The sequence below is a fragment of the Pogona vitticeps genome, chromosome 4 (genome assembly GCF_051106095.1).
Source record: "Pogona vitticeps strain Pit_001003342236 chromosome 4, PviZW2.1, whole genome shotgun sequence".
Taxonomy (NCBI): Eukaryota; Metazoa; Chordata; class Lepidosauria; order Squamata; family Agamidae; genus Pogona; species Pogona vitticeps.
In genome coordinates, this window is record NC_135786.1 from 239,689,928 (window position 1) to 239,827,424 (window position 137,497).

Below are 137,497 nucleotides of genomic sequence, written 5' to 3' on the forward strand. Positions count from 1 at the left end.
TCTGTTTCAGTCCCCCCCGAAAGAGATGCTGCCTTCCTTCTCAGGAGACCCTCCTGGGAGAGCTGCGCTTGTACCGACTGACCTGAGTTGATCAGAGTTCTCCCTCCGCAAATGAAACAGGACTCGCCTCCCCGCCATCGCCTGAAAGCCTGCCTCTGGAAGCTGGCTCCCCAAAACCTCCCACTGCGCCCTAAGGAGAGGCCTGGAGGGCCCTCCCAGCCCCACAGACCGTCAGTTCCAGCGCTGCCAGCGAGGGGAAGAGGCTGCAGGTCCCAGGAAGGAGGAGAGAGCGAGAGCGCGGGCCCACAGAAGGGCCACCACCGCTCCACCCCAGAAATGTCCAAAAGAACGACGCCCCACGGCATGGGGCTGAGGAAGACCCCCTGCCAACACCCAGGCCGGTGGTCGAGAGGAGAGCGTGCCACCCACGTGCTGGGCAGCTTCCCGAGTCTGTATTATTCCTTCCCCTCCCTGGGTCTTCCACTCTCACCCCACCCCACCCCACCCCCAACCTGTTTTTATACCACCTCTGGCACAATGTCCCGACAAAGAGGAATGAGTGGCCGTCCACGGAGCTCTTAGGGACATAGAAAATAAACTTTATTCTCCGTTTAGGTGCCTACACAGTAGTTGCATCACTAACCACGACCCTCATGGGAAGAATGCAGCTCATGTTGCTCGACACAGACCACAGAGAAGCCTCTGCCTGGAGCCAGAGTCCACGCTCGCTGGTTGCCACGGAAGGAGGAGGAGGAGGGAGGGAGGGCAGCAGCAGCAGCAGCAACCTAGGCTTGGCTCTTTGATATATTTAACAGAAAATGAAAACAGGGGAAAAAAAACAGATTCCAGGGATAGACAACCCCCCCCCAACACCCACTCCCTCTCCTGCCTGCTGTGGGCTGCAGCCAAGCCTTGCAGAGGCAGGCAGGAAGGGTCAAGGTTGTGGTGGCCGGCCCTGGCCGGGGCTCCAACCCAGAGGCATTGGTGCTGAGGTCAAGGCTGTGCTCCAGCGGCGGCCGGGACCGGGGAGCCCAGGGCGTTGGGAGAGGAGATGACGGGCGAGGCGGCCAGGTTGCCGATGGGCTGAGAGGCGGGCATGGAGGCGATTCCTGCGCATTGAGAGAGAGAGGCGAGCAGAGGGAGAGGGAGAGAGTCAACTCAACCGGGGCTGAGGAGGTGTCCCTGCCATGCTTCCGCCCACCCCAGAGCAGCCAGGAGGGGCGGCAGTATAGAGGCCACAGAGGGAAGGCTTGGGCGCACCAGACCTTTCCCCCCTCCCCCGCCAGTTGCCCTCGAGAGCCCAAGCTCGGGGGCCCCTCTGGCTGCACCCCCCCCACCTCACCTCTTCCAGGGCCGGGGAACTGACCTGCCAACAGGCTGGAGGAGCTGACCGGCGTGTTCGCGGACGACAGCACCGTTGAGGTGCTCATCCTGGCCGGGTCCTTCACTATGGGATCTGTCCGAGAGAAAAGAAGGGCCAGGGCCCCCGTAAGGACAGCAAAGGACCCGTCTCAGGAACGGGAAGGGTGGCGCAGTGAACCACCCCTGCCCTGGGAGCTGTGCCCGCGGCGGAGTGAAGGGAGTCCAGGGCAAAGGGGGACACACACACAAGCACATACACACACCCCAAGGCCAGTGCAGGCCTGGAAAACTGCAGAGAACCCCCGGGCTGTTTCTTATTCGATCCCCGGGACCCCCATGGATCCAAGCAGCCCTTTTGGCCCAAACTGAAAGGGACTGGAGGGCTTTCCCTTCTCACACACCCCCCCAAGGTCGCACTGGGGGTAGCCCTTTGCTTTTCAGGAGAGTCAAACGATTCTCCTTTAAGACAAACACTCAAGCGTTCTTCTCTGCTGGGACCGGTCCTGGAAGGGGGTCCGAGGCAGTAGAGCGATGGTGGAGACAAGCGCACACAAGCACGTATGGTCCCCCTCTGTGGGGCAGAGCAGGTCCCTTAAGAGGGCTAAGAAGGAGGACTCCTTCCAAGGGCCAGGGAAGGGCTGGACAGAAAGGGAGGACGGCCTGATGGCCTGAAAGGGAGGGCGGTCCGAGAAAGCTCTGGTGGTCACAAAGGAGGACCTCCTCCCGGCGCTGGCCGGTCATGACCAGGCCGTCACCCCCACCCCCAGCCGCTCCTCCGCAGGGATCAAAAAAGGAGCCATGCTTATGCGGTGCCCCACAGATAGCTTGGAGGGGAAGTGCCCAGAGTGGGGGGGAGGGGGAGCCAAGGCCCTGCTCTGACGGCCCAACCCAGAGACCGGCGAGGGGGAGGGCCAGCGCCGGCCAGACCACCTACAGAAGTAAGGGTGCTCCATGGCCTCGCGGGCCGTCAGCCGGGTCTGGTGGTCGTAGCGCAGCAGCTTGTCCAGGAAGTCCAGGGCCTCCGTGCTGACCAGGTGCTGGTTCTCACTGTGCACAAAACGCTCCCACCGCTTGCGAGAATGTCTGTGGGGGGAGGAAGGAGAAGGGAAGGGTGAGGGGGGCTCGCCGGGCGGTTCCTTCCTCTCTGGAGACCCTGGAAGGCCTGGCTGCCAGGCGGCTGAGCCCAGAAGCCGCCACCCCGCCCCGCCCCACCCCGCCAACCAAAGGAGCTCAGGGAACTCAGCCCGCCAGCCAGCCGGTCTCTGTCTGGAGGGAGGGACAGAAGGAATCCCCACTGCAGCTGCTGCTGCCACCGCCATGACCGCCCTGGCCCCACCGCCACCCACCAGGGGCTTGGGGGGCGTCCCTGGGCGGGTGGGTGGGGACTCACCTGCCCAGGATGTCGTTGAAGCGAGGGTCCAGTTCAATGTTGTACTTGTCGATGTAATCGTAGAGGTCTTCTGTGCCCAGCACTTTGGCGATCCGCACCAGCTGGGGAGCCGGGGAGGCGGTGGAAGCAAAAGGTCAGGGATTTCTGGGTGGGGAAGGGGACGCGATCCTGCTCCCCAACCGGGGTGGAGGGGGCGGAAGGGAGGCAGAGGGAGGGCAAGCTTTGGAGGCAGGGGGAAGGTGGCCAGGGCTGGAAGCAGAAAAGGGGGTGGGGCGCAGAGGAATCGGGGCCATGTCAACCTCCTCACCTGCAACACCCTCTCTCTCCTCCCCCGCCCCTGCCCCCCCCCCGCACACAAGATTTAAACACAAGAGTGGACACCGAAAGGTCAAGAGGGGGAGTGGAAGGGGGGCCCCAAAGAGGCCCAGCGGGCACCCGGCCGGCCTCACCTGGTCGTAGTTGTCGTGCCCGTGGAAGAAGGGCTCCTTCCGGAAGATCATGCTGGCCAGCATGCACCCCAGGCTCCACATATCCAGGCTGTAGTCGTACATCTGCAAGGAGGGGGGTGGAGAGCCATGAGGCGGCCGAGATGGCGCACGGGGTGGTGGTGCAGAAATGTTCTCATCCCCCAGGCAAGAGAACCGAGCCCACCCCCACCTCCTGTCGGCCACGTCTCCTCAAAGCCTCTCTACCAGGCCAGCCTCAGCCCCCCCCCCACAGCCCCGGCTGGACTCGGGCACTTCCAGCCGAATGAGGAGCAGGCCGAGGGTCCTCCCTCTCTCCCAGATATGCCCCCCACCCGCCCCCTGCATCCCTTCCTCCCCCACCGCCTCTCTCGCCCACAACCATCTCTCTCCAGTTCCAGGGGGAGACGTGCCATGTGAGGCGGGCAGCGGGTCCCACACCTGATCCTGGATCTCTCCGGAGACAAAGGATCAGTGGGGCTAGAGACCCTGGGGGTGCCGCTCACAGACGCCTCTAGGCGGAGCAGACGAGCCATGCGGCCTGGCTACCGCCTGCCCTTGCTGGCGCTGAGCCTGCCGAGCCCCCTCCAGGCGTCGCTCTGAGTGGCACAGGAGCCGGCGGCCAACCCACCTGGTAGTCCACCAAGAGCTCCGGCCCCTTGAAGTACCGGGAGGCCACCCGCACGTTGTACTCTTGTCCCGGATGGTAGAACTCCGCCAGGCCCCAGTCGATCAGGCGCAGCTGCAGAAGAGGGAAAGGGAGGGAAGGAAAACAAAGAGCAGAAGCCGAATTAGGACCAGAGAGGTCAACACTGCCCAGCCACTCACCGGTCAGATCTCTTTGGACGTGGGTGCCTGCCCTGGGCAGGGGGGATTGGGCTCGATGGCCCTCAAGGCCCCTTTCCCACTCTGTCCTTCTATGACTCGAGGCGCCCCACTTTGCCAGCATGGTGAAGAGAAAAGGGGCCGCCAAGGGTCCGGATCCAGATCCTCTTGGCCAGAAAGAGAACAGCATCGGCCAGAACACTCATTTCCTGACTCACGAGGTGCAAAACCTCTCCTGGCTGTGGCCGATACACCTTGACTGGAAACCCCCTCCTCTCCCTGCGTTCGAGGTCTGCCCAGAGGGAGTCCTTGAGCGGCTGATGCCGCCAGCAGGGCAGTGGGAATGGAAGGGGCTCCCTGGGACGAATGACAATGGGGGGGGGGAGACGGCTGTGGCTCGAAGGTGGCCTGACCTTCCGATGCTCGTGGTCAATCATCACGTTGTGTGGCTTGACGTCCCGATGCATGACCCCCATGCTGTGGCAGTAATCCAGTGCCTGTGGAGGAAGCCGGGGAGAGAGAGAGAGAGAGAGTGGGGAGCGGTGCAGACACGCAGGCAGGGTGGAAGGGCGGCCGCCTGCCCTACCCCAAGGGAAACCGCTGCCAACGGAGGCAGGGCAACACGTTGCCGTGCGGGCAGCAGAACGGTGGCGCCTTCAGGGCAAACGGCCCCCTGGCTGGGGGTCAGGCTGGGGCTTCCCCTCCCGTTAGTTCATCAGCCCAGGGACGGGGTTCTGACGGCCTTGCCTCTGCCTTCTGCTGGAGAGACGCAAGGCCAGCAGCCACCTGCCCGACACCTTTTGCCTCGGCTAGAGAGCTGCGGGACTTGAACCACGGAATGCGTGGCCCACGACCCAGCTCAGCCACCAAGCTTCCCGGGTGGCTCCTGCCAGGCACCTGCCCTCATCTAGAGGGCAGCGGGCAGGATCCGGCTGCACGGGGGAGACTGGCGTAGGGAAGACGGAGGGCCGTGAAGGAAAAGCCGGTGGGAAGAGCCGATGAAATGGCATGTTTGGAAGTCTTAAAGGGCTTCCAGGCCTGGCATCACAGCACCCTCCGGTTCTCTGCAGAAGGTCCCAAGAGGTTCCCCCCCCCCAATTCTACAGTGCGCCGGCCTTCCCACAGAGCTGCCTCCAGTGCCACTCTTTTTAGCTTAGGGGCTAGCGGGGACCCAATCAGAGGCCACCCATCGGCGTGCAAATGTCACCCTCTTCCACGGAGCGAGTGGCTCCTCTCTGTCTGCTGGCCAGGTGCCATAAACAGCAAGAGAGGGAGATGCACCACCCCTCCAGACTGCTCCCGAAGCCAGTCCTGTCCCTCTTGAGGCGGAGAAGACGGGACAGCTCAGGGGTAAGGGGTGGCTCTCTGGTGGACCACAGCCTCCCTGTGAAGCGATGTCCTTCCTTCCCACCCCCTCCCTGGATGCTCAATTCCTTACCTTCAGGATTTCATACATATAGAATCGGATGTCGAAGTCTGAGAGTGTCTGATACAGTTGCTGGAGGAAGGAAGAAAAGAACGGAGGAGGGAGAGAAATAAGGAAGGAGGGCAGGAAGAAGTTGGCAAAGGCGAGTTGCCAGGGCGACACTCAGCCAGGCTGTGGCGTCAAGCAGGCAAAGCCAACCCCATCTGCGATACATGTAAGCCATCTGTGAGCAGAACACCTCTGTGCACGTGCAGAGTGCCTGCTGCCAAGTGCATCTTCAGGATCGGGAGGGGCTTGGAGGTTCTACAGGCTCTGGAACAAGGACCCGTCCCGCTCTGAACCCTCTCAAGGGATCTTTCCAAAGTGCGGCAGAAACTTTTCCAAGTCTGCTCCCGTGACCTCGGGCACGACCCACGCCCTGGAATCCAGAAGATGTGCCCAGGCTTTGGTGCCAGGCTGCCTCACCCCCATGGCACACCTTCTCTGGCCCCCTAGCCTCAGGACCCCCCCAACCAGGCTCCCCGAACTCCACAACTTGGGAGTGGACCTGATCTGTAACCACCCCGAAAAAAGGAAGAGAGAGCAAGCTCCGTTGCCACTGGGCTGTCATCTGGTCGCACCGGGAAGGGAGGGAGGGAGGGAGGGTAGACGAGGGCAGAATCCAGGCAAAAGATCTGCCTGTGCTTGCTCAGAGGGCGGGCGGGGGGGGGGGAAACCTGCCTGAATGGCCGGAGCCATATGGCCATGGAACCCAGTGACCTCCAGGGCGGGTGGCGAGCAGCCCTCTCAACATTGGAGGCCCTAAAGGGAAAACTGGGACCACCCTCTGTCCAATTTGCTTGGATTTAGGTTCCTGTCCTGAATGGGGGGGTTTGGATTCGACGGTCTTGGGGGGGGCCCTTCCGACTCCATGATTCCGAGATTCTAAGAGAAAAAAACATCACCCTGAAGCTCAAGCAAGGACAGACGTACAGTGCAGGCTCCGAGCTTTAATGGGGAAATTAAATTAACAAAAGGAAATGAAGGAAGGAAAGCCAGTGACCCAGGGAGGCTGGCATCTGCCTTACTGGGATTACTGGGATTGTCTCTGTCACGGATCACTGCTAGAAGCAAGACAGAAGGCGGCTGAGGAAGGAAAGCACCCAGCACAGATACAGGGTCCCTCTTCTGCCCAGGAAGCTCCCAGGGTAGCCAAGGCGGTTTCTCCAGCCCTTTCCTCGCATGTGCGCCCCCCCCGGCCGAGAAAATTTCAGCCAAAACAACGAGGGAGGGGAAGAGTTTCAGCTCAGGGGAGCCACCTTGTGCACAACACACAACAACCTCCCCTTTATTTTAATTCTCCAAAAACCTTTTGCAGGAGAGGGAGGGGACTTCCCATCAGTTCCCACCAAGTGCTTTCCCAGTTTTGTCTTTGGGAGGAAGAGAGAGGGGGTTGAGGGGCCGGTGAGTCGGCCCCAAGCGTTCCCCATTCCCCCCCACCCCCACCCCACACTCTGGTTGAACCGGACAGCCAGCCCGTCGTCGCCTCATCGTTCTGGGGCACAGCAGAGGAAGGACAGCCCGGGGGGGGCACTCACCTTGAAGTCTGTGTTGTTCACATGCTCAAAGACTAGGGCGGGTGTCCGAGACTGCAGGGTGGCGTCGGTGGTGGCAGCAACAGGCGTGCCAGGGCAGGAGAGAGAGAGAAGAGAAAAGGCTTAGTCTCATGCGGGCGCAACCACCTCCCTCCAGCAGGACACGAAGACAAGCCCCAGCCCCCCCGCCCGGGGCCAAACCCTTCTCAGCTGCATTTCATCGGTGGGTCACAGGAGCCAAGGCGGGCGGACGGCGGGAAGAGGCCTTACGTAAGAGAGGCCACCCCGTGATCCCTACGGGTCCGCCATGTCTACGGCCTGCCAGCTGCCGGGAGGAGTCTGCACCCGTGCAACAGCCTGGGTGGACCCGTCTCCCATCCAGAACGGCCAACCTCTGGCTCTGAGAAAAAAAAATGCAGATTCAGGGACACCCAAGAGGCTCCATTCAGCTGGGCCGGGGGATCCCGAATTGCGTTCTTGCTTAGCAAATCTAGCCCACACACACACACGTGTGTGTGTGTGTGTGGTGGGGTGTGTGTGGACATGGATACAAGTTGGGTTTTTTTAAAACAGCCAGGATCCCCTGCTACAGCACTGGCATCGGTAACCCTGGGAGACAAAGAAAAGCGGCCACAGATTTACTCCCGAGTAGCCAGGTGGGCTTAAGTGCAAAAGAGCCTTGGCCCCTTGCTTCTTCCCACCGAGGCTCAGCTGCAGCTAAAAGGAAATGCCCCGTGCAGTTGAGGTGGACAGGGATTCCAAGGGCTGCCGAGGGGCACCCTCCGGGCCTCGCTCAGGGATCCTTCAGCGCTCCCTGCGTGCCATGCCCTAATCTCACACCGTGTGAGCTGCAGGGCACCGCACAGAGCAAAGGGGAGGGAGACAGCGCAAGGGAGCGGGGGGGGAAGGATCGGGACCTCAGACGGTGCAAGCACAGCAGAGAGACCCATAGGGAGCACGGGGCCCAGGAGCGCTCCCTCCTTGGCAACAAGGCGGCAATTCCCTGTATTCCGGAGGCGTCCTTCACCCAGGGGCCCCATAGCACGTCATTCCCCCCCACCCCACCCCTAGAGAACCCAGAACGAGCCCCACTGCCAAGCCCTGGCGCTATCACGCTGGCAGCCCCTTGGGGGGGGGTCCGTGCCAGCCTTGTCCGTCCCCCACCCTTCCTCACCACGGGGTCCTTGACAATGTCTAGAAGGCTGATGATGTTTGGACCCCCTCGGAGATTCTCCAGGATCTTAATCTCGCGCTTAATTTTCTTCTTTTTCACCGGCTGAGGAAGAGAGAGAATGGCCGTCACAGCTGGCCTTCCAGCCCTCTTTTCTTGGAAGCAGTGCCACCCACCCACCCACCCACCCCAGGCTGGCAGGAGGCGTCTTGCTGAGAGGCCTCCAGTCGCCTTGACTCAAGGCCACCGCCCGTTAGGGAGACCTAACGAATCTGGGGTGTGTCTGTCTGTGTAAAATCCTCCCGGGAACATCTAAAAGTCTGCTCAGGTAAGAATCCATCATGCCTTTACCACCCACCTGAAGGGGCCCCAGCAAGGGGTTTCAGGCAGACCTGGTGATGTGGGTCCTGCAGCCCCAAGCCCCCCTGCCCCCACCCCCGTGGGGAAGGTCTCCTGCTGTGAAAGGGCACAGGCATTTCCCCCAACCCACGGAAGTCCAGGATCTCACTCAGGTCTGCCACCCCGTCCGAGAAAAGGAAGAGCTGCAACCTGCCGGGCCTTGCTGGCACCACCAACACGGCCACACGCGGCCCACCCCCTCCAAGAGGGAAGCCCTGGCGTGCCCTGCTGTGCCCCCCCTCCTCACGGAAAGCAGCCTCTGCCTGGAGCAGCCCCAGTCAGGCAGGCTTTGAAGGGCGGCTTCTCCTAGCCCAAGGAGTCGATTTCACGAGAGCCAAGATCCACCGGAGCCAGGGCTGACGCTCTGCTCTGATAAAGGCGCCCCGCATGGCAGCCCCAAGATTGCGCCCCCCCCCCCCGGTGGCCCTTGCCAACCACCGTCCATCGTCACTCCTGGAACGGCACCCTTTCAAGGCTTCCAGCAGCCTCTCCAGCACTGACGGCCCACCCATGTCAGGTGGACGGGTGCCACCACCCCTCCTATTAGGGAGCCCCTTGGCCCTTCCCTGGCTCAGGCAGGCTCCGAACAGCTGAAGAAGCATCTCCTCGGAGGGAAGGGCCGGCGTTCCACTTCCACACGCACCTTGAGAATTTTCACCACCACTTTCTCATTGTTGGTGATGTTGATGGCTTCAAAGACCTCGCTGTATTTGCCTCGGCCGAGCTTCCGCACCAGCTGGTAGTCATCTTGGTTGCTGCGGAGGATGATGCACGAGGGAGGAGAGGAGAGCCAAGTCAGTGGGCTGGCCGCCTCTGCTCCGAGCGCTGGCCTCCTGCATCCCCATCTCCAGGGAGGAGGGAGGTCTGCAAGGCGCCCCGTCCTGTCTGCCCTCAGGGCCAGACCGGCAGCCCTTGGATGGCGGCAAGACCCCAGATCCCCCCCTCCCCAACTATTCTTCCAATTCCTCACAAAAAAAGGCAATGTGTTCTGCAACCCCCACCATCCATCCACTCGAAATCTGCCCCCACAACCTAATTATAGGTTTACATCTCAAAAGACGTTTGGGAGCATTAAGAACCAACTAAAAACATGGATGTAGAGGCACGCCTTCCCTTCCAGTTAATTCCTGTCCTCTTTCCTTTTTTTTCCTCTTTGATTTATTTTTATTTTCCCCATCTTATAGAATCATTTAATTAATTAATTGTTATAATTTTTTAAAGAACTTCTTATCCTTATGTTGTAAGCTGCCTAGAGTGGTCGAAATGACTAGATAGGTGGGGTATAAATACAATAAATACAATAAATACAATAAATACAATAAATAAATAAATAAATAAATAAATAAATAAATAAATAAATAAATAAATAAATAAATAAATAAATAAATAAATAAATAAATAAATACATACATACATACATACATACATACATACATACATACATACATACATACATACATACATACATACATACATAAAAATAACTCAAAATCCATCTTGGGTTAATTGGCAAGCCCGTGAGTGATTATCCCCAAACCCTTCTGGCTGAATGGGAATCGGAAGCTGGGTGTTCAGTGGTGCTGAGAGGGGACGGCACCCACCAGACGTGAGAGAAGGGCCAGGACCACGGACAGAGATCTGCGCGTCTTTCCAAAAGGCGGCCGGTGGGCTCCCTCTTCACTCACCCAGGACGGGCAAGGGCTGGCAAGAGGCTGAGGGTCTTCTGCCCCAGCAGGAGCTCCCGGGCACAGCCGGCCCATCGTGTGGGCTCTTCAGCTTTCCAATCAGCCCGTTCGGTCCACCCTCTGTCCCTGACTGGAGCTCCTCACCCAACCTCGGTCTCAGGCCAGCTCTCTCCCGGTCCATGGACGGGGCCTTCGAGTCTACCCTTCTCCTGAGGCTCGGGGGGGGGGGGGAACCCTGGGCCTGTATTGCAAGCGCCCTGCCCTTTTGCTGCAGGAAAGGGCATTTGGGGTGTGGGAGACCCCTGAAACCTGCAAGGTGCTAGCACATCCCACAAGACCTCATTGGGTGGTCCACACAACGGCCTGTGGTTATAAAGGAGCAAAATTACAGTACGGCCGCTGCCGTTTCAAGCTCTGGGCGCCGGCCCTTTCGCCCTTCTTTCCCTCCCTCCCTCCCAAAGAAGGCTTGAAGAACCCCAGGGTGTGGGTGGCGAAGGAACCCGGCGCTCAAACTGTGACTCTGGCCCTTTTCAAACCCAGCCCCTCTTACCCCCATTCCACAACGTGCGACTCGTAGTCCCAATACTCGCGAGGCCTCTGGGTGTTCACATCTGCGTAGACTCTTGCTCGGCTTGGCACTGGGCCCGACATGCTGCCCCAGTGTGGTGGTCAGCACCTCGACCACTCTGAAACAAAACACACGTCACCCCAAGCCCATTCCCGACCCAGAAGGGAACCACAGGTATTCAGCCCACCCGCCAAGGGGCAGGGAAGCAGGAGATCCCACCACCCGCAATGGACCAAAACAGGAAAGACCCCCCAAAACCTTTGGCTTGGCGGGGGGGGCAGCAATAATGGAGAGAAAGCATGAAACATATGCTTGCAGTATTTTTTTTTTCATTTTTTACACTTTGTAAGAAGCCAGGCAGTGTTTTACATATCCGTTCTCTGGTGAAAATTCGACTGGTGGCTGCCGTGAGCCCCAGGGGACTGATGACTGGGGAAAAGCGGGGCCGTGAAAGGTGCCTGGGCAGGGGACCCTCCTCGTCTCTTTCTACCCGCTTGGCTTTTGGTACCGCGAGCGAGTGCTTCCCCACCCAAACCTGGCACGGGCTGGGAACAGACACGCGTGTGGAGCCCAGCAGCAACAGAGGTGCCCAGTGAGGCTGGCCTGCCCCCAGATCTGGTTTTGGATGGAATGTGGGGATATGCTGGAGTTACGGGAGGAGAGGAACAACCCAATTCCTGGGCCTGCTTTGGAGAACAACTGGGGGGGGGGGGGGCGCACGGCGTCTGTGCCTAAGAAGCTGGGGTTGCCAACCTCACAGCAGTTGTGGCCGTCTTTCTGATTCCGCCCAGAGAGAGAGGCGGCCAGCCGGGGAACCAGAGGTGGGAGTTCCTGCATGTCATGGAGAAGGGCTCTCCCTCTGAGCCGGGGGCCTCTTTTCGTTCTGCAGGTAGGGCAGAAGGCCTCACCTGAGACAAGGTGCGCCAGGCCCAGCCAGGTTCAGCCCGAAAATGTAGGGAGGAGGAGACGTTGGAGCAAAGTCTGACTCCCTCTCTCTCTCTCTTCTAAGCCATCACCACTGGGATGTCTAGGCTGGCTCTGGCCCTATAGCTTCTCATGGAAAGCACTGCTCAAAACACACACACGCAGGCATGCACGCGTGCACACACACATCCTGTTTGGGCCAGTCAGCAGTTCTCTTGGGCTTGCTCACGGATCCAGGAGCCCTTCCTGTTCCTAGCAACACAAACGCTCCCTGCAACTCCTCCTCCTCCTCCTCGCAGGGAAATCCGCATCCTATCTGCCCCGGAGGCTCATTCAACCAACAACAGAAACGGGCGCTCTGGTTTCCAAGGCTCCCTGGCAAGGAAAATAAAAAAGCTCCCTGGAGGGGAGGCCTTCCTGGAGTCGGCGCGGCCTGAGCCCAGTGCCTGCAGAGATGGGGACAGCATCAGGCTGGCCTCCTCCTCCTCCTCGTAGAGGTGGGGTCAGCACGGGGATTTCAGGGAAGAACATCCGGCCCTCCAGCACCTGCTCCCAGCCAGGAGAGGAGGGGAGAGTATCTGCAGTCCAGCAACGTCCTCTGAGCTCCCAAGGAAGACGGGAAGAGAAGACAGCTGAGGATAAGGGGGGGCCCGTGGGGCCTCCTCTTTGCTGCTCAGGCCCCGCCAGCAGAACAGGGTCCAATCCTGCTTTTCACCCAGATGCCCGAGGCCGACTTCTGAGCTGCCCCCTCCCTGCTGGAGACATGATGGCCCTCCCATGCAACGCCGGGCAGGCGGTGGGTCTCCAGACTCAGCAGGGCCAATGCTGAGACTGTCACACCACACCAGGCGCGCGGTTGTTCTAGGGACCCACCAAGGAGAGAAAGGGAGGAGGAGGGAAGGGGGAGAGGGGACCCGTTTGCCAGCTCCTCCTGCCTGGCAGAGGCCAGCCCAGAAGGCGGATGCTCTTCCTGGGACTCAACGTCCCGGACCCCGGGATCCTTTGAGAGCGCCAATAATCCGATATGGAGAAACTGGTGCCTGAGAGCCACCACACCGGTTAGCTGGAGACATGGGAGGGGTCTCAAAGCTTAGCCCCTGCCGTTTGGAAAAGCTCCTGCCCAAAATCCTCGGGCAGCCATGGCCGGTCAGAGGAGCCTATGCCAGCCAAGGTGGTCCGAGCGGTTACCACCGTGGCCAAAGGAAGCTCCCGATCGCCCAAGTCAGCCTGAGAGCGAACGGCTAACGGGACTGGCAGAGCAAAGGCGCAGCAGCATCCGCCCGGATACGACTCCGCGCCCGGCGCAGGATGACATTTCAGGCACCTGGCCAGCCCTCCTGTGACTTGAGGCTCATGTTGTCTGTCTCCAAGGCGCCTGAAAAGGCCGCCAGCCAACAGGTTTGCGCAGCCAGGAAGAAACCGAGCGGATCGATGCCTCCACGGCAGGAGGTTCCGCTGAAAGGGAGCGGCCTGCAGAAGAGCCGGGCAAGACGAGGCGTGGCCTACAAGCTCCAGGAGGCAGCCAACACACACACACACACCCCGGTGGCACATCCTTGTCCAAAGGCGCTTAGGAGAAAGAGCATCCGAGCGGAGGGAACCCGTCAAGTGATGCGGACGTGGACACACGGGGACCAGGAATATTGGGCAAAAACCCAAAGAGAATTTTTTTTAAAAGACGACAAAGGCATTGTGGCACCATAAAAACAAACGGCTCTGTCTTAATGTGAGGACCAGGAAAAGTTGAGGGAGATGCCGCCGGCAGTTACAGGGATCCCCAGACCAACGGGCTAGGGTAGGGATCTGGCCACCAGCTCTGAAGTTCCGTCTGCCAGAGGACTCTCTCACGAGGAAGGCTGCAAAGCCTCTCCTCAACAGCAGCGGCAACTGCCCACGGAGTTGTTTCCATCCAGAGGAGCCGGGCAAAGCTCTGCTCGCCTTCAGGGTGGTGACCAGCCCGAGGCAAAGCCCCAGAGGGACAAGACGCCAAGCTGGGCCCCCTCCGAGCAAGAGCGGAAGGCTTCCCCGTCTGGGCACACACACAACTGCCGCCCCGAGTAGATGTTGTGTAGAGGGGCGGGGTAAAGATTGAATAAATAAATAAATAAATAAATAAATAAAACTGATCTTGGGGGTCTGCCCAGCCCAAAGAACTCACTGCACAACTCTGCAGGTCAGCCAAGACGGAGCCCTCCAGACCAAGCCCAGGGAGCCACATTTGCAAGACACGGAAGAGGCCGAAACCACCAAGGGCTCTGAATCGGAGCACAGCCCAAAATAAATATGCTGGACATACCACAGTTGAAAATCTACAAACCAACGTGTCTGGAAAACATTCAGCCAGCCGCTGAAGATGCAAAACTACGGGATGCATTTCAAGCTAGAAGCGTTCCTCAGGGAACACACAAGGCTGCTGTGACAGAACCCATTGCAGAAGCCTCCACGGCTTTCAAGAGCGTCTGGGGAGGCCTTTCCCTCGATTCCACCACCTTCCCGAGCTCATTCGGCCAGGACGTGAGAGAGGGCCTTCTCGGTGGCGGCTCCCAGCCTTCGGGATGAGCTGCCCCAACAAGGCAGGTCGACCCCCCTCCCTCCCTCTTGCCCTTCTGTCATCAATCAAAGACCTTCCTTCTCAGGCAGGCTTATTATAAGCAATAAGTGGGAAGGATCCCTAGGGAAGGATCTTAACTCATGGAATTTGGATATTTTAAAGCATTTTTAAAAAATGATTTTAAATTTGTTTTTAAATGTGATTTAGGTTTAATTGGGTGCTCTTTTTTACTATAGGTTTGTACAGTATTTTAAACTTGTACCGTTTCCCCGGAAATAAGACCTAACCTGAAAATAAGCCCTAGCATGATTTTTCAGATGCTCGTCATATAAGCTCTGTTGTAATATCAATCTGTAACATGTCTTTCTCTTTAAGGGTTAACACTGAAAGAACCTCATGTGTTTCCTGCGACTAATTAGGCGTATAAAATCTAGTCTGTTTTACCCTCTTTCACACCCTCTATCTTGATGGTGTGAAGCTATGGAGCGAGGCAGAAGCTTTTGTGTTTGCCTGTTGGCATTGCCTAAACTGCCGTTGCTTACTCTGTTCAGTTACTTTGGTATGTAATATACTTTTAGTGTTATGTTTATTTCTTAGGGACTCCCGTTTACCCTTCCCTAAGAGATTTAGATAAAATATATTTGAACCATTTATCTCAGTGTCTCGCAGCCTCATTATTTTTCCCCAACAAGCTCTACCCCCAAAAAGTAAGTCCCAGTGAAGTGAAACCCTAACCCTCCACTCTTGTGCAGCAACCAGAAGAAGAGGACAGGACTATAACAGAATAAATGTAGATTGCTGTACATAAAAAAAAAAATTAAACATCCCCTGAAAATAAGCCTTAATGCGTTTTTTTGGAGCAAAAATTAGACCCTGTCTTATTTTCGGGGAAACACTGTAATTATCAAATTGTTTAGATTGTTGTGATCCACTTTGGGTCCCCCCAGGGAAGAAAGGCAGCGTACAAATCAAACAACCATTTGCTGGGAGTGGATCTCCGATCTCATCTGAATGTTACAGCAGGCCAGGGGTTCATCAACCTGTTTCAGGATTTGTTAAAACAGGTTGTGCCCAGAGATTCTTTTGAAAACACCCCCAAGCCCTGTTGCTACGTCCCGTCTGTGGTCTCTTTCCAGGGCTACCATCCCATAATGCTTCACAGATTTGCCACCAGGCGCTGCGGCAGGGCTCCCCGGAAGGACCCAGTGGGAAGACAACGCAGCAGCTGCAGGCCTGGTCCTCCAGAGGTCTCAGCAGCCACCACAGGGCCAAATCTCTCCTTTTTAAAATTCCTCAGCATCCTCCACCAGTTCAGAATCACATCCTAAAACTCATGGCGCTTCCCCAAAGGGGGAGGACAACCTCCCCCCCCCACACGCACACCCTGCAGATGGGAGAGATCCCCGCAGCTGCAGAACCACACTCCTAAGGACCTGACGAGCATTGGCACACAATGGACAAGTGTCGCTCTAGCTCCCATCCCACCAGAAAAACTGAGGTCGGCTGCTCCTCTCTCTGACGGCCCTGGGTGGACCGGCATATGAGCACGACACGGATCTAGCCGAGAGTGCTAGTCCTGAGGCTTCCTTTCACTTCAGAAGCGGTGGCTGCAGGGGCTGCCCCGGGTAACACGCCAAGCAAGGGGACCCCATCCCACCCCCTTCAGAAGGGCCCCTTCAGAAGGGAGTCCCCAGGAATATAAAGCAGCTTGGCCTTCTCACCCCACTGAAAATCGGGCCATCTCCCCACACCATGTGTTAAACCTCCATGGCCAAATGGATAAAGACAGCCCGGCGTGGAGCTGAATGCAAATCAAAAGGAGCCTGAGCTTGAAAACAGGCTAGAAACAAGGCAGACACAAATCTTCTGTTGTAGGCATTTCAACGCTAGGCTCCCTGAGTTTTAGAATGACCAAGGAACTCCCCTCCTTCAATGCTGCCTTGTCGTGGCGAAGGGGCTTGAGTAACTCAGAGAAGCGATGGGCTATGCCGTGCAGGGACACCCAAGACAGACAGGTCATAATGGAGAGTTCTGACTAAACGCGATCCACCTGGAGCAAGAATTGGCAAGCCACTCCAGTATCTTTGCCAAGAAAGCTCCATGAACAGAAAAAAAAGGCTAAAAGATATGATGCTGAAAGATGAGCCCCTCAGGTCGGAAGGCATCCAACATGCTACTGAGGAAGAGCGGAGGACAAGTACAAGTAGCTGCAAAGCTAATGAAGTGGTTGGGCCAAAGCCGAAAGGACGCTCAGCTGCAGATGTGCCTGGAAGTGAAAGGAAAGTCGGATGCTGCAAAGAAAAAAAATGTGACCCAACTCCGGGAGGCAGTGGAATGCTGATGGTTCCTTCTATTTAGGAATTTAATTTTCCGACTACTTCTCCTAAGCTAGCAAAAATTAATAGAGGGCAAAAACTTCATAGACCTTTAGCGTACAGTACCTTGATAATCAGTTTTAAACAAAACCTTTAAAACACTGAACAGTAAATTCATTCAGCAAATTTACAAACAGCCAGCCCACGGCTGCGCACAACAGGAGCGGCGTCACTAGCGGCAGCCAACTGACACTCACTCATTAAGGAGCTCCTTTTCTAATTTTGGGGTGCACATGACCTGTGCGCAAAGAGGTGTACAACCCAGGACTGAAAAGAAAAAAAAGAGAGAACTCTTCACCCAGGGCCAGTCGGGTGATGTCACAACAACTGTGCAGATGGAGACCTGCAACAGGATACTGGTCATCTGCTATCCTAACAAACTAGTGCTTCTTTAAAAAAATGCTAACGTATTATGCATTTATGAGACAGGTATACCTTGAATGTCTCCAGAGTAAGAAATGACTTGAGATCTGGAAATGTAAAGTAAATACTACATTAAGCAATCGTCCTCCCAAGAACCCCTTTTTAAAGATGGAGAGAAGCGGGGGGGGGGGAAATCAGGTTTCATGTCTTCAGAAATTCCTGCAGCTTTAATACCTCGGTTCTAAAGCATTTCTGTCAAGGATGAAGCAACCCGCATTCCTATTCCCATCGAGGGACTTATTTTTTTGCTTCTAAATTCCAGTGAGAGAATCACACTGTACACACCCAGGGGCTGCGCACAGGAACTCTTTCACATCCTTACTGAAGGTGCGGAGGGGAACCACACCTGCGCCCGTCGCCAACTGTGGGATGCGGGCATGACCGCGAGTGTTTGGAAGCTAGAAGCATGGTCTGCAAGCGCCTTTTGCTCTGCCTTTGGAAGAGGCACTGGACTGGCAAGAGTTCTGAAGCAGGCTAAGAAAGGGATCCATTCTACCATCTGTCTAGATCCTGTCTGGATCTGTTCAGATGTTTCCCACTGAACGTCTTCCAGCCAGCTGCAGACACTTCTCGGGGAATTCTTCCAAGGCAAAATGCCCAAGTATATTACGAACGATCAAGGTCCAGTAAAGCATTTAACAGATCGGTGTCACTGATTACCTGTCACTGCAGAATAGGGCTCGCCCACGTGCTGTTTAAAAAGCACGTTTCCAGGCCTCATTGTTGGGAGAGAAAGTGCACACAAACACACACACACACACCCAATTCAAGCAGCCTATCTGAGTGTCTGAACAAAACGCAAGCAAGAGCAAAGCTTCGAGGGACCACGGAGACAATGCCATCCGGGACGTTCCAATTCTCCTCACTTTTCTCTTCTACTGGATGGAGAATTTGCAAAACATGTTTACACACCATGCCAGGGATGTCACATGACTGGCTTAATAGGAACCTGGGAAGAAACTGCACACAGATCACTGTGTGGAGAAACCCACTGCTCCAAGAGCAGTTTAGCTTATCAAAGTGACAATCTGCTGGACTGGTCAGAGGAGCAGTCTGTCCCATGCAGCATGCAAGAGTTTCCCTCCCTGGAGTGAGGAGAGAGGCTGCTGTCTTCCACTCCTCCCTGCCAGTTTCAACATAGAGTATAAACAGGTCTTGGTAGGTTCTCCGCTGCAGGAGGAAGGGACTGCGGTCATCCGGACTGCAAGCCTTTCAAAAGGGATCCCACCCAGCTGGACTCAGGGGCTGCTTGACAGCCAGTCAAGGGCATCAGTATATTTCCTTTTCTGGATCATGTTGCATCCATGTCTGTCATGCATCCACTCAACCTGCCAAGGCACCAGTGGCTCTCCATATTCGTCCAGACTCCACAAACTGAAGCTCCTTCCGGTTCCGGCTGGACCAGAAGCACCAATTAGCACATTCCACCCCACCCCTCACCCTCTTCCTCATTAACAGCAATAATGCCTGGCCAGAAGGAGCCAAGTCTCCGTTCAGCCAGAATGCAATCAGGAGAAGTCCTGCAAATATATCGCTCAGATTTACCTAAGATGTAGAACATGTGCATTTGTGCACACAGGTGACGCACTCCTGTGCGCGTCTAACCTGGAGTGATTTCTGACACGTAATCTGAAACCCGAGTAGACGGAATTTTATGTGTCCGAAAACACAAAAGAGGGCTGACAGGGCAAGGCTTGAACCAGTCTACTCCAGATTTATGGCAACACGTTGTATGTTACTTATTTCTAAATGCTTGAACTCCTGCCCTTATTGGAGTTATGTGCATTCATACAAGTTTAAAACACACCAGTGGATTTCATGTGGCTGGACAACCACTGCATCTCACTGCATGTGCCACCAGCCTGCCCGTCTACCTCCATGTGCATTTAATGTCAGGAATGCACAAAGCATCTTCTAAAAGTGCAGGAGCCACATTCTTATGAGTTTGTGTCCCATCTTGCATGTTCCATCTTTGCCTGTGGCTACCCCTGTACCACAGGAAATTTCACAAGGGCATGCCTACGGGATGCTCACAATGGATCAATAAATCATAGACGAAAGTCAGTAACAGGACATTTTGGGTAATTTGGCCTCATGCATTTCCTACCTTGAGCCTTGGTTAACGCGCAGTCCCAAAGCAACTGGGAGCTGTCCCCCCAAAGGCAGAGCGAGGCACGTACAGCATTCCAGGCAGAGAGGTGTGGCGGGGCGGCGGGGGCAGGATGACACTGGCCGGAGGAGGCTCAGGAGGGGGTGCCACCAGGTGCTCCCACGCGGTCAAGGGGTTTTCATCCAACACGAGAAAACTCGAAACTTCCCAAGATCCCGCTGTGTGTTCACAGCATCGCTCTCTCCCTGAAAGAACAGGAAACATCCTGCTAGCTTTTATTCTCATGCCTCTCTTCTGCATAAAGTGAGCACAGGTCGCTCGCAGCAGCTCACCCGCACATGCAGCAAGAACACAAACAGGAGATTCAATGCACCGTTCACAACAGTAGCAATAGAGTTATGGGTCACAAACAATGTTCCCTCTAATTTTCTGCCACTGCTGGGTGGAGGGCCTGCCCTGTCCGCACGCAGGGTCCCCGCAACTGGAACCAAATGGGCAGCAACACTGGCTGCAGGTGCACAGCGCTGATGCAGCGCCATGCGGCCGTGCACCGCCTCAGCTTAGAGAGGACGTTGGTCACAAAGCTGATCCTGACTTAAGGCAACTCTCCCAAAGTTTCTAGGTATAAAGTACTCAGAAGTGGTTTGCTCGTCCTGCCACCTGGTGGTGCTCCTGGATTGTGTCCTCTGCCGGAGGCGACACAGATGGCAGGACAGGTGACCTCTTCAGCTACTCACTGCCCAAGAGAACTTAGCCATCCCCTCTTCCCTGGAAAAGACCCTGATGTTGGGAAAGTGTGAAGGCAAGAGGAGAAGGGAATGACAGAGGATGAGATGGCTGGACAGGGTCACCGAAGCGACCAACATGAATTTGACCCAACTCTGGGAGGCAGTGGAAGACAGGAGGGCCTGGCGTGCTCTGGTCCGTGGGGTCACGAAGAGTCGGACACGACTAAATGGCTAAACTACAACAACTCCTGTGGGGGAGGGGCACCGGGGGATTTGAACTTCCAGTCCCTGCTTCTGCAGCCCAGTGCTCCAACCCACTGAACAGTGGTGCCAGCTCACATGAAGCATGGCCAAAAAGCAATAGTATCAAATAGTGTAAACAAAATGTTATCAGCAAATCTAGAAGTACAAAAACTTTTCAGAAATAAATTCAGAGAAAAAAACATTCCCCATAGAGAGCGAGGCATGAGAACCCTGCATCTATATGAAATTAGCAGAGGCGCGGGTGTGCATGGGTTTCAGACAGAGTGGAAAGGATTATGTATGCTCAAGTTGGATGCTAAAAATCAATTCTGTAAAAAAAAATCCTAAATGCTTATATAAGTCTCTAATTATAACATCAAGGAAAGCGCACCAAACATCCTTCTAGCCCCACATCCTGTTTGCCATGGAAGCCAACCAGATGGCCATGAGCAGCAGCCACAGGCAGGAACCCCCCACAACTAGGCCTAGAAGGGGCCCACGGCCCTTTCGAACGCTATGGGTTGCTGACTGTCTTATCCTATGAATCTGGCTAACCTCCCCTGAAAGCCACACATTGTGGGAGCAAATTCCCCACTTCAGCAACGCAGAGTGGAACAAATATACTGTAAACCCATCGACCAGTTTTAAAGACGAGGCATCAAGATCTACTAGGAAAACGGCACCTTCTATTGTGCAACTCTACCCGGAGAAACCCATCATGGGTGTGGGTGCACACTAATCCCTGACTCATTGCTAGAACTGAGTTTTACCAAGGATGATGGGCTTCTGTCTGATCCAGTCCTCTATTTTTTTTATATTATTAAGCAAGATGCGTATGGAGCAGCACTTCCCCCAGACTAGCCTTGCCGTTCATTGTTCAGACATCTTGAGCAAACTTTGTAAACTTAAAAGGCCATCAGCTGGCCGGGCAGATTTTATTTTGGAAGCAAGAGAAAAGGTCGGCCGCTGAGCTACCGGCCCACCCGTCTATCCTTCTCCCACGCCATGATACGCTTGGTGGGTCAACAGCGGCCCTGGAAGAGAGTAACCTGGCCTCTTGAAAGCCCCCAGTGCTACAGGCACTGCTGTCCTCTCCTGTCGCTCCCTGCGGATCCTGTCCCGGACTGGCACGGACCTCCTCTCCCAGGGAGCTGTTGTGGACGCACAACATCAACAAGGCCAAGGATGGCTGTCTAGGCTCCCAAAGAGGGGCTGTGGCCGCAGCCTTGGGGGCAACATCTCCATGCAGAAGAACTGTGGTGGAAGGGCAGCACCCCATAAAACTTCAAGGGCTCGGCTGCCACTGGGTGAGATGGAGCACGCGCGCCCCTCCGTCACACGCAACCGTCCTGCGTGACAAGACACCCCACAGAAACCGTGCCCGGAGGGAATGCTGGTGGGTACCAACCACCTTTGACAAAAATTTAGCCTGCTTTCTTCTCCCCTAAACAGATTTTGCTTTTAGTGTCGGAACAGAAGAAATCTGCCATCAGAGGGAAGGTGGAGGGTTCGAGTCCTCCGGATGCTTTCTCAGTCGAAGCGCTGCAGAGCTTGAAAATGTGGTGGGAGAGAAAAGTCGCAAAGTAATCCTGGTTGAAACGGGTGACTCCCTTCTTTACTTAATAAGCATTCCAATTGCATGCAAAAAGAAAGCCAGACAAACGAATAGCAAAAGATTTTGCAAACACACACGGCCGGCTGGCGAAAAGCAGGCCCATCTAACTTGGGGTGGCTTCCGAAGGAGTTTGCCCGACAGTCCCTCCTCGGGCAGCAGAACCAGGCAGATCGGCCTGGGGAGGGTCGGACGGGGCACACGTCGGGGAGCCCGACTCTCCACAGGCCCTTGAGCACTTCTGCGGGCACCCCGACACAAAACCTGGGAGTCAGGCCATTTCTTAGACGTCCCTAAAGGGAGACGATACAGGGGGGAGTGGCCCCTCACTGTGGAAGGGGTGCAAACACTGGGGCGCAGGCGGTGGCCTCAGGTGCGCCATTGACTCGAGCTGCAGAAAACGTGGGCTGGTGGGTCTCCGAATCTGTCCGCGGCTTTAATGGAAGACAAACGTGGGTCAAGCCCCCCTGAGGGGGTGGGGGGGCAGGATTTGGGTCATTTTGGACCCCACCAGCCATCATTTGGGGAGCGGTGGCAGGCGGGGAAGCAGCAAGGCAGGGGAGCGCCCCAAAGATGCCAGGCCAGAAGACAAGGGTCTGCAACCCCCCCCCCCGGCTGCCAAGATGCCCAAACCGACCCCCCAGTGGGGGTTGGCACACCAAGGATGGGGGGCAGCAATGCGCTTCCCCTTGCGGGGGGGGGGAAGAAGAGGAAGGGCTTCTTACCTGGGGGTGGGGGGAGGAAAGGCCGGGCAGGGCTTCAGGCGCCCAAGACCCCCCACCCCCTAACTCGACCCTCCCCCTCCCCCTCCTCCCCCCCCATTCCCCACATGCCCAAACAGGTCGCTCGAGGCCCCAACCCGTCCCTCCACCCCCCAGCCCCACATCCAACCCCTCCCCCTTCCCCAACGGCCCCCCTCAGAGCAAAGGCCCCCCCGATCCCCCCTCCCAGCCCCACCACCGCCCCCCACCCAATTCAGAAGAACCCCCCAGGGGGCCCCTTCCCCCCCCCACACACGCACACAGCCATTGTTAGAGGACTCTGCTCCTCCCCAGCCCCACAGAGGAGGTGAGGGGGGGGCGCCCGGGCATAAAAAGGGGGGGCACGGGCCCTGCCTCCCCCTCCCCTCCCCCACTGCCCCCCCTCTCTCGGGGCTTTACCTCGCCGGGCCGCTCAGGCGGCGGCGGCGGCGGCGGCGGGGAGGCGCAGGTCTCTCCCGGGTCCGCTGCTCCTGGAAGGGAGGGGGGAGGACGGGAGGGAGGGGGCTGGCCTCTCCCCGGTCCGCTGGGGGGGGTGACAATATGGCGGCGGCCGCGGCAGGACAGGCGAGCGAAGGAGGGAGGGAGGGAGGGAGGGAGGCGGAACAGCGGCGGCGGCGAAGGAGCCGGATCCCCTCCCCGCCACAGGGGGCGCTCGGCCGACAACGCCCCGCTTCCGGCTCCGGACCATAGAGAGGGAAGGGGCGGAGGCGGCCGCCGCCCCTCCCGGACTCCAACTCCCGTCGGCCCCGGCGCGCAGGGGCAACGGCCGGGCAGGGTGGGAGCTGTAGTCCCACGGGGACGGGGGGGGAAAGGAGGCGCGAAGGAAGAAATGGATTCCCTTCTCGAGGGAGGGAGAAGAAACAGGCGGGAGTTCAACGGGGGGGGGGAGGCGGCTGTTGCTGTTTCACCTTCGGCGAGGCGGGAGGGGCGCGGAACTGGCAGCCTCGGACCTAGCCTCCCCCCCCACACACACACCTGGAAAGTGGGGGGGACTACACTTCCCATCGTGGGGTCCTGCTGGCCGGGGACGATGGGGGTGGTAGTCCAGCGCCCCCGGAAGTCCCGTGGCGGCGGGACTGCATTTATGTGCGCTTTGAGACCTGCGCCCTCCCCCCCCCCGTCCTCTTTGTGTGTGTGTGTGTGTCTGTGTGTGTCTGTGTCTGTGTGAGAGTGAGAGTGAGAGAGAGAGAATTGTCCAGCACCGGACCTGTTGGATGCACAGCCTGAGGAGCCCTGGGCAGCTTTTGCCTTCCCTTTCCTGGCCCCAGGAGGCAGAACCATCTACAAAAACCATCTTTAAAGCTAAAAACAGGGAGCATCCCAACAACTAAAAAGGACCAAACAAATGCCCCACCCTGAAAAACTGTAGCAGCACCAGAAAACACATTCAAGGTAGCAAGGCACAAATCACTCCAAATTAAGGGAAGGGTTGCCAGCAGAGAAAGGTCATTGCCTGCTTGCGGAAGGACAGCCAAGACGGGCCAGGCTGGCCTCTAGTGGGAGGGAGTTCCAGAGTCTCTGGGAGCGGCCACAGAGAAGGCCCTCTGCCGTGTGCCCCACCAAGCATGCCGGTGAAGTTGATGGACGTGAGAGAAGGGCCTCCGCTGATGATCTCAAGAGATGTAGCCTTCCTTGGACCCGAGCTGTTTAGAGCTTTATAGTTCAGAGCCCTGCAGTTCGAATTGTGCCCGAATTTCTGGCCAAAAGCACGAGGAGGGCGCAAGTGGCACGTCTTTCCGCTAGAGACCCCCCAGCTAGGACCATCGCTGAGCCACACAGGCCACGTCCAGAAAAGCAGCAGCAGGACCTGGCACGCAGTTCCCACCCATGCCCAAGGGTCGAGACCTGGCTCCAGAGCAGAGACCTGGCATGCAAACAACTCTGCTTAGCTTTTGAAGAAACACCCACCCCACCCCCGCAAGGTAGCCCCTTGCCAACTGCCCCTTTCAGCCACCTCATTTTCTGGGGGGGGGGGGAAGCAGTCCTAGGAGGGGGGTTGCAGTCCGAGCAGCCCTGCTCCCAAAGCACGGGTCCCCGACTGTGCTCGAAAGGCTAGCTTTGTGCCTCCTTTCAGTCTGTGTTTCGGGCCGGGGGGAGCAAGGAACTGCCTCCCCACCAACACCAACACCTTTGTGGCAGCAAGTATAGGATCTGGTCCCGGAGAACAGGAGCAGCTATTTGAATGCTCTCTCTCTCTTTCTCTCTCTTGAGAGAGAGAGAGAGAGAGAGAGACCCTAGCAGCTGAGCAAATTTATTATCTTCTATTTCTTTCATTAATTCACATACTGCCCCGTTAGTGCATTCTGGGTGGTTTGCAGCATAATAAATCATAAGCCTGCCACAATAGGGTGATAAATAAAACCAAAGGTCTATAAAACATCGTGCCAGATGCTCAATATCTTAAAAACAAGACAGGCTTTTTCTGGAACCTTCTTACATCCTAATATAGTGGTGGTGTTCACATTTATCATATTAGTCCTGCCGCCTGGCCTCCGTATCCTTTTAGTTATTTTCCGTTACATTTTGTGGGTGTGCTTGCGTTTCATTTCGGTGTTATAATTATCCACGTGCATTGTTTCAAATTGTTTGATGACGTATTTGTTTGACGTGTAAACCGCCCAGAGTGGCCTTGGCACCCAAATGGGCGGTATAAAAGTCAAGTAAATAAATAAATAAAACTCTGCTAAGGTGGATACAGTACGATCGCGTGATCTGCCCACTGCTTTGCTGTGCCCTCTACCAAAGCATGGGAGGGGGTGTGTGCTCAGCTTTTGACAATGCAGGAGACCTCCATGCACCTGGCAAGACCACCTGGCCGAGCAGACGCCCCTTCCCAGCACGGCCACCCTCTCCTTCCCTCAGAAAGCAGGCCACTGGGCAGCCGGACTCTCCTGCCAGTCGCCTCCTCGTCTAGGAAACAAACCCAGAAGGAAAGGCGACAGCCAACACGGGGGTCCCAAGTCCACCTTGCTCTTCCTTAATTACCTGCTTGATTATAAACAGGAAGCCTTGTGGCACTTTGAAGAAACACTCAAAGTGGGGAGAGGAGTGTTCACTGCTCCAGGCTGTGGTTTGGGACACAAAGCTCCAGCAGCGGATGATTTATTCTGTCTTGAAGGGCCCCCAGGACTTGTCCCGGCTGGAAAGGTGGCCTGTGGCTGTCCCGCTTCACCATTTTGGGATCAGATTTCACCTTTTGCCGCATTGCAATGATCTTGAGCACATGTTTTGTACAGGAAGTTGAACTACACTATTTTAACTGTGAATTGAATTCAGGTTATCATTCTTGATTTTTTTTTAAATCAGCTTTCACCATCAGATTCCGTGTGACATCTTTCTCAGGCCTATTTTTTTTCTGGGGGGGGGGGAGAAGAATTCGGTTTTTGGACGATGTCTTCCAGACTTCCTCAGCCAGCCAGCCGCTTGGGAGTTGTCATTCCCAACCTCGAAACTCTGATCTTCCTCCACAGGTTCATTTGCCCAGAGGCCTTTTGGTGAAAGTTGAGAGGCGGCTGTACAAACACTGTGGTCATCGTGGCGATTTGGAGGAATGGCCTGAAGAACAGTTTGCAGCAAAGGCCTTTCGGACCAGCTAGCGGGCTGAGTAAGAAAAGGCAGTGGGGTCTTGGTGTGCGTGTATGGTGCTCATCCCCGTCTCTAAGCTGTAGAGCCAGCGTTTGTCCATAGACAAAGGAAGTGCATATACATTGGTACTGTATAATCATTCTTACATGAATCTCTGTAACTTTATTTTGTAATAAAGGAGGGCTTCTAATTTTAAGCTGGGTTTCTCTTTAGAGAAGCAGAGTTTGTCCACTTTCTTAAACGCCATTAAGCCGCTCCCAAATTATGGCAACTCTCATTAGGTTTCTGGGGGTATGAGACATTGGAGGGGTTTCCTTTTGTCACTCCCTCTCCCAGTGAGCTTCCACTGCCATCTAGGGATGGGAACAGAGTCTTGAGCTCCTTAATCCCCTATACCAGCACTGGCTCTTTGGATTTAGCTAGATTATTCAAAGCCCAAGGCTTCCCTCTGTCCATCCTATATATCTCTGCTTGAAAAAGCACCTCACGGGACAAAGCAGAACCTATTTGGAGGTCGGTGAAACCAGGGCAGGAAGCAGAGAGAAGCGCTCCAGGACAAGAGGATGCTTAGAAGGCCGCATGTAGTCATTCAGGGAGGAACACACGTGGCAGAGGTCCCTCGGCTGGGCATCAAAGCCGGAGAAGGTCTCCCACAACAGGCCTGGGGGGGGCGATGCTAGTGAGCCATGAGCTGGACCTCCATGGAGTCAAGCCCCTGGAGCAGTGAGCAAAGCCATCCTTGTAACTGTGTTGTGAAGCTTTTCCCTGCCCTTCTCTCTTTTACCCAGGAAAGCAACCTGGAAAAGTGTCAGATTCCAACTTGAGGAGATGCTACAGAGGTCACTTTATGGGTGGGCATTTTAAAGAAAAACATCGCTGCCACTTTAACGTAAGACCTCGGTTTTCCTTTTAACCATCACCCTGTCTACTCCCTACCCGAGCACAACTAGGCTACCAACAAGCAACTGTTGCTCGGTCTGGGCAGGAGCTATTGATATGGTGCTGAACCACCTCCGTGCAAATCTTTTCCGGGCACCTGGTTTCACCCCAACCCTGGCAAAGCAGGCATGCGCAAACTGAAAACACCCACTAAGGTAACTTTTCACATCCCAGATGAACGGAATGGTGTTGGTGGATGTTCACCCCCAAAGGCATTATTTGGCGCTAAAGGTGCCACAAAGCCCCGCTGGTTTTGCTGCCAAGGCCACAGAGAGGCCTCTTGGATGGCTTTTCCGGTGGAGGGGCCAGGGGAAAATGCTCACTTCCAGCCCTCCTCGGGGCTCAGGGTCGCTCTAAGGGAAGCAAATGCATGTGATGCGACAGCAGGAAGGGGGTGTTGCTCACCCTCCCACATCGGGTTAGGGCACGCCTTATGCCTTTGCCAACAAGACCTCATCACCCGCACAAACGTACAGCAGCAAGAGCCACGGCTTTGGAAAATATGCTTTAATCACCAAGTCGGCAAACCCCGAAAAAGTTGCTGGGTTGTCACAAACCTCGTTAGGACACCCCCCCCCAAAAAAAGTGCCAACGGCTCCCCCGGCTAGAAAGGCAGAGTGCCGCCACCCTCTCAGGAGACAGGGGCAGCCTTGGAAGGGAGCCAGGGAGGCTCCCCCCCCAGCACTGTGCAAGGACGGATTGGGGCCAGGAGACACGAAGGGAAGCCACCCCACAGCGGATGCCGACGAGGCTGCCCCCAATTGTGGATGACTGGCCAGAGGGGCGTCTCCCCTGGGCTCGGGGTTCACTGCTTGCGAGGATGCCTCGGATGCAAAGCCCGCAAAAGGCGGAAATGGAGGGAAACAAATCAGCAGAAGTCTTCTTTTCAAGTGTCAAGGAAGGGAGGTTGCCTCCACCTCTGTGGCTCCTCACCCGGCCCGGCCCTCGGGGCCCCTCAGCCTCCCTAGCCAGAACACCCCACTCATAGGGAGGCCAAGCTCCCTTCCCCTTGAGGCCCACACTGGCTTCAGGCCTTTCCCCCCGCTGGTCCGGGTCAAGGCGTGACCGGGAAGAGACCAACACTCCCGGGTGCCCTTCGGAGAGCCCAGGGGGTCCCCCAAGGGTTATTGCATTGATCCAAGATTCTGGCTCAAGCAGCACCTGACAGACAGCAGTCTCACACACACACACACACACACTCACACACATGAGGTGCTACACACAAACACGCAGAAAGAGAGAGAGAGAGAAGGCAACTTCCCGGAGTGAAGATCAGGGCAGCCTCATTCCTGCCCTTGCTGGTGCAATGGGGGGGCCAGGGGTCTCCAATAGAGGACACCAGGACACCCAAGCGGGTTTTGCCCTTCCCAGGCCTCCCCCAGACCCTCCGGAGGGGAAAGGACGGAAAAGGTGCGCCGTCGTCCGGCGAGGTCACTGGCTCCCTTCGTAGTTCAGCACATAGTAGTCGTGGACGTACATGAGGACGGCGACCGGCTGCCCGATCATCAAGGAGATCCACACAGCCGCGTTCCCGTAGTTGCCCCGGAGAAAGCGCCCAACAAACCAGGCCAGGGGGATCTGTGCGGGGGGAGGCAGGCAGAGAGCCAAAGGTGGGATGAGGTTGGACAGAAAAGAGCCGCCGCCCTAGGCCTCTCTCAAGGCCGGCCAGGAAGGAAAAAGGGTGGGCACCACGGGACCCTTGGCATGCCAGGCTGGGACCCAAGGCTGGGACCCTTGGGCAGAAGCCCGGGTCCTGAGCGCCAAGCGGGCTCTGCCGAGGGCACCCTAGCCGCCTGCCCGGCCAGTTCTGCTCCTCACCTGAGCTGCCATCCCCATGAACGCCCAGGGCCGGAACATCTTCAACGGGACACTCACCAGGTACTGCCGGGGGGGCGGGAAGGGGGGGCAGAGGGGGGAGGAGAGGAGGAGGAGGAGGAGAACGTGAGGAAGAACACAGGAGCATCAATGCCACAGAGGGCCACAGCTCGGTGCATCATCCAGCAGGGGATCTCTCCGCCTGACCCCAGTTTCTGAAGAGGAACCTTCTGCTCAGTCCACAGGGATACACCCAGGAAAGAGTTCGGTCTGGGCCATGGACGCCGCACGGGGCGTCCCGAGGAGGGACGAGTGGACAAATACGCCTCCGTCACGCTTGGCAGAGGCACACCCGCCGCCCTCCGCAGGACGAACCACAAAGGCGCCCAGGTCACGGCCACCTGAGCTGCCCGGTTCTGGGCAACCTGAGCCCCCTCCCGGCACCCCCTGGCCTGCCCCCCCCCACCCAAGGAGAGGCTTCCCGGGGAAGGCCTCCGACTCCTCACCTCATGGAAGAAGGCAGAAACCAAGAAGACGGCCACCTGAGCTGTCCATTTCCCGACACCCCACTTTATCATGGGCTTGTAGAAATGCCTTAAGATCGTTGGGGGGGGGAGAGAGAGAGAGAAAGGGGGTGGGTGAGATGAACTGTGGTGTCTCCCAGAGGCGGAAAGGGGCAGCTTGGCCCCCCAGGCCCAGACCTGCCCCTCCATCAAAGCCTTCCAGCATGAGTGTAAGCAGTGACGACAAAAGTTGTTCCTGCTGAGGCCCCCCCCCCCCCCGAATACCAGGCAACGACGCTGATCTACGAAGGGAAGCAAATTGCAAGGGAGCGTGGACACCCCGGGGACAGTCTGCTGGGGGCTGAGGCCGTCCCGGCCAGGCTGAGGAACCTGAAAAATCTGCAGCACAGGCGGGAAGCCAGGAAGGGCAACATCCCACCCCTCGGAAATGTGGGGGCGGGGGCGGGGGGGGGGAATAACCAACCACCCAGCAACGTGGCGGCTGTGGTGCTGGTTCCAAAAGTGTATTTTGTGGTCTGGGGGGACCTGCAATCGACTGGACAGCAGAACTGCAGCTCCTGGGAGCTCTTGGCAGCACAAAACGCCACTCCCCACCTATTCCCCCCCCCGGGAACCAGCAGGGCTCACGGAAAAAGGCTGGACGGAGGAAGCTGCATGAGCCTTCCCCAACGGCTGCAGGGCCTGTAAGCAACCAGCTGCCTTGGACCGCATGCCAGGTCCAGCAGGCCTCCCCCTTTTGGGGGCTGCGGGGGGGGGGGAAATGGCCAGGGTTGAGGCAGGGCAGCGTTCACCCCAGCTCCCCCCCCTCCAGGCTCCTTTGCCCAGAGGGCTGAGGGCAGACCCTCCCTGGCTCTTGCTCCTCCTAGGAGACTTGGGGGGGGGGCTCAGAGGTAGAAAAGCCAGCTCCTGCTCAGAAATCCATGCCTCCTCCCTCTCCACCTCCCACCCCCCCCCTCCCCACTGCCTTCCGAAAAGCAGGAGCCTCCCAGCTCAGCCGAGGAGGCCTACCTCAGGCACCATTTGTGGACGGGAATGTTCCAGTTTTGCCAGAAATAGGTCACGGACTCCGAGTTCCTGAGGAAGCAAAGGAGCAGAGCAGGAGACGGCATCAAGAGGGAGGGAGGGAGGGCAACAACAGGGGGGGCCCTTGGCCACTCTAAATCCCCCCCCAAACACCAGCCAGAAGGCGAAAACAACGCCCATCTTTCCTCACCTTCAGGGACACAGGCCAGGAAGGTGGGCACGTTTCTGTTTCCCCAGCCCGCCTCGCCCGGGCCCAGCCTTCCAGGACACTATTAAAACAAGCGCCTTAACCCCCCCCCCCCAATGAAGGAAGCAGAGGCCTGGATGCCTTCTGCCTCTGCCACGGTGCGTCAGCAGCATTTCGGGGCCTTTCGAAGGAAGGGTGGGGCAGAATGCCCACCCTCCCGCCCCCTCAGCACTAGAGACGGCCCCTGTAGACCCCCATTGAACACAGAGTGTTCCAGCCCAGCCCAGGGGACAAGGGCGGGAGAGGGCCAGGAGGCGGCTGGAGGGCAGGACCCCCACTGGCCAGGGAGCCCATCGGCCACGGGGTTGCTGCCCTGCCAGCCCTTTGAAGCTGCAGCAAGAGGGGGCCAGGGCACCTTCTCTCTACGGCTGGCTGGCCGGCCGACCCCTTGGGCCAAGAAAAGGGGCAGCCGCCCACCTGCCCGCCTGCCCGGAGGACGTTCCCTCCCGCTGGCTGGGACCCCCAGGCTCACCACCAGTCCCTGTAGAACTCCCGGTCGCCAAACTGCAGGATCTCGGCCATCACGTTGAGGGTGGAGTGGAAGAACCAGTAGAAGAAGAGGAGCCAGATGAGGTGGTTGGGGACCTGCCGGAGGGAGGGAGGCACCAGGCAGGCGCGAGTGAGCCCCCTTCCGCTCCCCAACAAGGCAGGGCCACAGAGAGGCCCCACAGACCAAACCCGGAAGGGAAAGAGGGGGCGCGGCCTTCCCCGTCCTGCCTGGAGTCAAAGGGCACCGGCCGGCACAGACCTCGGGCCTCGAGGCGGGATCAGGCCCAGCTCAGGCCTTCCCCAGAGGAAGCAACCTTCTCGAGAGCAAGAAAAAAAAAGGGTCTGGGACCTGCCCCTCCCACTTTGGGGGAGAGGAGGAGGGCTTCTTGCGCTGGATCAGACCAAGGCCTGTATCCTATTGGGGGCCCCCACGTCCTGCCTCCACCCTTTGGGCCAGGACGCCTCGGAGGATGGAGGCTCCGCCGGCCATACTCACAGCCAACTTCAGGAGGCGCTCAATGATCCGGGAATAGTCCATGTCCTGCAACCAGAGGCCAAGCTCAGGGGTCTCCTCCAGGGCAGGGGGACGTCCCTGCCTACCCTTTGCTAGGAGGGTTCCCCCCCCCCACTAGCATCCCTCTCTCCTTGGCCAGCCCTCCCCAACAGCTGGGGAAAAGGGTTGGGGGCTGAGAGCTTGGCATTCTTTGCTCAGCTCCCTCCCCCCCCCCCCGCTAAGGGTTGGAGGGCAAAAGAAAGGAGCCATGGGGGGGCATTCTTTCCAAACAGAGAAATCCTCTCTCCCCCCCCCCCATGCATGGCTTCAAGGCTACACCAAACCCCCAACCAGGAATCCACAGGACGCTGCAGCGATGAGGGAGTTAGCAAGGAAGGATTACCCGAAAAGTCTTCATGGAGTTCTGTATTGTGGGCACCATCCACTGGAAGGAAAAGAGCAGAGGGCAGGTGAGGAGGGGGGCAAGCAGCCAGCAGGCGGTGGGAGTCCCTCCCCCCCTCCTCACGGCTCAACTCCTTCTGTGCCTACGGACGAGTCTCCCTCCTGAAGAGGAGGTTTCTCCCGACATGGAGAGGCCCCAAAGCCAGAGAAGAGAGGAGGCGAAGGGGAGCCCGTCTTAGGGCCACAGGTAGTCTGACCCTCCCCCAGCAGGGATTTTGGCCAACCCAATCCTAGGGCCACACGGGAGAGAGGACCCAGGTTGGGCGCCAAGGGCATCCCCTGACAGGGTGCTGGCCGGGAATTCCCACCCAATGCCAGCTGAAGAAAGAGGGGCAGGAGGAGACCAAAGAGCAGCATGAAGTTGCCGCACCCCGCCCCACACTGACCTGCTGAATCAGCCCCACCATCAGCTGGAGGAAAAAGAGCTGGAAGGAAAAGAGAACCGGGTTAGGGGCTGAAGGCGGCCTCCGTGCCCAGGCCCCTCTCCTCTACACCCCAGGGTCCGGCTCTCCCTTTTGAGAGGGAGGGAGGGTTCCTGCAGCAGCCGTGCTGTGCAAATCCTGTCCCCCCCCCCCGACCCACCCACCCACCTCAAGGTGGGCGAGCGATTCTGAGTGTTTCCTCTGCAGCCTCCCAAAGGGAAGGGAAAGTGACTTTGGCTTGACTGCTCACTGCCGCTGAGCCCAGCCCAGCCCTGCCCGCTCACCTCTATTTTTGTGTGTGTGTGTGTGGGGGGGGGAGAGCAGAGTCTTGGGGTGGGATGCACTTAGAAACAAAGTTAAAAACAAACACACAAAACACACACACAGAGGGGGGGGCATTCTCGTCCTGACTCTCTCATAGACATACGGATCCAGACCGTGGCCTCACCATCTCAAAGAGCCTGCGCAGTAGGAAACGCTTGCGGATGCGCGGGGAACGGGGGAAGTTCAGCTCATAGCACAGGGTGGGTGCAAACACAAAGTAGTACATGTCTGCAGAGGAAGGGCACATGGCATTAACACAGAGCAGCCCCTGTATGTGCCCGGGTGTTACACCAGGGCGCACCCCTCCCCCCGCAGGACCTGCCGAGCCCCATTACCTTTGCAGTTCAGGTTTGCTGGGTAAGACACGCCACTGGAGGCCACGTCCCCGTTGGCTTTCTGTGGCCCAGAACCTGGAGCGGAGAGAAGCAGAGTCAGGCCAGCCGGCTCCCTTTGCTCCCCTGGATGCTCCTTCGAGGCGTCTGCCCAGCTCTGGAGACAAGCCAGTCCTCTGGAACAATCTCTGAATCCCCCCCAACCCCCCTTGGCAGTCTGAGGATCGTGGTGGTGTGCAGGATCTGGAGGACGCCAGATTCTGGGGGTCCCTCTGGTACTCTGCGCAGCTGAGGCAGGCCAGGAGGGGAGGGAGCGCTGGGCACCCACAAAGGAGGACACGAGCCGGTTCAGCAGCCAAAGTGGCGGGAGGGCGGCTGTCGGGCAAACGTGGGCTGAGGCGCTGCTGCTCTGAGGACCTCACGGTCACTGCCAAGAGAAGTGCCTCCTTTCCCTGGTGCCAGTTCAGGCCCTGCAGCCTCCCCTCAGTGTGCTCTGTACAGCTCAGAACACACACACCCCAGATCCAGGCTTGCAAACAGGGCTCCGTCCCTCAACTCTGAAAACCTCGTGCCTGGTCAGCCGTCCAGCCGAGAACCAAACCTCCTGGTCTCGCTGAGACCAACCCGGAGCTTCGGACCCCAAGTGACAAACCAAGGCCAATGTCTTAGGGCATTCGTTCTTAAGCACAGGGAGTTCTCTTTCGCTTCCTCTTCTACCCACAGCGGAAGAGCACCCTCTTCCTCTTCCTCCTCCTCCTAGAATTCCTCCATGCCCCTTCTCCCCGCCACCGCCCTCCGGGCCCCGTCCCAACACGAGCGCGGGTCTCCCTCAGCCTCGGCCCCTTCAGGACGGGCAGGGAGGCTCACCGGAGCGCGTGCGGACGGCCTTTGCTTGCCTCTTCTCACGGCACCACCTGTTGACGTCCTTGAAGGAGAAGAGCTTGAGGAAGAGGATGGTGTGGATGCCGAGAGCCAGGACAGCCCCAACTGCAGGGGGGAGGGGGGAGAGAGAAGCATCGGGTCAGCTCCAGACACACACACGGACACACACACACACACACACAAACCCTGCCAGCCAGGAGCGTCGGCCCAGAGTGGGGCACTCCACGTGGAAGCCTTGCAGGACTGAGGAATCAAGCCAGGCCAGGGAGGGCCACAACATCCACACGCCGCAGCACAGAGCCATCAGGCCCAAGGCTTTTGGGGGCACACGGAGCAGCCCAGGGCCCTGGCCGTGGGGGTCTAAGCCGTCCAAGACACCATGAGGACCACTCCTGCCAGAAGCGTCTCTCTCTGCTGGGAGTTCGCATAGGGAGGCAGCTGGCTGGACCCCATTGGGGGCAAGTGAGGCCCCAAGGAGAAATGTATGGGGGGCTGGCAACGGGGGAGGGGTGGCCGCCCCCATCCTGCTACAGAGGGGCAGCTCTTCTTGAGCGCCAACCAAGGCGCTTGCATGTGTGTGCACGTGTAGAAAATGACCAAGGGAGGCTCACCAAGACCATCACCACCGCCGGTACCCTCCAGATGTTTCGGATTCGGAACTCCCAGTGTTCCTCAGCCACAGGCCTGCTGTTTGCGCCTTCTGGGAGCCGAAGCCCAAGACAACAGGAGGGCACGGATTTGGAAATGCTGACCTAAAGTGACTCATGTCCCAGGGTGGAAAAATCAAAAACCACAGAGCCCGTACCCACCACAGCTTTCTCGCAAGGGACACCCCCAGCCCAGCCCAGCCCAACTCGCTCGGAGGACTGGAAATTTGAGCAAAGTGGCCTTTTCAGTCATAGAGCCATAGTCAAAGTGTCACAGAGTTGAAAGAGACCACGGAGGCCATCCAGTTCAACCCCCCCCCCCCCGCCATGAAGGAAAAAGATTCAAAAGGGAGGACAGCATCCGAGCATGTTTGGGGGAACAAAACAGAACAGCTCTGCCCCAGAAAATCCTGACCCAGGATGACCGACTCCAGCCTGGCTGACGCAAGACACACCGCTTGGAGAAGGGCGTCCCCTGCTCTCAAGCCCTCCGAGAGCTTAGATAAAAAAGGGAGTGTCTTTATTACAAGAGTCGGACGTTGTGAATTTGCCACCAGGGCTTCAGGCTTTTTTGTCGTTCTTTAACCAAAGAACCACGGATTCCCGCTGCCAGGACCCCTCGCTGGAGCCGTGCTCATGGCCTTTGCCCCCCACGACGCTCAGGGCCACGGCAGAAACCCAGGGGTCCCCCGCCCGGCAGCCCCGCTGGAGGGCCGAGCACCCACCTGGAGTGATGGAGGTGACCGCCAGCACCACCCAGGCTGGGAAGCACAGGATGGTCAAGAGGTTGAGGGTGTGGAGGACGGTCCCGCTCCGCTCGGACAAGGCGCCCTATGTGAGGCAAAGGGAGACGCGGTCACGGCCGATCCCCAAACCAGGCAGCTTGAGCTCTGCCCCTTCTCACGTTGCCCTCCCCCCCCCCCCACTGGCTATCCGGCTCTTTCGCAGCCCTGACCCCGGTGAGGAAGAACCTGACCCCCCCCCCCCGATGCACACACGCCTGTTGGGAAGTGGTGGCTCGCTAACCAAGAGGCGAGAGGGAAGGATGCTGGAAGGAATTAAAAACTCTGCCCCCCCCACGAAAGCAGAATTTGAGAAATCCTTCCCCCACCCCCACCCCGCCACAGCCCAGATCCTGCTTACCACCGCCAGCCTCTTCTCTATGTGCAGAGCCGCGAGGATGAACACGTTGGACCCTGGAGAGAAAGAGCCAGCTGCCCATCAGCAGTGGAAGGGGTGGGCGCCAGTGCCTCGAGCCGAAAGTCACCAACAGCCTCAACCACGCCTCTCCCCCCCGCCCGCGCGCGCACCTGGGGCTCCCCAGGGAGCCACTTCCCCCTCGTTCTGGTCCTCCAGGCACTTCCTGGGTCTGACAAGATGATGCTTCACATTCACACACACACACACACACACACACACACACACACACAGAGGTGGACCAACCAGAATGTGCAAAAGCTTTCCCATCCATGCGCAGAAGACGCCCAGGGAGGCCTTGAGCAAGGCCTGGAAGGCTCGAGCTTGGAGAAATCCTCTTTCTTCCTTCCCTCCCCACCCCCCCCCATTCCTGTCCCTCCCCAGCCCGGGGAATTCCACAGAGCTCTCAGTTCTGCACCACGGGTATATCCCCCCCGTCTCCACTCACCAATCACAAGGCACAGCGATGGCCAGCTGTACGGATCTTTCAGGAACAAGGAGATCACCTGGATGGGATCCACCAGGATGCCGTACCTGAGGGGCAAAAGAAGACGTGACCAGTGAGGCTATGGGGTGCTCAGATGCTCCCCTTCCACCCCACCACCCCTGCCCACCCCACAGGACTGCCTGGACCCAGGAGAGGAATAGGGTGGGGGGCAGCAGGAGGGCACCTCCAGGGGATATCGGTCCCACCTTGCCAGTGTTCAAGCTGACGCAGTCGAGATGTTGACCAGCCGGCCGTAACCCCTTCCCTAGGTGGTTGACCTGATGCCCATGGCCCTCCGTTTCTCCCCTCCCTCCCCTTGCCAAAAGCCCTAGGAATTTGTCAAAGATAATTTCCCTGCTGAAACAGAGCCAGGGGGGATGGTAATCAGCCACCACCATGTTAAATGGGGGGGGGGGCACTGATTCACACAAAAGACGTGTATTGGAACATAAAGTAATGTCTGGGCGATGTTATGTCTTTACCGACGGGCCATAGGTAAAGATACGTAGTAAAGATACAGGTGTTGGGAAGTAGCTATCCGTGCGAGTGTTATTCTACTGGACTGATTTTTTAACTCTGCTAAAAGACAGGCAGAGAGGGAAGGCGAGGGGAATGCAGTGGCCCTTCTGAGCCACACGATGGCAGCACCGCCTTCCAAACCGGCAACAGCTGGGAAGCGAGGCAGTTCAAGCCCTCAGCCCAGCCGGCTGGTCTATGCCCACCCGGCCCTTCCCAGCCACAGGCCTCCTCGGCGGACCTCCTTCCTTCCAGGGAGACCGCTTGGGAGCACTGCAGGCCTGCCAGCAGACTGGGCACAGCAGCTTCCCAGCTGTTTCCTGAGGACCCTCTGTGGCCTGAGAGGTTTGGGCCAGGAAGATGACCCCCCCCCCGCACGCACACACGCACACACACACGTGCAAGTGCAGGGGACTGTACCTGGGACCTGTAAGGCTGCCTGCAGGGCTGGCCCCTCCAGGGTGACCCCTTTGCTCAAGCAGCATCGGGAAGAAGGGGTTATTATAAGCTTTGCAGAACTTATAATCCATCTTCTGCTCAGAGGAGCCTGGTGGCGCAGGGGGGTTCAACGGCAGTCCTGCAGCCCAAACTGCTGATTCAATCCCAGGGAGCTGGCTGAAGGTTCACTCAGCCTTCTATCCTTCCAAGGTGGGTAAAATGAGTCCCCCATCCATTTGCTTGCTGGGGGGAGGGTTGGGGGAGACGATGTGTAGCCTGCATAATTCACTTGCTAACCGCCCAGAGCATGCTTGAAGTGTCATGGGGTGGTCTAGAAGCTGCATGGTTTGCTTTGCTTGCACAGAAGCCAGAGAGCAAGCTGAACACACCGGTGCTGGGTGCAATGCCTTCTGAGCTGCTAGAGCTGGTTCCTGCCTGCCCTGATGCAGGACAGCCCCCACCCCTGGCACCACACAGCACTCCTCACCCCTAAAAAGCCAGGCCATCCTTTCCCCTCCACTCCACCCAAGCCAAAGAGAGAGAGGGAGAGAGAGGGAGAGAGAGAGAGAGCGCACCAGCACTTACTTAATGAGGTTCTCCAGGAAGAGGCGGGCATTGCTCAAGACCTGGGAAGCAGAGAGAAAGAGGAGGGTTAGCATTAGCAACCGCAGCAGCAGGAGGAAGCAGAAACCAGGAGCAGCCCGGGCAGGGAGAACTCACAGAGAGAACCATGAAATGGAGTTCGCTCTGCCCTGCCAGCCAGCAATAATGCTTCATGAAGCCCGAAGAGCCGCATCCTGGCAAGAGTCTTAGCAAGCATCCCAACAGACAGGACAAGTGTGCTGATCAGAACGTCTGACCCAGGGAAGCAAACCAGTGTTTCGCGCAGGCACGGTGAACAATCCACAAGGGCAGCAGTCCTTCTTCTGCAGTCTCCCTCCTCCATGCCCCTTGCGGGGGGGGGGGGGTTAAAGGAGGCCCAAATGGGCCCAGGAGGTCAGCAGCCAGCCAGAGGAGGAGACCCTGCCCCAGAGACTGCCTGTTCTTGCTTCAGACACAGGGCTCCCACCTTCTGTTCCATGCAATGACAAGAGCGCCATCCAAGCCAAAAGCCTCCAAAACTGCCTACGTGGAGCCTCCAGGGGAAGGACAGCATCTTGACGAGTTATGCTTTAAGCCCTGCCCTTCAGTAACCTCGTCTGCTAAGAGAGCCAAAGTTATTCTCGTGTTAAGCCAAACTTGTGTTTTTGTAGGTCCTTGGGGCTATAACATCAGACCTGAAGCTACTTAGCCGCCAGCACGTCTTCATTCTTCCAAAGTTTTGCAACTACAGAACAGATGCATTTTGTGCTGCCTCCTCCCACAACAGCAGCAGAACCTGGATCCATTTCTGGGATGTAGACAGAACATTCACCATAACGAGCGAGAAGCGCCAGGCATTCAAGCTGGATTTGGAAAGGGAAAGAAATGCTAGAGGTCGTATCGCAAATATACGCTGGCCGATAAGCATATTAAAAAATTCACAAAACAAGCTGGATTCAGTTCAGAGGAAAGGGGAGTAGAAATTGATGGGAAGAACCGGTAATTTAAGGTATGCAGCTATGAAAGAATGTGAAAAGAGTGTTAGGATTATGAATGCACTGCTTGAGAGCAAGGCCACAAAAAAAAAAAAAACCCATATGAAGATATTCTAGGATGCTATGGACAGAGATGAGAAAGCTGACAGGTGGGGAAAAATTGCTTCGTTCAAAATGCAGCATCGGAGATGAGCTTTACAGAGTGGGTACTCAAATGATGAAAGCTGGTCGAGCAGCTCAGTGGCTTGAGTCTCTGGCTGCGGAGCCAGAGGTTGCGAGATCGATTCCTCCCCTGGGAGGAGGAGAACAGTCTGTTTGGCCTTGGTCGAAACTGGAGGAAGGGAGTGGGAAGCCCCTTCCCAGCCTTCTCTACCTGGAAAACCCTGAAAAGGGCTGGGCGTGAGTCGGAATTGACTTGAGGGCAAACAATTATTAATTAAAATGACTAAGCGGAGGTTGTTGTCTTCTCAAAAGACGATCAAAGTGCAAGTCTCACTGGAAAAGGTGATCATGCCAGGAAAACCAGCAGGTGGAGAGGAAAGAAGAACATGAGATGCATTGACTCAGGAAAGGAAGCCACTGTGGAGTTTGCAAGACCTGAGAAATGCTGTCCATAACGCGACCTTCTGATGCCTTAACTCACAGGGTTGCCTTAAGCAGCTGGAAGGGATGCGGTGGCCCATCGGAACAGCCGGATGGCCTTCGTCCCCAGAGGCTGCTAAAAATGACCCCTCTTGCCCCAGGAGGAGCCTGACGAGGGACCGGTCATCTTTCGCAGCCCACTGACCAGGGGATCTGCCTCTGCTGCCTCCTCAAAAGCAGGGCTTCCAGGCGCTCGGGGGACATGCCGCTCAATGAACACAGCCGCGTCTGCTTCCCCTGTGGGCCAGCGCTGGAGCGAGACTCCCGAAAGGGACCACCACTCAGACAAGAGCCGCCCGAAGCGATCGGTGGAGGACCGTCCCCAGAATCCCTCTGTCGGTGCCTCAAGATTGACTGAAGGATTCTGGGAGCTGGGATCCAGAAGATCTGCTCTTACACGGTTCTCACGAGGGGACCCCCTCATGCCCTGTGGGCAAACAGCCTCTCCTCTTCCAATGCCAGGTGGCCACTCTGCCCTCTCCATGCCTCCATTACCTCTGCCCCCCTGGCAGAGGGCAAGGTCGCCTCTACGCTCGCCAGCGGCCCTCCTGTCCCCACTCGGCTTTTGCAGAACAAGGAGAAAAAACAGCAGATGCTCTAAACCGAGGAGGCCCCATCGTCTCGCTTCGGAGCCCAATTAGGAACAGAGGCCAGGATCAGGGCCCATGCATGCCTTGGACAGAGCTCCAAGACAGGCACCGGGTGTGGAGGTGGGGGGGAGGAGCTGCCCCCTCCCCAAGGCCCTGCAGGATGAAGCTCTCCTTGTGCCGCTCCCCACGGCGAGAGGGGAGCAGGAGGTGAGTGCTCAGCCGAAGAGGCTCCCCACCTGCCTCCGCTTTCACAAGACAGACCCCTGCAGATAAGCCAGGGCAAAGGGTGCCTGGGCAAAGGGCATGTGGCAAGCCAGATCTTCTCCTAACGACTGTATACCCGTTGCCCCTGCCACACCCAGCCCCTGCCCTCTCGACAGCCCCCCCCCTGCCCGCCCGCCAGGGTCTACCTGCCCTGCTATTCTGCCCTGGTTTAGGTCTGGTGCCTCTCAGGGGTCTGTGCGGGCTTCGGCTTGCTCCTCCTCCTCCACAAAGCCTGATGTGGCCTGGAAGGTTCCCGAGCAGCCACAGTTTGGGCACTGCTGTTAAGCACCCTGGGGCAGAAGCTCCTGCGGACAGGCGGCAGCCCACGTCTCCAGCCAGGCCTGAAGGGGGAGGGAGCCTCCGGAGACCCACGGCAAGGTGGGAGGGAGACTCGACTCGGGGTAAGGCAGGGAGGAGAAGGGCAAGAGGCACAAAAAGCAGGGATCATTAGCCCTGGATTAACAAGCCGCCGACTGTGTGGCCACGAGCCACACCCACAGGTCACCTGCCCAGGTGGGGTCCTTGCTTCCTCCCGGGGACGGCTGGGCAAAGAGCCACCCTTCAGAGATGTGGCTGTGTTAAGGACTGATAAATCTAATAAAATAAAAATAAAATAAAGTAAGCAAGCACAAGGACTGTCCAGGTTTCCCCCTTTGGCACTTCTGCGTTACACAAGTCCGCCCATCGGCCAGGAGAAGGAAGAGGAGGAGGAGGAGGAGGAGGAAGGGACCCGAAGATCATCTGGGCAAGGGCCCCAGGCAGAAGAACACAAGCACGTCAGATGCTAAATGTTACATAAGAACGTAAGAAGAGCCCCATCTAGTCCAACTTCCTGTAGATCAATGTGGCCCCCACCTGATGCCTCTGGGAGCACACGAGAGACCACGAGAGACCTGTCTCCTGATCCCCCTGCACCCCTATCATGGCTTTTAATCTGCAATGGCCTTCTTCTCCAGGAATCTGTCCAATCCCCCTTTAAATGAATGTAGGCCAGCTGCTATCACCACATCCAGTGGCAAGATGTTCCACAGACTAACCACACGTAGTGTCAAGAAAGACCCTCGATTGGAGTGAATGTCCTCCGGTTCTAGTATTGCGTGAAAAGGAAAATAGCCCCCCTCTCTCCACTTGATCCATCCCCTGCACCATTTTATATGTCCCAATCATGCAAGTGAAGTGACAGGACCATGGGGGAGAGGCAATCCTCAACTAGGGCAGACAGCAGGGCCCTCCTTGCCCCCCCCCAAACCCCTCATGTCCTGTGCCAGTCTGCCACAAGGACGAAAGAGGCCGGATTGACCCTTTCCTCAAGCTGCCCACCAGCACAGCAAGATCTCTTTCCAGATCTGTCATGGACAGCTCAGAACCCATCAGCTGATGAATAGCTTTGATATTTTTTCCCCCGTGTGCATTACTTTACATTTTCTTATACTGAAACGCATTTGCCATTTTGCCTCAACTATTCTCCCAGTGTGGAGAGATCCTTCTGGAGCTCTTCACAATCCCTTCTGGTCTTCACTGCCCAGAAAAGTTTCGTGTCCTCTGCAAACTTGGCCACCTCACTGCTTATCCTTGTCTCCAGGACATTGATGAACAGGTTGAAAAGCACCAGTCCCAGGACAGATCCCTGAAGGCACATCGCTCTTCACCTCTCTCCATGGTGAAAATTTGCCCACTGACCCTCTACTCTCTGTCTCCTGCTTCTCCACCACTTCTCAATCCATCAGAGGACCTTGCCTTCTTGTCCCCTGATGGTGGAGTTTTCTCAGCAGCCTTTGGTGAGGAACTGTGTCAAACGCCTTCTGAAAATCCAGAGAGACAAGACCCACTGGTTCACCCGCATCCACGTGCCTCTTGACCTTTTTGAAGAATTCTAGAAGGTCTGTGAGGCAAGACTGACCCTGACTTTGCTGATTCTCCCTCGGCAGGGATTGTTTTTGTGTGTGTGTGCTTTAATAGTTTATCCCGGGTCCCCTGCCTTCCCTTTTTAAAGATTTGGCGTGAGATGTGCCACCCTCCAGTCCTCTGGCACTGTGGCCGTTTTAAGGGACAAGTTGTCTATTTTAGTTAAGAGATCAGCAACTTCATCCCTCAGTTCCTTAATAACCCTTGGAGGGAGGCCATCTGGGCCTGGCGAGTTATTGATCTTCAATTTATCAATTAGGTCTAAAGCATCCTCTCTTTTTAACCTGTGCCTGATTTAATTCATTAGCGAGGAGGAGCCCTTCGGGCAATGGAAACTGGCTGAGGTCTTCTGTTGTGAAGACGGATGCAAACAACTCGTTTAACTTCTCTGCAATCTCCAAGTCCCCCTTTACCTCCCTCACCACCCGGAGGGCCAACCGCTCCTCTGGCAGATTTCTGGCTTCTAACATATTTAAAGAAGCTTTGATTATTCCCCTTTATATTGCCGACCGACCATACGTTTCTCAGAGTCTTCCTTTGCAAGGCAGAAAGTTCAGAACTTGTTCCTTGGCAGCCAAACAGCTTTCTAAGGTTGCAGAGAAAAGGAAGCCACCGGAGGACCAAAGAGAGGCCACGGAAGAGCTCTCAGCTCCCTTCCAGTCATGGGGGGGGGGCAGCTGCCAGCCAGGGGCAAAAGGCCAACCAAAGGCAGCAGACGGCACACATTCGGAGGACAAACCAGATGCACGCGCACCACCAGCGGCACCTTTTAAGTCTTCCCAAGTTGAGCTGCAGAAACAAATTCATTATGGGATCTGGCGCCCATGTTAGCCGACCCCTTGGAGCACCTCAGTGGGGCTGGGCCTTCCTCTCCTCCTCGACCGACAGGAGAAAGGAGGTCCTGTATCTGCGGGCACCGATCTCTGTAGCTACCAGAGATGTGTGGCTTTGCTGCGTGGTCTCCCATCCAAGAACGAGCCAGGCCTGGCCCCGCTTAGTCTCCCAAACCGGACACGGTTTGATGTATTCCAAGGTTGCATTGGGGGGGGGGTGGCAGGGGAAGGAGCAGCTGATCAGAAATGTCTTCCTCCCCAGCATCTCCTCTCCAGAGCAGCTTGGGATGTTTGGGGACCTAAGTTTTCAAGTCTGACGAGCTGTCCTACCTGCGGCTAACTCAGGTCCCAGGAAGCAAGGGCAAGGCCCCCTGCCCCTGCATCCACCCCACCTGCTAGCTGATGGGGACGCTCTCCTTGGCACTCGTCTCCCCCAGGCTCCCAAGCAAGGCGTGGCCCCTCCCCACAGCTCATGCTCCTGGCTCTGCAGACGCATGCCGAGGCATAACACATACGGCCAGTGCACAGCTGCGCTGAGCATGCTTGACTGGATGCAATGCCGCTTTCCAAGGGTGCGGGAGGAGACAGAACGCATTCGCGGTGCAGGTTTGGCATGGCGGGGGTGGTGGCGGCAAATCAGAAGCCGGAGGCTTTGCAGGGAGGTGTCCAGAAGCAACAGCGCTTGCACGTGATTCTGGACTCCTTCTCCTCCGCCACTCTGCTCTTTGATGGGTTTCGGACCTCGTTTCCACTGACGAGGGGGCAGCAGGTTGTGCCACGTCTCGTGAGGGAGGCAACGCACCCCTCTTGAAGCAGGAGTCCCCGCCTGCCGAGAAATATCGGGGTGGGGTGGGGGGACCTAGGTCCCTTGCGGGGAGCTCTCAGTACTGACCTCCTCAACGGGCAGGAGGTTTCCTCTTCTGGACTACACCTCCCAGAATCCCCAGTGGGCCATGGCTGTGGCTCAGAAATTCTGACCACCATAGTCCCAACAGAGGCCCTCTCACAGCTGCAGCCCCCTCTGAATGGCAGAGACACGCACAAACCTCAGGGAGCCCTGAGCAGAAAGGGACCCCCCTCTCGCTCTCCTCCCCCCCCCCCACAGTATTTCCTCTCGGCTCCCGATGTTCACCAGAGGCCCCGGCGACAGGTAGCCCTCTTGCGGCCGACTGGCCCCTGTGAGTTTTCTTTCCTCTTTTTTTTCAACAGCAACGCACCCTTCCTCCCCTCAATGCAGATCCGCCGGGAACCAAAGATTGACGGCCAGCAGAAGCAGAGCCAGGACAAGGCCTTCTAGGGGAGAGGAGAGCCCCCCCCCCACAGATGCCTAGACACCACCCCTTGGGGAGAAGCCAGCTGGCCACCAAACGCACCCTCTCCCTCAGGCAAAGCGCCCTGTGAGCATTCGCTTCCTTGCAGGCCCAGAGGCTGGGAGGACGGAGCCACTGACCCCACAATGGCCTCTCTTGTGCTGCCCAAGAGGTCCCGGCCGCCTTCCCTCTGGAGCACAGCCGTCTGGCTGGAGGCGGGCCAGCTCCCCCGCTCGGAGGACAAAGAGGAGCCGGCGCTCGCTCGCTCGGGGCTGCCAGGCACAAGCGGGCCGCTGATGCCGGGAGGCTCCCTGGGACGGAGGCTTGGGGACCCTCCGGTTTCAAGCCTTGGAGCAGGAAGCGGTGCGGAAGCAGGAGGGGCGGCACGGGGCGCGCTACTCACCAGCATGACCACGCACCAATTCAAGATGCCCCGGTAGTTGCTGTAGCCACTGGCCGAGCTGAGGAGGGAATCCTGGAGTTTGTGGCACCTGAGAGACAGAGCGAGGGGCGAGGGGTTAGAGAAAGCAGAGCAAGCGGTCGCCGGAAAAAAGAGGCAAAAAGGCAGCCAAAGATGATAAGGGGTGGCCGCGTCAGCACCCAAGGCGGACCGCTCCAGAAGCCTAGAAAGCTTTACACAGGCAGGCTTCTAGACCCCATGGGGCACAATGGAAGAAGCTCTTGCCAGGGGGGAGCGAAATGTCCTGCGCGGGGCTGCCAGGAAGGGGACTGCATTCGTCACGGGGCCCTCCAGATACAATGGAGCACGGCAACCATCACCCCCGGCCAGCATGAGCAACGGGAACACTGGTCCTACAAGCAGAGGACGCCAGGCGGAGACTTGGGCTTGCACAAAATCTACTTCAGGCTCTGGCAGAGACAACGCCGGCTGCGACCACCGACACCCTCCTGTACGCTGTATGTGGGCTTGCCCACCACCTGCACTTCCTCCGGGCACCTTTCTGAACACAGCCACCTGGCAACACAGCGGGTGAAGAAGAGAAGGAAAGAGGGGGGGAGCTGCTGTGGGGTGCACCTTTTGGGGGGAAGCTCTCCCCAAGGAACGCTGCCTGGTGCAGACCCTTCCGGACGCTGCGTTTGTTGGAACAATTTGGGCAGCCGTCGGGCGCAGGTTTGCTCCGGCTGCCTTTAAGCAGCTGTACTCGACCTCCTTGGAGGCAGACCCTCGGCTCCATAGTTTGGAAAGGCAAATCCCAAGGACTCCAGACCAACGTTCGCTTGGGTTGAAGGCCTCCACCTAAGACACCGCCACCGACATGAAAAGGGTCCCGGCGGAAACACACAAACGCTCTGCTCCGACCCAGGGGCCCCTTCTGGGCTTGGAGGGACTGAGCACTGCCTCCTACCGGCAGCCTAACTCTGCCTTCCCCACCGGGCCAAGGACTCCCTCCAAGGGCACCGAGAGAACGAGGACATCCGGCCATTCTGCTTCCTTGGTGGGGTTTTTTTTTTGGGGGGGGGGGGTCGGTGTGCCTGGGCTGCTTTTCCAAATGTACCTGCAATCCCTAGAAGCAAAGTTAATTGGAAAACCGGCCGCGCCTGAAAGCACCGCCCTCTTTCTTTTTCGCCACCTGGGGCTGCTGGGCAGAAAGAACCTGAGCCAGAGCAGGGCCCTTCAGCAGCAGCCTCGGGCAGCAAGAGACGCTCCCCCTGAGCCAATTCCTTTGAAGAGGACTCTGGCGGCAGGCCTTCCTCCTCCTCCTCCTCCTCCTGCCTCAACAGAACGGGGAGATCTCTTCCTGAGGATGCTGCAGCGCAGGCAGGCGTGCAGCTGCTCCTGGCAGGGGGTGCACCGCCTGATTAGGCCAGGGCGACGCAAGCTTTTGATCAGAACACGGAGGCAAGCAGCTCTCAGATTACAACCTGCACGGCAGGAGCGAGGCAGGCAAAAGGTTCCCCCTGCGGGGAAAACAGGCAGCTCCCGAGACTCTCTTGCTGCTGCGTAAGCAGGGAGAGAAGCCTCCGACGGGGAAAGGCCTTTCTCGGAGGTCCAGCTCCTCGGAGCCACACTGCAGAGCCAGATGGGCTTTGAAGGGGGCAGATCCCTCCGCCAGGCAGTTTGCACGCATCAAGGTTTCGCAGGTGAAGGGTTTGCACTATCCTATCTTCGGTCCAGTCCCGCAAACCGTCAGCTGCCTGGCACGGCCAAGCAGGTGGGCCACAAGGCACCTTGCCAAACACACACACGGATTTGTCCCCTCTCCCATCAGGGGCCAGTGACGTGTGCTCTGTGCTTCCACAGAGAGACAAAACCGGTCCCTCTGAGGGAGACCAGGCGGCCAGTGGGCCCGGCAGAACAAAAACAGGATCACATTCTCTGTTTGGAAAGCGGGTAGGGCGCCGCCTGCTCAAACCTGCCCCCAGCAAAAGCCTATTATTCGTTTGCATCCGTCCAGGCTGACGGAGCAACTGGACCTGCAACAGTTTGCTCTGCGCCAGCGCAAGGCGGAACTCCGATCTAGGTCGGAGGTCCGCCTGCTGAGATGGCCCAAATCTCCCTGGCACCGCAAGAGACGCCTTGCAGGTGCCAGGTATGTGCTCACCTGGGGCTGGCGCTCGGCCAAGGGCACAGCACCAGAAACGATTATTTTGCATCTGACCAAGAACACTTCCCTCTTGGCACCGCCGTGTCACATCCAACAGCCCAGAATCAGCTGCCCTTTGAGAGGCACGATCCTCCCCTGACACGCGAGGTGGCTCCACCGTCCCAGCTGGGAGACGCCCCCTCCAGCTGCCATCAGAGTCCCACCCGGCTTCTGTTCATCCAGAGCGCGAAAACCATGTGCTAACCATGGTTGTTGTGGGTTTTCCTGACCATTCGGCTGTGTTCTGGAGGTTTTTCTTCCTAACGTTTCGCCAGTCTCTGTGGCCACGGGCATCTTCAGAGGACTGGGGTCGGAACTCTGACCGTGTTCGGGTGTAGCGTGTGGGATAGTTGAGAACGCAGACAGAGTTCGGACTCCTGTCCTCTGAAGATGCCCATGGCCACAGAGACTGGTGAAACGGTAGGAAGAAAAACCTCCAGAACACAGCTGAACGGCCCGAAAAAACCCACAACCACCACCAACTGGGTATCGTCTGAAAGGCCCCACAATTTGCCCACGACTCTTGCACTCATTCGCCTCCTACTTTCTTCCCCTTGCGGCCTTTGAGCGCCCCGTAACTGTTAGCCACATCTCTCCCCTTACGGGTCACCCTAACCCAGCCTCTTAGGAGCAGCAATGCAACACACACACACACAGAGTTGGGAGGGGCTCCCCACCCTACATACAGGTGGGACATTTTGGGAGGACCGCCCGTCCCAGCTGCCCTTGACAGGTGAGGACGTTCATTCTTAGGGAATGGCAAGCTTTGGCCCAGACAGGGTGGGCACAGGTTAGAGGGAATGACCACCCAGCCGCTGGACCGGACGGTGCAATCCTCGGCCGATGGCCACCCCAGCCTGTGAGATAAATACCATAGCTCGTTTTTCCGAGCCTCCCCCAAAATGACGGAGAGCACCCACCCCCAGGTGGGCGCAACATGGGCCGATAAGAGAAGAGCCCCCCCCCCAGGATGAGCGCCTCTCCTCCTTAGGCCCAGGGAGGTGCAAAGGGGGCGCCTCCTGCCGCTGGTCTCCGAGGGGAGAGGCGCTCGCTGCGCCCGAATCTGTCCCCGCGCGTCCTGCGCCGGATCCTCTCTCTCTCTCTCTCTGGGGAGGGGCAACGGCTCCCTTCTGGCGCCCCCACACTCTCCAGGAAGCCCCTGGCCCAGACCCGGCCTCCTCTCCCCCCCCAGGATCCCCTTTTTTTCGAGGCGGGGGGGGAAGTCCTTCTGCAGAGCCTTCCCCCTCTCCCCCCCCCCCGGTTATGGGCGAGGGCAGCCCCCCCCCCTCCTTTGCCTGCCCTTCGGAAAGCAACCCGGAGCCCCGGGGGGGGAGAAGCCGCAGGGGGCTCCAAGCAAGGCGGGGGGGGCGCCGGCTGAGGCTCCGGGGGCGGAGGGGGGGCATTCCGGGACGGCGAAGGGGAGAGGAGGGCCCGGGGGGGGGGGGGGAGCCACCAGGAAGTCGGCCACGCAGCCCGGAGGAGTCACGCCCTGCGGCCGGGAGGAGAGGCCGTCGTCGTCCCCCCCCCCCCCGGGGTCCGGGTCCAAGGCTGAACCTCTTTCTTCCCCCCCCCTCGGCGGACCCCCCAACCACCCACCCACCCCGAGCCCCCGGCTCGTCCTCGGGGACGCAGCGGGCGGGAGGGGCAGGGGGCGCGCCCCGGGATTCCCCCCCCGCCGGCCCCCGCTGGGGGTTCAGCCGCCGCCGCCCCCAGCCCGCCTTCGGATACGTGGGTGGGTAGGTGGGGGAGCCCGCAAAGCCCCTCCAGCGCAAGACCCCCCCTCTCCGGAGCAGGCCGGGACCCCCCCGCCAAGGACGCCCGCCCCACCGGGAGGCCGCCTTCCCTCTCGCCCCCCACCCCACCCGTGGCCGGCCCGGGGAGGGTCCCCGCAGACGCGCCCCTCGCTTCGCCCTCCCCGCCCAGCCCCGCTTTTCCTTCTGCCCCGAGGGAGGGGACCGGGACCCCCCCCGGACGCCCCCTCCCCCCGCACGCACCCGTTAAATGAGGGAGGGGGGAGCCCCCTCCCGGGGCGTACCTGAAGTCGGCCCTGCCGTCGGGGGGCCCAGCGCCATCCCCGGCGCCCTGGCGGGCGGAGCGCAGGTTGGGCTCGGGCGACGGGGGCTGCTGCCTCGGCCCGGGCCCGCCGGCCGCCCGCCTTCGGGGCTGGTGGGTCGGGGGCCCGACGGCTCCGGCGCCCTGGCCGCGCTCGCCCATCTCCTCGGCGCTCGGAGCCGCCGCCGCCGCCGCTCCTCCTCCTCCGCCTCCTCCTCCTCCTCCTCCTCCTGCAGCCGCCGGGCTCCCAGCGAGCGCCGCCGCCGCCGCAGCAACAGCCGCCGCCTCCCGCCCCGTCGCGAGCAGCGCCTCGGGCTCCGCCCCCTCGGCCCCAGGCTCCATGGCTCGGGAAAGCCCGCCTCGCGGAGGTCCTGGCCGCGCGCGCAAGGCCCCACGGGAGACGTAGTAGTCGCGGCCGAGGGGTGGGCCGGCGGCCCTTTTGTTCCCCAGAGGGCGGGCCCGGTGGCTGCTGGGAAATGGAGGCGCACTCCCCGCCTCCTCTCCGCGCGGTCCGAATTTAAAAGGGCGGCGGGGAGGGCGCGGGGCAGGCTGGGAAGAGTAGTCTCTGGGTGGGCGGGGGCGGAACCCAGCGCCGCTTGCCCTTGAAGACTTAACCCTTTCGCTCTCTTGTCTCCCATGCGGTCGCTGGAGGTAAAACCCTGGAGGCGAGCGGTCGTTTATTTACTATTTGTTTACTTATTAAATTTATGCCCCGCCCATCTAGACCGAAGTCTACTCTGGGCGCATAACAATAATAGAATAAAAAACAAAAATATATAATAAAATAAAAAACAGCAATAGTAATATAGCTCAAGATGGGGAAAAATATTCAAGTTTCCTTTCGTTCGGCCCCTAATGGACGAAATAAGGGGAAAACAGCAGCAGAACCCCACCCCCACCCCCGCGGGATGGACAAGGGGGGGGAATGAAACCGAGAGCGTCTCCCCCCAGGACGAGACTCCGCCTCGTTGGACCGTCGAGAAGACTTTGAAGCCAAGGAGGAAGAGCAAAGGTCAAGCCAAGGGGGGGGGGCGACTTGCATACACGTGCGTGCAATTTATGTCTCCCCACGTGTACAAAAGAAGATGCTAACAAAATGACCGAGATCACGCTATGGAAGGGGCCTGTTTCTGGTCAAAAATCTTCTACCGTAACATTTTAATTTGTTTTAGATTTTGCCTGTGTTTTATACGTCCATACTTTTAAATTGTGCAATGGTCTGATGCAAATAAAGGCTCTCAAAGCATTATTCCCCCCCCCTTTTAAAAAAAGGGTTCTGCTTCTAAACTTTTCAGAACAAAGCTGTGAGTAATTGCCTCACCTAACCACCCTGAGGGAAGAATGCTCAGAGTTGCAGTCCCAAAAAAGAGGAACTTTTCCTAACTTGGGTGCAGACCCGTCCATCTCATGAGGGCAGCATTTAGAAAGGAGCAGGAGGGCCTGAGACCCAGGAGGGAGAGACAGAAGGATGTGGGGGACCGGATGGACTGGCCTGCTGGGAGACGGGGCTCAGCTTTCTTACTGTAAGGACATACAATCAGGTTCTCTCCCCCCCCCCCTTATTTTGGGTGCAAAGTCCAAGTTCCTTGCTCTGCATTATTCATTTTTGCTGTTGCTGACCCTGGAGAAGGAGCAGGGCCAGGCTTTGTGAGCACCACAAGGCATGCCCCCTTCTCTCCCCCACCCCCATATAAAAGTGTTTATTTAATTGTGAGGGCCTACATTCTGAGATGCAGAGGCTTAGACGCTCATTCTTTTGTCTCCTCCCCCAGCCTTTTTCCCCCCTTTCACTGGCTTGGGTTGGCACTCCATGCATACCCAAAGATTTGTGATATGGTCCAGAGTCATCGTCATAGATAGGACCACCTCCTGCGGCTCAAGCTGTCGGACGTACAGTGTGGCTCACGGTGCAGAGCCCCTGTTTCTGATTTTTGGATAACACGTTTCCCATGGCTGGCAGGGTGAACCACAGCTGGCAATGGCCACCTTGTATGATCATTTCGCTTCCCTCTCTGTATGCAAAACCCTGGTTGTTGGAGGCAGCCTGGGGCCACTTGCTCTGAGGAGGCCCAAAACTTATTTTGGGGGTATTGAGGTCCAGTTCCTTCCCTGTGATGGTCATCTGGGGCCACCATGGTCTAGTATGCGTTGTGCACAGAGATGAATATACTCGCTAGAAGGGCAGAGGGTCCCACTGAGGTTTTTATGCCACTTCACAAAGGGAAATGGCTCGCACTGGCTTCCTAATTTCTGGCCATTCACCACTGAGAGACTTACAGCAAATGAGTTGCACCATCAGGCATAACAAATTTGGTCTTTTTAAAAAAAAAATCTTAAAGGGGGGTTTCCCGATAATGGGACTACGAGATGTGGGATGGCTCAAAGTTTAAGGGGGTATGCTAGGACGGATGGGCCCAAATCCTGTTGTTTGGCCTAGTAAATTGCCCTAGAGTACATCCATTGAGTGGAGGGGGATTCTGGGGAGTCAGCTTTCTAAGTTCCATTGATTCAATGGGCCTACTTCAGTTGTGACTTACTACACCAAGTTGCAGGCTTTCCCTCAGGGTCTGCTTGCACATCCTTTGTGCTTAACCATGAGATCCTTTTTTATTCCTTGCCTCCATCCCTTGACCCATGCCTTCCTTGACGCTGGAAGGCCCCGCAGGTGACCATGAGCTACTTTCCTGAGCTGCGGGCTGCTGGATCGTGGTTTAGGGGAGCTAGTGTTTGGGACTTCAATTCCCCCCTTGACAGGGGCTGGATTCGACCAGCCCTTGACAGTCCTTTCCAGCTGTGGAATGGAGGCGTTACTAGCAGCACATTCTCTCTGAGCCATTATGACTGTGATGGTGTCGTTACCCCCATGCATTCTGGAGGACTGTGAACCTCTTGACCATTGCTCTGAATTTTCCTTTTAAACAGTTGCTTCCTTTCAGAGAACTTTCCTCTTGTTCCAGATCCAAGTGACTCTGCTGGACTTACCACTTTCCTCCTTGCATCTAAATAACATCTGATACCACAAGGCACGCTGCGGTTTCCTCTTGGTTTCTGCCACTGCTATATCTCACTCTAGGTCCTCTTGGGCCACATCCCTGGCCAGTTCCATTGCGCCATCGTGTATATAGCGACCGCTGCCTGGAAAGCAGGGAGACCGTCTCCAAGACCTTTCCGTTATTTTCTGTGAATGTGGGGCTGCAGTGGCGTAAGGAAGCACTGCTAGGAAAGGTTCTCTCTTCCCCCACCCCCCACCAGCCCACATTGTGGCTCAAAGGAGGAAACGGAGGGCTACTGCAAGCCGTAGGGCAAGGTCAGGAAATCCCTCGGCTGCTGTGCCGCTAGGCACCTGGGGTTCAGCCCTGTCGAAGGGGAAGTTTCGTAACGGGAGGAAGTGGTTGAGTTCCAAGCTGGCTCGGGACCTCTTTTGAGCAACGAGCCTGTGAGCCAGGGTGGCCAGATGGGCTTGCTCAAGAGGCCAGGGCTCCAAAGGGGGGGGGGTGGCATTACTCTGGCCATGGTGCTCTTGCATGACTGGACAGCCCCCCCCCCCCCCGTCAGGTAAGATCTGTGGCCCTCCTGTTTGCTGCCTGCTTGGCCTCCAGGCCAGAGAACGGAAGGGACACGGGGGTGATTTTTGGCTTCGCTCTGCTCTGTGCCAAGAATCCCGGGAAGGGAACAGCATTGGAAAGCAGGGAGACTCAACAGGGAACCCTACCGGTTGGGTCACGGGGTCAAGGACACCCAAGGGTTCCCTCCCTTTCTTTGCCACTGTGAGCGTCCAGGCAAAGACACTCCTACAGAAGTGCAGACATCCCCCCCCTCACATTTCATAAATAATTTTAGACTATCTTTTCATGGGACGGCACTGAGGAAATGGCACTTGGCTCCAAGGTAAAGCAAGGTGTATACAGCCATTCAGGTCTAAATCGCTGGCAACAAAAGCGAGTACATGTGGTATATTGTACACGTGAACCCATAAGACCGATCAATAGACGCCTGCCCTTCTTGATGCGCGTCTGGCTTCCAGGGGGACCCAACTGGGGGGGGGTCTCTCGAGGGATGTGGGGTGGTCGACCCTGCAGGGAGCCTCCCCGGCTAAGTGGGGGCCAGGAGGGAGGGAGGGCAACCCCCCCGGGTCTCCCACAATCCACTTCCACCCCTAGTGGGTCTCCGTGACAGGCTCGGTCCAGACACCCCACGAGCGGCGACTGGAGCGCGGCCAGCAACCTCTGGATTCAGCGCCAGGAGTCGGGCGACTCTCGAGGAAACCCACCGCGCCCCCCCCGGTGGTTAACCCGGGCCTGGAGCTGACGCGGATCTCCTCCTCGTGGGGGGGGGTCGGGGAAGGGGGGCTTCCCTTCTCAAACTGCCCGCGGCTGGAGGGCTAACGGGTGGGGGGGGGAAGGAAAGAGACCCTCTCCCCGCCCTCCCTCCCTCCCTCCTCGCCGCCCCAGGAACTACAACTCCCGACGAGCCTCGGGAGGAGAGGCGCCCGGCTCGGGAGACGGAGGGCCGCGAGAGCCAATGGGGCGCCGCGCCCGCGCCGGCAGCTCCAATCGGGGCGAGGGAGGCGGGCGTTCCTCCTCCGCCAGCTGTGCCCGCTTCCCCCCCCCCAGACGGGGCGATGAGCGCCAGCCGGAGCCGGAGCCGCCGGCCGAGGAGGAGGAAAAGGCGGCAGGAGCAGGAGCAGGAGGAGCAGCGGGGGCTTCTTCTTCCTCGAGGGAGGCGGCGGCTGCCCAGCGAGGAGGGCGGCGAGGGCGGCCGCGCTGCAGGTGAGAGACGCCCGGACGGAGCGGGACGGGGCTCCCCCGACGGGGCGAGGGGGCGAGGGGGCTTCCCGGCAGAGAGCGCCGCCCGTCTAGCGCTGGGGCTTCTTCCACCGGCGGGCGGGGGAACCGGGCGCCCCCTCCAGCCGCCCCCCCCGCCCGTCCCGTCCTCTGAGCCCTCGACGGCTTTCGGGGGACGAGACCGCGGACTGGGGGATTCTTGAGGTTGTAGTCCCACCGCCACCCCGCCCCGCCCCCGCACGCACCTCCTCGCAAGTTTGTACGTAACTCGGGTGGCCCAAACGGTCTGGGCACTTGCAGGAAGGGCTGAGGAGGGGTTGCCTTTGGCCCCCCCCAGAAAGAGAGGTCCTTAATTGGTCAGGGAGGGGGAGGGGCCATGCAAAGGACTCGGCACCTTAATGAACAAGCACTAATTTGCATGTTGAACGGCGAAACAAAACACCCTCCAGTCCTGCACTAGTAATTATTATTTTAGAACTGCAGGGCTGGAGGGGAGGCCGTGGATCCTCATTTCCAGCCCCTACGAAAGAGGCCCGGGGGGTGGGGGAATTGAACTCCCAACCTCGGGGCTCCACCGCCAGAGACCTCGGCCATAGGGTTATCCGGCAGCTGTAGGTGCGGCTGCCTCTCTGGGCCAAGGGGAAGGAAGAGCAGCCAGACCTCCCCCCCCATCCTGTCCCCAGGACCCAAAGGGGGGGGACGTGGGTCCAGATCCCTCGAGGATGCAGTCGGCGCCCTGGTTCTTTGTGAGAGCAGGAGCCCTTGCTCAGTCTCGTCAAGCCTTAGGAACAAGCGTGGTGGTGGTTGCGGCTCCCACAGGGACCCTCCCGCCTGGCCCAGTCCGGAGGTCCTCAATGCCGCCCCACCCGATGGTCCCCCATCCGAGGGCTTCCCAGACCGAGCCCTGCACAGCTTCTCCTGTAAGAGGGGATCGAGTGTGTTCAGAGAGGATCCCAAGGGGCAAGAGGCAGGCAGGACCCACGGTGGTCCTTACCCCCCCATGGCTCTTCAGCCACTGCAGCCCTATGAGGTGGCCCGGGGGGGGGAGGCAGCCCAGGGGCACAGGGAGGGGCTTCCTAGCTGGGCAAGGGTTTGAACCAGGCTCTCGGCAGCCCTTGGCTGAGGGGAACCCTCCCATGCGCCGGCCGCCTTGCCGCAGTGTCCGCATGTCCCTTCAGTCGAGTCTTTGCTCCACTGGATAAAGACCCCTTTTGTCCCCCCCCCCCGGGTGATCTCTGAGTCTGGCTTGCGGCTGGGGGGTTTGGTAGCCAGCCACTCACGGCCCTGACCCTGTTTTAAGCCTCTGAGGCAAACCCCTCCAGACGCTGGCGTGGGGCTACGTGGCTTGTCGCAGTTCTTGACATGCAATAGATGAGGTCTCAGCCGAGAGAGGAACGGCTGGGTGCCTGGTGAAGATGACCTCCCCCCCCCATATCCTGCTGTCCTTTCGGGAGGGGGGGAGTTGCCTTCTGGTTCTGCTGTGCTCCTAGTTCTGTGGATGACTGGGGGCCTCCCCTGCCTCCGGAGCAGCCTTCCTCCACCCGGGACGCTCTCCGGCGGAACCGTTTCTTCCATCCGTCCACCACCTTCTCCAAGCCCCTCTGAAGGGACGGTTCTCCACGATGAAGTTTTAAGGTCTCAAAAACCCGGGGGGAGAAGGACTGAGGGGGTGGTCCTGCGTAGGCCTGCTTGCCACGTGGGCTCCCCTGGGGAGGCCCCTGCTCGCTCTTCCGGAGCCGAGAGAGGCCGGCTGGGCTGGGGCTCACGGCAGAGACGTTCCTGAAGCAGCTCCCTCGACCGGGCGCTCTCCTTCTTCTTCTCCTTCTTTGGAGAGGAGCAACGTCAGCCCCTTCCTTCCTTCCTTCCTTCCTTCCTTCCTTCCTTCCTTCCTTCCTTCCTTCCTTCCTTCCTTCCTTCCTTCCTTCCTTCCTTCCTTCCTTCCTTCCTTCCTTCCTTCCTTCCTTCCTTCCTGCCTTCCTTCCTTCCTGCCTTCCTTCCTTCCTTCCTTCCTTCCTTCCTTCCTTCCTTCCTTCCTTCCTTCCTTCCTTCCTTCCTTCCTTCCTTCCATTTCCTTTCCTTCCTTCCTTCCTTCCTTCCTTCCTTCCTTCCTTCCTTCCTTCCTTCCTTCCTTCCTTCCTTCCTTCCTTCCTTCCTTCCTTCCTTCCTTCCTTCCTTCCTTCCTTCCTTCCTTCCTTCCCACCTTCCCTCCTTCCTTCCTTCCTTCCTTCCTTCCTTCCTTCCTTCCTTCCTTCCTTCCTTCCTTCCTTCCTTCCTTCCTTCCTTCCTTCCTTCCTTCCTTCCTTCCCACCTTCCCTCCTTCCTTCCTTCCTTCCTTCCTTCCTTCCTTCCTTCCTTCCTTCCTTCCTTCCTTCCTTCCTTCCTTCCTTCCTTGCGCTTGAGATGGATGGACAGGAAAGGTGGAGCTGCCCGGTTGAGCTTCTGAGGCGCCGACTGCCGTTCTCTCATGCGAAGGCCATTCTCATCCCGGCCATTCTCATCCTGTGGTGCCGAAGGCCTTTTTGCATCTGATGCTGTGATGTTCTGAGGCAGGCAGGCCTGCCGGTTCGTTTGCCGTCACCTCACCTTGAGCTGCTCTTGGGCAAAGTGGCCGGGGAGAGTCACGGCTGGGGTGGGGGCAGGGGAGTCATCCGGACCAGACATGTGGGCTGCCCCTGGGTCTATTTCCCTTTCCTCTGCAAGGGTGTGGGGCTTTGTGGGACTGGAATCCCCAGGAAATTCGTTTTATGTGTCTGGAGGGGGGGATAAATGAGGTAGAGGGGGGTGGGAAATCAGATATCTGGTTGGTCCAACATACAGGTGTCTAGAGGCTTTTGCACTCCTTTTCCCTCTTCTTCCTCCTCCTCTTCCTCCTCCTCCTCCTCTTCTTCTTCCTCTTCTTCTGCTTCTTCTTCTCTGTATTCTGCATTTCTCCCAACAAGGGACCCAAAGCGGATCACAACATTAAAATTCACACAATTTAAAAACACAGTAAGTTAAATATGAAAAGATAAATTAAACAATATGTGATTTAAAATACAATTAAAACATGAAAACATTAAAAAGATAAAAATTATCTGCTAAAATGGAATTCAGGGATTCAGTTATAATTGTTAAAACCTGGCCTGAAGAGATGAGTCTTTAGCTTTTCTCGGAAGGATAACAGGGAAGGGGCCGTCCTGATCTCCCGAGGGAAAGCATTTTGTAGCATGGGAGCTGCCACCGAGAAGGCCCTGTCTCTTGCGTCCCCATCCACTGGGCTTGTGACCGAGAGGAGGGCCTCCTCTGCTGATCTTAATCACTGAGAAGGCGCCCAGAGGGAGATACGGTCCTTCAGATAACCTGGACCCAAGCTGTAGAGGGCTTGATGGGTAATGACCAGCACTTTGAATTGGGCCCGGAAACAGACCGGTAGCCAATGCAGTTCTTGTAGCAGTTATAGGCGCCCTCTAACTGGCCCCAGTCAGCAGTGGCGAGAAAGCCAGGAAGACAGGCAACCAGCTGGGCATATTTCCTGGGAGCAAAGTTCTGTCTGAATGGCTCTTTTGTTAATTAATTATATTAATTAACTATGTTAATTATGTTAAATTGTGATGGTGTCATTTCCCCCCTGGGCCTGCTTTAACCAGGGGTTGTGTGAGGTAGTAACACAACCCCTGTCTTTGCAAGAGGGGCTGTTTATTTATCTGGGGAAGGATCGGAAAGGATGAGGTCATCCTGTCAGCACGTCCTCTCAAAGTTAGGAGGGTGGCGGCTGTTGCAAACATGGATTTTATTCCAGTCACAGGCTTGAAGTTTTTGCATGTTCCGTCAGTGTGAACATGAGTTCAGAGCCTGATGGGTGCATCCACTCAGCTGGTGTAAGAGAGGGAAATGTACACCTGCATCTACAGGTGTCAGGTGGGAGTCAGGTGTGATGCTCCGTAGGGATCCCTGGAGAAACAGACTTCGGGCTTTGCACAGCACCAGATCTGTAGCCGCTTGGGACCGACAGCCTCCTGTCTCAAACCACCTCGTTGTTGCTCCCGTTCCATCTGCCGAGACAAGCTTGGCCAAGCCCGTTGACCTCCCCGCCTGAGGTGGACAGGAAGCCTCCAGACATTCCAAGCAGACGTCTGGGATCAAAGCTTTGTTTCAAAAGGTTAAGGGAGTCCACTCCTCCCGCCCCCTCCTGACCAAGACGTAGTATTGGCGCGTATTGGTGTGCCATGTGGCGGGGGCAAGAGATGGACAAAACGGCACTAGTGGAAAAGCAGGTTAGCCCACATTCCTCAGCAACTGGCCTGTGGCTGCCCAAGGGTTGCATCTGGCGGGCCCCAGCCAGCCTTTCTAGCGGCTGCTCGGCTTTCAGCACATCCTTTGGAGGGAGGGAGGTGGTGTTGTACGGTGCGGCAGGTGGGAGGCCGGTTCCTGCTACAGCCCTTGGTTCCCATCTCCTCCTCTTCTTCTGCCTCCTTGTCAGCAGAACTGCCCGGATCCCAGAAGCAGCAGAAGCAGCTGCTGATCCACCGAGCCCTCACCAGAGACCCCGTGGACGTGGAGAGCCTGCGGGAGGCGGCCTTCAGCCAGGGGGGGCTCCTTACGGATGAGATCCGTAGGAAGGTGTGGCCCAAGCTGCTGAGTGTCAACGTCTACAGCCTTCCACCTAAGCCAGGTGCGTCTTCCAGGGCAGGGTACCTAGTGCAGTGCATGCCGGGATAGGCCTCTCCAGGGTGTGGGTGGGCATCTCTCTTTCCCAGTCAAATTGGGGTGGGTGGGTGTGTCTGGTGCAGCTGAAGACTGGGAGGCTGGACAGGAGGCTTCTGGGGCAGGGACCTGGGAGTTTGTGCCTGCCAGCAGATGCCAGGCTGCCCCTTCTTGAGTGCCCATGTGCGTGCATGTATGGCTCTCACTCCCCACAAGAACATGTCATTGTTTCTCTTCCCCCCCCCCCCAGGTCGTGAAGTGCGTCAGAACCACAAAGACTACAACCAGGTCGTCCTGGATGTCCGGCGCTCCGTTCGCCGCTTCCCGCCAGGTGAGTCGGCCTCGGCCGCAGGCAGATGGAAAGACGGCAGAAGTCAAGCCCCCGCGAGGGAAAGGGCCGAGCCATCTGGGCTCACTGCCCTTCCGGTTGGAGGCATGCAGTGGGCATGGCTCTGGTTGGGCAGAGCTTCCCTTTTGGGACTCTAACCCTCCCAGCCAACTGGGGCATAGCTGGGAGTTGTAGTCCAAAAGAAGCTTCAGGCTGGCAAAAGAGTGCTTCCGCTTTCCATGGTTTCTTGAAAGAGGCCGATGGGATCTAAAGTGGACCGGTTGGACTCTAAGAGTTTCTCGAGGCGCTCTTCCCCCCTCCGGGTCTCCCCAAAACCCCAAGAGAATCCAAAGAGCAGATGGGCAGCTCGGCCCTCAATGATCCTCCTGCAGAGCTGAGAATTTTTAATCACGTAACCCATTCATCATTTGTAATAGAAACTCCTCTGAGCGTCTCCTGACGTTCAGGGCATTGTCCTCTAGGGCAGTGGTTCTTAACCTTTGTTATTCGGATGCATTTGAACTGCAACTCCCAGAAACCCCAGCCAGCAGAGCTGATGGTGAAGGCTTCTGGGAGTTGCAGTCCAAAACTCCTGAGTAACAAAGGTTAAGAACCACTGCTCTAGGGTTTAAGAAGACATTTCATTCCCCAAAGACTCAACTTTGTTCAGGTTCTGTTCCATTCCCTTAAAATTTTGTAGGGAGCTCTAGAAATAGGTTTTTCCATTTTCTCTCATTGGGGGGATTTCTGCTTTTATCATTGGGTTGCATCATGTTTCACGGGTGTGTGGGTGTGTACACGCACACACGCACACATATATATTACCTAAATTATTGGGACCTGGGGGCATCATTTGCCTTTTACTGTGCACCCATAATACTTCATTCATCGTGATTCTTCTCACTAAATTTTTCTTACTGGGTCCTTAACACAAGCAAAGCCCCTCAACCCTGCAAACCAAGGGGACCCTCTTTTCTAACCAAGCTGCTGGACTCGGTCCAAGGCGGGCATGGCTTTGGTGGCTTTGCAAAAGCCTAAGAAGGGCTCTTGGTGAAAGGGCCTTTCGATCAAGGCACCCTGATGGACCGTCAAGACAAGAACAAAGAGGGAAGCTGTAAGGGCGGCACACCTCTGGCCGAGGGCTGGACCTCCTCCGCCGCCAGGGATGAGACCAGCTGCTCCCCTGAAATCTGACAGCCCGTTGCCAGGTTGGGTCGCCCAGCAGCTCCTGAGCAGGGAGCAGTCCTGGGGATGCGGCCTGTACGTGTGCATGTGTGCGTGTCCATCTCTCACTGCCTCCCCCAACCTTTGGCCCAGGGATGCCCGAGGAGCAGCGCCGGGTCCTGCAGGAGCAGCTGATCGACGTCATCCTGCAAGTCCTGCGAGAGCACCCGGAGCTCCACTACTACCAAGGCTACCACGACATTGCCGTGACGCTGCTGCTGGTGGCGGGGGAGCGCATGGCCGTGGCGCTGCTGGAGAAGCTCTCCCTCCTTCATCTCAGGTCTGACACCTTGGCGTTGCTTCAGGGAAGGGGAATCGATCGGTGGGGGAAGAAGGCAAGGCAAGGCGACATCCCCCCCCCCGTCAGTCTTCTCTGGCCATTCCCTCCCCCCTTTCCATGTTATCTCGCAACAGCCCTGGGAGGGAAGGTCAAGGTTAGAGAGAGTTATTGGCCCAGATCCCCTGGGGACCTCCATGGCCAGGTGGGGGTTTGAAATCGGGTCTCCCGAGTCTCGTCCGGGACTCCAACTGATGCGTCTCACGGGCTCCCCTGCCCAGAGCAAGGATGATGGACCTCTGACTCTCTTGATGTGGCTGGACCGTTGGAGTGGGCTCGGCGGCCGGATTTATTGGCAGGTGCCTTTGCTCCTTGGTGAGCCACCTGCTCGCCGGTGCCAGTTGCCCCCTGGGATCGTTGACGGCTCCTCCTCTTGCCGGCCGTTCTAGGGACTTCATGGACCCCACCATGGACAGCACGAAGCACATCCTCAACTACCTCATGCCCGTCCTGCAGCGGGAGAGCCCTCGGCTCCATGACTTCATGAGAAGGTGAGCCTTTTTGGCTGCCCCTACATCTCTCTCCCCCCCTCCGCCTCGACATACGCTGGGGAGGTGCTGGATAGAGAGGAGAACATCCGTTCTGCAGGATGCAAAAGGAAAAGGGGCTTCTTTCCAGAACGGGACAGGAAGGGCGTCTGGAGTTAGGGAAGGTGCTATTCCGTGGGGTCTTCTAACCGGAAGCCCCCTCTCTTGGCTTTCTGGCTGCAGATCTGAAGTGGGGACCATCTTTGCCCTGAGCTGGCTCATCACCTGGTACAGCCACGTCCTTGCCGACATGCACCACATCCTGCGCCTTTACGACTTCTTCCTGGCCTCCCATCCACTCATGGCCGTCTACTTTGCGGCTGCGGTATGGCTTCTTCCCCCCCCCCGTCCTCCCGGTGGACATGGGGAGGGCTGTCAGGCTGCCCCAGCCCTGGGGCCGTTCCTTACCCCCCACCCTGCTGGCTAAGGCTAAGTGACGTGGCGGCCTGGTGGCTTGACCACTGCGTCGAGGTTTCCACCTCAGATCAGCTGTGAAAGAGAGTCACCTTGCAGAAGAACGGCTCATCTGGGAAAGAGTGCCTCTGCCAGAAAGGAGCTGGTTGACCTGTCCGGACTGGATGCTCTCCTGGGAGAGTGGGCATTGGAGCCCACCGGGCCAGGAGAAAGCCAGGGGGGCAAAGACGGGTGTGTGGCCCCTCCCGAGGCGGGTGGGCCGGCGAGGAGGAGAGGTCTGCCTGGGACCCTTGAGACGTGGGCAGGGTAGCAGGCAGAAGGGCGACCGGAAAGGGCTCCTCCTGCGATCCTGAGCCTTCACCCTCCACCCCTTTGCCTCTGTCTCTAGATTGTCCTTTACCGCGAAGAGGAGATCCTGGCCTGTGAGTGCGACATGGCCAGCGTCCACCAGCTCCTCTCCCGCCTCCCCCAGGACCTGCCTTACGAGGCCCTGGTGGTCCAGGCCCAGCGGCTCTTCCGGTGCCTGCCCCACACCGCCTTGGCTCGGGAGGCAGCCCTGCAGCGCCACAAGAGGTGAGCGGGTGGGTGTGGGGAAGTGGGGAGGCAAAGCCCCAATGGCCATCCGCCTTTGAAGGGGCCACCAAAGCATGGCAGGGCCCGTTTCTGGGAGCCAGGCGCCCTGCCCTTGTGGCCCGGACTGCCTCCGGAGAGAGAGGGGAGGTCTGTGTGGTGTGAAGGGGGCTCACCCTGGACAGCGAAAATCTGACCTATGAGAGCCAGGGGTGGGCTCTTTACCCCCCCCAAACACACACACACTGGAGCTCATTGTCTCCTTCTCTCTCCCCCCCCCCAGCATCAGCATCAGTTCCTTCTCAGAGTTCCAGCAGGCCACTTTGTGCCAGCGCCCCGATGCCATCCTTCGCCAGCAGCAGCAGCAGCAGCAGCTACAGCGCTCATTGGCCAGCCGTGTGCTGGAGGCCGGCGACGAGATTCTTCTCCCAGCAGAACGCAGCCGCTTGGTGAAGGCCGCGGTCTGGGGGATCACCGCCTCCCTGGGGGCTGCCGCACTGGCGGTCACGCAGACCGCTCTGGAGTGGGGTCCCGAGTTCCTGCTCCAGCTCTTCTAGCCCCGGGCCGGGTGGCTGGCCATACAGGGCCGTGGTGGCCGCTGGCGAGGGGGAGGGCATGGGATGCTGGCTGCCCGTCTTTGGCAAAGGCTCAGCCCGCCCGCCTCGCATCCCTGAGTTCCTGCCTGTGGAGGGGGTTCCCTGCAGCGACCGAGAAGCAGCTGACCGCGGCCTGCACCAGGGCGCCTGGCTTCCTGTGGGCTGCCAGCAGAAGGCGGTTCCTTTGCCAGCATGGCCAGGAAGGGGCACCGCCCTCCCGCCAAAGGGGGCCGTTGAAGTAGCCTGGCTGCTGCTTTTGGGGCCGGGGGAGGGAAGGGTCTTCAAGTGGTGCCGATGGCCCACGTGAGGTGAGACCCTATTGGAGTCGAGGCGGGTAACGGTCCTGGCAAGCCCTCCAGGCTGGGAGCAGGGCCACACGGGCCCAGTGGAGCAGGGGGGCTGCTCTTTGGGGGGGTGAACGCGGTCCTTCTCCTGGGGAAGGCGAGCCCCACAGGTCTGGAGAGCACATTGTCGCCCCTTCAGGGGAGGTGCTGCTCGTGTTCCTGCTCAGGATTTGGGCCGGTTGAATTATTGTTATTGCCTTGTGATTTTATTTTATTTTATTTAAATCATGGAAGTGCTCCTTTGAGGAGGCACGGCTTCAGAAGCCTAAAAACGTATTTAAACAGGGAAGGTGCTTGGAGACTGTGGTTGGGAACAGGCCACGAGGGCCACAGCAGTGGGGGGGGGGGGGAGAAGGAGGGGATTTTCCATGGGTCTTGCCCACGGCTGGCCTTTGCTTCAGCTTCTTCACCTCAGTCAGTGCTGCTATTCCTGGGAGGGACCTTCACCCGAAACCCCCAGGCAGCCACGGCTGGCTTCTGTCAGTAGGCCGTGGCCAGCGAGGAGGGGGTGGTTTCCAGAGGCTGGGGTGGGGGTGGGGGGGCTGGTTGCTCTCCACCTGCATCCCCTGTTTTCACCCAGGGAGCGCTTTTGGCTAAACGAAAGTGACTTCTGGGTGTGGGAAAGGCTCCCCCATGGGTATCACTGGCCATTATTGTGGCGGTGGGGGTCAGAAGGGGTGTGTGGAGGAAAGGTGAGGGTCTGGCAGCCTGCCTGCAGCCCAAAGAACACACCTGGCCCCTCCTCACATGTAAAAAAGGAGGAATTGTAAGGCCTGGCTAGTCACCGGGAGGCTTCCTGGGTTTCCGTGGGGTTTGGGGCCCCCTCTGAGCCCTTGATCTGTCCCTCTCTCCACCCCCCAGGGCAGTTTTGGTCTTTTACTCCAGGCCCTCTCCGCCTGCAGAGCCCTCTCAACTCACCGGTCCTTCAAGCGGCTATAGGGTCACTCAAAGGAGAACAGCGTGGGTAGTTCAACAGGGCTGGGGTGAGCCGGAGCGGAATGGCCGAAGGACCAAGCCGAAAACCGAGGAGTTATTCGTAAACGGTTTATTGGCTTACAACAAAGGACTAGCACACACAACTGTAAAACCAGCATAAATAGCCTGTTCTCTGTCTAAGTGGCCTCTAGAGGCCTTTCAAAGGGGATGGGACAGATTCCTGGAGGAAAAAAATCCGTTGCAGGTGACAAGCCATGATGGGAATGTAAGATTTCCAGGCTCTTAAAAGGAAAGGGCCTCCAAAGGCCAGAGGCAGGGGAAGGGGGGTCCTGAGACAGCTATGTCTCGTGGGCTCCCAGAGGCGTCTGGTGGGGCCACGGGGAGATCCGGGGAGCTGGACTAGAGGGTCCCTTGGCCTGATCCAGCACAGGGCTCCTCTTATGCTCGTATGTTCTTGCCTCCAGAAGAGGAGAGGCCAGGCTCAGAACACTGAGTGGTAAATCTTCTCGTTAAAAGGGACGGGAAGCTTTATTATTGTTGTGATGTGCTGTCCAGTTGCCTCTGGCTTAGGGTGACCCTATGAACCAGTGGCCTCCAGAATGCCCAGTACTCTGCAGCCCTGCTCATCTGTTACAGATTCAAGGCTGTCTCTCCCTTCGTGGAGCGAATCCATCTCACGTTCAGTCTTCCTCTTTTCCTCCTGCTGCCTTTTCACTTTTCTCGGCATTATGATCTTTGCAAGTGAGTTTTGTCTCCTCATGATGTGGCCAAAGTGGAACAGCCTCCAGTTTTGTTGATGACCAGGAAATAAAGACTTCTTGTCTATTCCTGGAGCAGGTGTTTTTTTTTGGTCAGTCATAATGGGGTGCCTCCATTTCTTGAAGGAAACCGTGCCGTTTCTCAACTCTCTCCTAAACCACTCCTGGGGGCCCGCGGGATTTTTCAAACCACTTGAAAATCCCCTACTTTCAATTTTGTGTCTCTGACAGTCACGGCCAGGGTGTTAAAAAGAGCTCGGCAGGACCTGCTGAAGAACGCTCTGCGTGAGCCGGGTTGGCCAGTGGCCGGGGATGGACATTTGTTGCCCGGTCCTGTTGCTTAGCAAAAGGAGAAAAATATGGCTCAATCAGCACATGTGTAGAAAACAAAATCTGCTTGTTCTGCAGAAGATGGACAGCCTTGTTAGAGAACCAGAGTCCCCTGCAGTACTGGGTTCATTATTTATTTATTTTTATTTTATTAGATTTATACCCCGCCCATCTAGACCAAAGGTCTACTCTGGGTGGCAATTTCTACTCATTGGAGTGAAATTGTGGGAGTGGGGTTGCTATAGGGCGTGGGGTACTTTTTAAAAGCTAGGGTCCCTGGGGGGGGTTATTGCAAGCCCCTCGGCATGTGTGGGGCTCGGCACCGTGGTGCCAGAGGCGTCAGGTCAGAGAGCACATGTTGCAGAGAGAGAGAGGGAGTTGCCGTGATCCTGAATAGCCACTGAGCGAGAGCGGTTCTGTGTGGGCCCCCTTGGTGGGGGTGCTCCTCTGCCGAGGCCCCCTCGGAAGGCGCAGGAACATTTGTCCTCCACATGCAACAGCCTGAAAGGGCCTGCGAGACTTTGGGGAACATCTGTGACGGCCCATTTCCCCCAAGCGCTGTATTTCAATCTTGCTAATTTGATTCCATTTTGAAGAGACCTTCGTCCAGCAGGCCGAGGCCAAGAGGCAGTCCTGAAAGCAGCCAAACCAAGGAGCTGGAGAGGGGACAGATTGTATTTGTCTTCTGTGTGGAAGGGATTGTGTCACTCTTGAGCCACACTAGACACCATTACAAGACCTCTATTCAGAGCACATTACCATCGTCTCTCAAGACTAAAGGATGCCTGATCTGAATCTGGTTCCAGATGTCTTAGGAAGGCCAAGATGTGGCTACAGAGCCGTCCAGAGTGGCTGCCCAGAGGAATGCCTGGGGGGAGGGGGAGAGAGAGGGAGAAGGTGCGCCCTAAAGTCCAAGGTGGGTGTTTGCTTCCCTTTGCTTCCCCGGCTGCCACCAGCTGCCAGGAGGGGAAGAGCCGCCAAGAGGGCTAGCTGGCAACCTAGTCGATGGGCCGGAAAGTGAGCAAGGGGGGCTTCTCTGGCATGAGGATGAAGCCGTAGACGGTTTTGAGGTCGGCCTTGGAGACGGTATCGATCTTGAAGTTCCGCAGGATCTGGAAGAGCAAGAAGACCAGGGAGGTGAGCCAGCGGAGGGAGGCAAGAAGGGCCCGTTCAGCTCGGGCAGCAGGGCTCAGAAAGGTCCCTTGGGGGGCTCTTTTGGACCTCCCTCCCCAGAAACCCTTGGCCGGCGGGTCCCTCCAGGCCAAAACCCACCCCAGCGGGATCTTCCCAGGGCTTCTCCCTGCAGAGACGCTTACGTGCATGAGGAAGAGCATCATCTCCGATTCGGCCAAGCGCCGACCGATGCACTGGCGGGATCCGAAGCCGAAGGCCAGGGCCTTGAAGCTGTTGTCGTCTTTGCTGAGCCAGCGCTGAGGGTCGTAGCGCTCCGGGTCGCTGAAGACCTCCGGGCTCCGGCCCAAGGAGTACAGCCCCACCTGGCACAGGGTCTGGGAGGGGAGGGGAAGGGAGGGGTCTGAAAGCGGTCCCTTCCTCTTTCAGCTTGAGCGTTCACCTGGGAAAACGCCGTCCTGTGCAGCCAGGTGGGGTTGGGGTTGGGGCTGGACCCCTCCCCTCGGGCCCACTCACATCACCAGACACAAGACCGGGTGGGTGTGTTTGTGTGTTCTGAAAAAGCCTGCTCTGACTCGTGAGTAGGGCTCAGTCGAAGCCTGGCAGGCTTGACTTACAGGGGGCTAGGCTTGGTTGAATGTCAGGAGAACATGAAGTTCTCGCTCCTGAAACTGACTGGGGGGGGGTGACCTTAGGCCAGGCACCCCTTCTCAGCGTGGCCTCGCTCACAGGGCGGTTGTGAGGATAAAGGAGGGAGAAGGATGGGCTGCCTTGATTTTACAGCAGGAAAGAAAAGCAGGGCATTAATGTAATATGACTGATAAACATGACCCGCAGTGGCTTCCAAGCCTTCTCCCCTGGAGAGAGCCTTCCTATCATCTTCTTTGTCATCACAGTAGCCATCACCCTCATTCATCATCTTAATTCATCCTCATTCATCACCTTAACATGACCACCATCAGAGGGTTCTTTCCACGAGAGGTGCTGGGGGGGGGGGAGAGACCAGCCTGGGTCCTTCTGCTTGCAAACCTGTTGTACTTCTGCCCCATCCACTACGAACCCTCCCGGGATCCACAAGAGTATCAAGGCCTGCGAGCGTGTAACCGAAAGACACTTGCTGGGGCTCTAGAAGATGCGCTCGGGGGGGGGGAATCGGTGATGGAAGCCAGTGAATACTCACTCCAGCCGGCACGTAGTAATTCTGAAGCACCACGTCACGGGTTGGGTAGCGCTGCACGGTGATGCCCACTGGGTACAGCCTGTGAGAGAAGATGCCCTGGGTGGGTGAAGGAGCCCTGGATCTCCCAACTCCTGCTTGCTGAAGGGAGGAAGGAGAGGGCCTCTCGTGCCTCTTTGTGCCGCCACCAAGAACAGCACATGCACCGGGTGGGTCGGAGAGGGTGGGTGGCTCTTATTTCTGGCAAACTCGAGGAAACACAGTATGTTCCTAACCAGGTCCCCCTGTGTCTGAAATGTTTGTCTTGGTCTTCGGATGCCCAACCCCCCCCAGCCAGAAAAGCCCCCCGTTTGCAAGTGGGAGTCGTTCTGTCTTGTAATCGGAGTGGTGAGGGATGGCTAAGCAAAGGTTCTCGTTCTGCTTCTCGGCCCTCCCCTTGCTTCCAGGCAAGAATTACTGGGGGTTCAGATCGGAAGACAGGAGAAAAATCAAGGGGGGGGAAAATGAGGAAATCATGAAATCCAAACTAAAGGAGAGAAGGTGCAGAAAGTGGGACAGAAAAAAAGGGGGGAAAGAGGTGAAAGCAAGCTACTCAATCTGCTCTTTACCTCACAACTTTTCCCTGCCTGCTGTAGGAAATGCCAGGATGTGCTTTGGGTCACGGGGTCCTTGGGGCCAAACCATGAAGAGACAGTGTTAGAATAGTCATTCTATTTGATATCAGGAGAAGGTCAGGGGCTTAGTTAAGGTAAGATATTCAGGTCCAGAATGAAGGCAGAGTCATTATCCCCAGATAAGCCCCCGATTCTAGGTCCAGAAGAACGGGATTTGGACCTGGTCTCCAACGAAATGCAGGCCCTAAATCCTGCCTCCTTGGGCAGGGCAGTGGCTGAAGAACATTCCAAGGGCGACGCCAAGGCCATCATCAGAGAAGGAGTGCCAGGAGACGGGAGGAGGGCTTCTGCTCAGAGCTGGGCCTTTTCAGGGGTGGCCCTGGGACTCTGGAATGGACTCCCTTTGGAGATCCAACAGGCCTCCCCCCACCAAACCTTTCAGAAGTCCTTCAAAGGTGAACTGGTCAAAGAAGCCTTCAAGGACATTCTCCCCCTTAGGTAGCCACGTGAACCACCTCTCTCCGTTGCTGCTGAAGAGCGTCACCACCACTTAGGTTTTCTCTGCCCTAAACCCCTAAGTTGCCTCTTTATTTGCCTGGGATTTTATTGATTTGCTTGTTTGTTTGTTTATTTCTTTACATGATGTGTTGATTTTCATGGTTGGAGGGTGAGGCTGGGTTTGCATGGCCATCTAAGAGATGCTCCAGATGTAGGTCTCACTCGCTCGCTCGCTCGCTCGCTCACTCACTCACTCACTCACTCACTCACTCACTCACTCACTCACTCACTGCCTCTGATTCTTGGACTCCTTCCCTTCCCTTCCCTTCCCTCCAATTCCACGATTCTAGGAAACCAGTGAAAGAGGGAGGTATGGGGGCCATCACACACCCCAGGAGCCTTTAAATCCCCAGGGTAAGGCAGCCTGAGTTTGATGTGCCCGCATAAACCACGGGGTTGCCTATGATGATCCCGTTGCCCCTTCTCCACCAGGAACAACCCCTTCCTTGTTGGCCCCCTCCTAGTCCTCATTGGTGTGCAGTGGGACTGGCCTTCCTTTAAAGCCACGGAGAGGGGTGAGAGCCTGGAAGGAATTCATGGTGGCAGGTGGGGGCAGCCTCTCGCCTGTCCAGGGTGATCAGTGTTCCCCTCCCACCTTCTCCTTGCCACTCCCTCCTGCCCCGCCTTACCTCAGTGTCTCCTTAATAGCCCCCTTGAGGAGTGGCAGGCCGTTCAGCACCTTGGAGAGCTCTCTGGACCCCTGCGACTCTGCACCCTTGATCTCTTCCCGAATGGCGGTCTGGACGTGGGGGTTGCGGGCCAGCTCAAAGAGGGTGAAGAGCAGAGGAATGGCCGTCTGGTGCCGGGGGGGGGGGGAGAGGAAGAACGAGAGCCGTGAGTCACCCCTCCCCCAGCAGGTTCAACAGTCAAGCCCAAACCCGTATAGTCAGGGTGGGTCTCACTGACCAAGAACTTCACTGCATCCATGTGAGAGCCACGGGACACTGCGAAGCCCCCCCCCCACGACCTTCCCCACCAAAACGAGTTTGGCTATTCCAGCCTCTTTGCAGAACTAGTTCTGAGGCTGAGATTTCTCTCCTCCTCCATGCCAAGAGATCTTAGGGTAAAGTTCTTCCCATCAGAATGCTCAAGGGTAGCTATTTTTCTTGATGCCTTCCCTGCCCTGCTGGACGAGGCATCAGTGGGTTTTATTTTTAAAATGTGGACACATTTACTTAATTTCAGGAAGTGGCTCCTCGGATCAGGCACGCCACCAAGCAGAGCGAGCATGCGTCTCTTTGGTGGCTCAGTGGGTTTCTAAAAACGACACATGAAAGAAGATACTGCAGCTGCATTTAAGTCTCCCCGGTGGTTTGTTTTTTCAAAGGTCAGGCAGGAATGAAGCTCTTTTTTTCACAGGGTCAGCAACAATTGTGTGTGTAACCGACAGACAAAGAAGAGCTGCTAATTTAATGGCCAAGGTATGAAGTTATCGGGAGCGTGGCGTCGGGGCTGTGAGCCCCGGATACTGAAAGACCGCCACTGGAGGCCATTTGCTTACTAGGCCCAATTCAAGGTGCTTTTTTTAATCTTTAAAGTCCTAAATGGCTCAGGGCCCGACTATCTGAGGAGCCACCTCTCTCACTGGAAGCTCATGTGGGCTTTAAGATCATCAGGAGGTGTCCTCTTTAAAATGCCAACAGTTTCAGAGGCCTGCCGAATAAGCAAGCAGAAGAGGGCCTCGTCCCGTGGGGTGAAACGCATTCCCTTCTGAGTTGCCTGCTGTTTTCATGTTGACTGCTCTTAAGAATGAAGTAAAACTACATCTTTTTAGACTGTGGATGATGCCTAACCTGCCCTGTGGCATTGTTTTTAATCTGCATCTTTTGCTCGTTTTCATGGTTTTTAGTGTATTTGCTTGATTTTATAGTAGAGCTGGTTTATATGTTTTTATGCTGGGTTTTGTTGTTGTTGTTGTTTTAAAAGCTGGCTGGATAGCTCAGTTAGTTAGGCACCTGGCTGCAGAGTCAAAGGTTGGGAGCTGAGTTCCCCTGCTGTGCCCCCTGAGAGAAGAGCCAACCTGTGTAGCCGTGGGCAAGCTGCACAGGGTCCCCAAGGCAACCCCAGAAAGATGAGAATGGGAAACGACTTCTGAGTCATCTCTGAAAAGGGTCAGCATAATTCAGAAGGAAATTGATGCACAGTTATCAATGATGATTTTAAACTAAGTATGGTTTCCTGTTTTTGTAAGCTACCTCATGTGCTATCTTTTAGTGGAAGGGCGGGGTGTCAACGTAATCAAGGAAGAATGATAAATAATATGAAAAAGACAAAGGCGTCTCTGAATTGTGTATCTTGAATCTATGAGAATGAATCCCAAAGCTGTGAAAGTCAGGCTGATAGCATTTCGTTCCTTTTTCTAAGTTGGCGCTCAGGAACGCTTACAGAACACTCCAGAATTTAGGTCCAAAGCTTGAGTCCTGGAGAATGGGCAACCCAACATCTGAGGGTGCGGTGTTGCGCATGCGTGTTGTTCCGAAGGGAGTCCCCTGGCACTCCTTGAGTTTTCTCCCTTGTTCTCCGGTTTCTGGCTTAAGCTCTCCCGGATGCCGCAGAGCCCCCCCCTCATCCTTGGCTGAGGTCAATGCCCACCCTCCGGTTTGCTATCCCCTGGGGAACCATGACGATGGGGGCACGCTCACCGTGTCGACGCCACCCGCCGTGAACTCCGTGATGTTGGCCTTGATGGAGTCGAGGGGCATCTCCTCTTGCAGAAGCAGCTCCGCCATGATCCCCGAGTACTTCCGCGGCTTCCCCAGGCAGAATTCCTGGTAGATGTTCTGGATGCACTTGTCAGCTGGAGAAGCAAGGAGGCAGGTGTGGAAACGCATCCCACCCTCCCTTCCGTAAGAGGCATGTGCAGACCCCCCCCCTTGGTTCTGAAAGCCTGGCCTTTGTTCAGCCCATTTGGACCTCAGGGTTTCCATGGCTGAACTGGGAAGGGCTCCGAGGGGCCGCTGGAGGACTGGACGAGGTTGGAGGGGTGGGGGTGGGGAGGCCCATGAGCCTTGCTTCTCTTTCCTCATTGTGCGAGGACTTCTGGAATCATGGAGTTGGAAGCCCCCCCCCCAAGGCCATCGAGTCCAACCCCACTGCTCAAGGCAGGAATCCCAACCAAAGCAGGTCTCACAGAGGGTGGCCCAGTTTTCTCCTGGAGGCCTCCCTCCAGCATGGGAGCGCTCAGCACCACCTCCTGAGGTCGTGGGTCCCATTGTCATACTGCTCTAGAGGTGAAGACTTTTTTTCCTGATATTCAGCCCCAAATCTGGCTTCCTATGTCTTGAGCCCATGATTGTGTGTGCTGCATTCTGGGTTGATTGAGAACAGATCCTGCCCCTCCTCTGTAGGGCAGCCTTTCAAGCATGTGAAAAGCAGTATCGTATCTCCCCTGAGTCTTCTCTTCTCAAGGCTAAACATCCCCAGTTCTTTCAGCCTTTCCTCAAAGGGTTTGGTTTCCAACCTCTTGATCATCCTTGTCGCCCTCCCTCTGAACTTGCTCCAGTTTGTCAGCATTCCTTCTTCAAGTGTGGTGTCCAGAATTGGACAGAAGACTCTAGAGGAGGCCTAACCTGTGCTGAACAGAAACTCAGCATCTCTCTGTGCAGACAAAAAGAGGTCTTTCAAGCGGTCTCTGCCTTCCAGCTGTACCCACTAAACATCATTCCAGAACTGTCATGGGGCACAGGGATCCCCCTCCACCTCTGGTCATCACCTTCTGGCCTCTTGCTCACCCCCAAGATGTGAATCAGAACCCACGGGACTTCGCCTTTAGACCGCGAGCACCATTTGAGTCGAGTCCTCCCAGTTTTTTCCCTTCCTCCGCACAACCTTGTCGGCCACCACCTCTCCTCCTGCTTCATGTAAAGGGGACCTCCCGCTCTTCCCCACGAGTCAGGCCATGCAGCCTGGGCCCCTCCAAAGGCACCCCTGGCAGTGTGGACAGGCCACTAAGTAACATAGGGGTTTGAGAGGTCCATGCATAGGGGTAGGGTGCCGCACACCTGCAGCACACTTGTGCATTTGACTTCTGTGTGTGTGTACACATACACATCGAGACCTGGGTTCAAGTTTAGTGGCATTTAAAAACCTTCAAAGCATTGGAAGCTCAGAACCTGGAATTTGAGAGCATTAATGCAGAGATATTTCAGTCTCCAACCAAAGTTTAAGTGGGGCAAGAAAACGTAAGAAAAATAAAATCCCCTGGATCAGTGTTGGGCATTCTGGAGAAGTGTCGGCCGCTCCTTTCACATCTTGTATTGTGGTCAGCAGGCAGCCCTTTTGTGTGTGTGCGTGTGTGTGTGTGGGTGTGCGCGTGCGCGTGCACGCGTATACACACACACACATCTGACAGTGCAAAAGAGCCTGTGCTCTTCTTGAATTTTGAATTGCCCAAATGGTCTTTTGGAACGCCATATTTGGAGTGTATGAAAATAATGCACAGCACCTTTTTCCACCTTTGTAAGACTAAACAGATCTGGGATTTGAGGACGCGGCCAAAGTCTCCTTCTTACCAACCCACTCAATGGATACCCTCAGCATCCTCACTAAGCAGGGTTCTTTCCATCTTTCTGCCATCCACCTAAGCCACAGATACGTGGCTGTGAAGGCGGGGCTGATCACCTCGATTATTTCCACTCTGCCCACAGTATCTATTGTGCGGGTGTTGAACTTCCCATCCGCTTTGGCCCTTTGCACTCCAGAGCATCAGTGCCTCATATTTGGCCATTGCTCCTCAGTTCTGCCCCCCCCAAGTCATGCAGCCACTTGGCATTCCTGCGGCCGTAACAGGCTGGGGTGCAGGCCCTGCCACCCCATCATCACCTCTCTTCCTTGGACTGACCGTGTGAGAAGATTATGTCCCAGGCATCCATGTGATCCTGCCAGAGCTTGTTGTTCATCCAGCGCATGACACCCGGAGGGAGGAAGAGCAAGGGCAGCGTGGTCTGCAGCATGGTCTCCACAGCGTCAATGAACTTCTGGGAATCTGGTTTGGGGGTCTCCTCCAGAAGGCCCAGGCGCTCCCCGTACAAGGCGTAGCTGCTGGCTGCAAGATAGATGGGCGGAGGGCAGAAATCAGTGAGTGTGAATGATGATCGGAGGGAGGGAAGGAAGGGAGGGAGGGAGGGAGGGAGGAAGGAAGGAAGGAAGGAAGGAAGGAAGGAAGGAAGGAAGGAAGGAAGGAAGGAAGGAAGGAGGGAGGGAGGGAGGGAGGGAGGGAGGGAAGGAAGGAAGGAAGGAAGGAAGGAAGGAAGGAAGGAAGGAAGGAAGGAAGGAAGGAAGGAAGGAAGGAAGGAAGGAAGGAAGGAGCAGATGATGAGTGGATGGGAAGAAGGAAGGAAGGAAGGAAGGAAGGAAGGAAGGAAGGAAGGAAGGAAGGAAGGAAGGAAGGAAGGAAGGAAGGAAGGAAGGAAGGAAGGAAGGAAGGAGGGAGGGAGGGAGGGAGGGAGGGAGGGAGGGAGGGAGGGAGGGAAGGAAGGAAGGAAGGAAGGAAGGAAGGAAGGAAGGAAGGAAGGAAGGAAGGAAGGAAGGAAGGAAGGAAGGAAGGAAAGGGAATGGATGGATGGAAGGAAGGAAGGAAAGGGAATGGAAGGAAGGAAGGAAGGAAGGAAGGAAGGAAGGAAGGAAGGAAGGAAGGAAGGAAGGAAGGAAGGAAGGAAGGAAGGAAGGAAGGAAGGAAGGAAGGAAGGAAGGAAGGAAGGAAGGAAGGAAGGAAGGAGCAGATGATGAGTGGATGGGTGGAAGGAAGGAAGGAAGGAAAGAGCAGATGATGAGTGGATGGGTGGAAGGAAGGAAGGAAGGAAGGAAGGAAGGAAGGAAGGAAGGAAGGAAGGAAGGAAGGAAGGAAGGAAGGAAGGAAGGAAGGAAGGAAGGAAGGAAGGAAGGAAGGAAGGAAGGAAGGAAGGAAGGAAAAAGCAGATGATGAGTGGATGGGTGGAAGGAAGGAAGGAAGGAAGGAAGGAAGGAAGGAAGGAAGGAAGGAAGGAAGGAAGGAAGGAAGGAAGGAAGGAAGGAAGGAAGGAAGGAAGGAAGGAAGGAAGGAAGGAAGGAAGGAAAAAGCAGATGATGAGTGGATGGGTGGAAGGAAGGAAGGAAGGAAGGAAGGAAGGAAGGAAGGAAGGAAGGAAAAAGCAGATGATGAGTGGATGGGTGGAAGGAAGGAAGGAAGGAAGGAAGGAAGGAAGGAAGGAAGGAAGGAAGGAAGGAAGGAAGGAAGGAAGGAAGGAAAAAGCAGATGATGAGTGGATGGGTGGATGGGTGGATGGGTGGAAGGAAGGAAGGAAGGAAGGAAGGAAGGAAGGAAGGAAGGAAGGAAGGAAGGAAGGAAAAAGCAGATGATGAGTGGATGGGTGGAAGGAAGGAAGGAAGGAAGGAAGGAAGGAAGGAAGGAAGGAAGGAAGGAAGGAAGGAAGGAAGGAAGGAAGGAAAAAGCAGATGATGAGTGGATGGGTGGAAGGAAGGAAGGAAGGAAGGAAGGAAGGAAGGAAGGAAGGAAGGAAGGAAGGAAGGAAGGAAGGAAGGAAGGAAGGAAGGAAGGAAGGAAGGAAGGAAGGAAGGAAGGAAGGAAGGAAGGAAGGAAAGCAGATGATGAGTGGATGGGTGGATGGGTGGATGGGTGGATGGGTGGAAGGAAGGAAGGAAGGAAGGAAGGAAGGAAGGAAGGAAGGAAGGAAGGAAGGAAGGAAGGACGGACGGACGGACGGACGGACGGACGGACGGACGGACGGACAAAGCAGATGCCTGCAGTGGCCAGGTCTAAAAGCACCTCTGATTCGGTCCTATCCAGACAAGGGCTGGAGGGTGAGATCCAAAGTGGTTTGGGTCCCATTTAAAAAGTCCTTATCTTTAGTGTGATCTATTTTAACTCTAGCTTGAACAATCCTTCCATTCAGACCGGTTGATGTTTTTTCTTCATTGAGAAGGATCTTGACAGGTTTTTGAATTACTGGTTTACTTGGGAGTAAGGTTTACCTAGTTTACTCACAAGTAAGGAGATGGCAGTACAGTAAGGGGCAAATACTGGGGTAAAGTTTGGGGGAAAGGAAGGGAGGTAACCCTCTTTCCCCCAATTTCTCCTCAGTCGGGCCTCAGAGAAAATGGAAATAGAGCAGAGGGCGTTCCTGTCATCCATTAAAATGTCACAAACCACCGAATATGACACGGGGTTGTCACTCCAGATAAGACCACCCAGAGCTCCAGTTGGGTGCAAACTAACCATCAGCACAGGCTACACAACCAGATAATTAGGAATGCACCAAATTGTGCCCCCCAAAAATAATCACAGAAGCTCAAGCGCTCTGCCAGAAAAGAGGGGGGTCAGCTCTTAAAAGGGGCAGGATGGAGGACGCTAATTCAAAAGGGGTGTGGATGGTTTGAACCAAACCACCCCAAAAGTGATCCAAATAGCAAGCTATATGCCTGGACAGGCTCTCAGTTGCTCCTAAGCAAGAGTAGGTGAACACGGACCTTTGCATAGGAACAGCGGAAGAAAGAAGCAAGGGAGGGCAAGGCCAAGTCTGTCAACTGGGGGGGGGGGGTGATGATTTATCTGAGCTGTTCCAAGGCTGGTTTGCTTGTTTGTGGCTCTTTGTTTAATTGTAGCCACGAATTTCTGTTTCAAGCACATGGTGCTAAACTCCCCTTAAGAGCTCCTGCAGTGGCTACTTTCTCCTTTAAAAAAAAAAAAAAATCACCAATAAAATATATTTATCAATGACTGCAAATCCAGTTTGGTGGTAAAATATAAAATACATCAAATATTAAAAGCATATTAAATGTTGAACATATTAAACAATAACAACGTATTATTAAATTAGACACAATTAAAAATGTTTATGTCATAGGCAGTTTGGCAGAGTGGTGACCAAAGCTGCTTACAGAGAACTTTTAGTCCTGCCGGTCTGAAGGCCTGGCACAGAGCCTCTTAATTGCATTTCTTTCCTGCGTTTCCTCCAGGAAAACCTGAGTCAGCAGACATGGCTCTCCTTCCGTTCCCCTCACAAGGAACCTGGGAAGCAGGCCAGGATGAGATAAGTATCCCTCCATCACCCAGGGAGTTTCCTCTCTTAGGGAAGCCGAGACACCCCCCCCCCCGACACCCCCACCCCACCGTGACCATTTTCCTGGCCTCAGTAGGACCATTAGCGGTGGACCATCCACTTTTCCACCCCCCCATGCACAGAGCTTTAATGGTGGGGGCCACAGGTCTACCTGGACAGAGCGCGTGGGGGGGGAGGAGTGGGGACAGGTCAGAGAAGAAACAAAGAAAAAAAAAGAGGATGGCCATTGTTACATACAGCACTGATGTTACCTGTCTGTCATGGGTTTGGAGGGAAAGTTCCATCCTATGGGGAGTGGAAGGCGGGACATCAGGAGGAGGGGCTGTACTGTATATATATGTGGAGCGTGTGGGAAAAGCTGAGAGAAGAAGCTTGAGTGGGAGTCTGTGTGTCAGACAGGGTACTACTGTGTGTCAGTCAGTACCAACCTGATAGGTTCAGGTGTCTGTATGGTTAGCCAGAACTGATAGGTTCAGGGTCTGTGCTTCAAGTTAAGTGTTCTGTGTGAACCAAACTGTGTGTCTGTATGATTGAGACTAAGCCACGTTACTGTATCTTATTCACCTGATCATTTTATTTTCCCTGTGTGTTGTTTAAATAAACCTTATTCCTTTATTTGTTAAAAATCCATCCCTGGTCTGTGTGACTTCTTATAGGGAATGGTTGGTGGCAGCTTAGTGAAACTGTGGCCTATCCCAGTAGGTCTGGGTTTGTCACATTGATTGGTGTCCAGTGTGTGGGATACGACTGGTCCAGTTGTCCAGTGGTCCAGCAAAGCCTTGGCAAGTGTGCCCAGAGCAAGGGGGGTCTAGTCAGGGACAATCTGAGAGCACGTAGGTAATCTTCTAGGTGTACCTCACGGGGAGGTGCACTAGTAGAAGAACGTGTAACCTCAGATTGGGGACTAGATTAGGGAGCTCTGAGGCCACCTGTTTTGGCGGGAAAAAAGCTGAGGCAAAACTGTGTAGTAGCAGTGATCTAGCCTGCCTGCTGAGAGGCCTAGCAGAGGGGGGTAGACTCTGGCTCGCAACTGTTGCAAGTTAGTGCTGAAGAACAGCAGTAATCTATAGAAAGCTGGTTCTGAGGCAAAAGAAAAAAAAAGTGGTCGCTTTATTTTGAGGCTTGACTTTTGAAAGCAGCCTGTTCTGGGGGGGGGGGGGAATTATGCCCTTGACTCGAAGCCAAATGGCAGAAATGGGTGAAGTGAAAGACCCCCAGGTTGACCAAGGTTCTGAGGATGAATTTGGCTCAGTGCAGGGTGACAGCACGGGAGAACAGAACCCAGAACTCAGGAAAATGCTCATAGCCCAACAGCATGAACTGAGGATGAGGCAATTTGAAATGGAGGAAAGATTAGAGAGAGAAAAAATGGAGGAAAGGGAAAGAGAGAAACAAAGACAATTTGAATTGGAATTGCAGAGAGAGAAAATGGCGTTTGAGTTAAGAAAATTGGAACTGATGAATCAGAACAATAATAACAATAGGGATTCTGAGGGAGGCCAATTGTCTAAAGCTGACCTGAAGAAATTCCCTGTGTACCACAAGGGAGATTGTCCTGAAGTGTTCTTTTCCCTCGTGGAAAGAGCGTTTGTGGACTTCTCAGTAAAGGAAACTGAGAAGATGACCATCATGCGATCTTTAATCAGTGGCAGCCTTGCAGAAGTCTATGCAGAGATGCCAGAGGAACTGATGAAAGATTTTGCAGAGTTTAAAAAACTGGTGTTTGCCAGACATGGGATAAATGCGGAACAGCTGAGGCAAAGATTCAGGTCAATCACCAAGAAACCAGAGCAGACTTTTACCCAAGTGGGGGCCCAATTGGTGAGGCTGCTGGAGAAATGGCTATCTCAGGAGGGGACAGAGACCTTTCAGCAGCTCAAAGACTTGATAGCGCTGGAACAGTTCTATTCAGTCCTGCATGGGGAACTGAAATTCCAGGTGAGGGAAAGGAAACCGAAATCTGTGGCTGAAGCAGCAGAGATCGCAGATTTTATTTATCAAATAAGAAAGCCCTTGTGTGAGGGAAAATCGATGGGGAAACCTAAAGAAACCTACAGCAAGTACTCTCAGGGACCAGGGAAAAGCCAGCAAGGGGGAGGGGCCCATGGTGAAGGGAAGCCCTCAGACATGAAACCAAGACCTCAGATTTTGGAGGGAAAACCAAAACAAGATGAGAAAGACTCAAAATATAGCAGAAAATGTTATTTCTGTCAGGGAAAGGGCCATCTAATCTCAGAGTGTGAGAAATTAAAGCAGCTAAAAGGAATTGTGCCTCAGGATTCGAGTGGAACCAAGCCAAAAGCTGTGTTCTGTGTCCAGAAAGAGCAAAGCTCCTTGTCACTGAGGGAGCCTGTTGCCATGGCTACTCAATCTGGAACAGTTACATCTGCTGATCAGGCTGAGGAAAATGGTCCTCTTGTGGAGGTCAAGCGCTGCTTGCTCATGAGAACAGATTCTCAGTTGTTTGAAACAGCAGGGGTGGACGTAGGAATACTTGACCATCAGTATAGGGGGCTGAGGGACACTTGTTCCCAGGTGACCCTGTGCCATCCAGATATTATTCCTAGGGAGTATGTAATCCCAAATGAGAGCATGAAGGTGGCAGGGATTGAGGGGCAGGTGATCTCACTGCCAGTACCGGAGGTACCTGTGAACTTTCAAGGCTGGAGGGGAGTTTGGCGGCTAGCGATTTCATCGACTCTGCCAGCAGCCGTGCTCGTGGGAAATGACCTGGCTGAACATGTGAAATGGGTGCTAGTGATTACACATTCACAAGCCACCACGGGGACAGTTCAGGGGGGTACTGATGAGCCAGAGACGGAAGCAGAGAGGAGTTCAGAAGCTGTGGTGGAAACCTTAACCACAGACAGCAGATTTGGACAAGAGCAAAAGGCAGACGCCACTCTCCAAAAGTGTTTTGAACAGGTGACTGACGCCCAGCTAACACCTGAAACCCCAGTGAGATTTCTAGAGAAAAAGGGGATTTTGTATAGAGAGACCCTGAGGAATATCTCAAAAGGGGGAGATGGGATCCGAAGTCAGCTAGTGGTACCTGAAAAGTATCGCCCCATGATCTTACAAAGGGGGCACTCTGACATGTTTGCTGCGCACTTAGGGGTGAACAAAACACAGCAGAGAATCACACAGAATTTTTACTGGCCTGACATAGGGAAACAGATCAGGGAGTTCTGTAAACAATGTGATGTGTGTCAAAGGCAGGGGAATAGCCGCGACAGGACCAAAGCAAAGTTGTGCCCTTTGCCTGTGATTGACACTCCGTTCAAATGCATAGGGGTGGATATTGTGGGACCTTTGCCCAAGGCCACAAAGAGGGGAAACAGGTTCATTCTCACCATTGTGGACCATGCCACGAGGTACCCTGAAGCCATTCCCTTGACTAACATTGAAACTAACACAGTGGCAGATGCCTTGGTGGGGTATATGTCCAGGATGGGATTTGCCTCAGAAATAATTACAGATTTGGGCGCATCGTTCACATCGAAGCTCATGAAACGGTTATGGCAAATCTGTGGAATTAAGCACAAGGAAACCACTGCCTATCACCCTGAAAGTAATGGGTTAACTGAGAAGTTCAATGGGACTCTAATGCGCATGATTAGGGCTTACTTGGCAGAGAATCCAAACAATTGGGACCAGAAGCTGCAATCCCTTTTGTTTGCTTATCGATCAGTGCCACAAGCCAGTACCGGGTTCAGTCCGTTTGAACTTTTATTTGGGAGAAGGGTGAAAGGGCCCCTTGATTTGATCAAACAAAATTGGGAGCAGATCACCCAGGATGACCCACAAGACGTTGTGACATACATAGACACCTTGATGAATGACCTAAAGAGAAACCTAGAGCTGGCCGCAGAAAACCTGCAAGCTCAAAAGGTCAGAAAGAAAGCTTGGGATGACCAGGAAGGCAGGGAGAGGCGCTTTAACCCAGGGGAGGAAGTGCTTTGGCCTAGGCCCTGCAAAGAGAACAAACTGCAGCTGGGTAGCCCAGAAATAAAAGACTTGGGTCACATAGTAGGGGGAGGAGTGATCAAACCCCTAGAGGCCAAGATAGAAGCAGTTCGTGATTGGCCCAGGCCCAACACCAAGAAAAAAGTCAAATCATTTCTTGGGTTGGTGGGCTACTACAGAAAGTTCATCCCGAGGTTTAGCGAGATAGCGACTCCGCTGACCGATCTGACGCGGAAGAAGACTGATGACCGCATCCCGTGGACCAGCGACTGTGAGGAGGCGTTCGAGAGGTTGAAGGAGGCCCTTATCAACTATCCAGTGCTGCGTGCTCCAGACTTCGACCGGGAGTTCATCATCTACACCGATGCGTCTAACAGCGGGGTAGGAGCAGTTCTTTGCCAGGAGGATGAAAATGGTGACCAGCATCCAGTGTCCTACCTGAGTAGGAAACTCCAGAAAGGTGAGAGACATTTGGCAACCGTGGAGAAGGAGTGTCTGGCCATAGTATACGCGATCCAGAAGGCCAAGCCTTACATCTGGGGAAGACATTTTATTCTGTGCACTGACCATTCACCACTGCAATGGTTAAAGACAATGAAAACCCACAATAGTAAACTTATGAGGTGGGCTTTAAATCTGCAAGACTATGACTTTGAAGTGAAGGTGGTCAGAGGGTCAGTGAACTGTGTTGCTGACGCCTTGTCAAGGAGACCTGAAGAATGAAGACGGCGAAAGAAACATGGACTATGTATATATTTTGATGACAAAAAGTCAAATGTGCTTGTTTATTAAACATGTTGGTTTGTATGAATAAAGGTAACTGGATGTATTGTAAATGTTATTGTTTAAATGCCTAATTGATATGGTTAACTTAGAGTGTAAGTATAAGTAAGTATGGTATTGTATGTTATTATATGACTGTTTTTGTTTGTTTTGGGTCCAGGTTGTTTTTTGGTGAAAAGCACCTTAGCTTTCCCCCTACAAAACAACTTATAAAGAGGGGAGGTGTTACATACAGCACTGATGTTACCTGTCTGTCATGGGTTTGGAGGGAAAGTTCCATCCTATGGGGAGTGGAAGGCGGGACATCAGGAGGAGGGGCTGTACTGTATATATATGTGGAGCATGTGGGAAAAGCTGAGAGAAGAAGCTTGAGTGGGAGTCTGTGTGTCAGACAGGGGACTACTGTGTGTCAGTCAGTACCAACCTGATAGGTTCAGGTGTCTGTATGGTTAGCCAGAACTGATAGGTTCAGGGTCTGTGCTTCAAGTTAAGTGTTCTGTGTGAACCAAACTGTGTGTATGTATGATTGAGACTAAGCCACGTTACTGTATCTTATTCACCTGATCATTTTATTTTCCCTGTGTGTTGTTTAAATAAACCTTATTCCTTTATTTGTTAAAAATCCATCCCTGGTCTGTGTGACTTCTTATAGGGAATGGTTGGTGGCAGCTTAGTGAAACTGTGGCCTATCCCAGTAGGTCTGGGTTTGTCACAGCCATTACTTTGGTGTTGGACTTTCAAAGTAAGAATCTGAAGTATTGATTAGAGAGCCCTCCTGTAACAAGTGGAACAATAAGCTTGTGTGTCAGTTGACACTAATGGTGACCTGTTGCCTTTGAAGTATAAATGCAAATTGAAAGATATCCTCTGATCCTCATCCTCACCTACAATTAAAAAAACCCTGAAAACCTTAAACAGCAGAGAGAAGCATCCCAGGAATTCAATGGAATCCTCCTGCCTTTGGAGGTTATCCTAAGGGTTGGCTTGGGTGTTTCTTGCTGTTTGTTTCTAAATGGTCCAGTACCTGCCTTTCTCTTGTGCCGCACAGGCGGGAACAGACCACGGGACGGAAGCTTCACAATTAGAAAGTGATAAAATAGTGTCTCTCCAAAGAAGGATTCTTCAGAAGTGTCCAGTTAGCATTACAGACAAAGCGCATTGTTTACTTCCCAAAGGTCAATCAACAGTCAGCGAATCTAATTTGCAACCTGCAAAGCTGAGAAACAATGGGGGGGGGATAATCAGATGCCCCTCGCTTCCTTAAGGCAGCTTCACTTCTAATTGTGAAGCTTTCCTCTCCTCTGTTTCTGCCCACGGGATGCACTGGGAAGGGGTGCCCTGGTTTGCCCATTTAGGCTTGCTGGACTGAGGGCAGCTGAAAACCTGAGCAAGGCAGCACTGCAGAAGGGGGAAAGAGGTCCACGATGGGGCAGGAATTACTGTACCTTCCAAGGTGAAACGGAAAAGGTCGCGGTAAAGGTCCACAGTCAGGGAGCGGCGGGTGTTCTTTCTGACCTGCCGGTGCAGGAAGTCGACAAAATCCTCCGCCACCGTGTTGAGGAAAGGCAGGAACTTGCGGGTGCCAACGGGGCTGATCACCTCCTTGTTGAGCACCAGTCGGTCCGAACGCCACTGCTCCCCGTTCCTGTGCAGCGAGACCGCCAGCCCCAGTGAGGAACACGCCAGCCACCTGGAGCTCCCAACACCAGCACTCTGGCCGGCGGTACAATCCCCCACCGAGGGGCCACTCCCTCCCCACTGCCACGGCTTCCTCTCCGGGACCCCCCTGCATCCTCTCCAGTCTAGCCCCCCCCCCGATGAGCACCCATGCACACCCTGGTTCTCCGCATATTTATATATTTATTTTTTATTTACAAGACTTTTTAGCAATGCCATTACCAGTAGTCTCTGAGCGGCATGCAACAATATTAAAACTTTTAAAACATTAAAACCATTAAAATAGGCAATATTATAATAATGCCCTATATTAAAACAGTCCATTTATCATTAATAAATCATGCTGCTCATACTGGCCAGCTAAAGGATACTGTTTAATTAAAATGCTGGCTAAACAGAAAGGTCCTTGCCTGGCGCCAAAAAGTCAAAAGTGTCGGAGCCAGGCGGATCTCTCTAGGGAGGGCATTCCAAAGTTGGGGGGGGCAACCGCCGAGAAGGCCCTATTTCGACAGGCCACCCCCCCTCACCTCTTTCAGGGATGGCCCCTTCAGAAGGGCCTCCTGGCCTGATCTTAGAGGATGGGCAGGCTCCTACGGAATACTTCACATTCTCTCCCTCTCTTTCCTCACAGTGGGCCGGCCACAGTCAATGTCCCCTTGAGGGCACTCTTGGGTGGAGATGATTTTGGGGGAAGAACGGCTGAGATCCAACAGAATGTGGGCATGGAATGAAGAACAAGGCCTTGAAGGCAGGAGCAGGGACTCTGGATGGGAGACTCACTGTCAAGTCAGAATTAAGGCTCAACTTGGCCTCAACTTGGCTTGTGTGTGTTGTGTGGTTGGTTGGTTTCCCCCAGTGACACACAAGACTCCACTGGAGACTCGGAACCCACCCACCCCTCCCTTTCTTTTTCTAGGGAGAAAGCTTGTTTTTAACGGGGACTGAGACTTGGAACTGAGGACGTGGTAGCAAAGACTCAGAATCGGGTCTCAGACTCAAAGATTTGCCAACCTCCCTGGTTGAAGGAGACATGAACATTTGCATATAATACCATCAGGATCTGACCCCCTTCCATGGCCCTGGAGAAGCAGAAGCACTGAAGGTCCACTTCCTCGATCCAACATTTAAACTACACCCCCCGACACACACACACACACACACCGTTCAAACAAGGAGAGCCACTCTTCCTCAACTGGGTGCTTTCCAGAGGCATCAGACTACAGCTCCCATCACCCCCAACTCAAATGGCCATGGTGGCTGGGGATGATGACTGACACCCCACGGGAAGGCATCTTGCTGAAGGCCTCGGCTGACAGATCTTCCATTGATTGGGCAGCTTGTCGAAGGAGGTGCCTGTCCTGTGCCCAGCCCGACCACCGGGCATTCCCTGCTGCCCAGTTGCAATGGGTGGGCAGAGGCTCCAAATTCTTCCGCAGTGTTTGCTCAGCCCTGCTGTTTCCCCTCCCAGGGTCTCCCTAAGAGGTAAGGTCACATTTCTCATGTCTTGGTGGATGCCTGGGCATGGCAGCGACTCCGGTTCAGCCCTCCTCTGCCTGGCAGCCACCAGAAAGTGGCCTGGAGAGAATGTCACCCTTGTCCAGGAAGAGCTGTAAAGGATTCTCAGCCACTCTTTAAAGCGTGCTCTAGTTTTCAAGCATCTGAATGGGTTTTGAAGCAATCTTACTGATGGTTCACCAGGTGGTATTGGCCGGTACAGGGTAGGTTTCAGGCAATGTGATATAATAGATAAGGAAAGTAAAATAACACACAGTTTTAAAAGGGATACCGAACTGGGGTCTTACTGCAGCCAGAGCAGGTATTCCATCACTGTGATTCCAGCCTCCCTACCTAAAAAAGGGGGGGTCAGGGGGGGGTCCCACCCACCTGACAAGACTCATGCTGCCTACAGTGCCAGTGGCCCATTTTTCATGAGCTCATCTGGCAGAAAATGTTCCCTGATCTAGAGCCCTCAAGAGATGGGGCTTTCTGCACTCCCGAAGGATAAGCGCCACCGTTTTGAGCTAAAAGCAAATGGAAGAGCAGGTGTGCCCCCCCTCCAACATCTGCCAGGCTGCTAACCTTACTTACAAGAGGAAGATGCCACATTTATGGTTCCGCATTGTGCGGTGGGCAATCCAGGAGTTGATGCCCATTCGCCGCGGGAAGATCCCCTCTGCCTGGAAGAGTTGAGCAGCGTCATTGGGCAGGAACACGTTGACGCTGTCGTAGGTGCCCACCGTCTCCCTGCCAGAGGAAGAAGAGAGTCAAGCCCAGAAGAGTGGCTTCTGCTGCTGCTGCCGCCATCATCCCCATCGCCTCCAACCCACACCCAGAACAATCTTCAGCACTGGGGTTCAGTTTTGGAAACTGTGAAGTTACTTGTGGCAATCTCTCTCTCTCCCTCTCCCTCTCTCACACACATTTCTGACTAGAGGGTTTGTTTGTGTTTGCTCCTCCATATACACTTTAGGAGCCCTGCAAACTGCAGCCATGAGCGGCTGGGTCTGCTTGATCAATGACGATGAGCACGGAAAAGCCCATCTGGACCCTTGTCTCTTTGCTAGGAAAGAACATTGACGGAAGCTGCGAGAAACTTTTCCTTTTTGGAGGCTTTCCTTTCAAACAAACCCCCCTTCTTTCCCTCACCTTGTTTTATTTTTTTAAATTGATGTTAGGATTTAATTCCCCTAACAAATGTATTGTCCATTTATTGCTTCATCATTATTTTCCTGTTAACTATACTTTTAGGCTAGTGCTTCTATTTTCCTTGTTCCTCCATTTAAAAATTATTATTACTGGAATTTTGTAGTGACAACAAATGGTTTGTTTGTTTGCTTGCTTGCTTGCTTGCTTGCTTGCTTGCTTGCTTGCTTGCTTGCTTGCTTGCTTGCTTGCTTGCTTGCTTGCTTGCTTCAGATGTGTGAAAAAAGGATGTTTTTTTTTCTGATCTAGATTTTAGCAAATGGTTTAACTGAAGACCTGAAGGCAAACACAGAGAATTATCCAGACGCAATTCAAACTTCCAAGCCTGACTGATTTTTCATTGTAATAACTTCAAGTGAGTAAATCTTTAAATCTGGGACTTGCGCAATCTAAGGAACTTTTTTTCTCCTAGAAAAATATGCGAAAAGGGCCTATGCACACCCCTCCTTTAGAATACAGGGCACAAATTTAGGTTACTTCCCAGCTTCATGAAGAGCTGAATTTTGAGCCCGATGCAGGAGAAGAGCCATCCTGGGTAGCCCTGGGCCGGTTGCACAAGAGGAGTCCCAGGGATCCCCCTCAGAGGAAGGGAAGGGTTGAAATCACTCCTGAATATTCTCTACCTGGAAACCCCTGAAAAGGGTCGCCATAACTCAGAATTGACTTGGCGGCACACTATTATTATTATTATTATTATTATTATTATTATTATTATTATTATTATTATTATTATTATTATTATTATTATTATTATTATTATTATTATTATTATTATTATTATTATTATACAAAACAAACCCAGGGAGGTGTTTGTTGAGCTGAGCTCCTTCTTGCTTCAAAAGAACCTTAAGCCGCCGCCACTGCGCCTCCTGGTTTTTTTCCTTAGCTCCTTGGGACGGGGAGGGCCCCATTCCGGCTGCCCCCCCCCCCGGTCCGAAAACTCCCTCTTTCTACCGTACTTTCCAACCTCCAGAAGTCGTTTCAGCTCCCGCCAGTTCTGCACCTCGTTCTGTTCTTGTGCTGTTTATATGATTCAGGTTTCTTTTTTTTATTATTGAAAAGTCTCCCTTCCTTTGAGACTCCTTCTCCACCTCGCCTTCCTTGAGCACACCGCGGGAACCGTCCTTTCCCTCCACCCTTGAAGCCGGCCGGCCGGCCTTCTTTCGCCGCCAGCGCTCGCTCTCCTGCCCGGGCAACCTCTAGTCCAAACCCACTTCCCGGGCGTTTTCACTCCAGAGCCATTTTCTCACACTTACCTGCCATTCATTACATTTTATGAGCAATAACGCCATTATGGGAATACAATTGTACCACAATCGTCACGAGCGGGAGCGGGAGCGACAGCGTTTGCCCTCTCACTAGTTTCGGACTAACCGTTACGTTATTTTTGCAAGAAGGAATTGAAAAGGCATTTAAATTGGAATTAATTTAGATGCTATGTTGTTCTTTCACCAGTCCTGAAGGCGCCCTCCCGCCCGCCCGTCGTGATGGGAGAGGAGACTTTGTTTGTTTCCTTTGTTTACTGCCCCATAGTGCACACACTCTAAAAACACACATAAATACAGCAAGTACTCAACAATATATACATAAAATAGAGAGAGAGCTCTGTCCCTTAGCTAAAACCTAACTTTCCATAAAATTAAACAAGTTAAAACAAATTTGAGCATCTCACGCGGTTCATAAACGGCAGCTTTGAATGATATAAGTTTTACGCATTTCTTAATAAAAAGTAGTAAAGCGGAGAGGCAAAGCGCCTGAGCAGCGTCTGGGGGGCCGTTGACTCCACCCAGGCCCACTGTTCACCCCCACCACGGGCCCCCAGGTCCCTGGGATGCAGGAGGCCCCCCTCCCTCCCTCCCGCTGCCCATCCCGCTGCAGAGGCCAGAACGGGCGGCAGAAAGCGCTACTTTCAAAAGCGCCCTCGGACGTTCTGGCGACGTTCCTGCTCCCTTTTCGCCTTCTGCACGTTTCTCTCCTACCACGACGTGCACCTTGCTGGGGCCCCTCTTTCCTCCCCCCGCTAGCGTTTCCTCCCGCCCTGACCCTCATCATATTTTTCTTGCCCCAAGGCTTCGGGACCCCCTCGCTTTCCCTGGCGCCTGTCGAGCTTAGCAAAGAAGGGGCCCTCTTTCCCTCCGCGAAAGCTCCTGGTCGTGGCGCACACGCCCGTCCTCCCTCCGGTCGGGGCTGCGACCTGCCCTGCTCACTCTTTGCGCCAGAACGCGCAAGGTCTCCCCGCGCCAGCCGATCACCGCCGCCCCCCCGCCCCGCTCCACTTGAAGTCAGTAGGGCTGCCTCTTTGAGCAGCGAGGGGAACGCAGGCCGAGCGCCTTTCCTTCCGCCGCTGAGCCGCCGGGGATCCCTCTGCGCCTCTCGCATTACCAAGTTAAGCCCTCGGGGGCCGCGGGTCCAGTGGGGCCAGTTCTGCGCCCAAGGGATGCGGCATCCGCTCCGGGATCCCGCTGGGCGCACCGCCAGAGCCCGTGGGCAAGCAGCGCGGAGTTGTCTCCAGCACGCTCCGGCTGGAGGAAAGCTGCACGACCCACCCACCCATTCACCAGGCGGGGCGAGCGGGGCCCGGGGCGCTGGCCGGGCTGGGGAAAGAGGCGCACCTGTAGATGGGTCCCAGGTTCTGGAAGTTGCGCTGCATGACGTGGTGCAGGTTCTGGAAGCTGTTGCTCCGCCAGAACTGGTAGAGGTTGAGCCAGCCGTTGCGGCCGTTGCGCGGGATGGCCTCGAAGGGCCGCGCCTGGGCGGGCGCCGACTTGGTGGCGGGCACCGTCGGGGCCAAAGCGTGGCGCGCCAGACCGGACGAGAAGGCGCGGAGGCTGAGCCTGCGCCCGGTGGCCATCTCCCCGCTCGCGCCTACTTGCCCGCCGGCTCTGCCCGGGCAGCCGGGCGCGAGGGCCCTTATAGGCGCCCCCCTCCAAGCCCGGCCCAGCCAGGGCCTCCCCCTGCCAAGGGCGAGGGCGCCCCCGAGCACTCTCCTCCCGCCGGCCTGCCAGCGGAGAGCGGGGGGGGGGAGGGAGGAGGGGGAGGAGAGGGAGGGAGGGCACCGAGGCGCCCCCCCCCGGCCCGGCCCTCGCAGCGGATGCGGGATGTCAACGCGAGGAAGGACGCAGGACACAGAGAGCGCTGCCCGGCGGCTCCTGAGCAGGGACCGATGCTCGGGGTCCCGCGCACCCTCCCAAACACGACTGGGTGCTGGCGGGAGGGTGTGCGTGCGTGCGTGCGTGTGTGTGTGTGTGTGGCTGGCTGGCTGGCTGGCTGGCTGGGCAACCGGGTCTGGGGCCAGATGTCCCCTTGCCTTGGACCCCCGCCTCCCCCCCCCTCTGGCACCCCCCCAACCCTGCGCTCTCCTCCTCTGGATGGGTTCGGCCGCAGCCCTCACTGCCCCGGCCCATGGGACCCGTGCTGGCTGGGTATGATGGTTGTTGGGGAGTCTGGCCCTTCTGAGGCTGATCCCCCTTGCTTGGCAAGGCCAGGACCCACACGGTCCCGCCGACCCGACCCGACCGGACCCTCCGTGGTTGCCCCAGTGGTGAGTTCATGGCTATACAGGGGCCCTGCAGAAGAACCTTTCGAGGGGCGAATATCTACTCAGAGGAAAGCCCAGCCATGTTCGGCGGGACCTGCTCCAGGAGGGCTGCGACCAGAGCCTCTTTCTCCAGCAGGACCGGTGCGCCTGGCAGGGCCCAGTCTCAGCTCTCTATCTGGACGGCCGCCCTTTGCACCCACCCACCTACCCCAGTCCCTGGCCGACCCCCAGGGGACGTTTCTGGTGTGCCTCAAGTGACGTGGGCGGTGGGGCGATGGTTCAGCCCAGCTCCCCACTCTGCTAAATATATCGACCCACAGAGGGCAAGGCCTGGAACCAGACGTTCCCCCTCCATCTATTCTGGGAACAGAAGACAGCTCCCCGGCAGCAGGGCTCACGCTTGACCCCCCCCCCCCCGGCCCAGGAGGCGTCCTTCGCAGGGTGAGGAGGAGCCGAGGGGGCGATGGGGACGGCAGGTGGGTGCCAGCTGGGGGGGGGGCGCCTGCCTTTCCTCCTCTCCTGCTTCTCTTCCTTTCTCCTCTGAGCGCCTGGGTCCTGCCTCGCTCCCGCCGCCCCCGCCCACAGCCGTAGCAGGGCAGATCCTCCTGGCTGGGGTCGCCCTCCTCCTGCTGTAGGGGCCTCGCCCCAGATCCCCAAACAGGGATGGCTAACACTCAAAGAGCATTTGTGCCCAAAGCGTTTCAGCCTGTGAATCCTGCAGGATTCTTCATCAGGTTGGGCTATGCGGGGCTTGGGGGTAAGGGGGAATGGGGAGCCCCCAAACCATCCTGGCCAGAGGCTTCAGTGCCAGGAGGACACTTTGTCTTTCCAGAGGAAGGGCTGCCCCGCTGTGAGCGGAAGAGCGTGCGCTCAGCTCAACAGGCAAGCTTGGTGTCAGCCCGGCGTGGTTGCCTTCGAAGGCTCTCTCTTCAGAGGCTCTCCTGCCGTTTCCCTGAATCACCTCTGCTTTCCCAAGAACAACAGGAGTCTTATGGGCACTGTTTCTGGCAGTGGTAACACTCTGGCAAATCAGGCGATGGTTGCTCCCTCTGAGTTACTTACAGCTGGCAAAGGTAAAGGGACTTGCTTCGGAGCAGCCAAAAACAAAACAAAACAAACAAACAAAATCCGTGGCTGAGGTTTGAGGCCAGCCCCAGGTCCAGCAGTTGACGTTCTGAACCACGGACACCCGCTAGTCTGGCCATTTTGTGGTGTCTCCGGATAAGGCAGGGGTGAAAGGATGCGGAGGCGCGTGTCCCAGGGTTTGTTCCGGCAGCCCAGCGGAGCAGGAGTGGAATCACTCCAGCCTGTCCCACCCTTGAGCTTTCAGAACGTCAAGGACCCATCAGCGTTGGGGCCGAAGATGAGAAGAGACACGGATGATGGATGCCGCTCCCAGATAACGGCAGAGGCGGTGTTAAAAATAGCTCCTGCCCAACACGCAGGCCGTGACGGATGGGAACAGAAAGGCCTTGGAATGGGGCCCTCGTGTATTAGGGTCAAGGCCGAGGGCCGGGACAGACCGGGATGAGACCTGCTGGGAGCTGACAGAAAGGAGAAACCAGCAGAAAGGAGCCGGCGCGCTCTTGAGCCAGTTGGTTCCGGCGCTCGGTTGAGATCTGGCTGGGAGGAAGCGAGACGGTGGGGTGGGGTTCTGTCGTACTCCACGTCCTGCGGTTTCAAATGCCTTCGATTGTTTTAAACCACGCAGAAGTGTTGTAAATAGTAGTTACCTTTGTTTGTAGGTTTTTAAATTGTCAGTGTCTTTTTTTTTTACAGACCATCCTGTCCTCTTTGTGAAGCAGAACAGGATGCAAATGATCTTAAAAAAATTGAAAAAGTGAAGAAACAGGAAGAAGAAGAAAAATAAATAAAACAAGTAAGCTGAACTATAGAGTTGTGGAGCCAGTTCTGCTCTTGGTGCGCCAGCAGCGCCTTTAAAAAGGGATTAAGGGACCACGGGTCCCTCCAGATGTTCTGGGACAGCAGCTTCCAAGCTGGCCAAGCCTGAGGGGAGCGGCACTGCGGCAGCATCTGGAGGGCCAGACCTCCATCACAGGCACACACAACACAACACAACCAAAGACCGTTCTTCCAAAGTCCCTCTCCTGGGGTGGAATCTGGAGTCGGTTGTCTCCGGTTGATTCTGCGAGGTTACGGACTGGCTCCATTCGGGAACTTCCTTGAAACACGAGCGCCCAACACCGCCGTTATGGGGAAGACGCTCCTGCTTTTTCTGACATTTGGCCCAGCTCTGCAAGGGCTAGAAGGACGAGGAAGCCCCAGGAGAGGGTGGAAGCCGGCCCCTGCTTTTTCGACACTGGTCGCCTTCCCACCGTGCCACCTGCCCTTCCCTTCGGTTCTGGGTCCTCCCCCCCCCCCCGCAAGGCCAGGTGGAGGATGGATCTCTCAGCGGAGCCCCTCGTCCCCAAGGGAAAGGGCACCGCCTCATCCACTTGCTGTCAAAACAGTGAAAAACCACACCAACCCCCCCTCTTAAAAAAAAAAAGGATGCAGAACTCCAGGAAGACGGGAAGGAAACCTGGGACGGATGTTGAGTGGGGGAAGGTTTGTGGTTGTGGTTGTTGCTGTTGTGTGCCCTGGAGTCATCCTCGCCTTTGATGTGTGGCCACCCTGTAAAGGAGCGATCTCCAAAAGGCCCTCTCCTCAACTGCCCTGCTCAGCTTTTCCAAATTCAAGGTTCTGGTTTCCTTTAACCTTTCCCAGCATTATTCTGTCTTTTCCAGAGAATCCCGCCTTCTCGCCATGTGCCCAAAGCAGGACAGCCTCGGTTTCATCATTATTGCCTACAGAGAAAGTGCGGGCTTGATTTGGTCTAGGACCCTCTCTCTCTCTCTCTCCCTCCCTCCCTTCCTCCCTCTCCCTCTCTCTCTCTCCCCGCGTGGAGGGTGGTCCCGATCCGCCGCAAAGGAGGCCGCGGGGAGCCCCGGGCTGAGCTGAGACGCGCCCGGGACCCGGTCGCCGGCTGGTGCTTGGCCGGGGGTTGCCGAGCAGGACTGGTCCGCGTTGCCCCTCCGGTCGCGTGCAGGTCTCCGGGGGGCGCGCGAGCTTCGGAGGGCGGGGAAGGATCCCTCTTCCGCCGGAGCAGCGTCCAGCGGCTTGGGGCCAGGGAGTTCCCTCGCCCTCGACCTAAATGGGTTTCTTGCGTTAACGGCCGGAGAGGGGTGCCCGGCATGGCAGCGCCTGCCCGCCTGCCTCCCTCCTGCCGGCGACGGCAACCTGCCAACCTCGCGGTAGCCTTGCCCTCTCGCCGGCCCTCGGGACAGCTCCGAAGAGGCGGTTGCCCGGGAGCGAAAAGTCCAGCAAGCCTTCACGCGGGGAGAGGGCACTTCCTGAGGGTCGGAAGGAAGAGAGACCCTCCCGCCGCCGCCCCCGCCCTCCTCGCCCCTCTCGGTGCCATGGCCTCTCCATTTGCTGAGAAACAGGAGGACAAACTCTGCGGGTCTCGCCCCCCTCCTTCTCCACTGGGGGTGAGGGGTAAAGTAGGCGCCCCGGGGACTCGCCTCCCTCCCCACCCCGACGCCCGCAGTAGCTGCCCTGCCTGTGCCAGGCCCCCAACGGGCGGGGTGGGGCGGGGGGGCAGGAAAATCTCCGGGTGCCTTTCAGGTGAACGAAGATGCCGCCAAAGGAGGAGCCGCGATGGGAAGTCTCCGCACAATTAAAAGATGAGGGGAGTTTGTTTAAGGGTGGGGGGGGAGAGCACCAAGCGGAAAACGCGGTGGCACTTTAGAGACCCTCTTTAGAGGCGAGTGTTTAGTGCGAGCTGACCAGACTCCAAACCCATTTGGGGCCTTCCACAATTGCCCCCGGAGGAAGGAAAAGCGCCGCGGCCCCAGAGAGTGGAGGAGGGGCGCCCCTTTCGACCTCCCCCCCCCCAAGTGCGTGCGTACGTGTGTGTGTGTGTGTGTGTGACAATGAGGCTCAGGCCGTCCGCCCAGATGCAGGAATCTGGTCTGGGGGTTCGGGACTATGTATGTCCGTGGAAGGGGGGGGGGAAGCTGGCCGTGGGGCGAAAAAAGAGAACTCACTCCCAGGGAGATTTGCTGTCTAGGGGTTTTGCTTTTCCGGGCACCTTTTTTTTTTCCCTGCGGAAAGGCCGGGTCGAAAGCGGCGTCTTTCCTCCCCCAACGACAGGCCAGAGAACGGGAGGGGGAGCTCCAGACTCTTGGAGAAACCGGCCTTAGCGTGGCTCTTCTCTCGTTTCCCTCAAACCCTCCCCCCCTTTTTTCTCCCCCTCCTTTCTCTACCCCTTCCCCTTTTTACTCGTCTTCCTTTTGGATCTTATCACCTTGGCCGCCTGCTCTCTCCCTTTCGGGCTCTTTTTCAAAACAGTTCCGGTTCTATCACGAGGGATTTTTGCTGCGGAAGCAAATCTGTTCGGAATATCGCCGCTGGGGGGGCGCCAGAGTCAGTCTTCCTGATCTGCCAAAGGGTCCCCACCGCCGGAGGGCTTCCGAGGGGTCTCTGCCCTGGCGTTTCTCCCTCCAGGTGCGTTCCGGAGGGTGGGGGCTTGACGCCTCGCCTGTGGTCATCCGGACGTTCATAGATGCCCTTGGACTATTTTCTCTGACCACGAACATTTCTTCTCTAAAGCAAACCGGTATCAGTTCCCTAAAAAGAAAGCGGCGACGCGGTTCCACCCACTGGATAAGCTCCTGCATATTTTCTACTTTTGTGGCGTTCACATCTCCGACCTCCCAGCCCAGTGCGTCAGCAGGAGACTCTGGAATAGCAACGCTTTCGGGTCCTCTTCAGCTCTTTAACTGCGGCTGCAAGGAGGAATTTTCCCACTTCTGCTCCCGTTCCCCATCTAGTGGCCAGCAGCGTTGCTGCAGCCTGACGCCCATCTTTCTTGACTGAGGGGGGGGCATGGAGGCTGAGGAAGACCAAGGCGGTCCCGGTCGCCCCTGCACATCTGCCCGCGGCTGGCACGTCTGGTGCGCGGTCCAAGCAACCTCGCCCCCACCCATTTCCCTCTATCTGTGTCTTCCCCACACATAGACATACACCTGCTCCCGCCTCCCCTCCTATTTCGCACCGTCCCCTCCCCATTATCCAGCGAGGATTCTTCCAGGGGAACCAGTCCCACCAGTTCACAGCATCTCCAGAGGAAAAGGAGAGAGGCCTCCTAAATCACAAACAGTCCACATGGGGGCTGTGGCCCCAGGGCCACTTTGCACCTGCCCAAGCAAGCTGAGCCCCCCCCCCCTTGTTCCGTACCTCAGCAACATTTATAGTACCGTGTGCCCGATTGGGGGTGTTTTTACCATGTTTTGAGGGGCCGTGATCAGCCCCGGAGCCACCACTCCACTCCACAGACGTATTTTAACTTTTTGCCAGTTTAAACGTTGCATTGGAAGACTTACCTGAGGCTGTGCAGGTAAAGGCAAAAATGCTAGGAAAAGCGGAGGGCGGTAGGAGAAGAGGAAAGCCAAATTTGGGAGGTCTTGACTTAATGAAGGAAGCCACGGCCTTGACTTTCCAAGACTTCAGCAGGGCTGTTAATGACAGAGACCTTGTGGGGGCTCCCGATCCATAGGTTCGCCCTCAGCGGGAAGCGACCGGAGGGCATCTGCTCATCGCAGGGAGGGGGCCTTTCCTTGCAGTCGCTTCCCATCTAAGCCCCACGGGAGCTTCCGAGAAGGTCCCGCCCCTCGCTAGAAGCACAGGAGCCCTGTCCAGGGTTGCATCTGGCCCTTCTCCGCCTGGGGAGCCCGGGTCCCGGGGCCTTGTGGCGGGCCGAGACTGTTCGCCTCGTCCGGCCGGGCCTTCACGGCGCTCTGCCTTCTCCGCCGCCGCCGGGAGGGGGCAACGCTGGCCTGCGGAATTCCCCCACCCCCCCCAGCGCCGGCCAAGAAGTGGCCGCCCGCCCAGCCGCGCGGCTCCCTCCCAGGTGCCCGGGCAGGCAAGCTGGGGAAACCCTCCAATCCTCTCTCCCCCCCCACCCCCCCAACCGACTTCTCCCTTATCTCCTGCCCTGCAGCGGCTTCAGCAAAGAGATTAGCCCGGGCCAAGCCTGCGAATAAATCCCGGGGTGGCCGCGAAGCGAGAGGTTTAATCTTGTTTGCTGATTAAGAGGAGGGAAAGCCCGGTGGAAGGGAGCCCTGCAGAGGGATGGGAGGGCGGCCTTTTAGGGGAGGGGGCTTCTGCAGGGCCCCCATTCCGGAGCAGAAGCGCCCCCGCCCCCGTGCTTAGGCACACGCTCAGAAGTACAGTAGGTGAGGAGACAAGCCGGGCACGGTGCTGACAGCCTTGACGAGTTCAAGCCGGGAGGGACCCGCCGGCTGCACTGTGGGATTCCCTACCTTGAGGTCACAGCGAAGGCCTAATCCGCCCAGGTTCCCCGCCTCTTGGCAAGGCCAGCGCTCAGAAGGCAGGGGTCCACGGAGCCAGAGGAAGCGGACCAGGGCAGAGGCCCCCTTGCCCCCACTCTTTTACTCCAAGGAGGTCCCTCCAGACAGTGCCCCCCACCCTGCCACCCCTTCTCCCTCACCAAGCAGCCTGCTTGGAGAGGCTCTCTGCTGCCTGGCGGAGTGGGGTGTGTGTGTGGCTCGGCGCCCTCCCCGGGAAGTGTAAAAGCAGACATGCCTTTGTGGACCTCTAGGGTCATAAACGTCCATGGAAGGAAAGCCATTTGCCTCTGTCCTCTTTTTTTGCACCCACGGTCTCAGCACCTTCCTGTGTCCCATAGAATGGGCCATGTCCTGTCCTCTAACTTAGTCATCTCTGGAAAAGACCGTAAAGCTGGGCAAAAGGGAAAGGCAGCAGGAAAAGAGGAAGGCCAAGCACAAGGCAGGACATTTTGGAGGTCACTCATTCATAAGCCAGAATGGACTTGGCGGCATGTAACAGCAACAACCAATGTACAGTACTTTCGAAATACACCTTAGTAACTATATATATTTTTTAACTTTAAGGTCAGCCTCTGCCTGGTTTATTGCTCCAGAGAAGAGAGAAACATCCTCAAGGAACACCACTGCAGCCACTCAGCTCTACTAAGAGGTTCCCTAACAGGGCTGTCCCACAAATAATCAAGAATAGAAACGTAAGACCTAAGAGCGACAAGGGCAAGTTTCAACCCTAACGTATGTTTCTGGGCACACCCTTCCAAGGTCTTCCTCTGATGCAGGATTAAGTACCTTTGTGGCTTTAACAAGGGCAAACGCAACCCTAGACAGCAGCTCAGAGTGTTTAACGAAAGACCGAGGGGATGTCCCTCCACTGTGGTGCTTTGGCCAGCCAACCCATTCTCTTCTGCAGCTGCTTACAAAGAAAAGGTTCTTCAGGGTGCCTTTACGCCGCGCAGCTGCTCAGGACCCCCCAGGAACCACCCGAAACAAACCTTTCTCCAGAGAAATGTCCGCTGTGCAAAGAAGATCAGGGTGTGGAGACAGGATACGCACCCGAGTACTTCCTTCAGCGATGCACCAGTTCATGGGGCGGGGGGGGGGAAGGAGCAGGAGGGGGAGAAAGCCCTCATTATAAGGAAGACGGTTCTCCAGCAACAGCCCTGGATGCTCATGGTCCATTCCTGGGCTTAATCCAGGAAGCTGTCTCTCCTTTTCAGGCACCGGAGCCAGGTAGCCGTGACTTCACCTATCGCGGGGGGGGGGTACGACCCAGGAGCACTAAGGCTCCTTCTGAGGCGGCAGGGAAGTAGCAAGGGGAGGGGGCAGAGCCTGTTCTGCAGTGGAACCTCCCCTTCCAGCTCCCACTTCTCTTCCTTTGCCCACGACCTCTTTGGAGCACCAGGCTGGCCTCCCCGACCCGGGCACCATGGTGGGCTTGGGCCTGAGGAGGAAGGGGCTGGCCTCCTCCAGTGTCGTCTCTGGTGGCAGGTGAGGAAAGGGGAGAGAAACACAGTGACTTGCTCCTTGTACACTTTTCTTTGGAGAGACCATCTTACGGTTGGTAAGCGATGGCAAGAGAACCAGTAATGGCGCAGGGGATGCTGTATCAGGCTAGGGCGGAGGAGGAGGCGGCAGAGGGGTTCAGGTCCCTAGCGTAGCCACACGAACCCACAGGAATGGGAGAGGGTGGATAAAAGCCCTCCTTTAATATTTCACATACCCCAAGATGCCCCAAGGAGAGCCACCCAAAGGGGTAATTGCACATGCATGCGCACCCATGACAAGGACATTCTGCTCAGAAGGGATCTTAAGCATTTTTAAGTGCCTTTGTAAACAAAAGGGCAGTGCTGCTCAGCCAGAAAAGGAAGGGCCGTCCCGCTGACTCTCGGAAGGTAGCTCCACCCAGCAGCCCCCATCGCTCTTTGGGAAGGGCTTCCCCTCCGGTTTGTGAATCATGTTCCTTTTATGACTCTGTGACCCCCCCCCCTTTCCCCTAGCTCTAATTCCTTCTCCCGGCAAGAGCCTCCCACTTCCTCCGAGCCTTCTGCTCACCTGCACATACAGTATATATTGGGGAGGGGGGGCCTTTCTGATTGTCTTGTAAAGGAGGGAGGGAACGCGAGCGAGGGGCGACCCTTCCTGAGAAGCAGCGCCCCCTAGAGGCATGAGATCTAGCTGCCCTCAACAGCCCCACCCCCCGACCACAGAGCGCCCTCTACTGGAACTCTGGAGCACTGGGGGGGGGACACTATTTTGCGTCAGCGCCCCCTAGTGTTAGTGTGCGTGTGTCTCCCCAGGGGTGAGATTCCTTCTGGGACCGGCCCTTCTACTTCGGAGCTACTGGGTGGTCGCCTTTGTCTCTCGGGGCAGGAGGTGGGTGAGCGAAGTGGGGGACTGCCTTGAAAGCAAAGAGTTGGGGGGGGGGGGTAGAGGGGACGGCAGAGAAACCAGCGCTTACCGAGGAGGAGGAGAGGACGTGCTCCGGAGAATGCGGCAGGGGCGCCCGAGGGGGGCTCGGACCGGCTCTACGGGGCCTCCCCTCCTTTCCGGGACCGCCGCGGCCACAAGCCAAAGGGGAGCACCAAGTAGAACCCTAACCCCCACCCCCCGCCACTGCCTCCAACTTCTGCTGACTCTCGCCGCTGGCCGGTTAGACCTCAGGGGCGTTGCGGGGAAGAACTGCCCCGAGTGTGGGGTGGAAGCTCCTCGGGGCAGGGGCGGCGTGATTCTCTCTCCCCCGCCTCGCTTGGAGTTGCTCGGGGCAGCTGTGCCGCTGCGAGAGGATGGCCCCGTGATCCGGAGAGAGAGCAGAGAGCCGCCGGCCTGGGGATCGGGGCGGAGGGCAGGGCCGGCCCCGTCCTTCTTGCCGCTCGGCCTGCAGGAGGAAGCCGGCCAGCCGGTCGTCCGGCCTCCCGGGCGCCTAAGTGGAGTCGTGTCCGCGCTGCCCGGGCGAGCGCCGGCTGACTCCCTGCCTTGGCTGCCTCCCAAGCGCCCCCGGCGCGGCTTGATTTGTGTCCAGCGCGACACGGGCTCTGATCCCATCAGACGTCGCTGGCTGAGCAGGGGTCAGGCGGGGTCAGCGGCTCCGGGCGGGAGAGGCCGGGCCAGGCTGGCTTGGCAGCCCCGGGGGCCTCGGGGACTCCTCGGCCAGGGCCGGACCGAGCTGGCGGGGAGGGAGACTGGCGAGGGGCCCTCCTCCTCTCCGTGTCCGCACGGTCCGGAGCCCCGCGCTCCATCCCTGCCCGAAACCAGCGGCCGGTTAGCAGAGGACGCGAATCCGGATGAATCGATGACGCCGCCGGTGGGAGCCGCGCCGGCAGCTCGGGGGAAGGCTTCCTCCCACAAAGGCTGATGGGTTGTGTAGTCCTTACGGGGGCTGAGGAGCGCGGGACCTCCCTCTCCCCTCCCCCAGCCCCTCCTGCGCCGCGAGCCTCCCCTGCAGCCGAGCAGGAGCCGGTGGGGAGCGGGGCTCTGCCGGATGCGTCCCGGCCACTCCCAAACCGCGGCTTGTCCCGCCGGGCGATGGCTTGTTCCGCAGCGACCGCCCCCGCCCCCGCCTCGCCGCCCTCCTCCGCAGTTCGGCTCAGCGGGCAAGGCAGCCGCGCAGCAGCGGACTGACCGCGGCGAGGGCGGCCCTGCAGGGGCGGGGGGGGGGGCTCTGCTCTCCTCCGGACCGCCTTGGCCAGTCTCTCCGGCCCTGCCGAGGGAGCAAGGGCTGGCCCCAGGCGGCATCTCCGGCGGCAGCCGGGCCGTGAGTCAGCACAGCTCCGATCACGGCGGGGCAGGGCAAGCGGGTGGGTGGCCGGGGGGGCCACGGGCCTCGCGGACACCGTGAAGAGTCCTCCAGCCCCTAGAACGCATCCCCCCATCCCCTCGCGGCCCCCCCACGCCGAGGGCAAGGCGTTGACTTTGGCCCTTGGGGACGCGGCTCCCTCCTCCCCCCCCCGCGAGGGCGCCTCTCCCGCGCTGCGTCCCGGGCGCCCCCTTGGCCTCTAAAAGCCGCACTCGTCAACCTCGGCTCGGAAAGGCGAAGGGGCCGAGGCGGCGACCGCGCTGCGGAGGAGGAGCGGGAGCGGGGGGGGGGCACCACGGCGCTGCAACTGCAGCCCAACTGCAGCCGGCGGGGCAAGCGAGGGGAGAGCGAGCCCTTTGGCACGCGAAGAAGGGGGGGCCGCCGGCCTGGGAGGACGCACGTGGGCGCCTTGCGCTGCTGCGGGGGAGGGGGGAGGGGAGGTCCTCCCTCCCCTCCAACCGGCCCCTCCCGATGGGGAGAGCCGCTGCGGGGAGGAGGGAGGACCCGCAGGACTGCCCCGCTGCGTCCGGGTCTCCTTTGCGCCTCTGGCCCGTCGGGGGGCGAGGGGGGGGGAAGCCAGCGGGAGCTTTGGCTTTGCGCCTGTCGCAAGGAAGGAAGGAAGGAGCAGCCGAGGCAGGACGGGCGCAGAGCGACGTGGTGCCCCTGAAGGGGGAAGGCGCCAAAGGGAAGCGTCCCCGGGAAGGGGGGCGCGAGGCTTCAGTGCATCGGGCCCGAGGCTAGCCTAACCGCCCCACCCCCAGGCCCGAACGCTTCCAGACCAGCGGCAGCCGTTTACCTTCGGGGGAACACTTCGTTGGTCTCGGAGAGCCGAAGGGAGCCTCTCCCCAACTTTGCCGCAGGCCTTGCGGGGTGGGGTGGGGTGCCTGTCGCTTTCCCGGGCCTACCGACGCCCTGCCCCCTTCCCCCGGTGCAGCTGACCCTGGCTACCGGAGCGAGGAGAACTCGCGCCTTGCTTTCCGACTTTTTGCAGTTGCACGCCCTTGGCCGGCTCCTTCCTTTGCGGCTCTCATGTTGTAGGTCCAAGGCGGAAGCCGCGTTTGAACACAGGCCCTCCCGCCCCTCTCCTCCTTCTTCCGAGGAGGCAGATTCCTTCTTGATGAGCAGTCGAAGACGACCGGCCTCCGTCTCTGGCTAAACAGAAATCTCGTGCACCTGGACGGATCTGGGCCCCACCCAGGGGTGCTTAATTTCCCAGTGGGGACCCTGCCTGCCTTTTTGTTTCGGTTAATTCCTCTCAGCGCTAGTGAAGTAGCTCACTTCTGGTCAAAACTAGTCTTAACTCTTTTTGATTTTTACCTATATTCCATAGATGTTCATAATTTTAAATTGCGCAACACACTGATACCAAAAAAGATAGGATCTCTCACTGGCCTACGGACAGGATACTCTGTACATGCTCAGAGACTTTCTTGTCTTTGTCACTGTTAACGGTCCAAGGGCTGGCCTGTACACTGGCGCAAGTCAGAGGGATGCTCAGAGGGATGTCCAGATGCTGTTGGCCCAAAGCTCTCATCACCCCTTCCCACTAGGCTCTCCTGTTAAGACCCATGGCAGCTGGCAGTGCAACAACATCCAGAGGCCAACATCTGGCCCATCCTGGCCTACGTCTTGATTCCACAAGGCTTTGGCCAAACTTGCTTTTCTCTGTTGCTTTGGGACTCTCTCTCTCTCTCTCTCTCTCTCTCTCTCTCTCTCTCTCCTCCCCACCCTCACCCCTCCCATGACGGTCGGATGCAGAAGCTCTGTGGTGCAAACACAGTTCTCAAGAGAGTATCTTGGTGGCATCACCTGCAAAAAGCAGAAGGATCATGAGAGAAAGTGTGCCCTCTAAGCAGAGGCAGGCCGCCCACTGCTTAGCTGCTCAAACCTCTAAGCCCGGTTGCACCACAGCCAAAGACACCAAGGACAGGCCCATGGATTAGAGAAGTTGACGGGGGGGGGGGGGAGCCAGCTGGAGAAAAAACAACAAAGTTGCCCACAGAAGTAACCCCGTCTTATTTGGCATAAGCTGGTATGGACTGCGGTTCATTTTGTCAGGTGCATGGCTGCCGTCCAAGCGAGCTTTATGCAGAATGAAACAAGTTAAAGGAGCTGTCAGCGTCTTCTGAGGTGGAGGCAGAAAGATGGTGATACAGAAAGACATCGTGGAAAAACCAGACCAAACCTCCTCTTCACACACACCCCAAACTGCAGCTGTTGCCGTTTTGGACTGGGCTCTTCACCCGGGAGCAGAACCTCAATAATTCCCACCCTCGTTCCTAACCTCTGTTAGGAAGGCTCTGCTCTTTTCTGCCGCCTGTAGTGAAGTCCTGGACTCCAAAGGGGAAACCAGACCAAGCCCCATGAGGCCCTTCCCTCTTCAGCCCTGTGGGTTGCCGAAGGCCATGCCCGACCTGAGCACACAGGGTCCCTCACCGTCCTCTGCCCCTGTATGTTTCTACTGCCATTCTGGTCAGAACCCCCCAAAAACACCCTGACCTTCCCCCCCCCCCCGCCTTGCCTCAGCTATAGCAGAGGAGAGCCAGCAAGGCCTTGGAATGGCCTTCAGACATTTCCTGGGACCACAGCGGAGAAGGAACCAGTGTAGACAGAATAACACAGAGTCATGCAGCAACTTTAGGGCAACAGATTTATTACAGAGTCAGCTTCGGTGAACAAACCGCCCCTTCCCGTCCCCCCCCCCCCAGGGCCTTTAGGCCAAGCTTGTCTCCTGAGCTATTTTGGCTTCAGACGTATCACCCCTCGAGAGATGGCCACAGGCTTGGCTTTTGTTTTTTAAGGCTTGCTATAAATCAGGCTAGAGGTCGGAGCCAAAATCCCCTCTAGTTGAAGACTTCAAGTTTGCTTAGAGGGGAGATGTAAAAACTCGTGCCTAGTCTAAGAGTTTCAACAAGAAAGGCTTCTCTGCCCTGAGAATTGATCTCGGGGGAGCCTTGAAGTGGACGGGGAGCAGCCAAGCTGTGCCAAGGAGCCCTGGACTCGGGCACAGGCCTTGGCAACCCTTCCAGGCAGCGCTTGGCCCATTGGCGTGGCTGCCTTCGGACGCCCTGGCCTGCCGGAGGAGGCCTGCACAGGGCCATGGATTTATCTCTCACCAAAGAAAGGCAAGCGCCAAAGGGGGTGAGGGGTTGCCAGGATTCCTCAGGAGAAAGGAGAGGAGAAAGCAAGATCCAGGGTGCCCACAGGTGTGGGAATGCTGGGGAGACCGTCCTGGGTGAGGACTCTAGAGAGGAAATTGGGGCTGGGCCAGAGCAGGGAACACCACCACCGACACCCACTTTGCAGGCTCCAGGAGAGCTGAAAGAAGAAGTCAGGCTAGGTTTGAGAGAGGGCCGAGGAAGACTTCCTGGGCAGAGAGGCCTTCCTCTTGTGGGCCTGCCTCAGCAAAGCCTGCAGGGAGAGGTGGCACCCTTTTCCAGCCACGCCAAGGCAAATTGGGGGAGGGGACTGCAATTCCCATAAGGAGAGGCGGCCTGAACACACAGCCTCCTGATGTCTCTGAGTCACACACATGTGTCACAAGGAAGCAGGCCCGAGAAGACCTCTGGCCCTTTGGTCCAACAAGCATCCCCCCCCTCTCTCTCTCACACACACACATCCCTCCAGTTCAGGAACCAGCCCCCCCCCCGCCACCCTGAGGTCTAGAGGGAGGGCAACCAATCCACCCATCCCCCAAGTGCCTCCCCCAAACCAAACCGCCCCACCAGCCTTCCCTCTAAACCCGGGGGGGGGGGGAAGGCGATAGGGGGAAGGGGTGTGGGGCACGACAGGCTGCTGTGCCCCACAGCTGCCTGGGTTCCAGGCAGGATCGTTTCCCCAACCTGTTCTCATGGGTCCCATCCAAGCCAAGCACAAACCCGCGGCCGATCCTGCTTAGCTTCCCAAATCTGAGGAGACCAAGGGGGTTTACCCGGAGGTGGCTGGCTCTCCCGGGGTCTTGCAAGCCAGCTGTTCCACGACCCCTCCCCCCTCTTCGCTGGGTTCGAGCTAAGGGGACTGGAGTGAGGGCGCGCGGGCGACCAGAGGCCGCCTTTTGGAGCGCCTCAGACCCGGAGGGGTGTGTGTCCGTTCTCCCCTATGGGACCGGGCCGGACCTGCCCACGGCGTTGTTGCGACCCTGGAGTCCAGCTGCAGGGGCTGTAGCCCGTAGGACGGGAGGGGAGGGGTAGGGGAGGGGAGAGGCCGGCTGGCCTGCTGCCTCGCCTTCTCCCCTCCTCCAAGCGGGGCTCCCTCCCCTCCCCTCCCCTCTCTCTCCCGCCCGCCCCTCTTGCGGGAAATTGCTTTTCTGCCCCGGGTTAAAGAGGATGAAAGGCGAGGGGGCTTCCCTTTGTATCTCCTCCGATGCCTTTAATCAAGAGGAGAGAGGAGGGAGGGAGGGGAAGCCTCGACGTGAGCCGAATGCAAGTCGGATGTGGGGGGGGGGAGAGAAGCGCCGAGGGCCGCCTCCTCCTCCTCTTCCTCCTCCGGGTGGCCGCCGTCTGAGCTCGCCCGCTGCCATGAGCAGGAGAAGGAAAAGGGGGAGCTGGAGGGGGAGGGGAGAAGGAGAGGGAGGAAAGCACGCCCCCTTTGCGGGACCCACAGGCGAGAAGGCGCCCCTCCCCACGCCCCCACGCCGCCTCCACGGCTGCTGTCGCCTGAGCCCGCAGGGTAAAGTCCAGAGGAGCGGGGAAGGGGGACAAGATGAATCCCGGGGCCTCATAGCCGAGCTCAGTCCACCCACCCACCCACTTCCCGCGCCCCTGAAACTCGGAAGGCGACGGTGCCCTGAGCATGTGTGGAGGGCCAAGGGCGGGGCCGGGGCGCAGGTCGGGTCAACCGAGGCGACGCTTCGAAAGAGAGGCGGAGAGAGGAAGAAGAAGCAAGCCCACGACCGCGGATCTATGGCAAGTTTTTCGACTCTTTTTTATTTTTATTGTTATTATTGTTATTATTATTATTATTATTGTGAAGTGCTCCAAGACACCTTGTGCTAATTGTGCTTTACATCATTCAAATACTGGCTCAACATTATTATTAATATTATGATTATTCCCGTCATTCTCCTTCTCCTTCTCCTCCATGAGTCTCATTATGTCTTTTCTTCCAGGGAAAAGTTTTTTTATTATTATTATTATTTCTCTTTCCACAAACAGGCTTAGGATTCTTTACAGCTTGTAAAAATTCATGTAAATTTCCAAACCGTATTTACAAAGCTCCTCTTGCGATATATAGAAGTCCTCATTTCCTTTTTTTTAAAATCAGTATTAGCAGAGGGAGTATTAGTAGCAGTATTAGTATTAGAAGTCATCATTCTAGTAGCATTATTAATTATCTTAAGTACAAAAACAGGAGGTCCTAGCTAATACAAGTTTCTTCTACCTGAATTCTATTAAGGTTTTTTTTATTCTTTTGTGCTGTTTATTTTTCTTAAGTTATTAATAAAATGGAAAGACTTAAAGGGGGGGGAGGAAGTGCCTCATAGGGAAAAAGGAGGAGGTGTCCAGGTGGCTTGAAGGGTGGCTTTTTTCTTTAACTGCGAGTTTCCCGAGAAAAAAGGTCATGGGCATTTTTTGGAAGACTGGAGGGGGGTGGGGTGGGAAGAGTTCCTTCTCTACGTCCCCAGAGGTGGGAGAGGAGGGGAATGTTTGAGGAGGTCTCTGCAGAGCGGATGGGGTGGAGGCTGGGAGGAGGCCCTGGCCCAAGAGGGAATGGAGGTGGGGGCTCGTGTTGGGGGGCGAGGGCTCGAAGGGGAGCCCGGGAGCCGCGGAGCAGGATGTCTCTGGCCTGGGAGCCCGGGGGAAACAAGGCAGGGAACCCAGACCGGCGCCTCCTCAGCAGCCTCTACTAGAGGGCGAAACCTGCCGGGCCCCACCGGGGGGGGGGGGGGGCAGCCCCTGAGCCGGCCTGGCCGAGACCTCCAGGGGCAGGCCTGTGTGGAAGGGGCGTGGCGCCGGCGGCTTTCTGGAGGAGCCAAGGAAAGGAAAGGGTTCTTCTTATTTTATTCTTATTTTGGCTGGGGAGGGACTACAACTCCCATCCATCGCACCCTGCGGGCACAAGTGGCTGAGTTTTTCTGGAAACGGTAGGCCAAGAAAGAGAGAGAGAGAGAGAGAGAGAGAGAGAGAGAGAGAGAGAGAGAGAAGGGACTTTCCCCATTTCTACTTCTACAAGCAGCTCTCAAGAGAATGCCCCCCCCGCCCAGATGGCAAGGGGGCACCTCTGGGCGCGCACACGCGTACCCGCAAACACACTGGGGGAGGCGGGCTGGAGGATTTTTGAAGGAGAAAAGAGTCTGTTAAAGCCAAAGTGGACAATCCTGGAAGATTCGCTAGAAAAAAATGGGGTGGGTGGGGGGTCGGGATAAGGAGGGAAGGAAGGAAATGGGGGGGGGGATTAATTGCTCGTAGTTCTCCCGGCAAGGCAAGCGCTACAAGCCTAGAGAATTGACTAAGCTACTCGGAAGTAAGTCGAAGAAGGCAGGCAGTGTGCATTCATTAGAAGAGAAGAAAAGAGAAGGAATATTCGCCGTATTAACTCTAGCTCACTACACTGGCAAAGTCCCTGATATCCGTTGCTATTAAGAATATTGGATTAAAATGTACCTGATTCCTCAGTAATACTATTGTCTTAAAAATAACATGCATTAAGTTAATTATTGCTTCTATTAGTTCAGTAGGAGAATATTGCCTCAAATAGACTATTATTATCTAAAAGTTTGGCAAAGAAAAAAAGTGACGTAAAATTGTTTTACAAATGAAAATCCATAATAATAATAATAATTTAAAAAAGCATCATCAAATTGGCATAGATTGTAAATACATTTGTTCCTGCATGCAAAAAATCCTGTGTTAGAAAGGATGGCAAGAGCACCCCCCACCCCCCACCCCAACGAAACACAAACCAACCAACCTAAAAGAAAGAAAGCGAGAAAGAAAAAAAAAAGGAAGGAAGAAAGAAAGAAAGAAAAAGAAAGGGGGAAAAAAAGGTCAAGTCCTTTCCCCACGCGTGGGTTTCCTCATTTCCCCCACCCCCACCCTCAAAAAGTGACGTAGACTTTGGCATAGTAAGGAAGTCTTGGCAACAAACGTACAGATTGGAAGTCAAGAGCGGAGAGCGAGCTCTGTATTCGAAATCAAAAGTGCAACGTAAACCTCTTCAGGGAGGGGCCGCTTCCCCCTCCATAAATAAATAAATAAATAAATAAATAAATAAATAAATAAATAAATAAATAAATAAATAAATAAATAAATAAATAAATAAAACTAAAGCAAGAATAAACGCCTCCAAATTCAAGACACAGTTCTACATTTTCTTTGCTTCTTAAAAAAGGCCATGAAATCAATACATAATAAAACAGAAGCACTTACCAAAATAGAAAACAGAGTTTTTAAATTAAAAGAGAAAGAGAGAGGGAGGGAGGGAGGAAAAACCGCCTTGCAACTCAGAAAAGAGAGTAGTATCCTTCGCCTGACGTAACTCATTAATCATCACCGTCATTCTGCTTAGGAGGCTGATTAATGCTGAGCGGGAGTAGCAAGTGTTCCCGTTGCGTGGTCGGCGTTTTTACCTGTCGAGGTGAACAGACTTTGGGGTCGCGGGTGGCGGAGGTTGGCGCCTCTCTCCTCGCCTTTGCTGTCCGCTCTTGACCCTTTTGGAAAGCCCGAAGGAGGAAGGGCAATGCAGGGGGAGCGCCGAGGCTGGCGTGTCCCGTGGCCCTGGGGAGGGCAGGGGAAGGGGGAGAGAGGAGGGCGAGGGCGAGGACCGGGGCCCTTGCTCGCGGCCAGCGGGCGAGGCGGCTCCTTCCGCGCCGGCGCTCCGTCCTGGGGCGCGCCGTCGGGGGTGGCAGCGGCGGCGGCGGGGGCGGTGGTCGGGCTGTGCTCTGTCGGGCGTCGGCGGCGGGGGAAGCTGGCTGGCTGGCCGGCCGGCCGGTGGGCTCTCTCGGCGGCGGGGCCCCGCTCAGGCCTCGAGGGGGCTGAGGGGCGGCGGGACGGCGCCCTTGAAGCAGGCCGACTCGTAGTGCTTGTTCAAGTAGGACTTGAGGGCAAAGGTCTTGTTGCACCGCTTGCAGCGGAAGTGCTTGAAGGCGGAGTGGGTCTGCATGTGGGCGCGGAGGTTGGAGCGGTCGGCGAAGGCCTTCCCGCAGTGGGCGCAGCCGAAGGGCTTCTCGCCGGTGTGCGAGCGCATGTGGCCCTGCAGCAGCCACGGCCGGCTGAAGGCCTTGCCGCACACGTCGCACTTGTGCTTGAGGTCGTGCGTGAGCAGGTGCATCGCCATGGCCGGCATGGAGACGTACACCTTGCCGCACGTGGGGCACTTCTTGGCCATCTTGCTGTCGAGGCTGCGGTGCGTCTGCTTGTGGCGGCTCAGGTTGGAGGACGTGGCGTACGTCTTGCCGCACTCCCCGCACGTGTGCCGCTGCTGGGGCGCCGGAGGGGGGCCCTGCCCGCCCTGCCCCACGGGGCCCAGGCGGGAGCCCCCGCCGCCCGCTGCCGCCGCGGCGCTCCCGACGACCCCCACGACGCCCCCGACGCCGCCCCCCACCGCCGCCGACGCCTTGCGGCGCGAGCGCCCGTCGGTGATGAAGAAAGCGTCGACCGCATAGCCCTCGCTCACCGCCGCGTCGCCGTTGATGTAGCCTCCGGCGAGCTCCGAGCGGGGGCTGTCGGGCGGCTCCGAGTCCGCGGCCCCGTAGTCGCCGTGCGCTCCCGGGTAGATGACGCCCGTCGGCGAGGGCACCTTGAGGCCGCTGTCGCTCTCGCCCTCGTACACCGGCGACGGTGTGATGTACTCGCTGATGTAGCTTCCTGAGGAGCGGGACGGGGACACGGGGGGGGGCGGGAAGTTGGGGCGGAAGGCCAAGGAGAGGGAGGGCGAATGGTAGGGGATGGGGCGGCGGGGAGGGGGGCGAAATGGAAAGGTCAGGGGAGTGGGGAGAGGGCCGGGGAAGGCAGGGACGCCCAGTCGGCCAAGGGGGGGGGCGGCAGTCGGAGGTGGGGGTCGAGACAGAAAAGGAGGGAAGGAGTGAGGGAGGGGTAGAGAGGAGAAGAGCAGAGAAGAGAAAACGAGAGCTGGTTGAGCCGGAGCCCCCTCGGAGAAGCGGGGACGGGCAGCCCGTAGGGGCCGCGGACGAGACTCTGATTAGTCAATAATTGATGGGCTCCCGGAGCTCAGCTCGAGAGCTCTCTAGCTAATAGATGCAACAAGCGGGCGCCCGGAGAGGAAGAAGCCCACCCCTCCCCACCCTCCGCCCGTGCACGGCCCTCTCCCTCCCTCCCCCCCTCCCCTCTCGGCCCGGCGGCTCCTGTCAAGCTAATCTCCGCAGCGCTTGAGGACCCGACCCTCCCCCTGCCCACCAGCCTCTCGGTAATTCAGAGGGATTTCGCGGCCCCCTTTACCTGCGGCTGGTTTGGCCAGATAACTGGCTGGCCTCTGTGTGTGTGTGTGTGTGTGTGTGTGTGTGTGTGTGTGTGTTGGGGGTGGGGGACTCCAGGCCGTATTCCGAAGCGAAAGTGCCCCAGTTTTAGGCACACCCCCACCCCCTCTGCAATCCCCTCCTCTCAAGGTCAACCGTGTGGGGGACACCAAAGCCGGGCGGGGGGTGGGGTGGGGTGTCTAGTTGGTTTGTTGCTAGCGGGTGGTTCATTCCCCTCCCCCCTCCCCTTTTCCCCTTCTGCTCTGAAACCACCTCAGCAGAAATCCGGCGATTATGCAACGCGCTGCAGGCGCCTTGCCCGGAACAAAAGCGAAGAGGGAGGTTCACCAGGAACCCATGCCGGGGGGGGGGGGGGAAGCACCCCAACGGATTCCGGGGGGGGGCCTTCGGCGCCACAATGGGAAGGCCCATGGGAGCGACCTCCCCGGGGAGCAGGGCGGTCGAAAGGATCGCCCTTGCCCTTGAACTACAACGGCGCGAGACAAAAGGGCTTCTTCGCTGGCGGGAAGGCAGGCAGGCTGCGTAGAATGTGCCTCCTCCGACGGGGTTGTCCTTCTCTTCCCGCCTCCCCCCAACTCCACGTCTCCTCTGCCCATCATGAAAAAGGCGCCCCCCCTCCCTGTCACCCGAGCCTCAGTCCCCACAAGGTCTAATTTTAGCAGGGTTGGGTTGCAGCGAAATGTGCCGAGTCAACACGGCAGCCGCCGCCGCCGCAACAGCAGCAGCAGCAGCAGCAGCAGCAGCGGCGGGTGAGGCGCAAGACCCGCTCAATATGGCTCTTCGCTTCCTCTGCCGCGGCTGCTCTGGCATTCCAGCAATGGAAGCCGCCGCATACCGGGACTGTCCGGCCCTCACCCTCGCCAGCTCCACTGCCCCGATGCGGTCATGACGGGGACACCCCGCGGGCTGTTGATCCTGCCCACCGGAGTTGCTCCAAAGTGTGGCGCCCCCGGCCCGACCCGGATCGGGACGTGCCCTCTTTCTCCCCGCTCCGCACGCCCCGGGGTCTTGTCCCGGCTCCCCCCACCAGCAGCACACCCTCGCCTGTACCTTTGTCATGGATCCGGGAGCTGAAGTCCGCCCGCGATCTGCTGTAGGAGCTTTCTAGATCCGCCGAGGAGAAATCGTCAAGTTTGACCTTTTTAACCAGGAAAGATCTTGGCATGATTTCTGGACTTTCCCGGAATGTGAGAAAGCTCCCGCAGCGTCCGCCGATGGGTTCAGACCAGGGAAAAAAAGGAGGGGGGAGCGGCCGGATGGGGATGGCGATGGGAATCGCGCAAGGAAGACGCCGGATAAAAACAAAAAGAAAGAAAGAAACGTAGAAAAATAAAATTTAAGAGGAGAAGCCCAACCACAGAGTCGTGGTTCCCCCCCCCTTTTTGCCTAGAAAAATAAAAGCAAACCCCGCAGCGCCTCAAGGCTGCCCGTCGCGGAGGGCTATGGCTTTGTGGTATTTTTTGCTTTATCCGTCTTCTCCTTCCGGGCCCCTGGATGGAGCGGCGGCGCCTGCCGCGGGGGTCTCCAGCCTGGGCGGTTGCGCCGCGCCAGTCCTTGTTCCCGGAGCTGCAACGGCAGCGGCGGCGGCGGCGGCGGCGGCGGCTTTTGTGCGGCGAGGAGGAGGAAAGGCTGCGGCGCCTCCTTGGCAGGCCTTCTCTCGCTCGCCCTCCAGCGCGGCTCACAAGCCCACCATGAGTTCGAGAGATTGCAGCCCACGCCGCGCTGGTTCATAAGAGGCGGCCGGTGGGTTCAGCACCTGGACAGCTCCCGGAGAAACAGAGAGAGGGAGAGCGAGCGGCGGCGCCAATCTTGCCCGGCTCCAGGGGCCCGCGCGTTCTTCCCTTGGCCGGGTCGCTGGCTCGCTTCCTCCGCAGCACAGCGCAATCTCACACCGGTGGGTCGGCTGCGGCTCGGCCCGGCTCGGCTCGGCTCTTTCCACCGCCTTCCCGTTCGTCGACCTCCCTCCCTCCCCCCCCCCGACTTCGGTCCTCTCCAGCTGTAGCTTCTGCTCGGGTCGTGTGAGTGTATGTGCGTGTGCTGTAATTCGTATTGTTGTTCCGCTTCGGGGCGGCGGTGGCGGTTGGAAGAGAAGGGGGGCCTGGCTGGCTGGCTTTGACTTCGCTCGCTCGCTCGCTTGCTTGCCTGCGCGGGGGGGGGGTCCTTCGTTCAGCACTGGACAGCTCCCAGGCTTCCTCGCCGCAGCCTCTTGTTGCGAGCTCTTGAATTTCTGGAGATTCGCGGATCAGCTGTTCCGATTTATAATGCAGCGATCAGGTGGTGGACGGAAATGGAAGCGCTTAATTTAATCCATCAAAAAAAAAAAAACACCAACCATCTCTCTCTCTCTCTCTCTCTCTCTCTCTCTCCTCTCTCGGGAACAGGGCTGAGACAGAATGATTTAGTGATGCTGTTGTGAGTCGCCTCCTGCCCTGTCTTTTGGTAACCCCGGGTTCCTTGCTCACCCACCCCTTCGCCTTTCTTTCTTCTTCCGCACGTCGGACGCGGGAAAAGAGGGGAAAGGGAAAAAAACCTCCAGCTCGGGAGACAAGGCAGGAAAGGCTCGCCCACCGCCAGGCTCTGGCTTTGCCAGGCTTGCCTGCCTGCCTGGGGACGAGCTGCACCACCAGAAACTTCTCCTGCAGGAGTCACGGCATCACCCTCTGGCTTATGCAGCCTGGGAGGGTTTTTGGGGGGGGCGGGGAGAGAAAATTTAGCGTTCCCTTCTTCCCCTCCCCCTTCCTTTGGCATCGCTCGGCCTGTGATTTATTGGAGGGAGGGAGGGAGGGAGAAAGGCAGGAGGACCTGTGGGCCTGCGGATGCAATCAAACAAGCGATACCCTCAGTTTTTAATGAGAAGGGGGGGGGAGTGGGCTGAGCTAGGCCTTTTGTTCTCCTTCTGAAAGGAGGCCGAGAAGCCTGGAAGGGGGTCCAAGGGCTGTGTTTCTCTCCCTCTCCTTGTCTTTGGAAAAGGGACCGAGGACCAGAACTGTCCCAGGACTGGCGTGGCGGCGGTGGGGGTGGCGTGGATAAGAGAGGAACCGGGTCCTTCTGCACAAAAAGAAGACGGGCTGAGAAACAACCCTGTTTTTAATTCCTAGGAGCTGCCCTTCTCGAAAAAACCTGGGCGTGAAACAAAAGTCACTTTGTACATGCCCAGACACACCGTATTTCCGTTTCTTCCCGATCTACTGGTTCAGAAAATCGTTCCAACTGAAACTGAGGCACCAGCGTTTCTGATCCTAGCTCTTCCTTCTCGGATCTGGGGCAGCAAAAGGGGTGATGGTTGGAAATTGGGGTGTGTGTGCTGATAAATGCATTCTGGGAGGGGAGCCTGGGGAAGTTACCGCAGAACTGCAGAACTAGCCATTGGGACATCTGGGCTGCCTACTTCCACCTGGCCTGGACAGCCCCACCGGTGTGCCCGCCACATGCATTCTAACAAGGTGGCCATAAATAAGTCCTTGCTCGGCACCTGGGAGGAGTCCTGGGGGCTGCAAGGCACCCTTTTTGCTTCCTGGCCAAGTGCGAGCGATTGCGGCTCTCCAAATGACTTTGGACTTCAGTTCCCATAATTCCTCGCCATTGGGCTATGCTGGTCACGGAAGCGACCGGCCAAAGCCACAGCCGGAGTCTTCCACAGGTTTTGTACTTCCGCGGAAAACCTGGGATCTCGTCCACGTGCAGAGCTGGAGAAGGAAAGTCCGAGAGGCGGTAGCTTTCTCGCCGGGAATCCAGCAACGGAGCAGGGAGACCAACTTAGGCGAGAGTAACACGTGGAGTGGCTGTTGCTCGCGATCCTGGCACGGGACTTCAGCGCCAAGAGGCTACGCCAGTCGGCGATTGCCCGGGGGGGGGCGGCCACTCCCGGAGAACAAAGGGTGAACGCAGAAAAGGGGCCACTTTTCCGGCTGCCCAAGTGAAAACTCACCTCGCCGGGGCCCTCCCCTTCCACAGACTAGCCTTCCAGACGTGTCTCCTGCGGGTGCCCCGAATCCTCCTGGCCTCTGGCGGGGCAGTGATCCACAGAGAGGGCAGGAGAAGCCAAGGGCGCAATGTGGGCACAGCCTCCTGTCGCTCCCCCCCCCCAACCAAACTGAGCTCAACGCGGGCTAGGATCTGCACTGGCTATCGCGCCCCATGGGTGCCCGGGTGACCCTCCCCCGGAGATTTCCTTCGGCGCTTCCCTCGCCAAGGCCGCCAGCGGGGGCGGGGGGGTGTCGGCTCGTGGGGGGCGAGGGCCCGCGGAGACCGGCGCTGAGCAGAGCCACGGAGCCGGAGCAGAGGCGCCCCCGCCAGTCCCCGGCTGCCCGGGTCAGTGGGGAAACGCCAGCGCGAAGCCAGCGTCGGCGAGCGCAAGGATTCCGGCGCTCCTCGCACGTCAGCAGGGGCTGAGTGTCGGCCGTGGGAATCCCCTTCCCATCCACGGCGGAAGGGCCCTCTCCCGGACCCTCCAGCAGCCAGGCAGGGCCCCGGGGGCGGCCAGGGTATCTCCCCCCATCCCGCCGCCCCCGCCTCACAGCTCCACCACCTCCTTCCCCGCCAGAGCGCTGTGAACCTGGGCGGGGGGAGGCGGGGTCTCGGGGAGGGGGGGTCCTCTGGAAGAGAGCAAGAGGCGCGCTCCTTGTGCCGCGCGCGCGCGCGCCGCTGCGTGCCTCTCCGGCTTGGCTGGCTGCATTTTCTGCCCTCCCTCTCTACTCCGGCAGACGGAGGGAGCCGCCAACCAAGCTACCAATCCGCAGTCCCCCAAAGTTTACAAGTCACCCTCTGACATCACAGCCGGCAAGCCAATGGGGCCGGCCGCATGCTAATGAGGGGGCCCGGGGAGCAGAAGGTCCCCCCTTGTGCACAATGATTCCTTTAGGAGACATATGTCTCTAATTAACAAATCTCGAGCAACCGGCGCGCGCCCTTTTGTCTTCCCCGGCGGAGCGCGGCGGCGGCCGAGGGGAGGACGCGCCCCCGAGGCCGCCGCCGAGCGAGAGGAGCCCGAGCAGGAAGGCGACGGTTGCCCCTTCCCCGCCCGGCCCCTCTCGATGCCGCCGCCGATGCGGAGCGCCCGGGCGCGGGGGGGGGGGAAGGGAGCCTCTGCCCGCCGACGGACCCGGGGCTGCCGGACTCAGAAGAGCCTTCCCCGGGGCAGGACCAGGAAGGGCGTCCTCCAGGGTTAGGCGCTCCAGCAGCCCTTCGCCCTCCTCCTCCTCCTCCTCCTCCTGCCCGCTCGGAGCACAGCCTCCCAAGCTGGGCAGGGTCGCGGGGAGGACGCCGGTGGGGAGGTGGGGGGGGGGGCCTGGAAGTGCCTGGCCAGAGTCTCCGGTGGCTCCAGGAGAGGACGCTCCTCCGCCGTGCCAGCCTAGCGGGGCCCAGGGCCTGGCTCCGGGCCAGAAGGCAGCTGCCGCCTCCTCCCCTGGTAGGGCTCTTCTGGGCAGGGGAAAGCTCGCCTCTCCCGGGGGCGCTGGGGAAGGGTCCCTGACCCACCGGGGGCCGCCCTGGGCTCAGAACTTAGGGGAGATACTGTACAAGCCGGGGTTGAGAAAGCGAGAAAGAGGGAGCGAGTCAGACACTCACACAACCTCTGCGAGCCTGCCATCTGTGCACACCCGTGCGCTACAAGTACCTGTAGGCCGTCAGGCAACCCCGTGCGGGCCCGGCATTCCTGGGCAGAAGCTCATTAAGCCCTCCCGGAACTGGGAGTTGCCCGGCTTCTTTCTGTCAAGAGGCCTAGCCCCGTGGTTTATTATTACTATTTTTTAATTATTCTTTTAAAACCTCCACATATTTTAGGCATCATTTTCTAGGCCACATCAGCCTCAGCTCCCGCATTCCACACTCATTAGGAAACCCACAAGGCAGAGCTGGGTCCTGGAAATATGGGATTTAGGATCTAAGAAGAAGACAGCCTGTAACCTTGGAGCTTGTGGGGGGGGGGAGAACCACAGGAGTGCATTTTAAGACTGCTTCTGCGTTCCTTAAGTGTCTTGCTGAACGTTTTGATCAGCACAGGCCTGCTAGTCCTTAGTGATCCTGCTGTGCTTTATGGGGCATGTCTCTGGGTATCAACAAAGCAAGGGACCAGTGCGGAGCCCATCCCACTTGGAAGCTGCAATAAAAGCTGACCAGCAGGGTGGCCAGGTGGCCAGGCTCCCTGATGCCCAGCAGAGCTGCAGAAGGAGATGGTCCCTGTGGCACAGAAACATGTGCAATGTGCTCACCTGGCTCTTGGCTTCCTCACAATCCACCAAGGCAGCTCTGGTGGCCAAAGAAGGTGTCTTCCTCCCTACAGGCCTTTCCTCACCGTGGGTCAGCTGTGAGAGAGGAGGCTCTCCCTTTGTCGCAACCCTGCCGGAGTCTGTGCCTCGGCTTCCGGCTCTGAGCCACAAACGACGCCTCTTGTAACACAGTTGTTTTATTGTCTCTTTGTTTTTATTTTAATCTTCTGGTTTGTTGTGTCTTTCTTTTTTCTTTAACCACATTGCAAATTTCCCAGAAGAGTGCATTGAACTAGAATAAATAAAGAGTGCATTGCACTATAAGAAAGAAAGAAAGAAAGAAAGAAAGAAAGAAAGAAAGAAAGAAAGAAAGAAAGAAAGAAAGAAAGAAAGAAAGAAAGAAAGAAAGAAAGAAAAAGGCGAAGATCAGGTCCTTCCACTACGAATTTGGACAAAATGCCTAAATAAATGAGATGCTTCTCCAAAAATTGGAGGCGCTTTCCTTCTTCTCCAGCAAGGACTTGCCAGGCCACCTCTGGTGCACCTGCGTATACCGACCCCAGGGGAGAGGATACAAAGGGTGGCAGGAACACACCAGAAGCAGGGAGGGATTATCCTCTCCAGCAGTGCAGGTGCTTTGGTGAGAAGTGACCTCCATAGTTACCCCTGCATGTCTGTAAAGGTCCTGCTCTGCCCAGGGAGGTTATGCTGAGCGGGGTAGAGAGCTCCTTACCTCTGTCTCCAGGAGCCCTGCATTAACCCCTTCCTAGAGGCAGGGGCTCCTTCCAGGCATGCTGGCAGGTGGAAATGGCACGGGGAATCCTGCCACTCAGTGTGTTGGGGAGAAGAGAGCGGCTAACCCACCTGTCCCCTGAACTTTTAAGGGACCTGTCTGGATACCTCTCTCGGGATAAAACTCAGTGAAACCAATTCACAGAAAATGCCCCAACGGACCGAGAACATGTTTAGGCTGCCATGGCCTGAGTCACTCAGTGTCCAAAGGATACGCCCAAGGGCCCTTCACACAGTTGCTAGGAAGCTGGGAGCTGGTCCTTGGTGGGCACTGGCCGTTTGGGTCTCCAGCACTACCAAGGGTCCCCAGATTTAGGTTTTCACACCATTGCCACCCCTAAAAGCACCGTGTCGTTGAGCGGCCGCTTTGGTGGAGTGATGGAGGCCCTCCTGGCAGCTTGATTCTGTTGAAAGCCTTTTAATATATATATATATATATATATATATATATATATATATATATATATATATATATATATATATATATATATATATATATATATATATATATATATATATATATATATATATATATATATATATATATATATATATATATATATATATATATATATATATATAATTAAAGGAAAAGAACAAACAACAAAACTAACATGAGGTACACGTTCATACACAAATTAAACCTTCCCCACCTGTGACCCCTTCACCCTCGGGACTAGATAACCAAAGGAACCTTTTTAGAACTTTTCACCCTGTTCTATTCCAAACATACATTGATTCTGCTGCTGGCCTATAACCTTACCCTTTCAAAAAGACATGCTCCAAATATAAATTCCATACCTCTTTTAAATCATTAGACTTTGCCATTTCCCTTCTTACTTTCATTTCACATGTAAACTTATCGTTAATTGCTAAACTCCACATTTCTTTATACCAGTTTTCAAGATTAATTTGTCACTTTTCCAATTCTTTGCAAATATTAATCTTGCTACTGTGACCATTATAACAATTAACTCTTTTTGTTCTTTTTAAAAGATGGTCATTCTTAATTATATTTAGGGGGGTGATGATTGATGATATTTGAATATTATATCCAATATTTTTTCCAGTTTCCTTAAAAACCAGTGTCCATTCCTTCTTTCTTATTTTGCATGTCCACCACATAGGCAGATAGGTTCCTTTCCCTTTTTTTTGCATCTTTGGGGAAATCTTCTCAAAAGGCCTCTCCCATCTCTGAACATTGGGACATACCTGTAGGTCCCCGTGTGTCACTCTTTGGAAACTTCCATCCTTAGCCAAAGCCTGGAAAAATTTTGGACCACACGACACATGCCATCTGCTGACAGCGAGGCTGGAGGGTTACGCACATACAGAACAAAGAAATGTTCTCTTGCCATATCAACAGCCAGCAAGGCGCTTGCAGGGCAGTCCTAGTTAAGGTTACACAGAAGTGAAGTATTGTGAGTTTGAAGGGGCTTACCTGGCTGGAAAACGGGTTTGGGATTGTGTGAAGGATGGAGGTATCAGCTGCCTAAAGTCCAGCAGTTCCATAGACCACCACAAGGCAAATGGAAGGGAAAAGAGCTGCCATTTATTTGGGCTTGACCAAGGCCTTTGAGGGTGTGAAGGAAGCAGCTGGAGAGATTCCGGGGAGTGAAAAAGGCCAGATCATGAACGCTGGTTCATTAAAATAAGACAGGATCAGGAGCCCCATAGAGGAAAAAAAATGCCTTAATCTGATGGAATGTAGCAGCTATCCCTGGTTGGCAGAAGTTGTCCTTTAAGCATGTAAAGGGTTCCAGGAAGCAGAAGGCTGGGGTCAGAGGCATAGAAGTACCTCTTTAAGAGTATGAATGGAGGGGGGGGGGAGAGAGATGAGAATAAAACAGCTCCAAAGGAGTCCTCAGTGATGATGAGGGCAGCCTATTCAAGCCAGATAAGGAGGCCCATTTCAATTCACTGGGCTGAAAGGCTACTGTGGCCATTATACAAATGCAGATCTGAGGCTATTGCAAGGCAGAAGATGACCTGGGCAGGCAGATTCTCTCTTAAGGAACTCTGGGATGTTTGTGAACTTGGGAGTGGAGCGGCTAATAAGGCCAAGAGGAGAAATCCTGTAAGCTCTGCTAGAGGCAAATATCAGGAGAGGCTTCTTTGGTCATTCCTGCTGGGTTGCTCTCCCTGGAACTCCTGTCCTGCAGGGAGCCCTGGGCCCTTCGTGCACGGCAGGAGAGGAAGCTGAACACCTTCCATTTGCGTTGCCTCCGACACATTTTTGGTATCACCTGGCAGGACAAAGTTCCAAATAGAGTAATCCTAGAACGAGCTGGAATTTTTAGCATGTATACATTACTGAAATAGCTTTTAAATTTTTTTTTATTAATACAAAATAAACCTACTACTACACAAAAAAACCTATATAAAATACAAAGCAATAGAATACAACAAAATACAATTGCCCATGTGCTCCCATCACCTTCAGGACCAGTATTACACTTCATTCCATCCATTTTCACTCCAAAATTTCATTGTTTCTTCCCTCGATGTAAATCCCCTCCCTCTCCGAAATACATGTTCTAAAAATACATTCCATATTTTCTTAAAATCATTATTTTTCATTTGGCCTCTACTTATTTTCATATCACATGTCAGTTTATCGTTAATTGCCATGTCCCATAATTCTCTATACCATTCCTCCAAGTTAAATTGATTATCATTTCTCCAGTTTCTTGCAAAAATTATCCTTGCTGCCATAATCATTATTACTATTAAATCCTTATTTTCTTTCACCAATTGTTCTTCCTTAATCAGATTCAATAAGGCTATTAAAGGAGACATTTGAATATTCATTCCAATTATTTCAGATATTTCTTTAAATATTAAATTCCATTCTTTCTTTCTTTTTTCACATAACCACCACATATGTAAATATGTCCCCTTCTCTTTTTTACAGCTCCAACATAATGTTGGCACACTTTTATCCATTATATTTATTTTGACTGGCGTTAAATACCACCTCCATATTACTTTATAGCAATTTTCTTTTATCCTTACCGACATGTTCTCCATAATTCTCTGGTGCCATATTTTATTCCATTCTTCTCCTATTGCTTCTTTATCCATTGCATTTTTAATCCTAGAATACCCTGTTCAACTTGAATTAATAATTTATATATATGGCTTACAGTTCCTTTTCTTTCTGTCTTTTCCTCTGATTTCAATCTTTTGAAAGAAAGAAAAAGAAACAGTGACGTCTGCGTTGGCTTGGGCATGTTGTGAGAATGGCCGATGGTCAGATTCCAAAAGATCTCCTATATGGAGAATTCGTGCAAGGAAATCGCCCCAGAGGGAGACCACAGCTGCGATACAAGGAGATCTGCAAGCGGGATCTGAAGGCGTTAGGAATGGACCTCAACAGATGGGAAACCCTGACCTCTGAGCATTCAGCCAGGAGGCAGGCGGTGCATCACGGCCTCTCCCAATTCGAAGAGACCCTTGTCCAGCAGGCCGAGGCAAAGAGGAAGTCACAAAAGCAGCAAAATCAGGGAGCTGGACAGGGGACAGATTGTATTTGTCTTCAGTGTGGAAGGGATTGCCACTGTTGAATTGGCCTTCTCAGCCACACCAGATATTGCTCCAAGACTTCTATTCAGAGCATGTTACCATACTGAAGTATGCCTACACCTGTTCTGTTTTTCTTCCCATGCACAGTTGAGTATCTCCAGTCACTAGGTAATGCTGTTAATTGGGCTGCAACTGGCTCATCAACGTGTCAACTAATTTCATCTCAACTCCTCTTGTAGGCGGCTTGCTACATTTCTACATGGTTCTCTTCCCAGCCACCAAGGAAACCTGTGTTTCAATATTTTCTACTCACCATATGAGAGTGTGGGGGAGATGGTCCAACCCATATAACCAAAGGGGAAATCTGAGACCTACACCTCTGCCTTGATTCTCCAGCCCCTATTTTGAGACTTAGTTCTCCCAAAAGGATTTGGCAAGAGCATCCAGACATGATTTAGGGAACATCTTTGTTTTTTTTCTGCCCCCCCCCCCAGCTCTGTGGCACCTAGATTGATGAAGACCTCCACAGGATGGAAAGCTAGCTAATGTTAGAGGTTTTTTTAGTGGTCTTTTCAGGGTAAGAACATTTTGAAATGTGTCCGGCTAAATAACTAAGGTCAAATCCACTCCTAGCTGCTGCCACCTGCTGGAGGGAAAGCCCATATTCTGGAGGGCACAAGAGATCAGTAATGGGGGGGGGGCTCCCCAACAGCCAGTGAATACATTAGACAATTTGGGCTGTCAAGTCAATTCTGACTTAGAATGAGAGAAACAGAGAACAATGGCAATGGAAGGGGGCCCCCATAAGGCCATCAAGTCCAACCCCCTGCTCAAGGCAGAAATTCAAATCAAAGCAGACCTGACAGAGAGTTGTCCGATTTTCTCTTGAATGCCTCCCTCCAACGTTGGAGCACTTGCCACCCCTTGAGGTCAGTGGTTCCCCTGTCATACTGCTCTAACAGGAGATTTTTCCTGATATTCAGCCAAAGGCTGGTTTTGTGCAACTTGAACCCATTGTTGTGTGTCCTGCACTTTGGGATGATGACTGAGAACAGACCCTGCCCCTCCTCTGCATGGCAGCCTTTCAAGCATTTGAAAAGCACTATCCTGTCTCCCCTCCTTCTTCTTTTCTAGAGGCTAAAACATGCCCAATTCTTTCAGCCTTTCCTCAAAGGGCTCGGTTTCCGGCCCCCTGATCCTCCTCCTTGTCGCCCTCCTCTGAGCTTATGGTGACCCTTTTCAGGGTTTTCTCGGTAGAGGCTATTCAGAAGTGGTTGACCCTTCCCTTCTTCTGGCAGCATTTCTCGGACTGTGCAGCTTGTCCATGGCCCCCCAATCTAGGATTGTCTTTGGACAAACGCTAGCTCTATGGGTTGAAAACGGAGATGAGAACCGCCCCCACGACTGGACAAATTGTCAAGGGGAACCTTTACCTTTCCTTTTTACCACTGGGGAATTGAACTCCCAACCTATAGCCAGATGCCTAATTCACTGAGCTCTCCAGCCAGCTCTGTGGATGCATAGATGCATATTTATCTGTTACTAAAAAAATATATTTTCCTGCTGCTGAGCCTGAAAGGTTTCCAGAGCAGCAGGCGCATGGTCCTAAAAATATTTCTCATTAGGAAAAGCCTGGGCGAGCCCACAGCAAGAGGGGTGGAGTCACAGAGGGAGGGGCTGAAGGGTCACTGTCAGGAGCAAAAGTGTCACACACCTTTTGCCAAGAACAGCCGTTTGCATCAGACAAGCAGAGGTGAAAAGGGATGAAGCTTTTGCCAAGGACGGCAGGGATTCTGAAGCTCACATGCAAAAAGTGTGTCTGTGTCCAAACAAGAGAAATTACAATAGGGCTCCATGATGGCTGGTGGCGTATCAAGAAATACCACATTTTTCCATGTATAAGACACCCCCCCACTTTTCTAATCCAAAATTAAGACATCTAAGTGGGGCTTAGCAAGTGCAGGGGGAAAGGGATCGAAGTGCAGCAGGATCACTTTGATCCCTGCTTTCCCCTCCACTTCTTTTTGTTCTCTCCTCAGCTTACTTCCATGTATAAGATGACCCTCAACTTTTAGTTTAAAGATTTTAGACAAAAGTATAGTCTTATACGCGAAAAAATATGATAACTTTCTACAGCCCTGTCTGATTAAAGGGATTCCCGTCCATGAACGTCTGTGTTTTAGTAAATTTGCTGATCTTTAAGGCGCCACAAGGCTTTCTGTCATTCCTGCTGAGACAGACATACACAGTGTGGCCCTCTAGAAAGCCCATCATTTGTCAGTCTGTGCAGATGTGAACCTTAAATGGTGCCCTAACGGTTTGGGCGATTCAGGCCCGGTGCCTCCATGTGAGGGAGTGTTCTGTTGTGTTCAACAGGCAGCCACTGGTTTAGGCCTGTAACCCCACCCCAGTTGGCAGCCGTTCCAAGAAAATGGCAGGGTAACCAGGGTCCCCCCCCCACCTGTCCTGCTGCGTCTGCCCCTAGTATTGTGTCTTGCTAGGCTCCGTCTTCCTTAAAGCGTTGTGCCTGATTTGCTTTAGACAACCAGGCAAAGACTTTTCTCTTTCGGCAAGCTTTCACTGAGTGACTGACTGGCTGGCTGTTTTGCCTTCCTACATTGAATGTGTTTTGGTGCTGCTTATGTTTTTTAGGGTGGTGTTTGTTCAATCCTTTTTTGCATTTCTTTACTCAATGCTGTTAGCTTTAATGTTGTCTTTTAATGATGCAAGCTCACTTGGTTCCTTTAAGGAGAAAGGTGGAGTAAAAATATTTCAAATAAATACATAAATTTTTAAAAAGACTTTGTTGTTGATTAGTCGTTAAGTCGTGTCCGACTCTTTGTGACCCCATGGACCAGGGCTCCCCCCCCTTTCCCTCTATTCGTGTCTTTCCCACACATACAGATACACCCACTCCCAATTTTGCACCATCCCTTCCCCCATTATCCGGCCAAGATTCTTCCAGGCGAACCAGTCCCACCAGTTCACAGGATCTCCAGAGGAACAGGAGAGAGGCCGTGTTCCCCACGCCCAAATCACAGACGGTCCCACATGGGGGCTTTGCACCTGCCCAAGCAAGCTTGAGCCCCCCTTGTTCCGTACCTCAGCAACATTTATACTGTGTGCCCTCTTTGGGGTGTTTTTACCATGTTTTGAGGGGCGCTCATCAGCCCAGAAGCCCCCACCCCACTCCACAAAAATATATTTTTAAACTTTTTGCAAGTTTAAATGTTGCATTGGAAGACTGACCTGAGGCTGTGCCAGTAAAGACAAAAATGCCAGGAAAAGCAGAAGGCAGTAGGAGAAGAGGAAAGCCAAACTTTGGAGGTCTTGACTTAATGAAGGAAGCCACAGCCTTGACTTTCCAGGACCTGAGCAGGGCTGTTAAGGGCAGAGACCTTGTCGGGTTTCCTGAACCACGTCATTGTTCTTTAGTCATTAGGTCATGTCTGACTCTTCGTGACGCCCCATGGACCAGAGCACGCCAGGCCCTCCTGTCTTCCACTGCCTCCCGGAGTTTGGTCAGATTCATGTTGGTTGCGTTGCAGACACTGTCCAGCCATCTCGTCCTCTGTCGTCCCCTTCTCCTCTTGCCTTCACACTTTCCTAACATCAGGGTCTTTTCCAGGGAGTCTTTTCTTCTCATTAGATGGCCAAAGTACTGGAGCCTCAGCTTCAGGATCTGTCCTTCCAGTGAGCACTCAGGGTTGATTTCCTTCATAATGGATAGGTTTGTTCTCCTTGCAATCCAGGGGACTCTCAAGAGTCTCCTCCAGCACCACAAATCAAAAGCATCCATTCTTTGGCGGTCAGCCTTCTTTATGGTCCAGCTCTCACTTCCATACATCACTCCTGGGAAAACCATAGCTTTGACTATGCGGACCTTCATCGGCAAGGTGATGTCTCTGCTTTTTAAGATGCTGTCGAGGTTTGTCATTGCTATCCTCCCAAGAAATAGGCGCCATTTAATTTTGTGGCTGCTGTCACCATCTGCAGTGATCATGGAGCCCAAGAAAGTAAAATCTGTCACTCCCTCCCTGTCTTCCCCTTCTGTTTGCCAGGAGGTGATGGGACCGCAGCCACCTTCCAGGGCCATCGCCTGGGTTCAGGCAAAGCAGGGAACAACAATGAAGGGGACCTTTTCCGAGATGGCGCTCTGCCTGTGGAACTCAAACCCTGTGTATTTCACCCGGCGGATACACTGTGGCCTTGTGGATTCTCTGAGACCTTCTTCAACCTTTAGCCTTTGCTGTAAAGTGAATTCTTAAGATCTCTGGGCTGTGATTGTGCTCTGCGGTTGGTTTTCCCTGGGTTTTGACACCTTTTAAAAGAGCAAACGCACCTTTCTCCTAGAAGGGGGAGCCTGTCAGTTTAAAAAAAATAATAGTAAAGGATTTGGGACTAACATCTGTGCTTCTGGGACATTGATGCAAACATTAAGCACAAAGACCTAATTTTTTTTTTTTTTTTGATCTCTGTTGTAAATACATTTTGTTGTGAGTATTCACAACATGAGAGAAAAGGAAGATAGGTATGAATGGATTTCTTTCTGTAGTAGAGTAAGCTCAGCAGAGATGCATGAGCAGTCAGTCCCACAGCAGGGTGAAGGCAGGAGAAACCATTAAAAACCAAATACTGTAAGAGGACTTTTATTGAGGAAGTTGCTTTTAGGGAAAGCCTAAATCCTCACCCTAGCTAAACAGCTGTGTGATCTGACACAGGAAAGGAGAGACCGCATGTCTCCTCCTTAGAAAGGTGAGAACAGGATGGAGGTCTGAAAGAAACTAGCTGAGAGGATGCGCTTAAAGGTGAGGGCAAAGAAGGTGACAGACTTCCCTGAAACTGACATCTCTCATCCCCCTTTTGGTCATCTGGGCTGGAGAGGTGCTGAGAGGTGATGCTCGGAGAGCATCAGCCAACCATCTCCGCATCACGGAACAGATACAGCGCACCAGAGGAAGGACAGGCAGACCAGAGAGTTAACCGGGAGAGCACAGATGGCTGGAATGTGATCAACAGCAGGATCAGAAGAACTGGTGAGCACATGGAGAGTCCCGGAGAGGAGAAACAAGGAGGAACCAGTTACAGCCACCGTGCGCACACACACACCTCGGTTTCCGCTTGCTGCAGAGGCTAAGGACAGGTAACCTGGCTGTCGGCCACCAGTGCAGCAACTAACATTTACAGCTCTTCACTTGTAAAATGGTAACAGAGCCAGGTTTGTCCTTACAGGTTTATTGTTCGTAATAGGGGAGCAGGGAGGGGGGGAGGAAGATGATGATGATGAAGAAGTATGAGGGCAAACGGAAAAATGCAGAACTTTCGTCATCCTTGTTCCTGCCAGCCAAGCAGTTGGGAAGGCCAGACTCACTAGGAAGGTCCAGGCTTCTGCTTCCTTCGTGGCCACAAGTGGGATCTGCAACATGGTGTTGCAGCATACAGGAGATGCCTACCAGGATTCCCATCAGTCAGGCCCGGCTCAAGAGTCCTCTCTCCCTTTCCCCCTCCCCCCCCCCCGGAACAGTCAACCCAGCTCTCTCAAGCCATGGTCCCTCCCCCCTCCCACCGCCCCCCCCCCCCAATATTGGAGGTGGCCTGGACTGCTGGAACATCCTCTCCTTGGTGCCTCTCCTTGGAGACTGCTGTTTGGAGAAAAGGCAGCCTAGAACCAGGGTGAGGGGTGGAGGTCAGAGTTTCCCATTCATATGTGTGTGTGTTTGCTCTCTGCGAAGAAGTCGGAACCGACACTTATAGGGACCCTAAAAGGACTGTCAAGGTTAGTGGGACAATTTTAGGAGTATTTTTTTACCAGCTCCACACACACACACCCCAGTGAGTTTCCATAGCCAAGTGGGGATTTGAACCCGGGCCTCCAGAGTCCCAGTCCATCGTTCTATCCACTACACCACCACCATACGGGGAATCCATTTGTGTGCAGGGTGCTGACTTCTACGTGCAGACTGGAAAAGTTCCTTTTTTTGGGACCACGGCTCCTATAATTCTCCAACCCCTCCCGTCCAGCCCGTGTGTCCCGGTCTTCTACAGAGCCGGAAGAGGCTGGAGCGTTATATAATTGATTCTCAGTCACTTGCCTCTGGCTTTTTTTTTTTTTTTTTTTTTTTTTTTTTGAGAGAGAGAGAGAGAGAGAGAGAAGAGGCTTTTCTCATCTCCCTGCACAGCTGGCTTCTCATCCCTTCCCCCACCCCCACCCCCCACTCCGGGCTCTTCTCTCCACCATCTCCTGGCACTGACTGGCAGGCCTCGTGGAGTGGGGGGGGAGCGTGCTGGGCTGCTCATCGGTGCTGGCAGAAAAGGTTTGGTGCCCAGCACCCAACAGGCAGCAGCGCACCTTGGAGGAGTCGCAAGTCAGGGCGACGAAACAGAAGGAGAGGAGAGGAGAGGAGATGCCTCCAAGCTGCTGGAGCCCTGTTCACACAAGACTCTTGAATCCAGGTCAGCCCTTGAGGTCTTCGTGGCAGCCAGGCAGCAAAAGAGCATTTCAGCAGCAAGAGGAAGTCCTAAAAGAGGACAGCTTTCTTTCTTTCTCTTTCTCTTTCTGTTTCTCTTTTTCTCTCTCTCCCTCTCCCTCCCTCGCTTTTCCTTCTTTCTTTCCTTTCCTTTTTCTTTCTTTCGTTCTCTCTCTCTCTCTCTTCCTTCCTTCTTTTCTTTCTTTCTTTCTTTCTCTCTCTCTCTCTCTCCCCCTCTCCCTCCCTCCCTTCCTTTTCTTTCTTTTTCTTTTTCTTTCTTTCTTTGTTCCTTCCTTTTTTCTTTCTTTCTTTCTTTTTCTGTTTCTTTCTTTCTTTCTTTCTTTCTTTCTTTCTTTCTTTCTTTCTTTCTTTCTTTCTTCCTCCTTTCTTCCTTCCTTCCTTCCTTCCTTCCATCTTTCCTTCTGTCCTTCCATCCATCCATCCTTTCTTCCTTCTTTCTTTTTTCTTTCTTTCTTTTTCTTTCTTTCTTTCTCTCTCTTCCTTCCTTCCTTCTTTTTCTTTCTTTCTATTTCTTTTTCTTCCTTCCTTCCTTCCTTCCTTCCTTCCTTCCTTCCTTCCTTCCTTCCTTCCTTCCTTCCTTCCTTCCTTCCTTCCTTCCTTCCTCATTTCTTTCTTTCTTTTTCTTTTCTTTCTTTCCTTCTCTCTCTCTCTCTTCCTTCCTTCCTTCTTTTCTTCCTTCCTTCCTTCTTTCTTTCATCGTTCGTTCGTTCGTTCGTTCGTTCGTTCGTTCGTTCGTTCGTTCGTTCGTTCGTTCGTTCGTTCGTTCGTTCCTTCCTTCCTTCCTTCCTTCCTTCCTTCCTTCCTTCCTTCCTTCCTTCCTTCCTTCCTTCCTTTCTTAAATGCTGGGGGCTCCAGTTTGCGTGGCTGAAGGAGCCGGGTGCCTTCCCTGCAGGGTGAAAACCCCAGAAAACGGATGCCAGGCTGGTGGGGGTGGGGTGGGGTGGGGTGGAAGGTTCTGTGAGCTGCAGTCTCCAAAACGAAAGGCTTCTATGCTCTGCCCTCCCCCCCCCCCCCCGTGAGCCGTCCTCTGGGACCGGGTGGCCGCCCTCCTTAGCCACATAAACAGGTCACCCTCGCTACCACTGCTGGATCGCACACCAGTCTCCTGCACGGCCATCTCTAGGCAAGCCCGGCTCCCATCCAGGGGTTCTGAAGCAAGCAGACAAGTGTGACCCAGAAGTGAGCAGAGAGAAGTCTTTCTAGCAGGGCTGAGAATATAATCAGGGGGGCTCTTTTAATACTTAACTGACCTGTGTTTGGGGGGGTGTCTTTAAAATTAAAATTTTGATTTTATTTACTCTTTCTTGTTAGTGTCATCTGCCTGGAGCCCACGGGGCAAGCTGGCTAATTAATGAAGGAATAAAGACCCACCCCAGACTCTTGAGTGTACGGAAAGCAGCAAGCAGGCCCCCTCCCCACCGGTGAGATGCCCACCTCCTCCCTGCCCACCGCCAGCTTTGCCTGACTCTGGGTCTCCTCAGGGTTGCTGCTTGGCCATTCCCCCCCCCCCGAGCTTGGGGTGGCTCCGGGACCAGGCGCAAGGGTCCAGCCGGCCGGAGGGCCACTTCGACTTTTGCCCAACTGGCCCTCCCTTGGCTGTGCCTTGATCATGAAGCAGGTAAATGCAGTCATTGAGCCTCCAGTCCTGCGAGAAGAGCTGATTTCAGCTAAATGGGGGAGAAAGATACGGGCTCTGCTGATTTGCATAATAATAGTCTAGGAGGCAAAGCAAGACCAGAGCGTCTTGTCTGCTGTTAAATCAAAGAGCTTCATTAGCATTTAATTTTCACTCTCACAGTTGATATGGCAAGCCAAGAAGCCAAGGGGCTTGTGGCTGCCCTGGCAAACCCTCCCCCAGTGCGTGTGTGTGTGTGTGTGTGTGTGTGTGTGTGTGTGTGTGTGTGTGTGTGTGTGTGTGTGTGTGTGTGTGTGTGTGCGCGCGCACAGACACACACAGAGCCTAGTCAACAGGAGCACACAAGGAGTGGGTTTGCCAGGAGGGTTGGGGCCCTGGCTTGCTGGCCAAGAAAGCTGGGCTACTTATTATGCCTTTCTGACTCCTCTTTCTCTCTCTTTCCCTCCAGATCCACCTGGAGATCAAGAGCGCTGTGCTCCCAGGAAAGCCACCCCATGTGGTCCAGATAGGGAGCTGTGCCGCTGGTCTGTTGCAACAAGCCCAGTTCATTTGGCATGAGCTTCTCCGTGTGTGTGCGCGCGCAGACATGTACATAGACACACCAGCTGCCTCTGATCCAAACATGGGCTGAAGTTGGTAGAAGAAGCTCACGTCAAAGGTACCTCCTCAGTCCTGGAGAGGTCATGAGGTTCTAGGTCGTTTTTTAAAAAAATGCATGCCAGGATGTCGACTGCAGCCAGCGGAAGGTGGACTGGTTTCTTGGCCCCACAGATTCCCAGTGTTCCAGGCCCTTGAGGCTGCCGCCAGCCCTTAAGGGTTCAGAAGACGTGGGGGAGCCGCCCTGGCTTCTGGGTCCCTCAAGCGACTGATGTGCAGAAGGCGAGACCCACTGGAGCAGCTCCTGGGGGTGTGTGATCGACGTAGGTCCTTCAGCCTGCAACGCCCGTCAGGAGACGAGACCCCCCTGCCATGATGTCTGGCCTCTGTTTGGGGTTCTTCCTGATGACGAACTCTGAAGGACTTCAAAGTTTGTTTGCCCTCTTGCACAGGCGTGCCTGGACCTCCCAAAGAGACTCACCTGCGGTGCCAGTTTTGAATCTCCTTTTGACACCACCACCCCTTTGTGGTTGTTTCTTCCCTGCCCATGAGAGCCTTTTCCCTGCCACATTTGTGCGGGACATTTGGATGGCTGAGGACCATCAGGGGGAGGTGGACATATAGTCCACCAGCAACCTCCAGAGAAATGGGAGCCCCCCTCCCCTCCCCAGTGGGCCGGCTGAGGCCCTCTTCCCTGGCGGGCTGGTTGCAGGTGAGAGAAGGTTCAAAGGGAAGAACGTTGGAAGGCATCAACACTTGACCTAAAATAAATCTCTGAGTCCTAAAACTAGGCACAAAACTCTTCCTTCTCCCTCGCTGTAACCTTTCCTGTGCCTCAAGGTGGTGGATGGTGCACTCTGCAGGCAGGGATCCCAGCATCTTCCATGCTGCTGCTCATCCAGATGGCACCAGGCTCATGGTCTGAGGAAGCTGTTCTCTCTCTCTCTCTCTCTCTCTCTTTCTCTCTCTCTTTCTCTTCCTCTCTCTCAGGCCAGTTTACCACCCAATTAGCACTCGGCATTACTTGGGACAGTTTAACCTCACAGGAATACAAGCAAAATCATGTAATCACAAGTCAAGACAAAGCAAATCCGCTGAGATGAAAACAAATAGTCCTATTCCTTCAAAAAGGAAAGCCATGCATCTCAGCATAAAACTCAACAAACTCAGAGGATGGCGGGACAGTGACAGAAATTTAACAAAGCGTGAAAAGAGGAGGCCCTTAAAGGTTTCTTCAAACGGCCTCGTCCTTGTTTTCAGCCTCCTCTCCCGGGGAGCAAAGGAAGGCCGTGTGTGCCTGGCCTCCCGCACAGGCTGCCTGGGTCATCTGTTTGCTTTTGAGCACAGACACTCTTCTGTGCTGGCCGGCTCCCAACTGCCTCAGTCAGCACAGTTGGCTGACGAGGGCATTCTGGGTGTTGTAGTCCAAAAAGTTGCATCTGCAAGGGCTGCCCCCTCCCCTCTCCCTTGGCCACCTCTGCTCTCCGCGATGGACAATCCTTTGCACACAGTCCTGCGAAACGCTAGAATTTGGAATGCCAGCCTTTCCTGATCTCGTTCTTCTATACCACCAAGTCACCTCCAACTCACAGTGACACCACGAAGGAGCAACTTCCAAAGGACCCTGTCCTCAGTTGCCCGGCTCAGCTCCTGTAAACTCAACCCTGTGGATTCTTTTAGGGAGTTAGCCCATCTCGTATCGGGTCTTCCTCTTTTCCTGCTGCCTTCCATCTTTCCCAGCATTGTTGTCTTTTCCACAGAATCCTTTGCCTTCTCAGGATGTCCCCAAAGTAGGACAGCTTCAATTTTCTTAGTTTTGCCTCCAGAGATCGTTCAGGCTTGACTTGATCTAGGACCCACTTGTTCATCTTTCTAGCTGTCCAGCCTATACACAAAGCTCTCCTCCCGCACCACATTTAATAGAAATCATTTTAAAAAACCCAGTCAGCTTTCTCTGCTCTCCATCTTTCACACCCAGACATGGTGATCAGGAATACGAGAGTGTGGATGGTCTTGGTCTCCAGGGACACATCCTGACACTCAAGGATCTGTTCTAATGCCTTCATGTCTGGCCTTCCAAATCTCAGTCTCCTTCTGATTCCTTGGCTGCCGTCTCCCTTTGATCTGAGGGTTGAATCGAGGTGTAGAAAACCTTTCACGATCCTTCATTGTTGACATGAGAGTTGTGCAGTTCTTCCGCAGTCATGAATTGGGTCTTCTTCGTGTTCAGCATCTGTCCTGCTCTGACACTTTTTGCCAGCCTTACAAGAGACCCTCTGATGTGAGGGAAAGTATCTAATGGAGTGGGTGTGAAACAGGGACTCCTATTCAGGGTGAATTCAGCTCAGGAATGCGACTACAACTCCCAGAATCCCTTGGTCAGCCTGCGATCCGGAGCATCCCGTTACAATTCTCATTCCCCACTGAAGTAGGGGGAGGGTTGAGGAGGAGGGAAAGAAGCATCTTTTCACCCACCCTGGTCATCCCAGTGTTGCCACAAATGGAGCAGCAAGGGGGGGGGAGGCTTGTCTACAGTAGGGCCCAGATTCTGCCATTGTCTACACCAAAAGATCTGCTCGGCCCCGTTCACTGGCAGCATTGGCTTTTTTTAAAAAAAATAATTAATAACAACAAAAAAAACACCAACAACACTAAAATACAAATACACAATACACATTAAACTTTCCCCACTCATGCCACCTTCACTCTTGGAACTAGGTGACCAGTAATAAATATTTATGTCCCTTTTCACCCCATTCCTCTCCAAAAGTACATTGATTCTTCTGTTGGTCTATAGCCTTTCTCTTTCGAAAAGACACGTATGAATTCCATACCTCTTTGAAATCATTAGCTTTTGCTATTCCCCTTCTTATTTTCATTTCACATGTTAACTGATCATTGATTGCTAAGCTCCACATTTCTTTACACCAGTCTTCAAGATTAATTTGCTTGTCGCTTTTCCAATTCTTTGCAAATATTAATCTTGCTACTGTAACCAATATAACAATTAATTCTTTCTATTCTATTTAAAAATGATCATTCTTAATTATATTTGGGAGGGCAAGAATTGGTTGCCTGGATATCATAGCCAATAATTTCTCTAATTTCCTTAAAAACCAGTGCCCATTCTTTCTTTCTTATTCTGCATGACCACCACATAGGCAGATAGTTCCATGCAAGCTTATAACAATTTACCTTTATAGATATATTCTTGATTATTCTTTGTGACTATATTTTACTCCAATCATCATCATCACTTGTTCAAATCCAGAATGTACTAAAATCTTATAAATTACACTGTTTCTTTTCTTTTGTTTCCTTCTTCTTGATCTTATCTTTGGTCACAAATCTCCTTGAATTTTGTCAATTTTCTAACCTTTCCTATTTTTTTAGTCCATTCTCTTGTCCAGCTTTGCATTTGGAGTATATTTAACCAAGACATTCCCTCTTCTTTCCCAAAAATTTCCTTTATATTATTTTTGTCTTTAATCTTTTTCATCCAACTCCTTATTGTGTTTAACCCATTCTCTATTAATACTTCTTTAATTTTAATTTTAAGTGTTTTGGGGCAGCATTGGCTTATTTCCTTATTTTTATTCACACTCTATATCTCAGGCAAAAGGGGGACTCAAAAACAAGCGACAACAGTAGAATTAAGCACAAACACAATGGAAATGAGAAACAAACAAAGCACAATGAAAACACAGTAACAAACTTATCCACCAAGTTGCCTTGGGCAGAGATGCTTCCCCCCATGTCACTGGTGTGTGTGTGGTTCTGCTCTGTCTCAGGAGGGGGCAGGAAGGTATTTTGTTATGTTCCTTAAAATGAGACATAACAAAACAGGAAAAGCATGTACCCTTCTTATCTTTTTCAGGTCCTTTTTGGACAATCATTGTCAGAACCGCCCAGTCAGCTGGGTAGGCGGACACAGGCCACAGGAGCCACTGGTGGCAACTGGGGTCAGGAAGGCCTTTAGAGTTTCAGATAGCTCCAGGCAGATAACTTGGCACAATGAGGTCTGCAGTCCTTAGAAGATGTGGGACCTTAGGTTTGTAGAACATTAGAAAAAAAGAACATCTTAAAAAGCAGAGACATCACCTTGCCGACAAAAGTCCGCATAGTCAAAGCTATGGTTTTTCCTGTCGTGATCTATGGAAGTGAGAGCTGGACCATAAAGAAGGCCGACCGCCGAAGAATTGATGCCTTTGAATTGTGGTGCTGGAGGAGACCCTTGAGAGTCCCCTGGACTGCAAGGAGAACAAACCTATCCATTCTGAAGCAAATCAACCCTGAGTGCTCACTGGAAGGACAGATCCTGAAGCTGAGGCTCCAATCCTTTGGCCACCTCATAAGAGAAGACTCCCTGGAAAAGCCCCTGATGTTGTGAAAGTGTGAAGGCAAGAGGAGAAGGAGACGACCGAGGATGAGATGGCTGGACAGTGTCTGTGAAGCAACCAACATGACTTTGACCCAACTCTGGGAGGCAGTGGAAGACAGGAGGGCCTGGCATGCTCTGGTCCAGGGGGTTGCGAAGAGTCAGACGTGACTTTAGGACTAAACAACAACAACAACAACAAAAACAACAGAACAGAAAGGACCACCAAGCGTCGGGCAGCCCAGCCTCCCACCCGGGGAGAAACTCTCGGTGAGTGCTTCGTCTCCTGCCTCCTGCGTCCTAGCGCGCCAGTGCTTGCACCACCTTGCCACCCTCCTTGGGATCCATGCTGGGTGTCCCCCCCCCCCCAGAGAGGTCCCCTGGCGAAGGCCCTACCCTACGGACGGATTCAGATGCTGCTTGTCTCCAGTCATGCTGTGCCTCAAACGGCAGCCGCCAGGGGTGGGTCGGTGTGCCTTCAGTGGTATGGAGGCACGTTGGTCCCTGAGAGGGAGTCCAGAGTGGCCTCCCTCCCTCCCTCCCTCCCTCTGATGCTGCCGCTCCCCTCCCATGGGGGGGGGGGGCTCCGTTAACTCCCTTTCTCCTCTGATCACTTGATTTTTGCCTCATCATGCTTGGTGAGGGCACTTGTGCTTGAATAGCTTATTAACTTTATTGTCAGGTTGTGCAACTGAGGTTGATCTGCATTAACATCCATGGCCCAAGGGCTTTTGTGAGAAGGTGCAGCTGGGACCAATTCAGCAAGCAGCCCCCCCTCCTCGCCCCCGCCCCCTCCCCTCCCCCCTCCTATCACCAGCATCATTTGCACAATCAGCTGCTTCTCTGGGAAGCAGCAATGCAGAGACATCTCCAGTGATGCTGGCTCGCCGGCAAAGCCTCTCGAAATACGACCAGCGCCTTTCAGATGCTGAAGAGCTACAGGCAGCCTCTGCATCGGAGGCAAGAGGCAAGAGGTTGGCCTGGCCTCCGATCAAGGAGGCGGTCCATGCCTGGGCTCCGGAACAAGGGCCAGAGGCCTCCGAGGGGCGTGCAGGGCGCGGCAGGGCAGCGTCATTAAGAACCATCAGCCGCCCATTGTCCCATGTTCCGCCAGAGGCAACCAGGAGACGGACGCACATTCGCAGGACATGCAACCTGACCCTTTCCGCCAGAAAAGGGCTGGGATTCCACCCCCCGCATCCCTGCACCCCCGGCAGCGCTCTTAGAAACCATTCCCCGGGATTTGACTCCACGTTTTTGTCCCGCCCTGAAATAATATCGGTGCCTTGGGAAGCGGATACGGCGCCCAGGAAGGTCGGAGCCAGGAGGGTGCAGGACATTGAAAGACCCGAGGGAAGGGGAAAGGGTCGCACAGGTGGAGGTGGTGAGGGTGGCTGTCGCTTCAGGACAGCACATTTTAAAAACCCTGACCCACCGCGCCAAGTTAAAGGTGTCTCCGCTCCTGTGGGACCGGTTTAGGGACCGTCCCGCCTTGTCAGCAGGGACCCCCTTTCGCTTTCAGAACTCCGCCAGCACCGCCGTCTTCTGCCAGCCGGAGGTGGGCGGCAGAGCAATCCGCCGGCAGACCCGGGGAGGACAACGGAGGGCGGGAGGGGCGACACCCCCCCCCCACCGGGACCTCCCTCCGGACAGGGACAGACCGAGCAGAAAGTTAGGCCAGGACAAGGTTTGCTCCTTGGTGGGTTACCTTCCCCCCCCACCCCCACCTCCGAACATTCCTGGGCTGGGACGGCTTTGGATCCCACACCGTTTTGCCGGTCCGGGGGCTCAGCTCCGACCCCATCCCCGAAGACTCCCGGCCTCAGAGACCAGCCCCTTGCGGGGGACCCCCAAGATCTAAGCGCAAGGTCAAGAATAGCGAACTGCCTCCCCACCCACCCACCCACCCACACGGCCGCGGAAACCCCACCCAACCCGGGAGGAGGCCCTTTTCAAGGAGAAAGGCGGGGTTAAAATATTTCAAACAAACAAACAAACAACCCAACAAAACAAACGGCGTCCAGGCTGGCTGGCAGCGCTCGGTCCTGGGCTGGAGGGGCTCTTGGGAGGGGGGGCAGACCACCCTGCGGGGCTCTCCCCCGGTGCTTCTGACGCCTCCGGGTGCCCGGGTGAGAAACCGGGGGTGGGGGCGCGGGAGGGGGGTGGGGGTGTGAAGAAGGGGCGCCTGGCCCGGCGGCGGCGTTTGAGGCCAGGCTGGGGAGGCAAAGGCGCCCCGGCGGAATCGCGGCTGAAGGGAGCCTGATCCTGCGCACCACGTGGGGGAGGAGGAGGAAGAGGAGGAGGACCCCCCCCCCGCCGCCTGGAGCAGGGCGCCTCGACCACGCGGAGCGGCAAGGAGGCTCCTCCGCCGCCTTCTTTGCACATCAGCCCGACAAAGTAGGCCCTCCGCCCGCCACCCCGCCTTACCACCGGCACAGCTGCGAGAGGGGAGGAGGGCGGCGGGGCCTCGCGGGAGGGAGGGACGGACGGAGGGGGGAAGGTCCCTCGGCGCCCCTCGGCAGCCCAGGATCAAAGCTCCCAAGCGGAGGAGGAGGAGGAGGAGGCGCTTTGCGTGCGGGGGCTCTCTCGCAAGACACCCCGCCCGCCCTCGGTCCGTGCGTTTCTCCTTTCTTTTCTTCGGCTGACCGATGCCTTCTGCAGGAGACTTCCAACGGACGTGAAGCCGTCTTGGGTCCCAGGAAGGAAGGAAGGAAGGAAGGAAGGAAGGAAGGAAGGCGCGCTAAAGAGCTTCTCACTCAGCAAGGGAAACCTTGAGGCGTCCCGAGCCCCATTTTTTGGGGCAGCCCAAACAAGGAACGCGAGGGGGCCCGCCAGAGGTTGTGGGGCAGGAGCGCTCCTCCTGGTCACTCCCCATGGGCTTTGAGGGCCAAGGCTGAGGGAGGTGGCCCTCCAGCAGCCCCTGGGGAGCACTGCCTTCACTCCCCTCCCATCACCCTTTCAGCTACTGATCTGCAGAAGCTGGTGAGTGTCAATGTTCAAGTCCCACCGACCTAATAGTGTCCCTTCCCTAGCAGGTGGCTGTTGTTGTTGTTTAGTCTTTTAGTCGTGTCCGACTCTTCGTGACCCCCATGGACCAGAGCACGCCAGGCCCTCCTGTCTTCCACTGCCTCCCAGAGGTGGGTCAAATTCATGTTGGTTGCTTCGATGACCCTGTCCATCCATCTCGTCCTCGGTCGTCCCCTTCTCCTCTTGCCCTCACATTTTCCCAACATCAGGGGCTTTTCCAGGGAATTCTCTCTTCTCAGGAGATGGCCAAAGTATTAGAGCCTCAGCTTCAGGATCTGTCCTTCCAGGGAGCACTCAGGGTTGATTTCCTTCATAACGGATAGGCCTGTGTGCTATTTAGCAACACTACCAACCAGTGACCTCCTCAAGGTCTCCCCTTAACCACCCTGCCCAGTTCTGGCTTTATCTGCTCAGTCCATCCCCCGTTTGGTCTTCCTTCTCGGACCTTTCCCAGCATTAGGGCCCTTTCCAGTGATCCTGGCCTTCTGGTAAGCTACCCAAAGGATGACAGCAGCATTTCCCTCACTTTCACTTCTAGAGAGAGTCCAGCCTTTGATTCCAGGGACCCCCACCCCCACCCCTTTATCTTTCTGACAGCCCAGGGAATGTTCCAACCTCCTGCTTCCCTGTTTAGCATACCCTGGGAAAAACCAGCCAAGCCACCTCTTGTAGAAACAGGCACACAAGTGATCTCAGGGATGTGGACAACTCATGGACACAAAACTCCCAAGAAGACCCAAACACACACTTGTTATGCACACCTCTGTGCCTACATCAAGGGGCATGTGTGTGCATGAGTGCAGACACACACACACAACACGGATGCCCGCTGCCGCCTTGCCCAGATGGCTCTGAGGCCTGTGGGTGCAATAACCTGAGCCGCCTGGTGCACAACCCTTTGTGCAGCCTGGACAAGGTGGCAGAGGCGACATTAATCTTATTTGTCATAACCCTCCCTGGAGGGGGGGAGGAGGGGAGGGCCGGGCAGCTGAGCCCTCTGATTGGTCAGGAGGGACGGGTGCCCTTTATCTCTCCTGTGCAGTGTGGGAAAGTTGGTTGCGGAGCGCCTCCATTATGCAAATGCGGTGTCTGATCCTTGTCACTGGTCCCTACAGGCAGCCCTTTCTTCTAGGCTCAGGAACAAAGCTCTGTTCCCCTGCTCTTCCCCCCCCCCCAACCCCCATACACATTGCCAGCCCCACATGTACTTAGGGATGATGATGGCTCCTTGCTCTGAGTGCACAAACCAAGAGGTCAGTCTTCAGGCTGCCCCCAAACATCTCCCTCTCTTGTGCACCTTTCTGCTTCCGTGGGGCAGGGATACCTTGGGGGCCCAGGCGGGCAGTGGGAGGGGGGCAGAGCAGAGTATGATGCTCTGCCTCCTAGGACAAGCCCCTCTTGCTCCAGCCCAGAAACCACTTTGGGGAGAGATGCTCCGACAACAGCCAGGCTCTCCTCTTCAGAGGGCCTTCCCAGGGCGTGGACGAAAAGCCAGGCCTCGGACGGCTGCTTTGGCCCTCCTCTGCTCGGCCTTCAAGAACCGGTGGCATGGCCCTTCTTCCTGCGGAGAAGAGGATCAGGGTTGGCACCATCCAAGCTCCAGGTGGAGGGCCAAAGCCCTCGAGTCCTGCAGGCTACGGTCACACCTACGTGAGGGCCAGTGCTATGGAGAGGTGGGGCTTGGCCAGCCTGGGATCATTATTTAGCTGACGCAAGGGATTTAGAGAAGTCATGAGTGTGTGTCAGAGGCTTTACTCGCATAACTTATCTAACTGTGGAGCCAGAGGTTGGGGAGGGGGATTTGATCTGCCCACTCTGTCTCCCAGGAGAAGAGCCAGCCTGGGTGGCCTTGGACAAGCTGCATGGTCCTCCCAGAGCACATCCAGGAGGAGGAAATGGGAAGCCACTCGTGAGCGTTCTTTACTTAGAAGGCCCTGGAAAAAGTTGCCGTAAGTCAGACCTGACTTGACGCACATGATTATTGTTTATTATTATTGCTATTGATGGTCTGAAGAATCCACTTT

The 137,497-nt window shown here is 55.8% G+C and overlaps 5 protein-coding genes across 9 annotated transcripts; 1 reads left to right on the plus strand and 4 right to left on the minus strand.

Annotated features, from left to right (window-relative positions):
* Positions 1-578: 578 nt before the first annotated feature.
* Positions 579-23,171, minus strand: LOC110084827 (casein kinase II subunit alpha). Of its 2 annotated transcripts, XM_072999651.2 has the most exons (14): positions 22,991-23,171; positions 19,245-19,492; positions 10,847-10,982; positions 9,255-9,366; positions 8,216-8,317; positions 7,045-7,095; positions 5,480-5,539; positions 4,455-4,538; positions 3,848-3,958; positions 3,202-3,303; positions 2,753-2,853; positions 2,297-2,445; positions 1,367-1,456; positions 579-1,109 (listed from the first exon to the last, which is right to left on the minus strand). In XM_072999651.2, exons 3-14 carry the CDS (start codon positions 10,945-10,947, stop codon positions 994-996), a joined length of 1,179 nt encoding a protein of 392 aa, XP_072855752.1. In that variant the 5' UTR covers positions 10,948-10,982; positions 19,245-19,492; positions 22,991-23,171; the 3' UTR covers positions 579-993. The 2 variants fall into 2 exon arrangements, with proteins under 2 accessions (XP_072855752.1, XP_072855753.1); XM_072999652.2 differs by lacking the exon at positions 19,245-19,492.
* Positions 23,172-27,607: 4,436 nt separating this feature from the next.
* On the minus strand, positions 27,608-49,600 carry DGAT1 (diacylglycerol O-acyltransferase 1). The gene is made up of 17 exons (XM_072999626.2): positions 49,176-49,600; positions 44,938-45,025; positions 37,999-38,039; positions 36,421-36,506; positions 35,919-35,971; positions 35,501-35,606; positions 34,114-34,233; positions 33,250-33,324; positions 33,039-33,142; positions 32,555-32,593; positions 32,110-32,151; positions 31,710-31,754; positions 31,197-31,309; positions 30,463-30,528; positions 29,437-29,524; positions 28,934-28,996; positions 27,608-28,693 (listed from the first exon to the last, which is right to left on the minus strand). Exons 1-17 carry the CDS (start codon positions 49,532-49,534, stop codon positions 28,547-28,549), a joined length of 1,635 nt encoding a protein of 544 aa, XP_072855727.2. The 5' UTR covers positions 49,535-49,600; the 3' UTR covers positions 27,608-28,546.
* A 4,191-nt stretch (positions 49,601-53,791) lies between these two features.
* Positions 53,792-64,768, plus strand: LOC110084813 (TBC1 domain family member 20). Of its 2 annotated transcripts, none has more exons than XM_072999643.2 (8): positions 53,792-53,961; positions 58,436-58,627; positions 58,910-58,990; positions 60,305-60,491; positions 60,938-61,039; positions 61,259-61,400; positions 61,878-62,062; positions 62,343-64,768. In XM_072999643.2, the coding sequence occupies exons 1-8, from the start codon at positions 53,814-53,816 to the stop codon at positions 62,614-62,616; spliced, it is 1,311 nt and encodes a 436-aa protein (XP_072855744.2). In that variant the 5' UTR covers positions 53,792-53,813; the 3' UTR covers positions 62,617-64,768. The 2 variants fall into 2 exon arrangements, with proteins under 2 accessions (XP_072855744.2, XP_072855745.2); XM_072999644.2 differs by having other exon boundaries at positions 58,439-58,627.
* On the minus strand, positions 64,030-94,638 carry LOC110084842 (cytochrome P450 11B, mitochondrial). Of its 3 annotated transcripts, none has more exons than XM_072999639.2 (9): positions 94,615-94,638; positions 85,075-85,230; positions 82,755-82,954; positions 73,344-73,547; positions 71,146-71,300; positions 69,133-69,299; positions 67,335-67,413; positions 66,340-66,531; positions 64,030-66,135 (listed from the first exon to the last, which is right to left on the minus strand). In XM_072999639.2, the coding sequence occupies exons 2-9, from the start codon at positions 85,137-85,139 to the stop codon at positions 66,022-66,024; spliced, it is 1,176 nt and encodes a 391-aa protein (XP_072855740.1). In that variant the 5' UTR covers positions 85,140-85,230; positions 94,615-94,638; the 3' UTR covers positions 64,030-66,021. The 3 variants fall into 3 exon arrangements, with proteins under 3 accessions (XP_072855740.1, XP_072855739.2, XP_078248223.1); XM_072999638.2 differs by lacking the exon at positions 94,615-94,638 and adding an exon at positions 88,302-88,582; XM_078392097.1 differs by lacking the exon at positions 94,615-94,638 and adding an exon at positions 86,946-87,524.
* Positions 94,639-104,289: 9,651 nt separating this feature from the next.
* On the minus strand, positions 104,290-111,503 carry SCRT1 (scratch family transcriptional repressor 1). The gene is made up of 2 exons (XM_072999655.2): positions 109,875-111,503; positions 104,290-108,195 (listed from the first exon to the last, which is right to left on the minus strand). Exons 1-2 carry the CDS (start codon positions 109,987-109,989, stop codon positions 107,348-107,350), a joined length of 963 nt encoding a protein of 320 aa, XP_072855756.2. The 5' UTR covers positions 109,990-111,503; the 3' UTR covers positions 104,290-107,347.
* Positions 111,504-137,497: the final 25,994 nt, after the last annotated feature.

Coding starts and splice junctions, on each gene's coding strand:
- LOC110084827 (XM_072999652.2), bottom strand. CDS start 10,947: ATGTCGGGCCCAGTGCCAAGCCGAGCAAGAGTCTACGCAGATGTGAAC. Junction 9,367..10,846: donor TCGCACGTTGTGGAATGGGG/GTAAGAGGGGCT, acceptor CATCCTCCGCAG/CAACCAAGATGACTACCAGC. Junction 1,110..1,366: donor CTCCTCCAGCCTGTTGGCAG/GTCAGTTCCCCG, acceptor CTCAATGCGCAG/GAATCGCCTCCATGCCCGCC.
- DGAT1 (XM_072999626.2), bottom strand. CDS start 49,534: ATGGAGCCTGGGGCCGAGGGGGCGGAGCCCGAGGCGCTGCTCGCGACG. Junction 35,972..36,420: donor ATCGCTGTGCCTTGTGATTG/GTGAGTGGAGAC, acceptor CTTTCTCTCCAG/GGTCCAACGTGTTCATCCTC. Junction 33,143..33,249: donor AGCAAACCTGAACTGCAAAG/GTAATGGGGCTC, acceptor CTTCCTCTGCAG/ACATGTACTACTTTGTGTTT.
- LOC110084813 (XM_072999643.2), top strand. CDS start 53,814: ATGAGCGCCAGCCGGAGCCGGAGCCGCCGGCCGAGGAGGAGGAAAAGG. Junction 61,040..61,258: donor CTCCATGACTTCATGAGAAG/GTGAGCCTTTTT, acceptor TTCTGGCTGCAG/ATCTGAAGTGGGGACCATCT. Junction 62,063..62,342: donor GCCCTGCAGCGCCACAAGAG/GTGAGCGGGTGG, acceptor CCCCCCCCCCAG/CATCAGCATCAGTTCCTTCT.
- LOC110084842 (XM_072999638.2), bottom strand. CDS start 88,540: ATGGCCACCGGGCGCAGGCTCAGCCTCCGCGCCTTCTCGTCCGGTCTG. Junction 85,231..88,301: donor AACCTGGGACCCATCTACAG/GTGCGCCTCTTT, acceptor TTCCTCTGGCAG/GGAGACGGTGGGCACCTACG. Junction 73,548..82,754: donor TTTCCGTTTCACCTTGGAAG/GTACAGTAATTC, acceptor TCTATCTTGCAG/CCAGCAGCTACGCCTTGTAC.
- SCRT1 (XM_072999655.2), bottom strand. CDS start 109,989: ATGCCAAGATCTTTCCTGGTTAAAAAGGTCAAACTTGACGATTTCTCC. Junction 108,196..109,874: donor CTCCCGGATCCATGACAAAG/GTACAGGCGAGG, acceptor CCCGCTCCTCAG/GAAGCTACATCAGCGAGTAC.